The sequence below is a fragment of the Anser brachyrhynchus genome (genome assembly GCF_964034855.1).
Source record: "Anser brachyrhynchus genome assembly, chromosome: 3".
Lineage (NCBI taxonomy): Eukaryota > Metazoa > Chordata > Aves > Anseriformes > Anatidae > Anser > Anser brachyrhynchus.
In genome coordinates this window covers 54,172,893-54,317,071 of record NC_137696.1, presented here as the reverse complement: position 1 = coordinate 54,317,071, position 144,179 = coordinate 54,172,893, and the positions used below count along the sequence as shown (strand labels likewise).

The following is a 144,179-nucleotide window of genomic DNA, read 5'->3' as shown; positions in this document are numbered from 1 at the left end:
CAGATGTGCTCATAGGGCAGGTCAGCACACAGCTCAGTGTTACTGCTGGCATTACTTCCAGCTCAGTATCAGCCATGCTGGCTGAGATGGGCTTCCCAGGGCTCCTGGTCAGTGCAGGCAGCCCAGATGGGCTCTGGCCTGGTGGGGCTGATAGCACAGGTCCAGCACAACCACACTGATGCAAGGCCACGGGAGCAATGCTGCTGCCCTCCATGGGGTTTGCAGCTTCCTCCAAGCACATTTGTGATTCAGAGAATCCTACCCTTGACACTGAGCTGCCTGCAGGTACCAGAAGTGAAGGCCTAGTGCAGCTGTGAAATACAAGTGTATTTCTACATTTACACATCCTCCAGACAGCTTTAATCCAGTTAACAAGTGCAAAGGGCAGTGGATGGGAACCTTGTTTTCCACCAGCATCACGCTGGAGAGGGTCCTTCACAGATGAAAGCCCCCTGCTGTTCTGTCCTGGGAAGGCCTCTTTGACACGACTCTCTGGAAGACTGAGAAAATATTTCCAGACATGTGGCCAAATTTCTTTCCTCCATCCTCCTTTCGCATGTAGATACTCCCTACTCTACCCTACCCTGCCCCTACCCCTCATCCTGATCTTATTTGTCAGAGAGCAAAAATGGAAAATTGACACGATTTTTTTAATTTTGTAATGTCAATTTTACAAATGTTGTTGGTTGTCTAGCTGGATTTTCTGGGGGAATTTCGAATGTTGGAAATAAAAGATTGTTTTTGTTTTGGGATAATTTTTTTGGACTCTGTAACAGTTTCTGTCTTTTCCCCATAACTCTTGGCAAGAAGACTTAAACAAGATGAGGAGAAGAACTCCAGATGAATGAGCCTGTGTGAAATTAAAGGATTGTTGGTTTTTGTTCAAAAAAGTCTAATGAATTAGTACATTGGAATGTTCTCTTCATGGTGGATCAACTTCTGGTTTCCAGACATCCAAGTCTGGACGTTGAAGAGGAGACCTTTGTGCAGAGGTCCTTGTTTTGAGGACTCTGGTTTTCTTGGATGATATGAAAACTGGGAATCCTGAACATATTGTGATCACTTTCAATGTACTGGTGCTTTTCCCAGCAGATGTCTGAATGTTTATGATGCACATATATTTACGATGCACATAAACATCCTCAGCTTACAAAAGGGAAGCTACTACAGATAAATAGAAAGTCAGCTTGTTTTACTCTGGCAGTTTCCTTTGGAAACACAATGCGTTAACTCCTGTGTCAGCAGACAGGCCCTCTTGTACTGAACAAACTACCTCCTGAATATAATACCAGCCTGAATAAGTATCATCTAACAAGTGGTTTCTAGACACGAACAAATAAAACAGATTTTAGAACCTTACTGAGGATGAAAAGGTGAGGAAAGACAAGAAAAACATGCAGTAGGTGAAGAGATAAATTCCAGGAATGTTCAGTAAATGAGTTAAAAACAAAGCCCACTTCTGGCTTTGAACTGACCCTTGAGGAGGTCTGACAAGCAAAACCTTTAAACTGTCCAGTGGTGACTCTTGCAGGTAACAAGAGAATAACTTTCACCCTTTTATCTGAACCTTTTGTATGCTGACAGTTCACATCATCAGAACTTGCAGTTCAGCTGTCCTTTGTATAGATGTAAGAAGGGAGAATGCAGTTTCTAAGCTCTAATTAAAAAAAAAAAAAAAAAAAAAGTCCAGTGGTCCCAGGACTTAAAATAAGGTGATGGAAATGATCATTTAAATTTCTGGGACTGAGTCCCACCAACAGATAAGAAGCTTGAAAAGGCAAGCTACTAGCTTAGTTTCTGAGCATGCAGTGAGAGGCCTAGACTACTGAAGATTAATTTATGAATTTATTTTCCCCTTGGTCTTTGGCTTCTTGTGGATGCACTCAAACCTGTGGGGTTTCTTTCATGCTCCTGTGGACCGAGAGGTGCTAGCAAAGTGATGGATCATGTCAGTGTTGGGATCCAGGCTGGAAACTAAGACTGGAAATTTGCCCCCCACAGGGTCCACCTGGTCCACCGCCCCACATGACAGAAGAGGAAAACAGAGCTGATGAAAGTACAAGAGCTCCTGATCACTGTGAAAAGCTGCGCTCAGGACTGGTGTGTCCCAGGAGATGCTGGCTGCCTCCTTTCTCTGCTGGCTTCATCACTCAGACACCCCCACACACACAGAGAAGTGTTACAGACACAGAGGAATGAAGCACAGCGGACACATCTCCTAACCAATGGAAGCATTAGCACAAAGTACAGGTGAAGGAGCTGAAATCTCCTCACACCATAAAATGCAAAGCTTCAAGCAGTGTTGTGGAGTCACACAGCAAGAAGATCCCAGTGCATAGCTGGTAAATGTCCATCATACGTAAGCAGCAGAATATGAAGCAATTTACTGATCTGGGAAGGGAAGGCAGGGATCTTGCAAGATAAAATTCACATCTCCTTTAAATTAGCATTAGTAAGCAGTGATGCATCTGTGCACATGATGTCTGGAACTGACCTTATTAAACAGACTGGTAAATTTAGCATTACTTTTTGTAACCTTTTTTAATATATATTTTTCAGTTTGCTGTTATTTTAACAGTGCAACTTTTATCTTCATTTCCTAAGTAATCTTAAAAATCAAATGAGTTAAAGGGCAGATGGGGCTTTAACACTGTTGTTAAAGAATCACATTCAACAAGCAAGAGCTAGCAGTGAGCAACTGGAGTAAGATCTACTTTGTGGTGAAGGTCTGTCCATGTAGCCCAGATGAGTAAAGTCCCACTGTAGCTCATGGAATTGAAATAGTAAGCAGTGCCCTGCTAGCATGTCAGTTAACCAGCCACCAACAGCAGATTTCAGCTGCCAAAATATAAGCATCTAATGTCACCTGAGACACCACAATACATGTGAGAAATCTGCACAGGGATCATAGATATGATGCAGAACATACAGGAGACCCACACCTTGCTGAAGCGGCACAGGGGAGCCAGATGTGGTGTAGAAGGGGACATAAAATGGCACAAATTTAGGCAACCCTACAACTCAAATGACTAGCTTACATATGTACCTTTGCAAGAAAATCTCCATGCGCATTGTGTCTCTGTGAAATCAGTCAGTCTTGAGACGTTCATGAACCCAGGTATTTCCAGCAGGTTGTGTTCAGGGTGTGCACAAAGCTACTCACAGACCTCTGAATAAATGTTGCATACAGGTACATGAAAGCAGTCAGGATCAAGTAGTTTCTACCTTGGGCTTCCAGTTACTGATTTTTAACTTCTCAAAAATAAAATAAAATAAAATAAAATAAAATAAAATAAAATAAAATAAAATAAAATAAAATAAAATAAAATATTAGATTGAGGATCGTGGTAGGTTGAAATCCCTGAACAAGACATTACTGAGGGCTGAAAGTATTCTGCAGTCTCACACTGTTTCTGTGTCCTTCCCAGCCACCTACTATTGGACACAGGCACACGACAGTCTGCCCGTGTAGGTATACTCTGGGTCTGATCCAGAAGGTTTACTGACATTTTTGTTTCAGAATTTAATAAGGGAATTCTCTTAGTAACTTCAGGCATTTAAAAGTTCGGTGGTCTGAGACTAATCAAGGCACCCAAGCCTCCTCCGATAACCAGTGAGGAGAAATAGGCATCTAGGTATCCTAATGCAGGAAGAACTGCACCTGGAGGAAGATTTTCTCCCCAGAAGACTACAGTTGACTTATCTGGGCTTAGGTGACTAATTTTAGATACATAAGGGAGGAGATATGGCTCCCACTCACCCCACTGCCAGGCCTAGAGAGACGTGTAGGGGGAATCAGAGGAGAGGGCTTCAAGTGCTAACAGCTTCCACTCCGATCAAGAGAGACCTCTTGGCACCCAATAAAAAGAAAAAAGAACATGTTTGATTCAAAGTCTTTCCTTCCCACCCCCATTCACTCGCCTTTTGATTTCAGTTTTTCCTGCCAGGATCCGAATAATCTAGAACATACAGACTGGCGTGGTTCCCTCCAGCTGACAGACAAATGGGAGGGAGAGGGAAGATCAGCTCTCGCTCCTGCCAGCAGGCCTTACTTTAAACAAAATCACCACCTCGTTCCTTAGATGCAGCAAGACTCTCGTAAGCTGCTGAGTGTGCAGTCAGAGCGGCACAACCGGTGCACGGTATCGATGCCAGCTCAGTTACAATACGATACGGCACTAATCAGGAGCAGTGGCCATGATGCACTGTTTCCCCTCCTATCTGCTTGCTCAGAAGACAGCACACTGCAAGCCGGGCTGTTATGTGGGTTTCCATGTAGTTAGCGCCTCTATATATGCTAACCACAAGTCAGTGGGACTGTATGTATTCTTAGAATTAAGCATGTCCCTCCTTATCCATGTGAGGCCCTGGACCCTGCTCAGGACTGCACAACTTTTGAACTCCTTCAGATTTTTGTCTTTAAGTCATGCAGCATTGAAGGAACAATTAACCTCTAAATCTTCTTCTATAGGCAGCAGTTTTGCATTGCTACACAGCAGGAAAAAGTCATTGTCGTCGATAATACACCTGGTGTATTACTACTGGTGTAAACTGCTAAAGCTCCAGTGAAAGATGTAGAGGTACTTGGTTTTATGTCAGCTGAAGGTCCAACTCTAAGCCAGCCTTTGTGAAACAGATGGCAGCTCATTCAGTACAGCTCATGATGTTATTCTATTGACATTTTAAAATGTTTCAGTAGCTAAGATAGGGTTTGCTTCAGTAGAAAAAGTCAAAAACTGGCTTCTTGTGCCCAAGTTAATGACATAACTTTTTTTTTTCTGTGTATAAAAATAATATAAATAACAGTCTTGCTAGTGTATCAGCATTTCTTAGGGGTAATAAAAGAACAAAAAATAGTTCCAGAAAGCAGCTTAAATAACACACAGAACAAGATAAAATCAGAGGTGTGAAGCGATATGAAATTTCCACGCAAAGATTTCTTTAGGCAGCTACCTTCTCAGACTTGTGCATAATTTTGACTCGAGGGATGAACAGAGAAAAGGGAAAATGAGCTACCCATAAATAAATTTTTAAAAAGCCTTTGCTTTTGTTTTTGTTTTCCAGCTTCTTAAAGATGATAGTGATTCACAAAATTTTATTTTTCTAGATATCACTGCCAATACTTAAGCATTATTTTTATCTACAAAGGTCACCTGCTGTGCATATTTTGGGTTCAGAAATAAAGATCAGATATAATTGTTACACATACATTTGTGTTCTTTTCTGCATGTGATAGGGTGTGCAAGCTGATTTTTTTGACTGAGCAGTGAAAGCAGGCAAACAGAATCCAGGGAGATAATCTGACTAGCACGCTCGATCCATCTGGATCACATCAGCTTTTTTTTCTCGCATAAGGATATAAGAAAGAGGCAAAGGGAAAACCTGATGAAATGCTCCCTCAGATTAGCTGGCCACTTACATAATCTTTGGGCTCATTTCATAAAATATGGCCCTGATACTCTTCTAACCTCACCATACTACATGATTTTGAACTCAACCCACTCAAAAGCCTATTTAGCTTCTAGGATGCTTAATCAAGCCTGTGAGCAAAGTATCCCTGAGGATTTCATCACACAAAGTGCATTCTAGCAACTTTTAATGAATACTTACTGACTTAGCTCAGCTACTTTAAAGTTCTGTTTAACAGTCATTTAAATAATCCTCTTGCTTATTCAGGACCTTTTCAGCAATGAGATCATTGATGAGAACAACACATGAAATCTCTGTCCTGTTTGTTTCTGGCCGAACGCTTGTCCTCTCACAGAAAGAGAACAGAATGACCATCCAGTCCATTGCCCTACCCTTGGGAAGGAAGAACTGTGTAATTGCTGGCTGGTGCTTGTCTAACTTCTTCCTACAGACCTGCAGTGATGGAAACTGTATGGACTCCCCAGGAAATCTGTTCAAAAGCTTCACTATCCATAATGCTGCAAGTTCTTCCTAGTGTCTTTTCTCAGTTAAGTACTGAACAGTTCAGTCAAGAAATAGACCCAATTTTTCTTGAATCAAGAAGCCCCAGTGTAAACTTTCTGGGGCAGACAAGTCAAATTTCTTCTAACAAGGAGGAATGTGTGGCTACATTTTTGAATTTTCATTTTATACCAATACCAGAACTGGAATTAGCAAAATGGCGGTAGAATGATTATACGTTGGAACAAGACAAGAATGCTCAGTTTTGCAGTTGTCACAAAAAAAAAAAATTCAAAAAAAACCAACACCTCCTTCTGTAATATTTTGTGTCACTCAGCCAAAGAAGAATAAAGCACAGTAGAAAGGAAGTAATCACACTTGAAGCTGCTGACCTGAAAAGATCTCCACACCTCCAAGGTGTGCCGTTGTCATTGCAGAGGTAGAAACCAGCAGCAGATGTTAGATTAAACAGATGACAGTGAAAAGCTCCGAAACTGTGATCCACGAATAAGCTGAATTAGTAAGGATTTCGGCAGCTCTGTCTGTAATTGATGTGGTGTAATACTGCCTGTCTAATCTTTTAAGACTAAAACCCTTTCTTCAATTGTGGGTAATGTTTCCTTGATGAGCAATAGCAGTGAAAACTCTTTGTTCACTGAAAGCTCTGTTTCTGCACCTGCACAGCTGCACCTGCCCTCCTTTTCTTTAATGTTGGGCTCCATTGTACCAGATTCCTGGGACACAAGCTCCTGTTTCTCAAGTGTTTCCCAAGAAGGGGTAAGAAAACTCTTGCCTTTAACAAAGTGGTAAAACTAATTTCTGCTCTTCTTAAACCAACGCCATCTCATGGGAGCATGTCAGATGCCTCAGGTTTGGACGTAGTCACTTAGATAGATCGCACTCCATGAGGACAATACTGCATTATGCAGCATGCAACCCCGGAGGCTGGTGCAGTTATCCAATATCTATGGTCATTGCACTAATTCTGTGCTTTGTCACACCATCAGAATTGCATATGTGGGGAATAGTGCGTGGTTGACAGTTTAAACTAGGCTTTGGGCTATATCACAAAATATGTTCTCCTCCACTTTCCTTCCTGCTCTTGCACAAAAAAGAGAACCACCCTGTTCTCTCAATGTAGTGGGTAAAGACACAATTCCCAGTGGCTCCAGCACCAAGATTTTCTTATGTAGGGACTGTTCCCTGGCAGACTGATTGCTGGTCCCTTCCTTTTCCTTTCTATTATGCACAACAGCTGGGACTGATATGTGTGAACCCATCTGTATCTGCTACACAAGCAGCCTTTCTGAACAGAGCTGATGGGAAAAAACGAGCTATAGGACTTGGCTTTCTTTAAGCAGCACAACAGAGCTAACTCCCCATCTCATGAGACCAAGAGAGCTGATACTCCTTGTCACAGGACTTTTCAAAAATGGAGATGCTGTCTAAATTAAAGAGGTTTGGTCCAAGATGTTTCCAAGCACGAAGAATGAAAACTGGCTTGTGTAAATATTTTCACAGGAGTTAATAAAGCTATATATTTTTGGCTTGATTTTCCCTTGTTATACAATACTAAGCCCTACAACAGCACAAGATCAAAGCTCACCCTTTGGGAGATGGGGAGCTTGAATATGCCTGTTGACCTTCCAGCTCCAGCTTTTCTGGGGGAAGACAGCTGCCTCTACACGCTACTTGTCCCTCTACTGCTTCTTCCACTTTTGTGCTGCCTGTCTGCCCTTACTCTGTGGAGTAGCAACAGGAGAGATCTGCTCCACGAGTTCCTTAAGTCACTCCCTTCCACAGTGCCCCAAATTTCAGTTTTCTGTATCAACAGAAGACAATGTAGAGAGACAGCTATTTTCAAGTAGCATTTTTCCAGTCCTGAATGGTCTGGTGATAAATTTGTATTCAAAAATCTTTCTTTACAGTCCATACATGGGCTAATACAGTGCTTTGAAACTCACTGAAGCTAAGATGATCTGCATCTAACCCATTCTGTCCATATGGTTTATTTAAGTCACCATGTGAGTCAGGAATTTAGCACCTAGCAGTGAGATACCTTTCGAAATCAGCTTGTAAGATTTACTCCTGTCCTGTCCAAACACAGATTGTGGGGGGTCCTCCCTTTCATATGGTGCCCCAGTTCCCATCAGTGTTTTATCTCAACTGGTGGCTGTCTCTCCAGCAATCAGACTGCCCTCTGGTAGGGTAAATTCTTTGTGAGATCCTGGTGCAAGAGTAGACGGGGGGCTCTGTCCTGGACTGAAACCAGAGAGTGTGCTGAGGGATGGCTGTATCTGCCATAACCAGGTGTGCTCCAGCAGCTGCACCTCCAAGCATGCTTACAGACGTGGCAGATGTGTCAGCAGAGATCTAACAGCTCCCCTGCTTAGTTCTGGGAGCCACTTTAGTCTCTGGCCCGCTCTGGGCCAGAGAGGAAAAGGTGTCACAGCACTGTTTCCCATCACCTCTGAATAAATCTCTCCTTTGCCACATTAACCTTAAGCCTAGCCTGATAAGGGTTGATCCTCGAGTGTTTCTGACAGGGAAAGCTGGTTTGCTTTAATTTGTGTATTGAACAGCAGCTCTTGGTGTGCCGAAGGCTGCTTGTAGCAGCTGATTATTTCCATATGGCTACGAGGCAGAGCAGCCTGTAGTGCAGCTACCTTCATACCAGGACGATAACGCACCCAGCAGGTCTAGAGCTGGGCTGCATGGGGAAAGGAAAAGGGCCCAGAAGAGAGTGGGCAGGATCAAGGTGCCCAAGCAAGATGGTGAGCCTATTAGACTACTCATGTCATTTCTCTACCAGTCAAGACAGAACACTTTCCAACAGGTAAAAACAGCAAAACCAGCATATTTTAAAGTATAATGGTGCAGCTGAAGTGGTACAGCCCTTCATATGGATGCACTCACTGCTGCACAGTATTTTGCATATTAAACGTTGCAGCTGCTCTCTTGCTCTCTTTTATTTACAAATGTCTGCTCGTTGTGAACCACTTTGAGATTTCCTAAGCCTGTGTTGGACAGGTTGCCTAATCCCTCTATTTTTTTCTCCCTAAGCCTGTCATCAGGCAGAACCTTTCCTTGCTTCTGCACAGCCAAAATAGTCCATATTCAAATGACTTCTTTTGGGGAGCAGGGACCAGTCACCCCCCGAGGCACAAAAACATGGAGCCAGACAAGGCCCAGAGCTCTGCATAAAACTGCCCCTTGGGAGGAGATGCTCTGGCCCTGGTTCTCTCCTAGTCCACAGAAAACTTTTGCCAATAGTGGTGTGGAAACTTTACTTCTTCTCTCCTTTCCATGAATGTGCTACAGTGCCAAAACCCAAGTTAAGAACATGCCTCTGTCAATACGCTCTGTAAATCTATCTCAAAATAGTCATCTTGGTCAAAAGACATTTCAGTACTTTGGTTCAAGTGCAGATGATCTCATAGGGGGAATTGCAACAAAACACAGGCATTTATTAAAGACAGAAGACCTGGAAAACAGTTAAAAGCATAAAACTCAGGGAACCATATTTATATACATCAGTTCAATATACACATATTTTAATTGTTCCCAAATCCCTGGTCCCTTGTTATGACACTGTTCAAAATCTGATGCTATCCCATCTCTATTTAACATAGCAGCGGTCAAATAGAAAACCGCATTTTTCCAGAGACTACATAGAAACGGGGTTCAGTTTATGGTAACAAGATAATTAAAAGACGGCAGTACATATAGCTGAGCCTCTTGATGCTTCATATTTGGCTTGGCAAGTGTTGTAGGATGCATGTTACTATCAGTAATACTAACAGATTTTTGGACCATAAGCTACTGCACTGGCACTTCTTGGAATATGGGCTGCGCAGGTTTCATATCAGGATTGATCAATATCAAGGATGACTAGAGCTAATTGTACAAATCTTTGGCTTTAAAGAGGTTGGTTACTCTATATCTATGAAAGATGTACAAAATTTGCCCCAGTAGTAACAATGCAAGTCTGTCACTTTTAAAGTTTCGTAGGTTTTTTTATCAATGCACATCCAAATGAGTGGGTAAAGATAGGAGATAAAATTAAAGTAGCCTAAAATTTTTGCAAAATCAAATATGGGTGCAATATTCATTCTAATCAGAACTATTTTGCTTCTCTTCTTTAAAGAACTGTTGGTAATAGGAATATAAAGTTGCTGCATTCTCTTCTCATTTCCACATTTTTGAATGCTTTTGCTATTGATCTGTCTATGAGGAAAAAATAAAAAAGAAAAAAGAAAAAAAGAAAAAATAAAGAAATTTCTTGTCTCTCTAAGATAAAAATAGCAAATGTCACTTCTGACAAAGAAAGTCCTTTCCTTTCTTATTGCTTCCCAGTTAAATTTTATAAATAAAACCTATTTTATTAAGGTCAGTGTTCAGTTTAGAAGGAAATGTTTATAGACGTTACATGCAGCAATGTGTGATTATACAGAAATACCTCTGCAGGGGTGAAGTTGCAACCTCATGTAAAGATACCTTAAGTTTATCACCCTTGGTGGCTCTGGAGATGCTCATGAGTTCCAGGCTGAGTGTCTTGCTCAGAGATCAGGTGTGCTGGCAAAAGTGTGTGGGAAAGCACACAGCCTGTTTTGCACATCTGTCTGTCACTTGAACGATCACAAGTTTTAATAACTTTGTGACAGTGACACATTGAACATGCATGGGTGTATGACAGACTGTTTTCCTACATTCCTGGGATGCTGATATCAGAAGATAAATGTTCTGCAAGAACTGAAAACAATACTAACCCTACAAGGTATGCTTTACCAAATGGCCATTTCACAGGATAAATGCAAATGTTTTCTCTTTGCTATAAATCTCATTGGCCATCCCAAAATCCTGCATAATCTCAGATTCTTCCCAGACCAGTAGGAATGAAAGATCACCTGTGATTTTGTACTACTTACCAAGATTTTGTACAGACAATAAAATTTGGTGCCTTGGCTTTGTTTTTCAAATGGAACATGCTGTAATTTCTCTTCAGGCTTCAGCATGTGCGACATGAGGTTTCACAAAGTGCCTCTGCTCTCCCTCATCTTTTTACACAAGCTACATTCTGGCAGGGTGAAAGAAAAGCTCCTGGGGAGCAGAGATGAAAGGAAAGGCATTCCAGCATGATCAGGGCTAAATAGATGTGAGCTAGCTTTTCTGGCAGAGAAGTCCACTCCAGTCTCAGTCCTCGAGGCACCCCCAGGTATCCTCAAGTGGAGTTTGTTTTAGGTGCCACCTCTTTTAGAGAACCAGTTATGTACCTATAACACATGTACAATTGTAATCATAAAGCTATGGAAGTTGTAAAGCTCTCTCTGTAGGAAAAGTAGGTTTCCAGCCCTTGTCCTTCTGGGGCCAAATCCAGCACCATTAGGCTGTCTCCCTCTGACCTGAGTGGGATGAGAATGCATCTGCTGTGCAGACGGAGACAGAAGTCAGCCTCTGACACTTACTCAGGCTTTCCCCAGGCTTTGCCACTGCAGTGGGTGCCAAGGACTGGACAGTCTCTGTAACGCCGTCCCTGCTTCCAGCAGGCCCCCGGGAGAGCTCACACTTTCTCCTCCCTCCACCCTTCCCAGCGCCCACACAAGGGGGAACTCAAGCACGGCCAGCATCAGTAGGTTATGGGCTACGTGCTTGGACCTGCCAGCATTCAGCAGCATGGGCCAGGGAAAAGGTGCTGCAGCATCCCCAAAACATGCCATGCGGGCTTTCCACAGAATTGCTGCGGGCTGTGGAAATGCCCTTTCCCTAGAGTGCAATCCAGGGCCTATGTCCTGTCACTGCAGCTACCCCGTGACAGCTAGGTGGGAAGCAGGGGGCCAATTTTGGGAGCAGAGGGTTTCCCAGGAGAGGACCCTCCTCCAGGAGGACTCAGGGGACCCTGGCCTCAGACAGACACCATGAGAGGGTGGATCCGAGAGAATGGCTCCCATCCCTTGTTGGGTGGCCTGGGTTGCCACACTGAAGCAGATGGGACAACCCTGTGAATCACAGAGTACCTTCAAACCAGAGTCCTTATGGGATCTATACTTAGTATTTCATTCTAGTAAATACGAAACCCGAACTGGACCAGCCTGGCCTGGTCCTGTGTCATGTTTTGGCGTGTGTAGTGTTTGTAGAGTTTGTGGAGCACGGCAGGTGGAGCAGGGGGAGAAGAGGAGCTGGTTACCAGCCCTCCCACTTGCAGCTGTGACCCCAAATCTGGCTGCAGAGCTTAACTGAGGTTTAAAATTTGACAAAGAAATTCTTCATCCAGGAATCAACGTTGACTTGCTCACTTGTAAATGGTGGGACATAAAGATACTGGATCTGGTCTTCAAGCCTTGATATGGACAAAGCTTTCTAGGCCTCCTGGGTAGTTCTGCCGTGTATGGACCGCAGGTTAAGCTCACCAGAAGACTCAGGTGTTATAATGCCAAACCTGAGGGTGCCCAGTGGGCTCCTCAGCTCTGACCAAACACTAGGCAGTGTGCAGGCCAAAGTGGACATCTGACAGTGAGACTCAAAGATGTCAGCCAGGCTGCTAGAAAGACAAATCCAGCGGACACCCTCTCCCAAAGGGTGTGACGCTGGCCAGGACAGCACCTATTCATGCGGTGGGTTTCTGTTCTCCTTTACTCTGGCTAAATCTAGAGTTTGTGAACAAGAAGTGCGCCCTCATAAGAAGCAGGTATGAAGAAGATTTTGGAAGAAGTCTTGTCAGGATTGGTAAAGGCCGTCTGAAAAAGTATTTTTATCATTTTAGTGTTTCTGACAGGGAGTTCAGGGGCGGCAGAAATTCTCAAATAATTACTCTCTGCTTCAGTCATCTCTGCAAAAAGAGGGTATGTGACAGAGTCATCATCACTTCTTCATAAATGGGAATGCATCACAAACAATGACAGAAGCAGAATTTTTGAGATGGTGTCACCGAAGCCTGGGGTGGGGGCACATTTTCATTTTGTGCTTCCACACATCCAGAACTCACATGTATGACCAGCTATATAAATATAAAGGACCACAACTCAGAAATTTAAAAAAAATATAGAAAACCTAATCACAGGCTGAGGAAATGAATACCTGGAAATCACTTTAAACAGATTTTTTTTCTCCCCAAGGGCCAGGGAGTGCTGCCCGCAGAGGAGGAAGGATTTCTCTCCCAGAACACCTGGGTTCCACTCAAACAATCTCTGTAATAAGTATCATGAAAAATGATAAATTACACCTACTTGAACTGTGTGCCTTAAGCAGTTTACATTTGCAAGATGCAATGAAATCCTCTAAATGAAAGATAATACATGTGGTGCATGAAAAGAATTACACCCTTTGCTAATTTCATTCCAGAGGAAAGCTCCTGCTACCTGGAATTGCAGTGTATGTACTGCAAAACACAGACAATTTGTGGGACTTTTTCTTTAATGGTGATCAGATTTTTAAAATAATAAAGTTCAGGAAATGAGCACTCTACTCTTTCTGGATCTTTGAAGCAGTTCTAGGGAGACATCTTCCTCTCAAGTAGAGAAAGCACGAATCCCAAAATGTATATCTTTCTACAAATCTTGTGCTGGTTAATGTAAGGTAGCTACTATGATTATTCTGAAATTCACTGGTCCTCAAACAGTCTGAAAAAATGACCTTACAAGAAGGCTATAGAGGTACGAAATGCTCAAGTTTGTTTCTGTGACAGAGGTTTGAGATTCCTCAAACTGGGATGTCTGGAGGGTGTGTTTCATCCCACCTTGGTACGCTGTGGATGTCCCCACTCCCTGCGGCCTCAGAGGAGTGAGCACTCTTCTCCAAAAAGCTCATCTTTTCCCCAGCACTTGAGAGCTCTGCAGTAGCACAGGAGCACACTGGGGACTGACACACAGCTCCTTCACCTTGTTTTTGTCTTTGTGTGGGTGGAGAGCACTCACTGGAGCTTGTTCCTTTTCCATTTATCTTCCTGGCTCTCCAAAAGGGATGCTCAGAGAAACTCTCCCAGAGGAGTGGCCTGTAGCTGTATGCGTGTGCAGTAATGATGTTATCAAGGATCTACTACTGGTGCTGAAAGCCAGTGCCTGATGAAATCTTACAACGGGATCAGCTGGCCAGGCAATCACAGCACTTTGCTGTTGTGAACTAGCTCCTGGCAAACAGAGGGAAAAGGGTTATCTGGGTGTATGCATCATGACAAGAGTGGGGTCAGATCACCTTTCCATGTGATCCACCTGAAGCATATTTCACACGGTCCTAGTGAAGGCTCTGGACCCCGAGTGGCTGGGTTCTTGGCTTTACAGGTAGGGAGAGGAGATGGGGATGAGGATGGGGGACGGGGAAACAGAGTGGAGCTTTATTCCTTCAATCACTTCTCTTACACATCACTGCTGTTCTGCAGACCTGCTCCGGACTGACACTCATAGCAGTGAGAACAGAGTGAAGTGGGGGGGTTAAAGACAGCAGAGAGGCATCCTGGTGACTACTCACCGTTCATCACCAGGCACCATTTCCTTGCTGGTGGCATTAGTTGAAATAGTAGCTGAGCCAGGTATCCCACAGAGGCATGTAGCCTCCCACAGCCTCCCAAGTGCTGAAAGCCACAGGAAAACCTTGAGGCACCAGCCCATCACCAGCGAAAATGCCTGTGGCACCCCAGAAACAGGGGGTCATGGCTGGCATTGTATGTAACATTAAAGATGAGGGCTCATGGGGGATTTACATGGGCTTTAGTATTCCTTTTTCTGGTCCATTCCACTGTTATCTCAAGGATTTACCAAAAGCAGGACACCTGATCTGTGCTGTTACCAGACTCGGAAAGAAATGATGTTGCTACATGACAAATGTACAAGGGAGCTTAAAGCTCTTTTTGTTCCAAACTGAGAAGAAGCCAAAATGCTTTCACAAAGCAGAATACAGTCACAGCTTCCATCTCTGTATCATACTCTCTCCTCTCTGTGCTTGAGGAGCTATCCTATTAAAAATACTTTCGCAAACACTGTATCCTTGCAAAACATTGTCAGCTTCAAGCCAGTATCTGGATATAAAATAAAAACTGTCATTAAAATGTTCAAACCAGCTCTCCACTGTAGGTTTATCTGACTGCAAGAATAGGGTCTGCTTTACATTTCACAAGGATTAAACACATTTTTTCAGATATTTAACTGAAAAATACAGAGTACTTTAATGCTGGAAAAACACTTGGCACCATAGATGTTTGGATGCAGTGCAAAAGCACCTGACCATAGGAAATGCTTTTTTTTAATTAAAAAAAAATCATTTTTGGTAGAAAATGCAATTTTGTCAAAAACCAAACTGCTTTGCAGATACATGTCGGCATCAACCAACCTTGTCATGAGTCCAGGATGGAATTTTTGCTGGAGAAAAGCTGTAACCCCAGAATAGCCTGATAATTACCACATACTGTCCTGCCTCAGCCAGAATAGACAAGAACTTGGAGCAGACGGGATCCTACTTCTTGGGGTCCTGGTAAGGACAGCAATCATGGGGAAAAGTCTTTAGCTCTCTTGTAGTTTTTTTATTAAAAGTTTCGACCAGACTCGTGTTTTCAGCTTTATTACTGCAAAAAGTGAGTAAAAAAAACTTAGGTTTTCCCCTAGCAGAGTTATTTTCACTGCACTGTGTGAGATGTCTGTAGGGAAGGTCCTGGCTTCCCACTACCATCAGAGCCTGGGACAGCAAGGACCAGCATGTTCACGCTTGCTCCCAACAGCCCTTTGAAGCATAAAGCTGCATCTCCAGACAGACACCAAGTAAGACCCTTGCAATTTCCTTCACAAGCGTGCACGCACTGCTGCCGCTGCTGGAGGCATGTTTCCAGTCCCAGCATGACTGTCGTCTTCATTTATCTCATGCACATTGATCAAGTTACTCTTTGATAGCCTGCAGGGGAAATGGGGCCTCATCTACTGACTGCCGGGCTGTTGACAGCAAAACACAATCTATTTCCTTTGGGTTTGTGGTGTTTTGGTTGGGTTCTGCTTCACTTTCGCATATCAGTCAAACTGCCAGCCTTGACTGTGACGTTCCAGTAATTCAGTGCAATAAATTAAACATCTGCTGCAGGAAAGGGCCCGCAACTGATGTTGACATTGCCCCATTAGGCCCAGGGAGGATCCTGTGGCCTGTTCCTCTCTTGCCAAAATAACAAACAAACAAACAAAAAGAACCTTTTTTAAAAGTTTTTCTGTCATTTGGTTTTAAAACGGCAAAATTATTTTGAAAATAAAACACAGGTGCACCTGTGTAAGGTGTGCAAACCTCAGCCTCAAGCATGTGATGACTACTGCAGGTCAAGAGGTCTCTCTGCATGGGCTGAGCAGAGCTATCTGCCCTGTGCATATCTGCAGAAATTGCAAGGAAATGACATTTCTCTTATCTATTTTCCTCCTCAAACCATATTAAAATGTATTGCTCTGTCTGCCATGCTCCAACAACACCTGTGTGGGCAGTTACCATGACAGAGCTGACATACGAGTATCTTAGTCCTTTGCATGTATTTCCATCAGTAGATTGGCTGTTGATAAGACGTTTGTCTAAGTCATTTTTCCAAGCAATTGTATTCACTGAACAGTGAAACAAATGAAGAATAATCTGGTTAATCTGTTGCAGCTGCCATAGTTATCATCACTGTTTTTATCACCATTATTGCTATTATTTTTTGTTTATCAAAGTTTCCATGTTCCAGGCATCGATATATGCCTGGAGAGAGTATTGTCTGAACAGATACAGTCTAAACTCTCCTCTAAGGAGAAAAGGAGGTTTGAAGAAATGGGTTTAATGCACAGACAGACTCAATGTGATGGCAGCCAGCATCACATCAGCTGAGATGGCTGTTGGGGTTCTGGAGGGAAGGCAGAGAGCTACCTGCAGGGGGAAAGATGGGGAGGAAAGGTGATGGGAGAGGGAAGTCACTGAGGGTTGCATTGGTGGGCTGTTCCTTTCCAAGGTGATGAATGACCATTTTGATATGAGAAAATGTAGAAGTCCCTACAAAGAACACTATTTGAAACAAAATTTGTCAAATGACAGTGTCAGGGAAGATAAACCCAAACTCCTTTGTAAGAAAAGAAGAGCATCTATAAAAATAGACCCAGACCATTTCTTACCCTTATATGTCACCCATTCCTCAAGTGTCAGCATAGCTGCAGTGTGCTGACTGCTGTGACACTGTGTTAGAGAAATTACTAGGAACATCTGGAAATGCCATCTGCTTGTATTTACTCGCTAGTTCTTTTGTCTGGGTTCATTATCACTGATACTTTATAGTGGTGTTCCAAAAATACTTTTGTGTAGCAAGCCTCACCATTTCCTCGTGGCTTGGCTTCATAGCACTTGGCAGTGCACATTCCCCCCTTGCCCCTGCTGGGACAGGCTTGGTGATGGTCGATGGAGGGCTGGACCTTTGTTTAGTGGGCAAATGTAGCTTTTTTTGAAGAGACAGGAATGTGATCCTTTGGCAGGGGGTTCATCAGTACAAAAATAGGGCAATCCAATCTTATGCATCAAGATCCAATGGATCAGCTAAAAACATAGCCAAATGTATGTCAGCACCAGCTCAAAACATCTTAACATGCCTTTATACTCAGTGACCTATAACTTAATTAGGGCTATCCAACAGCAATCACAGCCTCAGCTTCGTGGTGGGTCACAACAGTATTATGCAGATATACCCCCCAGTAACTGGAAATTAGCACAGATTTTCTAGCAGAGTAGCTGTCTTCTAAACCCAACTGGAAAGCAGCCATGCTTCCATCCTTCTGTAATTCATTTTACTTAACAGGGCTAGGGTTGTTTTGTTTGTTTGTTTGTTTGTTTTGTAGTTGTTTATCCCAGAACTTCAAATGCCTAAAACAATGCCCAGAAATACAAAACTAAAGGATATGAGGAAAAAAGAGATCAGCTTTACATTTCTCTAATTCCCCGTGGGTATGGCGCTTGTTTATTTATGTGAAGAGCTGCCTTTGCTTAGTTTCCCATATGACAATCCTTTGCTCCATCTTATCTTGGAGTGACTCATAAGAGGGGTCAAAAGGTGAAGAGAAACTTTATGGTAACCTCTTCATAACCCTCTTGTAAAGTCTGTTTTCTTTGGAGTCTCCATTTGTATTTGCAATCAGTGGGCAATTTCCCCTCATCTCTCCATTTTCCACCCCCTTCCGGTTTTAACTGAAAACTTGGTAAAGTTAAGGTTCCTTTCGTATTAAAAAAAAAAAAAAAAAACAAAAAACTCCCTCTTCCTGCTCTGAATTCATCTAATTCCCCTTAGGCCATATCTTCAACTGCTGGAAAATGGCAAGACTCCATTGCCTGTGCAGGGATGTCCATCAGTGCTCTGAGAGGGCTGCTACCCTGCCCCAGGAGGGGGTGGTGTGCTGGCATGGCCAGTGATCAGCTGGATGGAGTCCCTGGGGGCTCCTACCCTACCTGTGCAAGACATATTCCCTAACTTTCTCCAAATACAAAATTATTTCTGATTGAGACAATGTATTCTGATATCCTGGGATACTTCTCAGGTTGGATTTGGGCTGGAGAATTCTGTAGTTAACAACAGAGCCTCTCAAGCAAGGTTATTGGGGAAGATGCCAAGAGGGTCCCAGCAATGCCTTTGCCTCCCATTTCCTCTTCAATTTCAAGTACAGTTTCCCCCCCAGCCATCCAGCCACCCAACACAGGTCTCCAAAGCAAAGTGCTCAGTGTCCCACCCACCCCACCTAATGCACATCTGTTTGCTGTGTGAGACCACCAGCCCTTCCCTGTTAGCAGTCATGGCCCTGCATCATTTCTGCTGACAGAAGAAGACAAACTACCTGGTGACAAGGTCACCCCCAGATCCTAGGCTCCTGAATCCCCAGGCAAACCACTACTGTTCAGAAAATCCTGAAGTGTGAAGCTGATTTTCAATGTGGGTTTAAAGACCATTAGAGCTAATGGAACTAAGCATGTGGATATCATTAAACTTATGCTGATGGATTTAAACAGGCATGTAAGTATTTTGTTGAACAGAAACTTGTGAACATCAGCCTAGCAAGACATTTTCATTTAGTGTTCAAATAAAATAATGTTCAATACAATATTTTTCAAACACAAGTTGATCTTGATCATACAGAAATGTATCTGTCTGCTGCAACAGAAATGTACTAAATAGAGTGGAGAGACAAAAGAACACAGAAACTGTATTTCCTAGCTTTTTTCATTTGATTGATGAGGAAACACATGAAGATGCCTTGGAGAGGAACCTGAAAAGTGCAGGCAAAACCAACACACTGAGCAAAATGGAAATGGTCCTTGCTTTTGCATTTAAATACAGTAATATCACCTCAATGTTAGCAGCAGCAAATTTTTCCACTCCCCATCTGCTAGTATTCATTTTAATTCCTGAAGTAGTGTACTATGGAAAATATGGGGTCAAGCAGTCCTTGTTTTTTTCTTAACTCATGTGTTTCTTTTTTTCACCCATAGAGGAAATGTTTCTGTTTCTACAGTATGTCCATTTTCAGTGGCTTGTTTTCATCACCAAACAGAGGGAAAAAAAAAAAAAAGCAGTAGATTTTTTTCTACAGACCTAATGTCTGAGTCACAGTACAGAAGAGTGTGATGCACCTTGTTCCAAATGGCATCAGTGTTGCATCTTTCCAGACATTATTTTTCACTTGGCCAGTTATAGGAAAAGTAGAATCTCAGTTAAAAATTGACAACTTTTACATTCTCCATGCATAACTTTACTTCAAGCTACAGACCTCCTACTAAGCTGCCCCTTTCTGAAGCTGCTACAACATTTCAAAGTAATTCACGACAACTGAACCATTTCTTGTAAATAGCCTTCTTCATTTTAAGCCTTGATTTGAGAAATATGGTTAATCGTGACTGAAAAAAAAATGTATATATATATAAACACATGTTTAAGTGTTTTCAGGAGTGAAACCTAAGTTGATTTCTAGTCAGGAAATATTTATGAATAGAAACTGATTTGAGGGAATCTTTCTCAAATGCTGGCTTCGTAGGGAGATTTTCCTTTTCTAGTACCTCTTCAGGCAGAAGGTCCTCAATCGTTGCACATGTCTCAGGTGCTGGATCCCATCAGAACAAACATTTTTCTCGGGAGTATGAAAGCGTACAGTGGCTGTTCAAAGTGTGCCGAACAGATGAAGTTAAAGACCATGAGAGGTCATCAAACAAAACACACCAGTTTCTTCCCCGCAGTCATTAATTTTGCCTTCAGTGCTGTTTCTCTCTGCATCAGGTGTAACATGAACTGACCACCTAATCTGTTACAGAGGTCTGCTGTCTGCGTGCCAAACCCTTTGCAGTGCCTTTGAAAGATGATATGAACAAATGAGAAGTCTTGCAAAGAACTGTGCAGAGAGATTTGAGTGGATAAATTCAGGAAACTCTTGGCGTCAACAAATTGAATGAATAAATCCTGGTAGTTTGGGCCATATGGTCTAAAGGAGCTGGTTTGATTATGTGGTGCACCGTTATAAAAAGCTGATGGCAAAAATAATGCTAGAGACTGGAAACGTCCACTAGGCCAACTGGAGATTTCCCCCAGGCATGTGCCCCTGCTGGGGATACTTGAGATATTTATTGCTCACTGGGGAGGAGAGGTAGCAGGTCCTACGGAAAGCACTTTCTTTTGTTTTAAAATAAATGCATTGCTTTTCCTGGGAGAGAGGCAGGTTAATAAGTAGTTAAAAACTAGTCAATTTTTAATGCTGCCACCATCCCAGACAGTACCTAAGCCCTTTTAACTGGCTTACATGTCTGCCCCTTGCCCTCACGACCGGAGCACAGCCCTGGGCATCAGCACGAGAGGTGGCCAGGCCTGGACCTGGAAGCCTGGGGACAGCGAGCAGCAGCCCATGTGCTGGGTGTCACCTGCGGACAGGTTTTGGGCTCCTCTCCCATGCACACGATGACTGCTGGTGGCACCAGCAAGCCCAGAGCGGGCGTCAGCACCCACTGCCAGCTGAGGCCCTGGCTGAGGGCATTTACTGCTAGGAACAACAGCTAAGAATAACAGCAATTAAACTTTATCTGTTGCACATGTCACGCACCTCAAATATTTGCACAGCACTGTATGTGCAGTTGTGTGAACAATCATCTGAGTGCCTCCACATTTCCCAAACCACCGTGTCAATTCCAAAATGTCGTATAAACACACTGCCTGTGGCGCTCCTGGGCAACAGTCAGGTCCTCTGACAAGGGGCTGGTTGTTTCCTGAGGAACAAATGCATGCCAGGGGGCAGCAGTGAAAAACAGGCCTTAGGAAAAAAATAAACACAAAGCTGGGAGAAAGGCGCGAAGGATAAACACAAGAGGTCCAGTGAACAACTGCAGTGACTTCACTGACAGGAATATCATTGTGGCAGAAATTTAAGCCAACAATGAGCACCTAAAAGCAGAGTTTATTTATCACTGGAATGTATTTGACGGCTACAGAGTGGTTCCTCGAAGAGCTGGTCATGACCATGCACTTCCATAAGCAAGGCTCTGGTCCCCCAGCTTTACCCCTGTTCCCGCACATCCCAACAGTGCCCATTTGCTTTGAGTTGTGGGCTTGCACAAAAGCCCCACCCAGCACTGGATTCAGCCCAAGAATTCCATGAACACCAGCGCTGAAAGGGCTGCAACCTCAACAAGCTACTAAGCAAGAGCTGTTTCTGATTTTCCCAGGCAGAAAGGTTTGTCGTGATTTTGACAATGGTTTCAATAAGACTACTGGAACAATCTTTCTTGTAAAACTTACCAAAAACTATCTAAAATCTCTCCACTTTGGCTGCCTTAAACAAAATTGTTTCCAGCTCCTTTAAATAACATTTTTTTTTCTTTTCAAAAATAAGCGAGTTTTCTATAGACTGGAGATGTTTTCAGCTCTGTAAGCACTCACACCTGATGTGCTTTACGACAAAGGCCAGGCCCATGAAAGCCCACACACTGTTCATAATCACAACCACTTACAGCAGCAAGTTCGCAGGTTTTCTGGGAAGGTTCCTAATGAGTGTGCATGGATGGCAGGCAGTCCAAAGTAATGTCGTCCCTCTAATACACACATAAGTGTGATTTTTTTCCAAATTTGGTAAAACTGGTCAAAGAACAGCAGTGATTCCTGTGTGGGAAATGCTACAAAGTGAATAAAATAATTGAAAAAAAATATACATCCTTTTTTGTTTCGCTTAGTCAGCACAAAAAGACCATACACCATTACTTTTCTTTCATGACACTTTGCATGAAGGTGGATTAGGCACGTACTTTCCTGGAACCTGATGTTCTGCACCATTCAATTTTCCTTTCTGTAGTTATTCACTGTGTTATTTGTGTGCTTGTGGAAAAAACGTGGGAGTCCAAAGGTGGGCAAAATCACAGCACCAAGTTCCTGGGGATTCCAGGAATAATCTGCTGGCTGCTGAGTAAATAACTGCATCCTGTTTCAAAGGCCCTCTAAGGCTGTATTTGTGTTCAGCCTTCTTGTTCTCGCCTCTCCTTCTGTCCCTGGGCCAAGGCGACCGCTTGACACCCGGGTGTGATTGGGGAGCAGAAGAGCACCCTTGACTCAGAGACCAGCCGGCACAGATGTGCGAAGTGCTGACACGGCTGTGAGGAGCCACTCGGTTTGCTGGCTCAGCCCTTCCCTTCCTTGCAACGCCCAGCTCCACAGACATCGTCCTGGGGACATGTCACCATGAACCTCCCATGCATCACAGCGTGCTTTTGCGTCCAGGGATCAACAAAACCACCACAGCAGAGGAGCAAGCAGTGTTTGAAACATGCACAACTAAGAGACTGAACTTCTTTCAACTTAAATTTTAGGCCTGCTATCTCTAGGTTACAGGTACACAGCTGTAACACTTGGATTGCTACCAAGGTGAAAGCTGGACAGACTGTTGACAAAACAACCCCCACAACAAAGTAGGAGTGACCGGTACTTCATGATTTAGTACAATTCAGACACAGTTCTGGCTTATTTTTCAGCCTGGTGGACATACCGAGTCCATTTACTAATGGCCTGAAAAGTAGGAAACCATTTATTACAGAGGTCAGTTTTTGAACCATACGCTGATTTTTCATAACAACACTGGTGTCAGGCCCTGGATGATTACTCAAAATGTAACTCGCATTCCCACACTGGATAAGGATAACATGTAGGAGTCATGAGATGAATTTGTAAAATTTACACAGATGCACAACCTCCAGCTGCATCACTTTCCACCCCAGAGAGTCCTTGATGGCCAGCAGGTGAGCAATCAGCCGCCCCAGCCCACTCCCGAAGACCAGGCATGCTAGAGGAACTGTCTCCTCTGCCTGCATTTCTCCTTCCCTGCAGCCAGCCCTTCAGGAGCAGCAATACAAGCTGGGATTCCTGTCAACGCTCCACCTCCAGCAACCACAGATCTCCAGACCTCATTTTCTTGCTTGTCAGGGTGCTGGGCCCATGGCCTTAGCCCTGCGCTTGTGGAAGTCCATTTCCCTGCCTCTGCCATCAGCTGCAGCTGGTCTTGGAGACCTGCATCCACGCTACATGCCTGGGGACATTCCTAGAAAATCCTCCTTCTGCTGATCAAGTTTTCTGGAGTCGAAGGGGTGGAGAGAGCGGGCTTTGTACCCAGGGGATATGGTGGGAACTGTGGGGACTGAAAAATCATGGATTTTCTGTTACATCCATGTGAGCATAACCTCCAGTCACCAGCCCAGCATGTGCAGCCATGAAGGCACTGCTGCACCGAGAGCCTCTTAGGCACCAGTGCGGGCAAGCAGCCCACGAGCAGTAGCTAAACGTGAGCTCTGTGCAGCAGCCCTCTGTGTCCAGTGAACGGGAGAGTGAAGAGCTGGGAGCCTGCTCTCAGTGAGGCTGCAGATGATCCAGCTTGTTTATTCATGCCGGACCCTCCCAGTTTCCCTGGGAGAAGCCAGGTGTCCTAACAAACCATTAGATTGCTCAAACAAATGGGCTTGCTCAGGGGCATTGCTCCTTTCTAGGTCATATGCAGGGAGGCCAGAGGCTTGTTCTCTGCCTTTCAGTTCTCTGCTTCTCAGTCTGAGCCTGAAAACAAGAGGGGGCAAGAAAAGATTAATGTCATTTTCTTTCAAACAGTTTAGATCAGATTGTCAGCTTTGGAGTAGAGTCCTTTAGCTGTGTTGGTGTCAAACTAAACCTGGCAGTCAGCAGAGGTGAAGGTTACTGTGTTTTGCCCTTTCTCGTCTTGTCTCACTTAACAGAGAAGTGCCATGTAACCTTCCCAGAGGTAGCAGGCACCTCCAGCAGCCACTCAAGCATGGCTGCACATCAGGGCTGCAGCACCTTTTTCTAAGCTGTGACATGACCAGAAGTCAGAATTAGAGCACATAAGTAGGTAAGGAAAGCAAATGATTCAGGCCATATAAAGCACTAAGAGGGCACGATTCCCCTCCACCTGGCACCTCACTGTGCACCTTAAGCTTTAAAAAAGTAACAGATACCACCCTGTCAAAATAGCATGATTTTATGCCTTTTGAGTTCTATTGAGAATGATGAAACAGGAGAAACACAGCTGTGGAGGGGTGGGTTGCAGAAAATAACTGCTCTTCTGCTTTCTGCTGCTCCTTTCTGTCTCTCCCTGCCATGTTTCTGTGTGTAGGAGTGAGAATTTGAAAGTCCCTTTTCCTATCCATGTACTAGATTCTTTTGTGCAGCATCTCTCCCAGAACAAAGGTCATTCCCAAGGATAAGGGGAAGAGTCACAGACAGATTGATCTCCAGTTCTGTGCTGAAAAGATGGGTAGCTTTCCTTTTTGCATCTCTGCTTCACATTACAGGTAAGTGTTAGGTGACAACACATTAGCAGTGAGTTATCCCATTTTGGGAAAACGAAGAACAGAGAAAAAAACATACTGAGTCACTTATGGCACATGGTTTGCGGCAGCAAGCATCTGGAACATACGTTACTCTCTTTTCATTCCTTAAAAAGCTTATACTTCAGAATCAAATCAGTAACGGTGTGTACCAATTTTATCTTGTGCCTAATGTGAATGATAATAAAAGTAATAATCCCATTTTTTTACACTACATATCAGCTCCACTGAAACCATATTACATTCATTTTCTCTTTACAGCTTTGTTTTAAAGGCTGCAAGGGAAACATAAAAGTGACATCCAAACCATCTGCTCATCAGCATTTCATCTCCTTTGCTCCTATCTCCACACACACAGGAAAATCATCCAGCTGTCTGTCTGTATACATGGACATATATAATCTCAAACAGATAAGGATGCGTGATATTCCTTCTGATGCCAAAAATTTCCTGTGCACATCATCTGATTAAACCTTAAGCTTTTCTGCAACAGAAAAAAAAAAACTACGTATTCTGGGAGAGTTAGATCATGGGATTTACACTAATAAAGCTGATGTAACTTGATGTCAAGCATTTATCTTCTTCTGATAAAACTTTTTTGGAGTTCAACATATAAATCTGTAATAAAGCAATTTTAGATGACACTAAGATACTGGTCCTTCAGCCAAAGTTAACAGAAACAAAGACTGAGGAAATAAAAAATTCCTTTACTAAGGAAATATATGAAAAGCATAATACAAAATGGAAATAACCACTACATTGCCAGTAATATAACAGCCAAACCTGTCTATGCTTTTCCCAGAATGCTGTCCTGCCTACTTAAAAATAGCAAAGGGCTTGCATTAAAGTGATCTGTTGAGTTCTGAAATTCATTACAGCAAAAAGCCTTTCCAATAGTAACAAGTAAGCCACTCAATCCCACACGTCCCAGAACCTTATCTGTGAGCTATTGCTAGAGCACAGGGGGAACCGCTTCTTGAGCTATTGCTAGAGCACAGGGGGAACCGCTTCTTGCCTTTCACAGGCCTGTGCAGCATCCTGCGCTGCATGAACACCCAGAGGCAGCAAAGAGTTAAAAACCAGAATCTCACGCCTTTGGTTCAGAAGCCAAAAATTACTTCACATTCTTGGGAGTAAACTAATTGCCAGATGCACATCAGAGTAGATCCATGTGTAAAAACACAGTACAGAAAAATTCCTAATTAATGAAGGGTTGTGCAGCTGATGCACCCATACTGCCCAAGGTTCCTGCAGGACCTACCAAAATATCCAGCTCACCCAAGCCGGTAGCTATTTGCGCTCAGTGTAAGTGCAGATGTGCTAACAAGGAAGGTCCTTGCTTGGTGGGCAAGGCTGAGATTGCTTCGGGTTTGTTTTTGAGCAAACACCTGGAAGTACCACGGGGCATAACCAGGCCAGACCTAGGGGACTGGGCTTAGGCCAGATGCGGAGGTGGCATGGGAGGTCCGTAGCTCCGCTTGGAGGCCTCAAGCACGGAGCTGGTCACGTCTGCACCTCACTTCACTGCGTTCCCACAGAGACATGTCCCCACCTCACCTCAGGCTTTGCCTCCTCATTTTGGGCCACCCAGGTGGGTTTTTGGTGAGAGGAGCATGTACCTTGTTGGTGAAGGCTCCTCTGTTGTAAGGGGAGGCTGGTCACTGTGGGGAATGGCAGTGAAAAGGGAATGCCATGGGTGAGGGACAAACCTGCCTGAGGTACTTCTGGCCCCAGCACTTGTTGGGGGCCTGGTATTTTCTCCTCTACCCACGCTGGCTTCAGCTGCACTGAGGAGATATGGCTTTGGGGAGGGAACAAGAAGAACCTCTCCTGTGGCTGCCTCTCCCCTTGGGCCTCGTGTTCTGTTTGAATTTATCTGCCTTCAATCTCCAGCCTTTGGTTCCTGTTATTCGACAGGATTAAATCACTCTTCACCACCCTGGATTTTCTCCCCAAGCAGGAATTCGCAGGCAAGCTGTTTTCAGGTTGTTTTCCTTGCTATGTTGTGCTAAATTTACAAAGCCCTTAAGTATCTCAGAGTAAGGTATTTGCTGTGCTATTTGACTGCCTCGCCTGTCCCTCTCCTCCAGGTATCTCAGTTTTCTCAGGATCTTTAAAAGATTTGTATGCCATCATCCACAATGAGCCCATTTGTCCCATGTCCTGAGACAACCTCACCCTTCATTTGTCATTCAAATGTTTTTGGGAAGTGAAGGGCATAGAGAAAACATCTGATTTATCTTTATGTCCCTGATTGATTTAGTGCTGTCAACAGGGACTAATGGCACTTTGACAGGTATAAACGGAGATTTAATTCCGATTAGCATTAGCTCTTCTTGACACAGGGGAAACAGCACATTCTTCTGGTACCGAGCACAAACACTCTGAAATGCCAGCATTTACATAATTTGCCTTACTGCTCCCTACAAATTAACTGATGCTGCCACTGGGCAAAAGCAAATACCAGCATGAGAACACACGCTGAGCCTATTCCCAATGTCTGTTAAGTTTGTGCTAGTTCACACTTAGCCTATGAAAGACATAATAATAATAATTTTTTTCTTGCATCTTTTTTTTCATGTTTTTGGTCAACACCCTAGAGAAAGTAAGTGTGAGAATAACGGCAAATAAGGCACAAACCAAAACTGCAGATCTCCAACTCAGTTTCAGAGAAGGGTTCAGGGATGGGGAGGAAAGGGACTTTCTGTAAAAGTTGCTTGGTGTGACCCAGTAACTGACAAGTGGTGGCAGAATGGTGTGTGCCTAGCTGTGCCCCTAGACAGTCTGTCTGCCTCTGAAACAATTAAAATGCCACAGTGTTTATGACAGAGGTTGATCCTGAAATACAGGCAAGTATAACCAGGCCCGGGTAAGTCCAAACACAACTTCTTGGACTCCATGCCCCAAATCAATCTCCTGGGACAAGCTGGCTCCTCACACCTCTTCCTGACTCTTGGAGTGCATTCCTTTTTCCTGTTTCTTTTAAAATAAAGCCAGCTAGACAGTTCCCAGAGGTGCAGAGTGGGAATCAAAATGCTGAGCAAATGTAGATGCACGCCAAGGTGTGTGCTGATCTGGCGGGACCGTGGTCCAGGATTCCTGCTTCCCTTCTTCTATTTCAGCAGAACTAATTTCAGCCTAACAGTTAGGATTTTTCAGTCATCCTGACTTGCTCATGCTGTAATGGCACCCCAAAGCTGCAGTAAGAATCAGGACTTCTTTGGAAGAAGACCTTGCTCTTGGCCCAGAAAACTTTAAAAAAAGTGGTCCATATTTGTCTATTCAATAATAATCTTGCCCAGCAGATTCAGGATTCAGCAGCAGCATGATTCATTGCTTAGTGTACTCTGAGCTTATGTCTATGGTAACCAACCACACGATTTTCTTAATCTAGTATAATGAAATCAATGGAATAATAGGAAACCCTTCCCTTCTTGACAGCACAAACATCAGCTGATTTCATAGTGTGCTGGCAAGAAGAGATATTAGCTGTCAAAAACAAAACAAAAGAAAACAAAACAAAACAAAAAGAAAACAACCACAACACACAAAACAAAATAAAAAGAAAAAAGAAAAATGCTACAAAATAGAAAAACAGCTCTCCCATAATCTGTCCTAAGATTCAGGTTGGGTGAAGATAAAGTTTTAAAAATCATCTTTTTACTTGATGTTTCAGATACCTTCTTTCCTCCTTTTTCTCTTTCACAAACAAGTGTTCTCATATGGCATGTTTCAACTCAAGACCACCCTATTCCAAAGCCTCAATATGATGCAGAAAAAATTGTATGTGTAAATCCAAAGCCAATCAGAAACATTTGCTGCCCTTTCTCTCAGCTCAGACATACTGGTGATTAGCTATGGAAAAATGTCATCTATTAACCTAAATAACACACTTTCTCACCAAAGTGCTGAGGAGAGCAGTTTTGGTGGCTGCACTAGGAACATTCCTGCAAGGAAAAGCTCACAGTTCTGGAAAAAAAAAAAAAAATCTTGAATACTTTGTTTTCTGAAACAGAAACAGCAAGTTGTGCAAAGGACGTGCCTGTGGGAGCCAGCAGGCTCTGGGTGTCAAGTGCAGGTAAATCTCTCTTGGAAAGGCGGAAGAATTTTATCATAATTTTATCGTTTTTCATTACCAGTGGAAACGTGGAGCTCCTGCTATTCCCACCTGGCTGCAAGGAAGCAAAATGCCCCTCGGGCATGTTTTGTGCAGGGGATAATGCTGTGCATTGCACTGCTCTCCAAACCCAGAATGACAGTCTTCCCAAGGCTCCACTGTGGGAAAGTGGAAAGAAAACACCAAAGCTCTTTTCTTCCTAGACATGAGGAAAAAGACAGAAAAATCAGTGTTCTTTGTCAGCATGTCAGCATTCTTCTGCTTGTACATCCTTCGAAAACAACAACAAAAAATTCTTCTAGAATCGCCAAAGAAACAATCCAAGAAGAAATGTGCACTACTCTTAGACTTCACTCAAATTACGTCAGGCACCTTCATGTGATGGCAGAGGACCCAAGCCCTTCAGTTTGGTTGTTCCCCCTAGATTTGTCCATTCCTTATGATTTCAGGTTTCAAAGGGATCCCTGAGTCCAGTTTTACAACAGCACAGGCACGCTTTGAGTTAAACCATCCTCAGAGGCCCAGGCAAGAGCAAGCAAGGCCTGTGAATCAAACAGGCTTAAGCAGATTTGTGGTGCCTCTTCTCCTCACAACCACTACAATAGGGAGATTTCAGCTCAGGAAGGAGCCTGGTGTGATGGGAAAGTCTTGGGTCAAAGGGAAGCCCCATGCATCTGCTGCAGAAACATAAATTAGTAATAGCTTTGTTTTACCAGAAAGCAAGGGCATTATTTCTAAGAGAGGGAAAAAAAGGTTTCTCTTGTGGTGTGGCAGAAATGGTCCTGTACAGTTAATTTGGGAGAGGCAATGCTCAATAGAAAGATGAGGTTACAGCACGGAGCAGTCGGCGGTGCCCAGTGTGGAGCAGTGGGAGAGCAGCTCGCGCTGCTCTGGGGATGCACGTGGGAGCTGTTCGGTGCACCTTGCATGTGGCACTGCTAGAGAGCATCTGGAGAGCATCACGTAGCCCAAGCTGTTTTGCATGAGTGGCTGTTTGAAACAAATAAGTGTATATTCCCTTGCAGTGATTGCCTCACAAGATGTTGTTGAGAGGGAAATGTAAGCATGCTGTGTCTGAGGAGTTTTCAGAGGGTTAGATGAGTGCTCTGGCAGCAGCAGTCCAAAATACATTTGGTGTGCGTGCATAACTTACATTGTTGCTGTTCCAGTCCTGTGTATGTTGCTAAATAACTTTCCAATTGTTTCATTGGTTACATTGCTCTCAGTATTTGGCTTGACTTTTGTTTTATGTCCCAGTCCCCTTAAAGCCTGGCCGATGGAAAATCCATAGCCCTTTCCTGAATCTTATTTAGAAGAGCCCTTTTTTGTCTGTACTTCTGTGAATCTCCTACTTCCCTAGGGATTTTACATGTCATATTATACCTATAGAAATACAGTTACTCTTAAGGTTTCAAAAGAAAAAGTTAAAGGAAGGGCTATAAAATTTTATCATTTTATATATACCATATCCTGTATACAGGGTCCTACCTACAGGATCATTTTTAGCATAAGAAAAGGAGGTTAAGGGGTCCAGTTCATGACACAAGTGTGCTGTGCAGACTGCATGCAGAGCTGGGTGCCTGGCAAGGTGCACACCATGGCCTATGTGCTTACGTAGGGAACTGCCCCAAAGTGGGCACCCACGCTGTTAGTGTGGCTTGCCAGCTGGCATGGGAGCCCAACATCTGCATTTTCAGGACTTCCAGACCCTGCTTATCCTACCATAGCGGAGCTGAGGAAACCTGGGCTGCCAAGTGTCTTACTGTCTCCCAGTTCACCACTACCTAGACTGACTGGGAACAGGGACATGGGAGCCTGGAAGCTCCAGCCTCACCTCTCCTGAGGAGCTGGGAGAGAAGTTGGATGTTTGGGAGCTTAGGGTCCTGCGACTGCAGGATCTTAGCTCTCTGGAAACCACCGGGCAGGCTGCCAAGAGGAGGGGAAGCCATCCAGCAGCCTGCCAAGAGAAGAAGTGAACCCATCAGCACCCCAAAGGGTGACCTGGTGACTTGCTGGGACTCTGACATGCCTTACTGAAAGTGGGCTGCCTGCATGATGCATACAGGGGTGAGCCTGGAGAGAAGCATCTGCGGGGACCTGAGGGGATGGACTCCTTCTCCCATGCATTAGGAAGTACAGTCCTGCAGCTAGACACAGCACAAGGCACAGGAGGCACCTGAAACTCAAGGCTTGCGGGGGCTTGGAGGGGGCTTGCTGGGCATTTCAGTTCCTTTGGTCTGACCTAAGGCTTCAAACTGGAAGGGCTTAAAATATGTTGATGCCAACTCATGCTATATTAATTACATTTTGGGCTTCTGATGGTGTCTGTAGGGATCAGGAACTATTCTTTATTTTTTTCCCCACTTCTTAGTACATAACTTCAGAAAAGAGGTTTTTGTCCTCAGGTGATGTATTGGAGATGAGCTACTGGGATGTGTTTGTGCTTCTAGGTACTAAAAAACTCCAAACCCTCGTGCCTGTCTTGCTCACATGGGATTAGGGGAGTAAGAGGAGATGTTAGGAGGCAGGAGCTGGCTTTCTTTGGGATAAGGTATGTTTCCTAAGATCATCTTTTCTCCTAAGATTTTTTTTTCTGGCATTTAGAGACCTAAAATATTGGCAACCTCTTTGCTTTATCTCCTTCTCTTTTCCTGATGTACACTGTACACCTTTTCGGGGTTTTGATCTTATAAGATAAATTCAGTATGCTCGTTAAAAGCTACCAGTAGCTGTTTTTGATGTATGGGATGTAGGAAGCAAATGCTGCAGGAGCCCTTCTGCACTCAGATCTGGGGCAGATGTCAGTAACCGCAAGGGAACAGACCCAAGAACTGAAATGATCTGTTCTGCTCCCCACTCTAGCACAGGGCAGGGAGTTGTTTTGGAAACATTGCAGAAGAGTCGAGGAGAAGTTCTGGGCTTACAGAGAGTTCAAGGGCTTCTTATGACTTGCATTGCAATGTGAACCACTGACTGCTACAGACACTCAAGCTGCTTTGCAAAAATAAACCACCTCATTTTTCTTCCCCTGAGTAGCACAGAAAGACAGAGTCAAGGCTGACGCCTGAAAAGCAAACCTGTCTGTATTTCATAATAATAAGCCACAAGACCAGTGATGTGAGAGTCTTTTGGGAGACCTGGAAGGAGGACTCTAATTTTTGTAATATTTTATTTTATTTTATTTTATTTTATTTTATTTTATTTTACTTTATTTTATTCTTTATATTTCTTCCACTCCATACAACAAAGAGCTTTGCTCTGGTTTAGCAAAGAACTTTTCAGGATGGCAAATGCTTATGTTGTCTCTGCAGCTCTCCAGACCCTTGGAACAAGCCTGTCACACACTGACTCCCTGTGCTGCCAGGAGTGGGATTGCCTGGTGCCAAGGTAAGGTGCTCCCCACATGAGCCCATGTCACAGCTGCCACACTCCATGCTCTCACAGAGCCTGCACTTCTCCACCAGCCATTCCAAACAGAATGAGGGTCACATAACATTCTGCCACACAAACATGCCAGGTCAGAGACAAGCCCATAGAGTGCAGTTAACAAAAAAATGGAGGGCAAGGCTCAGAGGGAAAATACCCAGGGGTCACACATGCTAGCTAGGAACTCCTGAGTGGTCACGTACATTTAATTATTCTTCATTTTACATTGCACCCTAACCCCTCGTATTCATTTCATGCTCCCATGTAAAGGAATGTTTAACTTAGATGCAAAAGATGGGCTTACTGCTGGCTTCCGTTTGACTGCATTTATTTGAAGTTTCCACCTTCTACTTTCTTCCCTGTGACCAATACCATGTGGTCACACAAACCCAGCTTATACTGTTAGAGGAGATCTCTCTAGCTCACACAGCTGGTTCCTCTCACCTCCGAGACCCGCTGAGCCCAAGGGGTGCAGGCTCCATAGGCACATAGGTTTGTTGCTACTGGGCTTGGCACTGGGCAAGTGCCGAAGGCTGACAGCCATGCAGACATCCTACAGATGAAGGAGCCTACCTGCTAAGCATAAGCATTCCCCGTAGACCTAAATAGGAGGTGACTCCTCAGCAAGGTGATCCCCATAAACTATAGCAGTGGAGGAGCTTGGTTTAGTGTAGCTGGCATTTTCTTGGGAAGACTTTCTGTAGCAACAAAAGTTAACTGATAAAAGCCTGTTGGTGGTGTGTGTGTAAGAAGGGGGCAAAGAGAAAGAGAGTACAAAACCAAGATACAGTCCCTAAGCTGCAGTAGGATGCTGCAACTTGACAAACCGTGAGTTGGAAATATTTGTGGTGAAGAGTTTGGATTGCCCTCCAGTGGCCAAATGGGATTTCATAGAGCAGCACAGGTCAAAGGCTGTGTCAAGAGAAAAGAAATTCTGAGGAAAAAATCAGCAACTAGAAACAGCCTCTTATTGCATCTATCTAATGCATATTTCACAGGATGGTGGTATCTCTATCACAGTCATGGTAGCACATCTCTTACAGATAACTAATATTTGTCATCTTCCTTTTCAGTCTTAACTTCTGTATTATCACTCTCCCGTGATCTTGTAGACATTCGCAGCTGTCACCAGCCGAGCACTGGTCCAGCTGGGACCTTTGCTGGCGGATGAGGGTTGGACAATTTTGTGCATAAAGCCAAGATCAGCAGTCGGTGCAGTATCCAGAGAGACAGGCCAAACAGACTGCATGCAGCAGAAAGAACGGTCTTCTTAAAAGCACAAGGCAGATCACCAATAACAAAATTCATATAAAAAATAGTGAAGAACAGGCTGACTTCACTCAGTAGGAAAGAAAGACAAGAGAAGTTTGGCGTGCTCAGTTTTTTTGGTTTGTTGTTTTTTGTTTTGTTTTGTTTTTCTGGGACAACACATTGTCCACATCCATTTTGGACAAGGCCTCAGCTTTTATCTTCCAGCTACACATCTGGCCGCTGAGCAATTTTCTGCCTCTCGAACATTGTTCCTGAAGGATATTCCAACATCAGACCAGCGGCATGAACAGGGATTAGAAAGACTGTGTGAAGGGAAATCAGCTCCTGGTGCATCCTGGTTTCATTCAAGCTTCGTTGGCAGGACCTTTGCAGAAACTTCCTGCTTCCTTGCCATGCTGCTGCAGGTCCGTTTCAATTAATGAGCAAGGCAGCAAGCTGTTGGTTGTAGCTCAGAGAGCTGAGTGGCAGCCAGAGAGATACCTTCTCCTTGGAGGACCGAAAGCCGTTTGGTACTTGGCCAGCCAGCCAGCCATTTCCAAATGAAGCCTTTGATGTCTAGGTGCTGATTTTAATCTAAGGGTTCAGCGGAGCTCTGTCACTTTGAGACCAAAAATCACAGAATTGCGGGGCTGGAGGAGTTGTCAGGAGAACACCTACTCCCGCCATGCACTTGGCTCTCCTGTCAGATATATGTCTGATTTGGCCTTAAAAATCTCCAATCACAAGACTAAAAAGTCTCTGTAGGTGTTTTTCTGAAATTCTGGATCTTCCTAACAGTAAGAGTTGTTTCCTGATGTCTAACCTTTAACACAAATTAAACCCATTCTTCCCATATCCTTATGGGCGTAATTCATCATAGTCTTTTACAGTGATGTTTTAAGTACTGGGAGTCTTTCATCGTGTCCCATCTCAGGATGTTTTTTTTTGTTGTTTTTATTATTTTTTTTTCTAGATTAAAAGAAAGAAAGAAAGAAAAAAGCAGTTACTTGATCCTTTTCTCATAGGTCATGTTTTCCAAATTTCTCCTTGTTGGTCTGTTCTGGACCCTATCCAATTAGTCTCCATCTCTCATCAAGTGCACAGCCCCAGAGCAGACATAGTACTCCAGTAAAGACCTCACCCACACTGAGCAAAGCTAAAAAATTACCTCCTGTGGATTACACAACACTGATGTTATTAGATGCCAGTACAAAACCGTCTGTGTTTTTTTCTGCTTTCTTTACAACATCTCGTTTTGTTTTTTTTTTTTCTTAATTCAAGATTCGTCAGTCTTTACAGACCCTTCACCAGCTTCATCTCCTGTTCTGTAGTACTAATTAAACCTGTTACTAAATCAAGACCTAAACTGGATGTAGATCCATGGAAATTAATGGTATAAGTGTGGCAGCAGGAATGGTGTAATAAAAGCAGCAAGGAATAGAGTCAGGACCAAAGCCTAGGCTGAGTACCCAGTTTACTTTGACTGCAGAGAGCTAATATATCCACTATGCGTTAGCTTTGCTGTCTGCAGAAATGCATATAATTCTTCATATTCCTCCATGGAATCAGATGTATACTCCTTACATCTCTCGTTTCTCATACCTTTCATTTGTTTTATTAAGAGTAAGATCAGAAAACGTTTGAATAAATTTGGTTCCTGACCCTATCCCTAGCATTCATATCTTTATTCATGAGCAGTCCCCTCACATAACCCCATGAACATCCGTAGGAACTGGATCCTAAATCTTGCCCCCATCTTGCACAAATGGAGTTTAGAGCACATATATGTGCTCTGGTCCATTAAGGGTGTAGATGTACAGATAGTGACAACCTAAAAAATTACTTAGCAGTTTTGAAAGGCCCTTTTTAGATTTACAGTTTTTCCATCTTGTAGTCATAATTAGTGTTCTAGATATTGGATATACAGAGGCCAGAGATCTGGAACACTGGGTGGGTACTGCCTGAGATGACTCCTGCCCAGTTAAATTCTGTAAGGACTTGCTCTCCCTTCACCAGTGAATAGTTGCTTACTCCTGTTTTATGGAGTAACATTTGGCCATCTAATGGTTCTATAAATATTGTTCTGTAACTGCTTTCATTTCAGTCAGTTTGGCTCAAAATACTTTTTTCTATAAAACTTGGTAATGCTGGGAGTGCACTTGAAAATATTTGTGTACCTTTTATTTTTTCCACATAAAATACATTTTATGTGCTACCCAGCATAAACACCTAGGAATTACACAGGTAGGTCATTGTAAGGATGATGGAAAATAAACAGGGGGGAAAAAATACTTTGTTATAACATTCAAATCACTTGTCCCCAAAGATCAAATGTAAATCATAGATCTGGGAAAGCCCAGAAAGATAAGAGGAATAAGTGCATTTAGACACTTCAGCTAGGGAGACGTTTTGTAAAGCTGGCCAAGAGGAGGTCACTGGTGACCTTGAATATTTAGACATATGACTCATAGATAAATGGATACTTGAACCATCAAAAAACAAAAGATTAATCATCTGTTGGCCTCTCTCTTTTCTCTTTCTGCCCTGGCCAAAAAAAAAGCCCTGCAGTGGTGTGGTTATTTTATTTTTTTCCCTCTGATTTAATTCTTCTGTTAATATACAGTAAAGAATCAGACTTGAGCTAGGAGGAAGCATATCTTCTGTTTACAGTAGCATATATTAAAAGGGGGTCCTGAGCATTGAAAGAGGGGTATGGGTGTTTCACCATTTTAGCAAGTGCTAAAAAACTTGGGACTAACCTATTTTTAAACAGTTCTCTTCAAAAGCCACCCCCAAAGTATGATATTTGCGCTCCCCACAGCAAGTATGTAATTGCCTCACAAACATCAAGCTACAGGACTAGTAGATGTGACCAATGCAAAGGGCCGGAGGACTAGAAGAGGCTCTCTAGTTTAAAAGTGTTAAATATCTCAGTGGACTCACACAGGCTGCAGGTTTCACCTGGAACCATTCTGCATTCTCTGTATGGCTAATGTGACAGTATTGCCTTGGCATCAACAAATATCTAATACAGTTCATGCCGTTGGCTGAGGGTCTTGCCTCTTCCAGCTGTTCACGGCTGCAAAGCTATACAGGATTTCAGACAGTGAAACATACAGATTTATCATTTCTCATCTGCCTCCTGTTGCAGGACAGTTTGCCCTGCTACACAAAAAAGCCCCAGCTGTTGTTATCCAGGTCGGGCTATATCAGATGAACCCTTTCTTGCTGAGATGAGATGTGAAGCGATGTGATGTAGGCGGCTGGTCCGAATCCCTGCTTCCAAGTAATGCAAGTTGGAAGACACATTTGGATAGCTCCAACACACTGATAGTAAAAGACAGAAATTGATGCTTTTTTCTTTTTTAACAAATTTTGGCTTTGGCTTCTTTGTCAAATTCTTTCTTTGTCAGAGACAACCTTGGCAATCACATCACAGAAATGAACTCATGAAATTCAGTCCGGAGAACAAAAGCTGGCATCCTTGTTCCTGTGCAGAGTGTGGATTTAATCTGAACATCCGTGTGATTGCTAAGCAAACAGCTCACATCTGTTGCAGAGTGGATTTGTTTCTGGTAGCTGGGATAACCTTTCTCACCTGCCATTTGTGGGCTGGAAAGTTCAGCATCATAAATCATAGCGGAGACACAAGTATTTGGGGAGGTTATTTGACAGCAAAGCCACAGTGGAATGGTTCACCTCTACTGAGACAATATTCCTCCACAAGTAGCTACTGATCAAAGCCAAGATATTTTGTAAAAATCCAAAGAAAATCATTTATAATGTCTATTAGATTTGCCCACTACCTTAGCAGAAATTTGCAACTACCTACCAAGAGGAAGTACTGAAAGAGGTCATAAAAGTAGACTAACCCAGACATGGGTTATTCTGTTTAAAATTAAATATATATGTGTGTGTGTAAAAAATAAATAAATGTGAGCACATCAGTAATATCATTTGCTTCTGCTGGAAAAGGTGTAGATGCAGTAACTCTGGGAAATAGGATGAATGATGCAGGTAAGCTCTGATTTAAGACCCAGCAAAGCCAATGGTAGGCTTTCAGGACTTCTGCAGTATATAGTCCTCACTCTGCTCCACAGACAGCTGGAGTCTCTGCTGAGTGCTGCCGTTTACTGTGTCTGTTTCATTCAGTCACTTACAGCTGCCTTCCCTCTAGCCATGGAAAACCTTGACCCTATCAGTCTAAAGACCACGTCATGAAGCTTCACCGCATATTGAATCTAATATGCTCCTTCATTTATTACTATGACTTACGTGAAAGACATCTAATTCCCTTAGAGCTAGTGGGAGTTTGGCTTTGTTCTCTATTAAAAAGAGACGAAGAGTCAGTGTTTCCTCACTTTTTTTTTTTTTGGCTGAAGACACAAATCCATCCCCTTGCATTTTATTTATTTTTAGTATGTTTGTGGAGATTTTTAGTTTCCAGGGGAATGCTAGGCAAGAGAGCAATCACCATTTACAAACCTATTCTCACAAGAAAGTGTTGTTACAGCTGTAGTCATACAGGGCAATCTATTTGTACCACCACAGAACAGTGATCCTACACACACACAGTACTGACATTGGTTGCTCTTGGTACTTACATGGTATCTATGATAATAAGATTAATCTGCACAGCATTGATACCGCCTTTTGTAATTCAGTTTTGTTGTACTTTGCAACGTCTGTTCTCATGGTACCCCTACCTCTATCTCATCTCCCTTTTACTAGAGCTAAGATAGTGCTAAATGTGTGGCTGCTCTTCCTCAGTGAGGTTGCTGCACATGAGTATCCCGGGAAGGGGATTTTACTGGATGAGGAGGTTGAAGACTAGGAGGTTTGGGAAGAAGTCTCTCTGCCCTCAGCATTCTCCACAAGCTGTCCCAGGTCCATAATCAGGTCATATTTGGAAATCAGAGGTTAATGGAGAGACACCGTCCCACTGGCTTCTGTCAGTCTCTTGGGTGCTGTTGATCCCTCGTCCAAAATCTTTAAGAGTTTTATGGTACCTGGTGATATTGTGATAGCTTCATCTGGCACCAGTATTGTGAAAGATTGAAGCAATATCCATAGAAATAAGAAATTCATCTGAACGTCTTCCATTTTTCATCCAGGGTGATCTGTCATCAATAATAACAGACCAATTGGACTCAGTGTCAGTTCATTTGCCAGCAGGAGCAGGGAGACGATCATCCCCCCATACTCAGATCTGGTGAGGCTGCACCTCGAGTACTGTGTTCAGCTTTGGGCCCCTCACTACAAGAAGGACATCGAGGCCCTGGAGTGTGTCCAGAGCAGGGCTACGAAGCTGGTGAAGGGCCTGGAACACAAGTTCTATGGGAGCGGCTGAGGGAGCTGGGGTTGTTTAGTCTGGAGAAGAGGAGGCTCAGGGCAGACCTTATTGCTCTCTACAGCTACCCAAAAGGAAGGTGTGGGGAGCTGGGGATCGGCCTCTTCTCACAGGTAACTAGTGATAGGACCAGAGGGAATGGCCTCAAGTTGTGCCGGGGGAGGTTCAGGTTGGAAATGAGGAGACATTTCTTCTCAGAAGGAGCAGTCAGGCATTGGGACGGGTTGCCCAGGGAGGTGGTGGAGTCACCGTCCCTGGGGGGGTTCAAGGAAAGGTTGGACGTGGTGCTTAGGGACATGGTTTGGTGGGTGACATTGGTGGTAGGGGGATGGTTGGACCAGATGACCTTGGAGGTCTTTTCCAACCTTAATGATTCTATGATTATATCAACTATTTTTAAAAAAGAAATAATGCTGTGACCAGTCTGTTTAGCCACTGAATTTTCCTCAGGTAGAAAAGTTTTGGGGTCAGGTACAAGTTTAACCTGGTCACCCCAGCATTAAATACTTTATTTAATCTGCACAATCTAGCTTTTTGTTTTTTATAGTTTATGAAGAGCACATTTCTCTGAGTACATACTTGAAAGGGTGTGTTCACCATAGATGTTGTTTGTTAACATTTTTCCATTCCTGTCAGCTTTTTATCCCTACTTGCAATTAAATTGACAACTGAGAAAGGCAAAGAGTATTTTGACTTATGGACCTACTACAAACAGTAAGGCAAAAATTGAAAGTAAAAATATTCAAGTTTGACCCATTTACCTGTCAGATTACTGTTTTCAAACTGCATTTTCCCACTACACATTGTTGCAACCAAAAGGTGCCAAAACATATGTTTTCTGTTAAATATAGTTCTTCCATTCCAATGCTTTTTTGTTATGAAGATCACAGAAAAATAATTTTCATGAAGCCTCTATGCATCAGACAACTTTGTGAAATTAGGAAACTGCAGGTGAAAAAATTGATATTTTCTTTCCATGCTTTCAGATAGTTCATTCAGGCTACTGTCCCTATGCAGCTGCTCTATAACCAGTTTCTTTCATTCCTACTCAATGGCCCTCGTGAGTTGACCAGGAAGATGGCTTCTTTCCAACCTTACCATGAAGAGAGTGTTTGCAATGTGAAACCCAATGCGCTCATCACCCCCATGATGGTACTGTCAGCTCACTCCAGAACATCTCAGACCTCAGGTACTTCCCTGCTCTGTTTCTTCAAGGCTCTCAGACCAGTTCCACCATTCTCCAAGAGGCTCCCAAATATGCTCCAGCTGACCTACGTTCCTCTAGCACACACCTGCAGCTGCTGCTTCCTTCTCAGAGGCAGCCAAAGGAGGACTACTAGCCTCATGGTTAAACTGGGAAATGGGAGACCAAGAATCAGCTCTTGCTCAGCCTAGGACTGGTTGCATGTATTGTACAAGGGAGTGTAGGTGACTCCAGAACAAATCTCCCCCAAACCTAAGCTGAGCTCTAACTTTAGCAGTCAGGATGTGCAACAAGACCTATACTTTAAGCTCTGAAATTCTCTTTTGAACTCAGCCCTTAACTGAAAATCATGACCCCTGAAACCTGAACAGATGAGGTAGGACATCAAGGCCAGAAGCAAGTATAGCTCCACTAAAACAGAGGTCAAAATTATGTTTGAAGTCTTACTTTACTGTAAAGTTTTAATGTAAAAGAAAACAGCATAATGACATCTTACATGTCTGGCTAACACTCTGTAAAGCCTGTTTTATATTACTACTCACAGCATGTATCATATAAATGACACTCACACTGACATGTTTACCTCAGTGTGTTGTCTGCATAACATGTTAGATTGCTTTTACAGGCTTGTCAATGAATTCTGGCATTTATGTCGCTATACTTACTGAGGTTGTAGCTTGAAGATGTATAGATAAATTGTGAGAAGATGCAGCAGACCAAAAACCTGCAAAACAGTTCCCCCGGAAAGCAAATACTGAGTCTGATATCTCAGATAGCCTCTTTCAATGCAATTGTGAGATGTTTTATGTTTACACTTCAGATATTTAGATACATGTCCCTCAATGGAGCTCTGTGTCTTCTTTACTCTTGCAACAATGATATAAGAGATCTCACCCAAAGTTCAGAATAATCACTGGGAAACCTCTCACCAACTTAGCAAACACCTTAGCTAAGCATCTAGATGCAGCGAAGGACTGCTGCTTTTATTTCACCTAACAGCCTCTCAGGCACACTGAGAGCTACACAAATGTCTGCAGTGGCTGTTCTTCTGAGTCCAGTCCCTCAACGTGGCTTCTCTTAGCATCACACCGGTGTGCAAGGAGACCCAGTCTTGCACAACCTTTGCACAGCAGCCTGGCAATGCCAGCACAGCCTTTGCAAGAGAGGAGGCCCTTCCACGCAGCAGCAGTCTTTCATGGCCTTGCTGAAAGGAACAGGTTGGCATAGAAAGACACAACTCAGAGATTCATATCAGGGGGAATCAAGCAGCCCTATGAGGGAACAGGGAAGTGGCACTGCAAAGACTCCTGTTAAACCCAGAACCCCAGGAACAGGCATCTGAAATAGCAAGCAAGTTTACAGTGCGATGGGGGAGAGTTGCAAAGTGATTTGTAAAAGTCTTTGTAAAAGAGAGGACTATTTCAGCTAGGAGGATAACTGGAAAGTGGGATAAAAAGCAGCAGGGATGTGTGTGAATAGCATGATATCATTCTGATAAGATGGCTATCTTTCAGACAGAGGAATCAGTCAGCCAAATCTGTCTGGACATCTGTATAGTGTCACACAGGAATTATTAACTGAAACTGTGAAAATGGGAATCAGCACAGAAATGGTTAGGAGATGAGGACATGCCTGAGTTGATCGCAAGGGGTTCTCCTGCAAAGAAATCTAATGAGCTGGGGCAGCTTTCTCAGGAATGAGGTTAAATATCATCAGTTCAGTGTGATCACTGGCAGAGAAAATGGGAATGCCTAGTAGTATTTATTGATGTCAAAAAGCTGGGGGCATTACCAGCATGCTGTGATGCCATATGGGTTAAACCCAATGACCAAGAGGGCCAAAGTAATAAATCAGAACAAAGATTAATAATGTACAAAGTCCAAGCTCTTGTGCATGGTGGTAAGTTACCCAAACTTCCACAACTGTCAGGAGTCCTGCTGTCTGAAAATGTGACTGGGAGAAGACCTGTCAGTGCAGGTCATGGGATGACCCAGAACTCTTGGGAAGAAGAGAGGGGAAAAGGCGACCCCAGGACATGCAAGGAGAGGGCTTTGCAATAAAGACACAGAAAGGAGAGCTGCCACTGCACACAGACAGCCCTGTGGAGACCTCACAGGTTTACTGCATACAGCTTTCCTTGGCCATATTTGCATTGATAGATACACTAAGTGGAAGCGTAGCAGTTGTTGACCCCGGGATTATGGGGAGGCCATCTAAAGACATCAGACTAGGTAAATTTGGCTTTCCATGAAGAAAGAAAAAAAAAAAAAAAACCAAGGCTGAGAACAAATATGACTGTTGTCTGTAAATGTAGTAGGGTAAAAAACAGAGAGGGGAAAAGAACAGCTTGAGCCAAAGTTCAAATGATTGTTAACTGGACGTAGCTACCCTTACTTGGGGAATCATGAGCTTGTTTCTCAGTGCTAGAGGAGCCCTGTGCTGAAGGGCTCTTCACAGAGGTGCTGTGAGGACAAGAAGTCTCCCTGCTTCTCTAATATCTAATAAGACAACTGAAGGTACCAGTTTCTTCCAGCTCCCTTAGTGACATGGGAATAGAAGTGACCCTGCCTGTGCCAGTTCACATCACGGCAGGTGTGTGCTCTGCCCTCTCCTTGCTGTGTAGTGCAGAGCCTGAGTGGCAGTACCAGATCCCAGCATCACCTCCTTCCTGGAGGTAGCAATCATCCCTCTGCACACTCAGCTGCAGTTCATTATCTCTGTGAGGAGGAAACAAAGCATTATGCTACGCTGAGTTACAAAATGTCCCTAAGCGTCTTGTGTAAAGGACCAGAGAGTGAATACAAATTACAAAGGAAATAAATTCCAGAAAAAGTATAAAATAAACAATACTGAATTTATTAAACTTGCCTTTTTTTTTTTTTTCAGTTTACAAAAATATCAAAAATCTCCAGAAAAATGTAATGGGCCAGACTGAATGTGTTCCACTTGGATAACAAGCTTCCTGAAAACCCTACAAAATAGCTCAGAATGTAGCTTTGGCTTCACGGGAAAAAGTAATCACTGGTTGATAAAGAAATCTCTAAATGATCTCTGCCCAGCACTTCAGTGTTTTGCTTAAGGTCTGCTTTGTCAGGGAGGAAGGGCAGGAGCAGAGCTGCCTGCCAGATTACTCATTGCTGGCAAGAGGATGTGAATCAGTGTTTGCAAATCTACAGTGTGCTGAAAGGAGATATTTATTGAACTGAAACAAAAGGTTAAACTGCCAAGGACTGTGATTTTTTTCCAGGGCTTATGTACAGAACTAGATCATAGTCTAGGTCTGAAACTGAAAATAGTCATGCGTGCAGTGAATTTAGTAGGTTTAGTAGCAGATGATCAGTTTGTGTTCCTGGGCTGGTTATGCACAACATCTAAACCCAAACTCAGTCTAATTTCTTCGTCAGCTCTAACTGTGTGCTGAGAATTGGCCATGGTGGCAAAACTGCACAGAGAAACACGTGCTCGAGTGGAGTCTGAACTGCCTTTGGCTCTTCTGGTGTTATCCAGCCTTACTTTGTTGGGATTTTCCCCTGGATAAAAGATCAGGTTCCTACATGCTACTGGTTCCTACTATCAGGTTCCTATTGAAGGCTACTGATGCCTTTGTGCTGAGAAGGAAGCAGGGTTTTATCTGCCTTTTGACAAGTGTTGTGCCAGCTGCACTGTAACATACCATATAATGAGCCATAACTACGTGCCCGTGGTTTGCCATGCAATGTGCTGCCTGCACCAAATACCTCAGCAGCAGTGCCAGATAGCAAGGAGTGAGGAGCACGGACAGCTATGAGATCAAATGAAAAATAGGTGGAATGAATCATTCAAAATAGTGAAGTTTTTAATATCTTTTCTTTGTGTGGTCTCAGAAAAGAATAGGACTGGCTGTCTTGGAGGGCCAGTTGTTGCTCTTTGTTTTCTGAAGTCCTGCAGATCGTTTAACATGTACTGTGGCTTAAAACCTGTATCCGTATATTTTCATTTTCAGAATGGTTCCCATTTTGCTGTTTTTCCACCTTTTCTTTCTCTCTCTGTTGGCAAGGAGGAAAAAAAAAATCTGGAGGAGATGGTGGAGAGAAAGGGCAAAACCAGAAGAAAAGTCCTTGTCTGCTGAAATTCAAACAAACCAAGGCTACATTTTTCATACGGCTGTTTCTTTGGAAGAATTGAACACTGAGATTTCAAGAAAAGGACTAATTTACACTGAGAAAACAGACTATTTTTTTCCATTTAAAAAATTTAATTGGCTTCATGCAGTACTTCTTGAAGAGGTAACCAAAGAGATGTAAAAACGCATGCATTAGTAGTTCATATTCACAGTGGTTTCTCACTAAAACTCATGCACCACTGTAAGACGGTCTAATACAGTACTGCCTGGGGACAGGATGGGAGTGAATGTACCTTAATCCCAGGAGGAAAATATCCCCTTCAATCTTTTTTGCATTTACTCAAAAATACCTAAACCTGCCTTGAATCTCTATGCTCCAGGCCAGCCGAAAAGGGAGCCAAGAACTCAAGGATATTCTTCTCTGAAAATAGCATATTTCCCCACTCAAAAGAGAGAGAAAAAAAAAATCCATCAGTCTGACAGACTTCCAGAAAGCAGTGGGATTAATTTATAGTTGCCAGGAACCAAGCTCTGTTTCTTTAGGCACCAGCAAGAAAGGGGCTATTTTACATCCTTGTTTACTTAGCTAATGAATATAAGAGACTGCTTAGCAACCTCTCATCAAGCAGCATGAGGCTCACCTTCCTAAAAGCAGACTCACAAAAATGTAGTGCAATCATTTTGCTGTGTTTTAATGTGTTAATAGAGGAAATTATGACACTACTGCACATTATTTGGACGTATTATTTCAATGTTTTATAAAGGTTTCAGGCTCTTTAAAGGTACATTTTTATTTAATGTTAATTATGTGCTTTTCCCTTTTCTACTCAATAAGCCTTTTATCTGTTACATCGTCATAAAAAGCTTGTTACATTGAGTGTATTAAAGTATATTGCATTTTCCCCATTTAGCTTCATTCACAAAGAGCTCCTAGATTATGGCAAAACTGGTTTGGCTTGGGGGAAAGGAGACAGAGATCAAACACATGGAAGAAGTAATATAGGCAGGCTCTAAGATGTTGCATTAAAGTGAACTCAGAGGTCACAACTGCCATCTTAAAGTCATCAGCCCTTAAGGGATGAACCAGCAGCCTCTGCTTTCAGTAGAGGGCTTAAACCAGAGGGCAGTTAATATGCAGAGAACAGTGCCCTATCACCCCAACCACAACATCCAGTTTGCACCATACTATTTCTGCTTAGCAGGAAATTGGGGTCACCTGAGTGTGAGGCAAAATCAAGGACAGAAAGAAGCCCGCTTGGTGGCCTCCTGCACGCACCTACTGCCACAAACAAGGAGGGCCGACCTGGGCTTGGGTGCTTTGGTCTTGCGGCAGCTGATGGGCAGAGAGGAGAGCAGCTTGCTTTGGCTTCTGCCTGAGGGCAAAACAGTCCTTCCTCCCACGACAGCGTGGTAACTGGTTGCTCTGTTTTACAGTTGTCCATGGTGAAATCCCAGCTCCCTTTCTACTCAAGATTTTAAAAGTGGTTCAAGCTGCTTGGAGAGGCACCTGGCTTTCCAGGCAAATTACTAAAATAGTTTCTTCGCATTATTTTTTCCCCTCTGCCTGAAGCCAGCAGGTAACATCTGGAAAACATACAAAACAAAGAGAAAATTGTCATTTCAAAGAGGTTAGTAGCTCTTTAGCAATTGTCTGTTAGCAAGGACGGTATTTGCACAGCTTTTTCTCAACCCAGAGCAGGCACAGAACAAGGATTTATTAGCTGCAAATGTAGAAACCCCATGCAGATACAGGGGTTAATCTGCTCTGCCACTACCTCTCCCATAGAAGTAAGTAGTGTTGGAGCCTTCTAAAGAAGTGGGGGACCTTGCATTTCTCTTATACAGGTGTAGCAATAATCTAGGTACCTAGGAAGAAAAATTTCTACCACAGAAAGCCCATCTCCTCTGTTTTAGTGAAAATGGTGAAACAGGAACAGATCTCCCAGCCATAGCAGCAGGGTGAAAAAAAAATTAATGACCACAGGTGCTTAGGGTCTGCAGCAATGGGTCTGCCATACAGGAACCTGAGATCATTAATTCAAGGAAAAACAGTGCTGTGGAGGTGTAAGATTATTGTATTACCAAAAGGCAGAGTATGTGACGTGGGGGCACCGGCCTTCCCTCTCCTCTTGTTGCAGGCAGAGCCCCTCTGGGGAGGCTGCGGTGAGCGCAGGCGGTGCTGGCCTGCCCGGGGTGGCAGTGCCCCTCTGCACAGCCAGCCTGAGCTCTGCCTGGGGACACACAGCACAGGCAGCATCCGTCACCTGCTCCTGCTTATTCTCCTGTGCTTACTGTGCAGGTGAAGCTGAACAACCCAGCCATCCAGACGCAGGACTGAGAAACAAGGCAGGCATGCACAAGAGCTGTGTGAACCTGCCTGTGTTTGCACAGCCAGGGAGAGACAGGCAAGGAACCCACTCCTCTCACATTTTACTATGCTGGTCTAAGAAATTTGCCTCTAGAGCAATGGCTGCATGATCAGGAGCTGACCAAGGATCCCTGTTTCTGCTGTGTTTTGGGATACAGCCTTGGGCACGGTGCACATGTGGCCAGCTGGCTTCCAGATCCTCTCAGCTGGGAGCATGAGCTGAGGAGCGTGTGTCCAGCTGCATCCCCCTGGGAAGATGTCCCGTGTTTGCCAGCTCTTATAGATGTGTTTGATAAAAGATCCCAGATTCCAACACCGCAGCAAGAGTAGGAATGAAACGGGACCTGCCCGAGCCATTTGACTCTCATGGTTTTTGGCACATCCTGATGTACAAATAAAAACATGTTGTGCCTATGAACTCTCAAAAGAATAGATCAACTTAGTCGGACTGTAAGTGTATTATAAACTTTATGCAAAAGGTTAATGGGAAAGTTACTTAAAATTTGCAGAGACGTGTTCATTTGACTTGTTTGACAATGGAAACTAAGGGTAAGGAACATTTAACACTATTTCACTGAAGACTTACAAAAATGTTAAAGTAACATCTACAGCCAGGCATTTCAAAATAATGCATAATATTTTGTGGTAAGAACTTACAGTAATAATTAAATCAAATCTTCTTTCAACACTGCCAGTAATCTAAATGAGCTGAAAATCAAATTCATGTCAACAAACGATTTAACGAGCAACATTATACGGGTTGTGTAATGACACATGCAAGGACCGCTACCGACAGGCCAACAGAGCCTGAGCTGTTCCAGCACTAGGAATGGTTCAGGGATGCCTCGGTGGCCAGCTCAGTCCCTCGCACACAGCCAGCGAGTTTTCTTTTGGACTGGGCTGTGGGAGGGAGAGTCGGTGTGATCAGGAGACAGAAGGAGGTGCAAGCAGCTCTCTGGTGCTCACGGGAGACAAAGAAGAGCTGTCATGTGGGAGAAAAACGTGTCTTTGCTAGGTACATGGAGGCTTTTCTCCCAAAGGACTTGGCATAATCCCAAGTGAGGAAATTAGCTTCAGAAAAAACATAGCAACTTTGAAGGAAGCCTCAGTCTTTTCAGCAGGTGATGGGAAGCTGGTGGAGGAAAAGCAGGAGAGAGCTCTGAGGGGTGGGAAGGAGAAGAGTGGCCAGGAGGTGACCAAGGACCACAGGCAGAGAGAGTGTGCAAGCAAGAAGGTACAGGCAGGTATATCAGAGACTCGAGAAACTGGAGATAAACAGCAGGGGATTGTTTTCCTTTGAACCATCATGTCCTGAGTGTTTCCTGTTACCTGTTTCTTCCTCCAAGCTCCTGTCAGGAAAGCTTTAAGTAGCCGAGAAGAATGGAGGCAGAAAATGCTGAAGACCCACGTGAGAGACCTCCGAGGTAGACCAAAGACATATACTCCTGAAAAGACATCTCCTGAGGCTGTTGCTAAACAATACAGGATGTGAAGTATAAAACACTTTACCTGTATTGCGGGAAACTTTCAAAAGAAAAGTACGTGAAACGTGATCAGTGCTTTCCTCTGCTGATAAATCAACAACAACAATGGCATGATGATTAGTCTGACTGACTTGGTCTGCTTCATATGTGGTCTTGCAGAATGCCAGCTGCATAGATGCTGGGCCAAAACCAAACCAAAAATACCCGTTTCTCTGGGATGCAGATGCAGGTTTAAACCCCAGATTTCCCTTCAGGTTTTGGTTCTGAACTGCATCATTAAAACTCAGTGGGTCTGTCTAACCTGCAGTCACATCTGCTGTGGTAAGGTTTGGCTCAGGAAGCAGGAAACCTGGAAGATCTCAACAAGATTTGACCCTAAGCTGGCCCAGATCTGAATACGCCTGGAAGACAGTATCTGCTTTCTCTGAGCATTTCCCTCAGAAAAGATAAATTTTGCTAGAAAATAAAGCCTGCTGTTTTTTATGTAATGGCTTGTCTGAGCATCCCACTCACATCACCAAGCTGCTAGCCAGGTATGAAGAACGTTATCTCTCTTTAGTTCTCAACCACATCTATAATAATTCTCCTTAGTGGACATGGTCATTCTGCCAATCAAAGGAAAATCATCCCTACCAATAATGAATCTGTCCAAACAACAATTAATTTCCTGAGCTGGCATGTCTCACCAAATTAATTTTGCAGCAGTCTGGCCAAAGTAATACTGCATTTGCACTTTTTTTTTTTCTCAGTCAGCACCACACATGCTTACTCAGATGTCATCACAACTACTCAGGAACTGTGATTATAAGAACTTCAGAAAACTGAGTTGAAATTATATAAGTGAGCTGCCTCACATCTTGTTTCTTCCTTCTTTAGTATAAAGGGATGGTATACAATCACATGAAGTAGTTTTGCTTACTTGGTCAAGTTAAGATTATAAACATGGTTTCTAAATGTTGCCTGAAGTGCCAGCCTTATTGGCTGATAAATGAAGCTCAGAGCCAAGATTTCCAGTTGTTCAAAAAGCCAGAAGAGGTGCTCGGTGTTGTTCCACATAATACTCATTCTGCAATATTTTAAAGTCATCTGTGCAGCTTCTGACCAACCAATCTCCCTCGCCCTGGAGGGCAGGCTATGGCATGGTATGATCGTAACACAGTGCTTTCTATTTGCTGTCTGTGACTTCAGCTGAAAACACTGCAGCATTACACATCTTGTGGCATGTCCACAAAAACTTACTGTGCCAGCAAGAGGTAAAAACCTGGAAAGCAGCTCTGCCTCATGAAAATCACAGACCTGTTGCTGTGACATCCTTTGAGTTCATATCCCCAGAAAGGCATAATTAAAACATCGAATTAAGTAAGAAATACCTTCACTTTTCTAAGACCCTCATCCACAGCCCTTGTAATCTAAAGAAGTCTTTGCATTGAGTTATTGCCAACTAAACCAGTAGCTGTGCCATACATGTATCATATTTCCTTGACAATCTCCATTGTAATGGCCTCCTACAGCTACTCAGAAGCTTCCCAATCTTTAAAGCCTTCAGCTGAGATTTACATACTGTGAAGACGGTCTCATCTGAACTTTAGGCAACTAACTAGGATAACTCTCGCATAATGAAAGGAAATGGAGCTGAGATGCTGAGATGCTCCACTCAAAGACACTTGTGCCTGTGAGCCTGGGACCCATCCTTGCTGGGCACTTCTGTTTCAAGGCTGAGGAGGAGGCGCAGGACCTGCAGCTGCTGTTCCTGGGAGCTAACAGCTGCATGGAGGCTCAGTACCACAGCAACAGGAATAGGAAAGGGCTGGAGCTGGCAGCAAAGCAGGAGAGAGTTAGGAGCTTGGAACAAGAGAAATGGGAGGCTGGAGTCAATGAAGCAATCCTAAGAGAGAGAAGATGCTATCAAAGGCTCAAGGCTGGTTGACATTTCACAGGAAACCTTAGTCCTAGCTTTTCTTAACTACTCAACTCTTGACTTGCGATCTGCATGATGTTGTTTTCAAGGAGAGTTCACATGTAACAACTGCATACATGCTTTCAAGTGCACATAGTCCAGAAGACCCAATGAAGGGCTGACATCCACATTTGGCAGGTGTGACATACAAGGTGGGCAAACCACCAGGAAAGCAGGACATCTCAGGTAAGGACTTTTGGCAAGTCTGTGGCAGCCAGAAGCAGAGCCCTGAGGGCAGGCACAAAGTCCTCCTCAGGCTGCCCGGATGCCTATCAGTGCCTTCCTGCCATGACACTGAAGAGCATCTTCTCATCTGAGGTAGCTTCCACCATGACCACCCTCTCTGAGAACACAGCAAGAGGAGGGCTGTCCTACACTGCCTTTCCCCCACCTCTGCAGGCCATGTCCCTGGGAGGCGTTGCGGTTCACCCTGGTTCTGATGAGGAAAAACAAGTGCCTGGCCAGGAGTGCTCCACGCCTACTCGTGAAGAAATGAGACCTTGTCTCTGCACTGTGGCACGTGCACAGCCCACAGCCAGGCCCAGGCCCCAGGTGCTGCACCTGCATTCCTTCCTCTGAGCCTCCCTGGGGGCAAAGCCGCATTGTCCCTCAGCCTGGATCTCCAGAGGGCTTTCCCCAGGCTGGAGCAGCCTCACAGCCTGTGGCATAGGAGCTCCCAGGCAGGCAGCACCAGGGATCAGCTCCCTCCACCACAGCAGGAGAAGGGTCCTGTGGTCTGCTGCTTGCTGCCCGTGGCTGAGCCAGCAGCTCCGCGGGGTGCGTCTGCATCAGCACCTCTGGTGATGGTTGTGTGGATCAGCGGTTCAGAGCACCCACCTCTGAGACCTGAAGGAAAACCCAGCCAGAAAGGCCAAATATCTAACTTTTCCTATTGCTTATACAAACCTAGTCCTTGGCAGCTTATTCCCTTTTTCACCAGAATGCCAGAGACACCACAGAGCCAGTACTGCCACCACCATGGCACGCAGCACACCACGGAGCTGGCCCTGGACAAGCCCAGGTACTACCTGGCTGGAGCAGCACAGGACTCATCTGCAAACCTGCATGGACTGACAGCTCTTGCAGGGTGCCTTTTTCTACAGGACACCTGCGGACAGGTGCTTGCTTTGTGGAAAGGACACTTCAACCGATCCAGAGATTTGAGTAACCTCAGTGGTACTCACTAGTGCTGGCTGACTTCGTGGTGTTCACCAGTCCGGCGTCTCCTCAGCACAAAGCTCCTTGTTCCCTCCTAGGGAGCTGTTATAGCCATCTCAGAAAGCTCTTCCCCGGAGAACAAGTTCACAGCCGGAGACGTCTCCCTGCCCACGGGCAGCGTGCCCCGCGGGGCAGAGCCAGCAAAGGGCTCTGAGTCACACATGAGCCGCCTGTCAAGGAACAGCTGGAGACGCTCAGTGGTGCTGGAGTGCTGGGCTCCGAGGCTGCAAAAGGCATATTTGGGGGTTTCGTGACATGCCGTGTCCTTCAGAGCCAAAAGTCATGGAGTTTGTGGCCAAACAGATGGACTTTGCTGGGAGGAGGGGGTGGCCACCTGAGGAAGGACTGTAGAGCAACCAGAGCCAATGCCAAACATGTGTAGGGCTTCTTAGCAACCTGGGATTAGCCTAAACATGCCATTGCACAGCAGATCTCTGGACATCCCCACGCTCTCCCTTACTCACACATACTAAAACTCTCCCTGGAGTGCAGCATCGTCAGTGGCCTCCCGCCAGCAGCCTCCCTGCACTGCTCCATCCTGCTCAACGGAGGCCAGGAGCCAAGTCCCAGCAGCTCTTGCCCCCTTCCCACACCGAGTAATCTAACATGCAAACACCTCAGGCTTCCCCCCTTCATCCCAAGGTGTTACAGAGTCTTCCACATCATTGATCTACAAGAGGAAGAAGAAAGTCAGAGCAGGAGTTTCTGAACAGATACAAGTACCCCAGCAGCACATAAAACACATCATATTGCTGTTGGCTTGTGGACACCCAGAAACAGCCAAAGTCAGCAGTGCCTATCACAACTGCTGTTGATGTTGACACTAATTCAGACAAGCCTTGCACTGGTGAACGACTCCGTTAACACCGTCCTTTAACTCAGCCCCCAATTCCACCTCTATGCATTTTTTTTTTACTTGCGATTCTTTGCTGAAACTCACACACGCGGCTCAGTTCTTCTGCATGTGTCTAGTGGATGCCTGCTCCCTGTCCCACCTGAGAGGTCCGTGACAGAAGCACGGTGAGGAGCAAGCCAGGAAGCCTTCTCCTGGAAAACACACCCAGCACGGAGGGTTTGGTCGGGAGTGGAGCCATGCTCAGCATTTGCTTCCTTCCCATATATAAAAGCCTCATCATGCTGGACCTGTGCACAGCACAGAACTCTGTCTTCCTTTCAAAGATTTCTACTTGGCTTGCTGCCTTTCATTGCAGAGCCATATCTCCTCTCTGGATATCCTTTTACTAGGCATTCAAAGCTTGTCCTCCTGCAGCTATGTTCCCTGGCTGTGCCCATTTGCACAGGGGTGTGCAAATTGAGCAGGGCTAGTGAAAAATCCCCCCCTCTCCCACTATCTGTATCATGTGCTCAAAACCAAAACAGTCTCAAGGCACCTCTGCTCTGTGTTCTGGGTCCTGTCCTCAACAGCATGTGCTCTTACTGGGATGTATCCCAGCTGGTCCTGCTTCTGCGAGCTGCTCCCTGCTGTCGTAATATGATTGATGTGTAGGAAGAGCTAGGCAGAAAGAACAGAATAGAGACCAAAGAAAGAAATCAGAGAGAAGGCATGGGAGGAGAAAGGTGGAGAAAAAAAAATTACAATAGTGAAAACAGAGAGAAAAAAAAGAAAAAAAAGAGAAAATGAGATTATGGGCAGATAGAAGAAGGGGGAAAAAAGAGTGGATAAAAGGCGTAAAACAACAAAAAACTGAGGGAAAAAAATATTGAATGAAGCAACAATAGCAGAGACAGTCCCTACCCTGAAGATACACATTACGACAGAAAGCCCTTTGACACTGTAGATAGCTTGGACATGAGGTAGCAGATGCTGCCCTTTCTGTGGGACTGGGGCAGTCGTGTGTCACAGGCAGGATTAAAGGCACCAGAATAGCCTTTTGAGGGAGTTAACCCAACAGAATCAGAGAGAAAATCTCTTGTTAAGCTTGAAAGGATCATTAAATCCCTTATCAGAAAGTTGATCTGTTGCACATTCATACTCAGCTTGTTCAGTGGTCGTGCGCTCGTGTGCCCATGTCCTCCTCACTGCACGTGCACAGGGTGGGCAGATGAGCATAAAAGGGAGTTTACAACACAACAACAATAAAGCTTTCTGCCCCCATGCTCCCTGTGAAAATGGGGCCAAATCTATGCTACATACAGAAATAACCAGTGCTCTCTTCCAGCGTGCTTATTAAACTAGATTTAAAGCTAGTCTGTTGCAAAATAAAAGACAACTTGAACTCTGGTTTATATCAGTTTTTTCATTGTTGAGAAGTAAATCCTTCAATGAAAGCCCACATTTTACCAATTTAAGCAATACTAAATGAAAGCAATGCCGATACAGTAAATGTTAAATTAGAGGAAATGAGTAAAACCCACTTTGTCCTCTTTATAATCTTCTGAGCACACATGCAACCAAGCTAATTCTGACTGAGTTACCTCCATGCAATACCACATGTGGGAGGAGGTTGCAGGGAAGTTTTCTAAGGGAGTTCACAGCAATGGTGTATTTGTCCCTGCGAGGTCAATTACTCTGCTGAAGCACGATTGCTGGCACATACTAGACTCACTAGATTAGAAAACACTGGAGCTCTTCTATTGCTTTTGAAGCTTCTGCTCTCTGTGTTTGGAGTGGCTAAATACATCGCTTTTTGGAGGGAGATTTAACAAATCTTCAAGACCAAGGGTAAGATTTTCCAAAAATTCCCAAGTGATTTAGAAGCGCTTCTTGCTTCTAGCAAAGTGTGGGTTCCTGTGTTGCTTGGATGTGTCCTAAAGTGCCACCACAGATCAAAAAATGCTCACCAAATTACACTCACCCGTACTTGGTAAGCAGCCAGCGAAGACCCAAGAGAGGAGACATGAGATGGGACCCTGGACTCAGCGTCCCTGGTGCGGCACTGCAGAAGTGTAACTGGGGGCAGAAGCTAGCTCCTTGATGCCTCCAGAAAATGCCAAGGAGTCAGTTGCTGCATAGCAAAAATAAACTCAAATTCATAGAATATGATTTTTGTTTGGGCCTGATATGAGCATTGGAAACACCCTTGGTGCAGATTCTGTGGCCATTATGTTAGCAGTTGTTCAGCCTCAAGTTTCAGTATATAGGAAGGATTCGCAGCTGCTGTGAGCCAATATGCCCATGCAGATATCAAGAATAGCCACTTTTGAGGCAGCCTTCTCAGAGCTAAGGGAATTTACATCATATGAGTCTTTGAGCCTAGTGCCCTCTCTTTACATGCCTAATCCGCAGAAATGTCATTGTTAAACGCTATGCAGGAACCACAAAGTCAGGCTCTTCAGGATATGCCATTAACGAAAAGACACATTATCAAGAGATTAAGAGATTTACAATATAAAGAATATTTCTGAACCATTAAGTCATTTTGAAAATCTTGGTTTAAAGCACCATTTGAATCTTTCCCAGAAACAGAAACACAGGGAAGTGTAAATAGCATACGAATTAGACTTGACTAAATAAAGACATTTGGTAACCAAAGTAACTTCTTAATTAAATTCTTTTAAACATTTAGCAATCAATGGGATTCATTTTGTTTTAGAGTAGCAAAGGGAGGATTTGAAGGAATGAAAAGGAGAGGGGAAAATATTTTAATTGCATCAGATGCAAAAACATCCTCTTACCTCGACACATAGGCAACTAAAAGAAGCACAATGTCAGTGTAACAGCGTTGTGTTAAGAAAAACAATACAAAGAGCTTTCTCTTATTTCTGAGTTTCTTCCTCTGGTTGCAGGGTGTCCTCACTCTATATCTGTGAGGCAATATCATACTTTAAACTGTGATGGTGTCCCTTCAGTTCTACAACTCAGAGGGATAGGTTGATTTTAGACACAGCTGTACAATGCTGTAGCAATGTGTTAATAGGAGTCTGATGCTGACATTTTCTGGAAATAAAGTCAATGACCACTTAATCTATTATCAGTATCTAAACTAAAAAAGAATGTAGTATGTAAACATACAGTATTAACTTCTATAAATTATTTCAGTGTTTTTTATCTTTGAATTATAATATTAAAAGCAGTTAGTCATAAAAGAACAGAATATGTTTATTTTCTTTAAAAATAAAAGCATTTTTAACATTCTTAGGAGCTGATATTTGTGAAGAACTGCATCCAGGTCTTGAAATATTAAAACCAGCATGATCTAAATGCATATCTATATAGCCCTAAATAACGAATCTAATCAGTATGTTATTCTTTCTCTGAGGGATTAACTTTTTCCTCTGTCACATCCGACTTTTAAAAACATCAGTCTCCACACTTGGTAGACTACTTTAATGTAGAAGATGAAATCACTTCATGACAAATATTCAGTGTACTGCCATATGCTATTATTCCAAAGCCTAACAGCAAACTTCATCCTTTATAAGCAGGACACCGGCCAAACTGCTTAGTTACCAAATGTGTTTGCATTTGTGTTTACAAACTGAGCACACCCCTTCCTTCTTTTAATTAAAAGAAAATAAATAAATAAAAATCCTTGTAATGTATTAAACTAACCCTACGTTTGCTGGCCAAAACTTGGGGAATGTCCTTTCTAGTCAACCACCATAATTAGTGACTGCACTTCTCCAGGGATGGCTCCCCAACACCCCTCTGCCGCACCCTGTGTCAGTGGAGAAATCTCCACCCCACTCAGCTCCTCTGGGTGAGAACACAATGTATTCTCCACTGAAAAATCATTTAGTCTTTGGCTACCGCGTGTTTGTGGTCACTGTGAAAGCCCCCATGTTTCTGGTCTAAGTCGAGGTGATCATTCTTCCTTGTCTAACAGGGTTATTGTGTAATGACTGTTTATATCTGTGAGGAAGTCAGATGTTCAACAAAGGCTGAAATCATAGAATCAGAGAATGGCTCGGTTTGGAAAGGACCTTAACGATCATCTAGTTCCAACCCCCTGCCATAGGCAGGGATGTCACCCAGCAGTTCAAGTTGGCCAAGGCCCCATCCAGCCTGGCCTTGAACACCTCCAGGGATGGGGCAACCACAGCTTCTCTGGGCAACCTGTGCCAGTGCCTCACCACCTTCTGAGTGAAGAATTTCCACCTAATGTCTAGTGTAAATCTATTCTCTTTTAGTTTAAGACCATTCCCCCTTGTCCTATCACTATCTACCTGAGTAAAGAGTCCTTCTCCATCTTTTTTATAAGACCCCTTTAAGTATTGAAAGGCCTCCATGTCTCCTCAGAGACTTCTCCAGGCTGAACACCCCCAGCTCTCTCAGCCTTTCTTCATAGGAGAGGTGCTCCAGCCTCTGATCATCACCATGGTCTTCCTCTGGACCTGCTCTAACAGCCCCACATCCTTCTTGTGCTGGGGGCCCCAGCACTCCAGGTGGGGCCTCACAAGGGCAGAGCAGAGGGGCACAGTCACCACCTTTGCCTGCTGGCCACTCCTCTGTCAGTGCAGCCCAGGATGCAGCTGGCCTTCTGGGCTGCAAGAGCACACCGTTGGCTCATGTTGAGCCTTTTGTCCACCAGAATCCCCAAGTCCTTCTCCACAGGGCCGCTCTCAGTGAGTTCTTCTCCCAGTCTGTAAAGCTTATCAATAAACCAAGGATGCAGCTCTAAAGAGGATGCTGAGAACTGCCTGGAAATAAACCTGAAGTGTGGGATAAATAGGCCCAGTAGAGAGGAGATACCAATGGGATCCAAAGGTTCAGGAGGAAGTCAGTATTTTGTAGTCTGATCTCTCTGAGAGCTGATGGAAAATTAAAAAAAAAAAAAAAAAGTGTAATCGCGTTACAACAGGAGAGGCCAACCAAGAATGACAGACTGGCTGACTGGCCAATATTGTAACATCATAGTTTCCAAAGAGGCTATGTTAGAAAACAAAAGTGCACGTCAGGGACAGTCCTCATCATCTGTGATTGTGTGAACTGAAGCAGAGCCTTTGAAGAATAACCACAAACAGTCATGCAGGGTTCAGACCTGCTCAGCATATGACACAGCTGAATGGGCAGGAAAAGGGCTCTTTCTGCTCCTTTCTTTTACAGGCTTCTCTGTCCTTGCAGGAGAGATGACCTGATGTGGCTTTGGTGGAAAATATGTAAGCAGATGCAGTATCAATGGTTCATCTATCCAAGCACCAAATTTTCCCTGTTGTATTATCATCTTCCCCAGCATAAATTACAATCCGGTTACTAAATTCCTTACAGGTCTGTAGGGAAGGCTCCTGTGTTGAACTATCAGTGGCAAAATTCCCATCCACTTCAGCAGGACTGGAATTTCGCCGGATCTCTCTCTCCTTCCTTGGGCTTCTTCTGCCTGTAAGGGGAAATTTATGCTTAGATTTAGTCTTATGGGCTGGTACCAACGTACATGCATTTATATCAAACAGCTGCTTGGCTCTGCAACATCCTTCAGGTGCTCTTCTACACCTTGATGTCTTTGAGCCACAGCAGCAGAAGCTGAAGGGGCATCCTGCAGTTCTCAGTGAAAACACTCCTGTGGCCTTTGGATCCTGCAGTTCTCTTATTCTGAGCCCACCACTTTATTTTTGTATTACTCAGCCTGTATTTCAAAGCACGCTGTCCCCTGAGTGACCTAAAGTAAATTAAAAGGTACCATATGTTAGAGGACTTAAAAGAGAAAAAGCGTGCATACATTACCTGAAGTAAATATGCTGAAATCAAGATCATTTTGAGCTCTTTCCTTACAGAAATCCCATCCTTGTGGTAACACAGTTGCCTGGCAGACATTTCTTCGTTCCCCTTGCCATGTGCAGAATAAATCAGAGGCTGAAACACAGTGATGGGAGATACAGACAAAAGCAACCACCAGCAAAGCTGCTGCAGCCCCCCAAAGGCAAGGAGGGAGCCTCTGTGTCCCCAGATGTCCTGTGGCTGCAGTGAGGCACCCAGCCACCCTGAATGCCACCCTGGTGGAGGTCCCATCCAGGTGTCCCCACTGCACGCTCCTGGTGCCAACCCAGCTCTTGGTGAACCTCCTGGTGATGCGGCAGCTGCCAGCTCTGGTAACATCTTGGGGACATGCCAAAGAGGGCTCTGCCTCCACTCATGCTGGACACCAAAGGTGCTTTCCAGACCTGGCAAGGCTGTGTAGTCCAGAACAACTTTATTTTTAATAAGCTTTCCCTAGGAGAAGAAAAAAAATACCGCACTAAGAAAGAAGCTGTGCAGAAACTAAACAGACACATGCAACACTTTGCAAAGACAGTCTGACTTCAGGATTAGATCATTTTAATAAGCAAAAATAACAGTGTTTGCCAAAATACTTGCACTGTTATGTCTCTCTCTAGCAAAGTACTGTGAGCTGAAACCTGCATGCTTACAGTACCCTCATTGCCTTCTATAAAGTCAGATTTATCTTGTTACCTTACTTATCCACGGTCAGCAGATCAGTTCAATTAAGCTATACTTAAATGGTATTTATTGCAATTGCTTATCAGTGTTGCTCTAAGAAACAAGTCAAAATCAGTGTGAACAGGAACCAAACAGGGGCTGAAGCTTTGCTTTTGAAAAATTAAGTCAAATGCAAATTACTCCAGGCACTCGTTTGAAGAGCTTTTGTCAGAGTTAGAACAACTATCTGCAGCCTGTGTTTCAAATAATGAAAAAAATCTTGCACACAAGGACTGCATATCTATCTAACTGAATGAAATGCTAGCACAAAAGGTAGTGTTTCCAAAAAGAAAGGAAAAAAAAGGCATTATGAGCAAGCACAGAGTATGGAGGGAATGGGAGAGGAGAATTGGTCAGTAAAGAAGCTTCTGATTAAGATTTCAGGAAGTATGGGTATAGAAATTAAAAAGGCAAGGATTTAGAAAGAAAAGAAGAAAGGTTTTATATCACATATAGAAAAAGCAGAAGGACTGATTTGTAAGTCTGATGAGCAGTGTGGAGAAGGTTGAAATGACGAGTAATCTAGACAAGGACCAAAATCTGAGCTTTAAATAAAGATGGTTATCTTGAACACAGGAACAAAGTTGCAATGGCTAACAAGAGTGTTAGATTGAAAGAGCTGTTGCCCTAAACCACAGTGTAAGGAAATTTGAAAGAAGATAATGCATGAAATACAGATGGAACATACATTCCTTCTCCCAGAATTCTGGAAAAACTAGCATTTGGAACTAGAAAGTGATGAACTCAAATAAAGGTACTGTGTGTTGTAGTAAAAGAGTAACAAACTCATGGGTTGAGATAAAGACAGTTCAATAAAACAGAAAAGGAAGGGATAAAATAATAATAACAGAATACACAGAGCAAGTGATGCACATTGCAATTGCTCAACACCCCTAGACCGATGCCCAGCCAGACCTTGAGCAGTGGCACCCCCTAGGCCAACCTCCCACTTATTTATTGTTCAGCACGGTGCCCCATGGCATGGGACATCCCTCTGGCCAGCCCAGGCTGTCCTGGCCATGTCCCCCCCCAGCTCCTGGAGCACCCCCAGCCCCCTCACTGGCAGGGCAGCGCCAGGAGCAGAAGAGTCCTGGGCTCTGTGTGAGCACAGCTCTGGAACAGCTGAAACGTCGGGGTGTTATCACCACTATTTTCATCAAAAACCCAAACCACAGCACCATACCAGCTACTGGGAAGAAAATTAACTCTGTCGTAGCTGAAACCAAGACATGTGACAAGTGGAAAAGGCAATAAAACCTAAAATACATATAGGAGGGGTTGATACAATTTTTGGGTACAAGATTTTTGGAAGAGGAAAGTGCAGTAGACCTATTCCTTTGTCCTTGAGTAAAACATTTTCTACTGTAGTACTAAGGGAAATTATTACAAGTGACATCACACTGGCTAAAAGCAGAGGAGAACAGGCTCCACAGAAAAGGCATGTTTGTGCTGAAGGTAGGTTATTAATGGTGTTCATCCAGTGGAAAGTATTGGATCTTATGGTAACACTTCTAGGAATGACCTGTAAGACTTACTACAGTTTTTCATATGTTAATGAAATTTGCTACTGACACAGCACAGAAAGGAACTGCCAGGAGAGGAGGAATGCAATATCATTGGGGAAAACCTGGATGACCTGGAAATCTGAAGCAGTAGAAATGGAACAAACTAAAAGTACAGGGACATATACTTAGGGCTTAAAAAGAAGGCTAACAGTTATAGCCCAGGAAGTCATTCGTGTGAAACAGCTGAGAATAAAGACTCGAATATATTATTTATCAAGCCACAAATGTGGTTCATCTATAAGAAAGGTAGGTATGATATAATAAGATGAATCAAATTTTTCACATACAAGAAATAATGAATCAAGGAGATTATATAAAATTCTTATGGCACCTCATTTTCAATGCTGTGCACAATTTTGGTCACCCTTAAAAAAAATAAAAAGTAAATGGAGAGGAGAGGAGAGGAGAGGAGAGGAGAGGAGAGGAGAGGAGAGGAGAGGAGAGGAGAGGAGAGGAGAGGAGAGGAGAGGAGAGGAGAGGAGAGGAGAGGAGAGGAGAGGAGAGGAGAGGAGAGGAGAGGAGAGGAGAGGAGAGGAGAGGAGAGGAGAGGAGAGGAGAGGAGAGGAGAGGAGAGGAGAGGAGAGGAGAGGAGAGGAGAGGAGAGGAGAGGAGAGGAGAGGAGAGGAGAGGAGAGGAGAGGAGAGGAATATCCTGCCTGCACTGTTTGAACTTGAGCACAGAGCTGCTTGGGTTGAACAATTAAGATGCAGCAGAAAATGTTACCTCTGAACTGCAGCTCTTATTTCACTGTGAAGGTCACTGGCTTCCAACCCCACCCAAGACAGCTGTGTTGGAGTTTTTCAAACCAAGCCCAAAACTTGTGACTTTGTTTTTGGCTGGAGCAAAGCACAGAAGACTGCCTGAAAAGAATGCTTGGAAGGAACAGGGAGGGTGGGAGAAGAGCGATGCACATGCCTGGCTGGTTGGAGGGGAAGTAAAAGGGCATCTAAGGGATGGCACAAGAAAGGTACAGAAATGTCTACTCATACCTGAAAATCAACAGCGAAAATGTGAGGAGAGCCAACATGCAGCAAAAAGTCAAGCTGTAACTATGCCTGAAATAAATAGTGTAGGCAGCCCTGAATACCGTATCGCTTCAAAGGATTTTCTTGGAGAGAAATGAAGTTGAAAACTCATCTGGGATTTATTTCATTTCATTTCATTTCATTTCATTTCATTTCATTTCATTTTTTTCATTTCATTAGGAAGAGCTCTGCATTTCAGCTGATCATTTGCAAATGGGAAGAAAAGTTTGGATGTCTTTAGGAATCCTACAATCCACTTTACAAATAACACTGCAACTCACCTTCGCTGTGCCTCTGCTCTGGGTGAGTCACCAGCACACATGAAAGACAAGGAAGGAAGTGCTGGGGTTAATGAACAGCCTGCTTGGAGACTTAATTTTAATGTTAACGATTAAAGAAAACAGAAGATAAAGTATTCCTTCCAAACCCAAAACACTCTGCTTGTTCAGAACAAGCCAAAATCAAAACAGGAATAACCTATTCCCCACAGTGTTGCAGAGGAAGAAGAATGTAAAATAAACACTATGTATGGGAGAAGTTCTAGCTTTTATGTAACACCAGCACAAGCTGTACACATTGATAATGGAAGCAGCTCCTGGACATGTTAGTCTCTAAGTGGGCCTCTGTTCACACTAGCCATGGTCACTCTGAGCATGCAGATTTTCTCAACACCAGCAGGGATCTGCTGCTGTGTCCACCAGAGCAGACATTCCCTGGACACTGCTGTCTGCATTTCTATTTGAGCTGCCCTCTGAATTTTGTTGGTGTCTTCATCACAGAGGTGTATTTCTTCTAGTTTGTCTAGGTCTTATCCAGTAATGGAAGCTGTAGTAGAAAATACAGCAAATGGAAAGAGGAGAACATGCAGAGGAGGCATGTACTTGTCCTCATCGGAGTTCACCAGCCATCCAGTCCCAGGTGATTCCAGCAGCATGAAGAAATGCCATTTCAGAACAGGCCTCCTCTGGGAATGCTCACCAACATAAGGATATGAAGTGATTTTGGTACAAACATAGCCATACCAATAAAACTGGCACACCCACAAGTAATACACAACAAACGCTGCACTCTACAGATCCTCCAAAGCTGGCCAAAGCTGCCACATCGATGCGGCCATTTTAGATTTGCTCAGCGCATGGGCAAACGAAGGCCTGGCCATCGGCTGCCAGGTGTGTCACATCTCCTCCTCAGAAGCAATGAAGGAGATCGGTGACCAGTCACAAAGACCATGACACATCTTCCGCGTGCCCTTAGCAGTGTGACTGCCCCCTCAGTGGCTGCACGGCCTGGGGAGGGTGGCAGCCCTGGGTCGAGGGTGAGCAGCGGTCTGTGTGGAAACTGGCTTTTGCTCTGGTAGCTGGAGCTCACTTGGCTGAGACAAGGGAGCCTGGAGAACAGAAAAACCTGAGTCATAAATCGCTCAGTTAAAGTATATACAATTTGAAAGGCCATCACTAGGTGGAGGGGAATCCCACCCTTACCAGCTTCATCAGACTTTGGCCCCCAAATACAGACAAGAGGTAGTGGAGCCAACTCTTGGTCTCAAAGACTTCCCCACTGGGGCTGAGCAATCCCAGCAGGTCCTTCCACAGAGACACAGCAAAGGAGCCGCGTTGCTGGGACAGCAGGACCTTGTTCCTAGGATGGAGCGCTGTGCTGCCAGGTGGGTGCTCTGCTGGTGCAGTCTGCAATGGGGCTCTGCCTGCCTAAAAATATTGCTACAGGGTGTGCTCCTTCACCAAAATCCCCCAATGTGGCTGTGTCGGCAAAGGTCCTCAGTGTCAAAGAAGCCTGAGCTTCACATCCAGTCTTGTCACATTCTCCATACCAGCCAGAACAGGATTTTAAGCAGAGGGAATTGGTTCAAAGCCCCGGGGCATCTCTTTCAAAATAAATTTACAGAAGTATCTGCAAATAATACGTAGTGTGTATGCAGAGAGACAGAGAGAGAAAAAGAAATCAATCAATCAAACAAAACAATCTGTGTACCTATCTCAATCAGTCCTCTGCTCAAGTGATCAGATATTCATTTGCAGCCAGGTCAATAAAGGGCAGTCTCTGTTGCAAGTCTGATGCAGACTTGCACCTCTGAATCTACCACCATAATCGTGCTACGATCATATCTAGCCAAGTACGATACCTTTCATGCATATTTGCAGTCAGAAAGCATTGCTGCTACGGTCACCTGGGAGGGAGGCTCCTGCTGGAGAAAGAAAGGCATTCAGCTGCCAAAGGAGTCATGCACAAAGCAGTTTTCCCAGAAAATGTATTTCCCAGCCCACATGCTGCATCATTTGAAAACCTGAATTTTATATTTATATATATAAATATATATATATATAAATATACAAAATATATAAAATATATAAAGATTTATTTATATATTTTATATCTTTAGAAATGGATAATCACATGCCCTTTCCTAAAAGGTAAGCTGACTTCAGGAGCAATCAAAAAATTAACTTTCTATAGTACAACTTGCTTCTTTTCCTAACCCCCTGAAGCATATGGCTTTGCATCCAGTATCTATTTAATTTGCTGGTCTGCACAAAGGTCTTTATTGTCTGCTGGGAAGACCTGCAGCTCATTAAAATTATACTGTATTACAGTTGCTTGTAAATTCCTTGTGCCTTCCCTTGGCATTCAATCAATTAAGTGAATGTGTGTATAACAATCTTTTCCTTCTTAACAAGAAATCTTGTAAACAATAGAAAAACAAATTAAATTTTTACAAGTACCAGATAAATTAGGCTAAAAAATTGTACCTCCTGAAGGAAATGTTGTAAGTTGTTTACCCTGAAATACAATTGATAGCATTGACTCTTCGAGTCTTGCTCTGAGCTAATGCTATGGAAAGGAGCCGCAGCAGTGTAAGCTGTTTCAAGGCCCTTCTGCAATGTGCATCAGCACAGTTTAAGCATAACCCACTTTACAGATGGACACATCAATAAATATCATTGCCTGTTCTGCTTTGGGTCTGCCTAAAGGAAGGATACCACATTGCACAGCAGATTCTGTTCTGTGGACAAAATTCATATGGGGGATGAAGCCACTGATCCTTTAGAAATCCATCAGTTGCTATTTTCTTTTGCACTTGCCTGTGACCAAGCCTGCACATCGAGGTGGGTGACACCGTTTGGATGGGGCTGCTCTCCACTCATTACACCTCATTTCTCAGCAAGTCTGAACTCACTGAGGCTTGGAGCCAGCCCAAGCCAGCCTTCCTCTGCAGAGAAGGGTGGAACGGGAGGTGTTTTGTCCTGGTCTTCCCCTCTCACACTGATTTTAACTGACTTCATCTCTAACGCACTCAGACCATTTCCTGGGATGCTAGCTGCAGACATGGGAACGGGAGCAGGGCCACCCTGTGGGGAGGTCTGCGCAGGCAGCACCACCACGGGGACGGAGACAGAAACCGAGGAAGAATTTATGTACGACAGCTAAGGCTCGGCAAGAAATGTTAATAATACAACATAGCTCATCTCTAGGAGAAACAGCTGACCAACTGCTACTAGAGCTATGGTACAGCTCACCACCTGATATCCCTCTAGGGCACCGAGACACTGATAGAGCGATGCTGATTTATAGCTTCTGAGAGACTGGCACCTTTGTTTCATCTTGAGAGCAGCTCAGATGCAGAGAGATCAAAAATTTTACAAGACAAACTCTGTATGTGCTTTTTGAGATCGGTGTTGATATTTGAGGCTATTTATCTCACACTGTTACAACGATATCCAACTTAAGCCCTCTTGTATATTCCTATTGGTATTATAATTGTTCTGCAAGAGGACAAAGTTCATCACTTTTGCCTCAAAAATATAAAAGCAGACATAAATACATAGCAAAGGAAGGATCCACCCTGAAGTCTGTTTCCCTAATATGTGCTAAAAATATTTGGGTAGCTCTTGATGCAGTCCCATAGAGTAAAGTCATTATGTGCTATTGACTTTGATGTAGTAAATTTAGTATTATCTGCTGTCACATTTTATGATAGTCTCATACCCCAATTGACATAAACTGCTATAAAACCTCATATCTGAACTCAGATCAAAAGAGATTATGCACTAGCTCAGACAGATGCTTTTTATTCAGTTCTTTCAGAAATGCTTGGAATTTCTACTGCAAGTTTTCTTGGGACTTTCTGCAGTTAGCTGGTCATCCACTGAGCAGCCTGCAGATTTCCAGAGGTTGCTGCAGACCTTATGAAAGCTGGAAGAAAACTCATTTTCCATAGCTCAGGCTACATTTTTTCCTAGGGAGCCCTGCATTCCAAGGGTTTAATTGTCTGAATTTGATATATGTGAAATCCCAGCTTCTAAATGCGTTTCCCATGAGAGATTTATTTTTTTGCTACCATAAATTTTTTAAAGCAAGCGTTACAGTAGGAAAAAAACACTAGGAGAGGAGAAGTATCAGAATGGACTATAGAAGGGTGAGGTAATAGTGTCATAATTTCCCAAAAGCTGAGATACTCAAGAAGTCTACACAAATAAGTCATTCATTTAGAAAAGAAGGTTCATGGGAGCGAAGTGCCAATTTTTTGCTGGAACCTGAAAACCCGAGAGACTGTCAGCTAACCTTGACTTCAAGGCTTCATAAGGTATGACACTCTTACACCAGAAAAACCCTCTGTGTCAGAGGAACGGACATGGTGTTTCTGACAGTACTGACAATTTTGACAATTTCTGACAATACCAACAACCACAGGAGGAGTTTCCCATGACCAAAAACAGCAAGTGCCCCCTGTTGTAAGTCCAGCGCTTGGAGTTATTTAGAGCAAATACAGCTCTTGGACCCTCCTCTCCTACATACTGGTGGGGCTGGTACTGAACAGTGGGTCTCTGAAGTGACTTTTTGCTTGACTTGTGCTCCTGAATCTCTGGTCATTTTTTAAAACCTACTACCCAGGTACCTGTGGTTAATGGAAGCGTTAGTGAGATTTACCAGCAAAAAAAACTGCTAAATGAACATAACAGGGTAAGTCAGTGTCTTGTTTCCTGCACAATGTGGGCGACTAAGCTGGTGCTCCCCTTGGGGACACTGGGCCTGATCCTTGCTTGCTTTGCATTGCAGTGGAGATTCTGCCTATGAAGCTTGGTGGAAGGATTTCTGTGTGGTCCAAGAAAAGCAGAAGTGTCTTCTACTTCCACCTCAGTCACCTCAGGCCCCTCAGCTGGACAAAGGCAAACACGCCATCTCAAAATATCCATTCAGACATGTCCTGCATACGAGACTAGTGCCACCCACCACACCCAAAAATACCCTTCCTGATCTCATCGATCACACCAGCAAAGCAGGAAGGCAATGCCCAGCTGTAGGAAGGTTCACCTGAACTTCTCAAGTACTCTGCAGCAGCTGTCTCAGGTAAGCCTTGACATCCGATGCCCTTCCCAAACACAGTGCTACCTTACAGCTGGAGGAGAGGGCGTCCCCAGGATCTCCTCTGTGATCTTCCCCTGCCGGCACAGAGGGAAGAGTCACACACAAGGGGAATGGGGTGGCCCAGGGCTTGGGCTTGGTCATGATCGAGCCTCTCCTTGCATGCAGGCAAGGGCACTGAAATGTGAAGAAGCTCAGCCCTGCCTAAAACACACTTTTTTTGCAGGCAGCAACAAGCTAGAGATTAGGCCAGATACATGATGTCATTTTTTTTGTCATCCATAAATCTCCAGCTTTCCGTACTCCCAGCCAATTCTATGATACGCTGGATCAAACTTTGCTAGAGAAAGTATGGGAGCCCCCTGTTATTTCATATGAAGTAACCTGCAGGTCACCATAAAGGATATTAAGCATTGCTTATCTAAATCTATAAAACTCATAAGACTTAACATGGGGGTTGGAATACACCTTCCCTGCAGCTCCATTACATTTGCTGTAAGAAAAATAACTTTGCCCTGAAGGGACAACGCTAGCAAGTTTTGAGAAACCAGTGCCGTAGAACATCTCTTTTCCTTCATATAAATAAGGTCACTAAAGAACTGAGCCTTTAGCTCTGCTAAAATCAGCAGGCAAGCAAGTATCCACTGTGTCTGTTTAAGCACGATAGAAATGGAAGTGCCAGCCTTGAATTTTAGGGCTGGTTTCATGTAAATACAGCACTACAGAACAGATCAGGATAGAATGATGCAGGTGACATGTAGGACAAGAAAGATAAGATGTGTCTAAAAGTGAGTTTGTGTTTAAGTACTTAAATTGCACAGGACATAGCAAAATCCAAGTCTGGCCAAAGTCAAAGAACAGTCGACCATTACATTAAAAAATACCCAAAATATACTCAAAACCACATTCTTCTGTCTTGCAATGTATTAACTCACTTTGACTGGAGAGTTATATTAAATCTGTTACTTTTAATGCAACTGCAAAAATGGTGAGTTGGGAGGCCTGAAAGTTCCTGTCATGAACCACCCACCCTGTCACAGGCACTGTCCTGGGGAGAGGCAGGCATTTATCTGAAGCACGACCCGGACCTACAGGCTCTAGCATTCCACAAATACCCTTCCGCAGGAAAAAAAAAAATCAATGGGTGCTTTCAGACTTGGAATTGATATCAGAGCCATGCCCAAATCCACCTCTACTGTCTGTGGATCCCTGCCAAGTGCCAAAGAGGAGTCTCTGGAGGGTCTGAAGGAAACCAGCCAAGGAGCCCTGCTTAATCTCCTGCCCAATGTACTCATCACAGAAAACTTCTCCAGGAAATGCCAGGGCTCCGAAGCCTTCTAGTGTGCGCACAGCTCCTCAGAGCTTGCTGAGGTACTTCTTGGCTTGCTCTCAGGTTCTCTGATACAAGATATTACAAGATTCCAGCCTCCATATGATTTGGAAATGACCCAGGATACATAGATCCTGGCTTATGGTAATATTGAAGTGATGAAGAGGATGGCCCTCTATCGTTCCCTCCCCCATGATATGATACCTCCTGTGGGTCTTTGTCAGCTTAGGAAGAGATAAAGGTGCCTGCAAGGCAGAGCTGCTAACACTGCTCACTGTCCTCAGTGTCACAAGTCTTCATTAAGCAGTCCCAAAAGCTCCTTTGTCAGCCCGAACCTCAGCTAAATTGATAAAACCTTCCTGGTATACTCGGTCCATGCTAGAGAAACGTCTGTCCAGAGGCAATTTCATTTCTAGCTCCCCAGGCTCTGGTGTGCAGGGCAGCACACAAGCCGTGTGACAGCAGGCAGAAGCCTCTCCACACTGCGGTGCAGCCAGGAGCACAGGCACTGGGGCAGGGACACGCGGCATCTTTGTCTCCCCCAGGGAAAATGCAGTGGAAAGGGAGCCCAGGGTGAGAAGTACAGTCAGAAGCACAGCTGTGTTTTAATCAGGAAGGACTGGCCTGGTCCCGTGCCTTCTGGAAGCTGCAGGATTTTCAACATGAAAAAGCACAGAGGAGCCAAGTGCCTCGTAATCCTGCACTGGAAAGCAATGGTGGTAGTAGGATTTTGAGAGGGTACCAGTGGGGTGTGAGAGAGGAGTCTGTAGTCAGTAACTACAGCTAGAGATCCATGCTTGTTGGAGCTCATAGAGCTATTAAATGAAGTGAACCACTAATTTTTTCTCCAGCCTTGTGTGTGCTCAAGGTCAGACCTTCACTTGGAGTCTGCGTGCACATGGTGCACAGTTACTCTCTTCCGTGACCGTCAGTGTGGACTTCATGCAACAGCCATTTCTCTAATTTGGCAGAGAACTGTAACAGTCTTGGAGAGGTTAATGTATAAATCAACCTTCCATGTAAACATCTCAAAAGGTCCTGAGATCACCATATATTAAAATATGGACAGTATGCTCAGCCAAGAATGAAATCCCAAGAAGTCTTACAGACTTTGTGTGAGCTTAAGAGATAATGAATTCCCAGGGAAGGAAGCGTGGCTTTTTGTTGTATGTGCTGTTGAGTGTGCATGTATACTTAGATAAAACCAAGAAATGCAACCGGCATTTAACTTAAGAGGACAGGAGCTCCCACTGGGTCACAGTTTTGGCCCTGGCGAGACTCAGGCTGTGACATTTATGGGGATGGTTTGAGGGAAACATATACTTATATCAACATGAGGAGAAGCCATCTTTCAAACACCTTTTGAGACAGGAACGCTTCAGGACCAGCAACAAGAGAGTCTGAAAGAAAAATCGCATAGCACAATGTGGGACTTGTAACTGGAGCCACCCCCCACTTTGGGGACCCACTGCCAGTGCCCTACCTCCCTGCCTTGGTACCTTGTAGTGGTGACTTCTGGACATCTACTACATGTCTGGAGTTTGCTAAAAGCTACTGGGGAGTTCAGGAGACAGTTGTGGGTGTGAGGCCAATGTAGTGTCAATGAATGTCAAGTGTGGGGCAGGAGGAACAAGCATCCCGCGGCCCTTTCTGGACTTAAGCCCAGTCCCTGCTGCTGGCCCTGTGGGACTGAGCTCACCCCATCACTTCCATGCCTGCACTCTCCAGCAAAAGAAATTCTGTCTTACTGTTTACTTATTCACAATATGTGTTAACTCAGCTGTGGATAAAGGTGCCATACAAAGTACCTGAGCCTGAAGATGTACTTGTGTTTAAGAAGTTGTTGAATAACTTCTCATACTTACAAAACTATTACTTCTAAGGTGCTGCCAAAGTTATGGCTTATGTGATTACCAACAAGATAAATTGCACTTGCATGAAAGAAAGGTGACTTTGCAGCAGGACTGGCTGCCAGAGCTAAATCCTCTAAGCATTGTCTGCCTCATTCTGTAGCTTCATCCTGGCCTGTTACCCTCACCAGGCACAGCAGATAACCTGTTTTCCATCTCATGCGAAACTGGCAAAGTGACAGGAGCACTGGAGAGACAAAAAGAAAGAACAGATATATCATTTTGCTTTTGCTGGCTTGCACACATCCATGCTGAACTGGACTCTAATACATGTGAGAGGCGGTGCCTTGAACAAAGAGATCTGTATGTTGGTATAGGCTAGCAACAAGATGTGAAATGCATTAGCAAAACAACATTTCCTTCGTCTCCTCAGTTCTGCTTAGGAAAGGGGTCTTCCCTCCCATCCATTATTTTTAAAATAAGGATGAAAATCTATAGTGCACATCCGGGTTTTGCAGGAAAGGAATTCGGGGTTTTTGTTTGTTTGTTTTCTGGAAAGCCACTGAACATTTTTTTCAGTATAGTGAAGGAAAAGGTCATTCTCCAGTTCCCCATGTGATCATGGCAGTTCTGTCTCCTGAACACTAAAAGTAGGCTTATCTTTGGAAGGCAACATAGCATAGACAACTGAATCTTCAACATCAAATGGGTATCAACCTTTCTTCTCTGGTAGCAAGGATGGAGCAGGAGCTGCCTGTATCCTGTGATAAGACACACTCTAGCTTTCTGCTACAGGGAAAACACTGAAGACCAAATCCAGGCATCCTGTGATTGACCAGAATCTTCTTGCCTTGTGTATTCTGCCAGCACACAGTCCTTGGCAAGTTCCTGCTCAGCCCCTCAAGGTCCCCTCCGAGCCCCCTCAGAGACTCCTGAGCCTTTCTGCTGACTTGGGTGGAATTTACCTTATGTGGATCTCAGCTTGCGTTATGTAGCTCAACACACTTATTTACTTATCCGCATCCCAGAGTGCCCAATTCTAAGAAAAAAAAAGTGGAACCTGCAGAGATTTTGGCCTCCAGTATGTGTAAAGTGTTTTTAAAGGAGGCTGTTTTGTGGAGGAAGAGCCACAACACTGTGCCACCGTGGACATACAGTGAAGCTGTTCAGAGCTCAGGGAGTATGATACAAAGGTCTTGTGGATGTGGAATAAGAGAAAGCCTCTCCTTGTGCTGAGGAGCCACCACCAGGTTATGCTGGAGTAAACGCAGCACCAATGTAAGGGTTGCATGTGAGCATGAGTCAATGCAGAGCAAGAAGCTGACGTTGCTTAGCTGTCCACATGTTTTGTTACAGCAGCCTCTTCCCCTGTATCTCACCCCTTATCCCACCTGGTGTCAGTGGATTTCCAAAGCCATGTTCTTAGTAAGCAGTGAGGTGTTTAAAATCTGGATCACAGAATCTGTAACTGTTTTTGCTGTTATTGTTGGTGATTCTTGAATAGTACATCTGATATTCCCACAGATGTGAGGACTGGAGCTCTGTTGTTTCTTACTTAGGTTGTTTATATGAGTGTCAAACTTACTGGCTTGTGGCTTTTCTCAGAAATATAGATTACTAGTATTTATTTATATGGATTTTTATTTATAAGGAAGTGCCTAGAAATTCTAGGCACAGACCAATGCTCAGCTTGGTAAGGTGTTATACAAACACATAACAGAATGATTTTCCACCCTCTTTCAAGTCCATGATCAAAGCAAAAGAGAAGAAAGAACAGGCACATATGGAGCATAACAAAACAACATCTCTGTGTCACAAAATTTCGCTGTGAGAGTTGCTGGGTTTGATTCACTAGAGGTTGTGAGGATAATTTTGAACGAAGTAACAGCAGAGTTAAACCAGAGAATGGTTGTGTTGGGTCAGAACAGGCTGCTAAACTTGTCCCTGGTTCCCTCCTCACCATCATGAACAACCTCCTCTCTTTTCCAGGTCCAGGGTGAATGCCCACTGGGATGACTTTGCTGGACATCTGTGTGGCAACTTCTGCCTATGCAAGAGTGACAGCACATTCTCATCTTTCTTTCCTGGCTAGCACTCCATGTTCAGAAAAAGTGCACGATGTCTCAGACACCAACACCAGGGAAAGCTCAGATCCACACACAGATCCCAACCCCAGCACTTGGGAATTGCTCCTGGCCTGCACCAGAGACAGAGTTTGACCTAGCATATTTTATATAAGCAGCATGCCACACTGGGATGACTGCGGCATACAGAACTCTCAGAGGAATGTAGTCCTGTTACTTATTAATACAGATGCTTGGAAAAATGTAGCCTGCCTGCCTGCCTTCCTTCCTTCCTTCCTCCTTCCTTCCTTCCCTCCTTCAAGCTGGAATCAGTACGACATCTTCCACCCACCTTTCAGCTCATTCATTTTAATCAGGAAAGCTAAATTTACTAGAGGGAACACAATTCCTGTAACACTTGTTCACTAAAAAAAAAAAAAAAAAAAAAAAAGAAAACAACCCAACCTTCATCCATGAGTACAGAGATGAAAGTGTGCATTTCTGTCCATGTGTACACATTAGCTGTTCTTTCAGAGTAAAAATCTAACTTTTATTCTGTCTTAGTTTTCCATTATTATTGCTTCCCCTCCCAAAGGGTCTCAAAAGTTAATAGAGCTTCTTCAAAATGATGACATTATTCCCTCTTCCTAAATATCAGGAAAAAATGATACAGTAATGATTTATTTGAAAAATCTTTCCACTCACCTACAGCTATGAGTAATACTTAAACATACTGTAAGATCATCAATCCGGACATCTGAGGCCAAATTCTTCTTTCTGCAGTATTTTTGGAGGCAGCTGGAGCTGATGGGGTTTAACAAAGACATTTATACAGAGTGAACACTGCCAGAGAAAAGTGTAGCAGCATTCCAGGTGCAAAATGTCTCTCACCTGAGCACTCTTTCAGAAGATGAACCTGGATAGCTCTGGGGACAGACATGGTCATGAATCTGGAACTCTCACATCCTGAAGACTGGGAAAAAGTGGGTGTTTGTTGCCTTCCTCTCCAGTGTTTTGTTTTCTGCTGCTCGTTTCCTTCGCTGTTCTTCTAAGTGCCTGAAATGAAACATTTAATCTGGAGTCAGAAAGAATGCTTCCTGAGTGGTTCTTCTTCACTGAAAGAGAAGTGAAACTTTTTCCTTTTTACACTAATTCAATCCAAAGCCAACCATTTTTTCCCCTCACCTAGCTGTTTAAATAAGACTTGACACAGCCATATGAAGAACCACATGAAGCACAGCCAGCCAGCAGTAGCTGAGGCACCACCGCTGGTGCCCAGTTGACAAGAGTGGACTTGGTCTGTTCTGGTGCCCATACCTATGTCAGGTGCCGTTCCAAATGCTCCTTGTCTTGATCTAGATGGGATTCTTATCTTTAATTCAAGGACAAAAGTTTGCATGGTGTCAGCCATTTTAAGGGTACCTGGGATGAGACAATGAGGAGGAAGCAGATCTGTAGGAACAACTTGCAAGAAAGTCTCTTTCCAGATGTGCCACAGATCAAGACAGAACTGATCTGCTGCCTAAAATAAGGAAGACCCTGCTAGTAGTTGTTAAGTTTCTTACATCTCAATAGATGCCCTGCATCTAAGGTTTATTCACCTCAGAGCTTGGCATTTAACCTCATCAACAGACTGCTTTTCCTCATGCAGTTGAAAGATAACAATCTTCTAACTAAATCTCTAACTAAAAGGATGTTTGCCTGATGCAGTGGTGAGGGAAGGGACTACATCTCACAGGAACACATAGCACTGTTATTTCGGCATGTGTCCCAAACCCCTCATGATCTCCTTATACATCTGGGACCAGTTTTCATTAAACAAGCTAAATAAACAAGCTGTGCAAAAATCAACCAACAACACAAAAGCCCCAAAACCAACCAACAAACAAACAAATAACTGACCAACCCACCAATCAAATAACTAACTAAATAACCCTGGATGTTACAAGCTGAACACAACAGTGCTATAGCACCCAAATGAAAAGAAAAAAGGCAGGCCAATTTGGAATTTAAGCTACTGAAACTGGAATTCCCATTACCTCTTCTGGACTGCTTTCAAGCATATCTGGGCTAGGTGGAAGTATTCCTCAGCTGGTTAGATTACAGATACTGGGAGGTTTAGAAATGCCAAGATGAATGACCTGTCTCTACTGTTCTGGTCTTCAAGGACTGACTTGAGGCTGGTGGGCCTTGGCTATTGGCTGCTATAGGTTCCCCAAAACACGACTGAGCCTCAGAAAAAAACATGGTCATAAAATAGAAGTGCAGAATGTGGGGGCGAGGCTGCTGAGAGCAGCTTCTCCTGCTGGCCTGGACTGGCTGCCTGGCAGATTTTGTGTGCTGTTCAGGGCATTGGTTGAGATCTACCAAGTTTTGCACTAAGGTTACTACAAAGACCTCCTGGGCAACTCTGTCATCTTTGCAATCATCAAAATTACTGAGGAAAAGCTCCTACCTCTTGGTTTGTGGTCTCCGGACAGAGGAAAAACCTGTTGATTCCTTCAGGCATTTGGAAAGAGGCAGGGGTAGTGTGTTCATTTCTTTCTTCTTGGCTTGTTCCAGACTGCTTGCTCAGGAAAACTGCTTTTCTAATGGCCAGCATCCTTCCAGACATCTGATGGCTGTAAATGCTCTTTTCTTCCTTCTGAACCTAGTCTTGTCCCCTTTGCAGGTCCCCCTAAACAAACCTTTGCCACCATGCCCTGAGGATGTGAGTATCGGATACTAGCATGAGGAAATACCATTCCTTGAACTAACTAGCTTTATTCAAGCAGTGGTGCCTAGAGCTGTTTAACATTTAACATTAATGGTCATTGTTCTGCAGTTCAAGTCATAATGTCTCTTCCAGCTTTACCTCCCACTAACCTAGAAGACTGCTTTCAATTTCTGGAGGGAATGTCTAGGTGGTAATTCAATTAACACACTATCGGGTCAAATTTTGGTACAAGGTAAAACCTCTTGTTAAGTCCTGTAAAGCAATAAGAGTTTGCTGGTGGTGCTATAAGATGTCCATCTGAAAAACACACTGTGTGGCATGAGGCTGCTAGGAACATCCCTTTTCAAGTGATACTGTCAAGACGGACTAAATAGTTTCACTTGCAGTAGGAAGTATATCCTTAGTTGTAGCACCTCCTGACAGTGTCCTAAAATGGTATTTTCAGACATTTTCTCTGTAGTGATTCTGCTTTTGCTATGATTCTCTCAAGGGGAGTGGATGAGGTGCGTGTCTGCAGGACCCGTCCATGGGTGAGGGACCCTGTATCCTGTGCACAAGCGCAGGCAGCTCACAAATGGCAATAGCAATTCCCATGGCTGTATCCGGCCTCCTCTCTCTGGGCCTGAGCACCTGGTTAGCCAAGAAATGCCCCCTCAGAAAAGCGTGACCCAGGGTTGAAGTGCTTGTGGATGTGGTGGAGGCCATGCAATTGCTAACAAAGAGCAAAATGACCAGTGGCTCTGATACTTGTGGTTAGGGGGGCAAATGGCTTGCCTGAGGCAATCGCAACTCATTATAGAAACCTCTGTCATTAGGAGGCTAATGCTGTCCCAACAGCCCAGAAAAGGAGCTGGTTTCCTTCAAGGGTCAGCAATGTGTCCTCCCATGCACTCACCACACAGCACTGTCCTGCCCAGGACGCAGCCGTCAGCCTTGCCATGCCCTCAGCTCCTTGTTCCAAATTCACTCTGGTGTACCCTGGTGGTGATTTCAGCACCCGCCTCTCCTTCTCCTCCCTGGCTCTGCAGTAAGGCGGCACCTGGGGAACAGGCAGCAGACAACACTTGTCCCACAGCTGTAGGGCAAGTGGCAAACAGGCAACAAAGCTAGATACCCGAGTCCAAAGGCCGTGTTCATGGCTCTCCACTTTATATTAGTCCTTGCCAAGACCTGTTTTTGGGGCAGGAGATGACAGTGAGCAGGATGGGATGACATATTGCTGGGTTGAAGTGAGTTCCCTTTAGGACTAACTAGTCAGGTGCAGAGCTATAAAAATGGGCAGATACCTTTCATTATACAGGAATTATATACTTATATAAAATACATATAAACAGAACCATATACATGTGTATATAGACAACATCTCTCTATATGGCAAATCCATCACTGAGCAGTCCTTATTCTTAACGCACTTGCTGCCTCCCATGGGGTGCTGTTTAAGGATGAGCATGCAAAGACCTTGGCTCAGTTCACATTATCTATGAAGATGTTGAATATTATTTTTCCAGCCTGTAGATTGAGGTGACTGGCTGGGTTTCCCTCCTTCAGTGGAAGAAAACTGAACTATCCAGAGGTCCCACATGCAGTATAAATATGCCAATTCCATTAACTTCCTTAGTCATTACCATAGCTTCAGCCTGAAAATACATTTGTCAAGAGGTGAATTTTTCCCTAATGGAATAAACAGAAATATCTGTAAGAGGTGTCATGCTTCTACCTCCTCCTGTGGAAGGGCTGCTTGGAGGGCAGGAGTTTGATGTGTCCTCAAAGGAGCCCAAGTGACAAGCGCAAGACCCAGCCAAAAGCTGATAGCTGTTCTGGTGTACTTTCAGCGAGCACAAACCTGCCAGAGGTAAAAATGGAGAAACATTTTGGAAGCCATTACTTTGAGTTCACGTTTTCCCTTCCCCATGGTCTGGGCTCCTGTCTGTCACACTAACAGAGCTTTTGCCTCTTCTTGCAAGCTGCCATACGCCCAGTGGGTATTAGATGACAGCCAACTCTTTGAACTATACAACCGGCAGAGACTTCCAGCCATGGTCCCAAATGCCCAAATTGCCGTGCACTGACCTCAGTTTTTCTGATTAAGTTATCCATTCCCTGCAGCTAACCAACCAGCAGAATGCTTTCTCTCCTTTTGTGCTTGCTCTGCGAGCCAGGGAAGAGGTTGTTGTTGGTAACAGTGAAACATAACAAACTCACATTCTGTCTTAGGTAATTGGTGAAGGTACAGACCAGTTCATCAGCAATGGTTTTAACCTGTTCCATACTTATGTTCCCAATCTTCAGACATCACTCTGTTAAAAGGTGGGAACAAAATTCCCTCTAGAAAACATTTATCAACATGGTACCTGCAGATGATGGATGGAGACATGAAAACGCCCTGGTGGTCGCTGTAGCATAAATCTCTAAGCAGCTAAGGAGGTAGAGGAAAAATAAGTTGAAAAACCTTGCTGGGAACCAACGAACACCCTGTGAGATTTTACCAGAAAGGGCCTTATAAAGCACTAGTAGGCATGGCCATAAATACAGAGGAATATAGAGAACATACTTTAGAGGCAGCAGATGTACAATAGAGGCACGTGTTGAATACAGTAAAATTGCAGGGTGGGCAGTGGTTGAAAAGCCTACACTTTGAAGAGCCACATGGGCACTTCTTTCTGAGGGGAGGCAGGTGGAACAGGCTCATAACAGGTCCTCAGAGTTTCTGTGTCAGGATTTCTTGGTGTTCGTGCTGATGCTTTTGATTTCCCACTTCAGCCACTGAGGTTAGGTGTAAGTCAAAAAATATGTCTCATTCCAACATTTTGGCACTAAGTTATAAACAAGTTTGTTGTGCAACTGACATACATTTGTTTTCAAATGTCTTATTTACAATTCTTTTTTTTTTTTTAACCCTCAAACCAAGGTTGAAGTGTGACCACTTTTAAAGATCTGTAATAATTTTTTTTCCTAGAAACACATTCATAAGTCCGGTGCCTGCCTGAACTTTTAGCCAGGCTTCTGACAACCCTATAAAAAAAGTTACTGGCCAATTGTTAATGATGAATCATATTCTGTTAATAGAGAATGTTCCAGACAAAGCAGAACCTGTTCACTGCATTGCAGTGAGAAAGCCCTGAAAGTTGCTTCTTGAAGTGTTCATATCCCCACACCACCGTGTCTCTGGAGAGGACATCATCTGTTCAGAAGTGCCACGTTTTCAGCATTAGAGCTAAGAAACCTCTTAGGCTCTTTTAAGACTCTTATGTTCTTAAGTAACAGAAATAATTTTTTTTGGCAAGCATTCTCTCCAAAATGTGCAGATAGTTCCTATACAGTAAAAATGAACCATAAAATTGCACTGTACCAAGAGGAAAACTAATAAAACAGATTTTGCTGGGAAGAGCCAAGCTAAACGTGTCTAACACTCTTCTCCTGCTGCCCAAACCACAGGGCGGTGCTGGGCTCAGCAAAACCCGAATGCTTACACAGACAGCCTGGTGATCCCAAGGGCTGCATCTCTTCAGAAATTCTTGGTAGCCAGCACTGCTGCCTTTTCTGCGACGGGGCCAGGGGCTGTCCCCATTGCATAGGTTTGCAGAACACCACATCTACACATCTACAGGCCAATATCCTTTGTTTATAAAATTGCTAATGTACATTCTCTGGCCAGTTTCTTCCCTTGTCTATTGTTTTTCTGGGTCTTCAAACAAAAAAATATATCCTCAAGCTTAGCCTCTTCCCAACCCCTCCAGTGAGTCTGCACCTTTCCTCGTGGCTTCCTCCACAGAGCCCACGTCTGCTCTCCCGGTGGCTGGATGATCTCAGACATCTGCCCCGGTCTCAGATGCTCCACTGAAACACTTCATTGTGTATGTCCCAGCCCTTGTCTGGCCTCTGGCAGGCTTACATCTTCCTGCTCTTTCTATGGGGTGGCAAATGTCAAAGCTGCCGAGGTGCATCTGCTGCCACGAGCCAAATCAAACTGCAAGCTTCTCTTCTCTTCCTCATGCAGCCAGAGCCAGGTTCTCTTGCAGACAGACTTGAGTTTATCTTAAGGGATCAAAGCAGAGCTTATTGTAGAATTTAACACGTAAGGTGAAGAGTGTGAGGTCTGACCTTCCCTTTCCAGATGTTTCCACGGCTGTAAAGAGGATGGAGGGCCCAGGGCTTGCTGCACAGCTGCAGCTCTGCTGAGGCCTGACCCACCTGCTGCTGCACTTCGTCTTGCAGTCATTGCCAAGTTAATCTGAACCATGTGGCTGCTGCCATCTCCCAACAGACGCACATTTTCTGCATGTTTTCTTGTCATTGCCAGTGCTTTGTTCTGGTGTCTTTGAGAAAACATCTGCCCCAAGGATTCCCCCTTTTATAACCTCTTTAAAATATGTCACCATCTGCTCCTTCTTAAAGCCTCTTCCTTGATCCCATCACCACTGCCTGCCCCCCCGGTGACCTCCCCTTTCTTAGCAAGGAGCTTGAGGAGGGATGTTTGTTCCTTTGCTTCTCATAACACAGTATTGTGTATCATGTTTTGATCCAGTGGTAATTCAGTTTATAGCAGAGAAACGCCTCTGCTTTAGCAGAGAAATGCCTCTTCCCTGGGATGCAGAAGGCACTCTGCTTCTTGGCATTTGTACAGTGTCCAAAAGCAGACCCCCACCCCATCTCTGCCTTCACCAGCCCATTTCCAGACTTATGGCCTTTAGGTTCTTGCATCCTAACAAGCCATTTTCTCCTCTGCCCCAAAGCCCACCTGCACCAAACAGCCAGAAATAACCCCTCTTGAACCTTCACTGGTCGCTCCTCCCTTTTGTCACCTTTCTTTAACTCGTTTTCCAGTTGGTATATGCCAGGCTATTTTGCTGATCCTTTTGAGTGACACCTCCCCATGTGCTGTCTCCACTTATTTTGCCTCTTTTCAACATCCTTTGGCTCAATCAGTCCAAGCCAAAAGTGCCTCTTTTCACCAAGAGCGGGCTCTACAAGAAGCTCTTCTTTCCCTACTGCCTATTCCAGTTAGACTCCCAATGCACCTCTGCTCTCTAAAACCTTCATGAGATTCTTGTATGGAGATTTCTTTCTCCTTCTGTATGACACATTTTCAGACTAAATTTGTCTTTTGTCAGATCCACTTGACTGGAAGGCAGAAGTGAAACAGTTGTAAGTGGAGGTCAGCTGTCTGGTACATGGCACAGTGGTCATGTTTAAAGCCAGTGTGTGGATGATGTAGTATATGCCTCCAGAGTTACATTGAAATGGATTTTACCTCTTTGCTTTCCTCCAGGCTAAGCAGCTTTCTCCTGATTGCCAAAAACAGCTTTGAACGTACCGAGAATCTCTGACATGGGTCTGGGACCCCAACAGGACCCTGGTAGGACCTCACTCTGGAGACGGTGCTCTCCTATGGCTGTGCTTAGCGTTTGTCTGGTCCAAAGAGGCTGCTTATCCTCAAATCCCTTTCTAACTGTCTCCTTCCTAGTTAGTGATAGACTCCTATGCAAGCACGTAGCATCTGGTTGTGCGGCTCTCACCTGTGCTAGATTTTGTGCTGCCTGAGCTTTTGGGGCAGGGAGCATCAGTCTGACTTCACATAAATCACAGAGCTGCTGTAACCATTGCGCTGGGAGTTTGGCTAATTCAACAGAGGCAAGACCACATACATGCACTGGATGACAATCTGCTTTGTACTACTGTTGGTTCTGGCAGCTCACAGCAGCTCACAGCAGCAAAGACAGTGTAAGTGCAGCCTCATCCCAACAGAAGATAAGTCTGTACCCACCTCTGCTGGGGGATCCTTGAGAGAAGCCAGCTTATGAGAGCTGTCTTGCTAGCCTGACCTTAACACAAGTTCCAGCCTCTGGGATCCTCAGCTGATAGCTGAATAAAGCAGGCACCATCTGTGCAGGTACTTTAACTATTAAAGGTAAGCACAGGAGATGCTCAGTTTGTTTCTAGCACTTGACACTCTCAGGGCGCTTTGCAGGTGGTGACCCAGCACCCCTGAACTGCCATGTCCACCAGACCCTCTGCATATGCCACTGCTATGTTAATATTCTGGCTGCAGGCTGCTAATGTGTAGAAACTCAACCTCTTTTTCCAAAGGTCTGTGTGGAAGCTGGTCTTGCCATGCCAGAGCATCTCTCCCAGGCCCACCTCTAGCTCCCTGCACACAGCCCTTCCAACCTGCTCCCCCCAGCCCCAGAGCCATGGCTGTCGTCCCCCCCCCCCAGCCCCTGGCTTTGAGCAGCTTTTTGGCTTTGAATTAGGAACAGGGTGCCTTGCCTTCCTTCACCAGCCTCAGAAGGAGGCTGTGGGCTGGGCAGAGCTGGGGTGGTGCAGAGGAGATGCTGTTTGAATGCAGCATCAGAGAGCATTACCTGTGGGGCTGTAGGGGCTGAAACTGGAATCTGCATGATAAAAAGAAGAAATTTGATTATTTTTTTCCTTCATCCCCCCCCCCCCCCCCCCATTTGTCTTTAATTCATTAAAACATTTGTGAATCTTCCTGGAGATTCACCATGAATAACTCCAGAGGGACTAATACTCATCATTTTTCTGGATCCAATTAAATATAGCACCGCTGCCCTCATCACTACCATATGTTAAACAGAGCTAAATATATCATCTTATTGTAAATTGCATACAATTTGGCTTTTGTTTTTCTTCTGTGGGCACTGATATCTGTTTTCTGCTCTGAATTTGTCATTAGTAAAATAGAACTCACCCAGAGAGAGCTGTTAAGTGCTTGTATAAAATAATCCATCAGAAAACGTTACCAAAGGATGTCAGCAGGTGGGTCCCATGGATATTACAGGGAGTTACAACCATTTCTAAAATGGGGAAAATTTTGCAATTGTTGCCACTGTTCACTGTACAATCTGGCTTCTAAAAATGCTGGCAAACAGAAATTTAGCACTGCCAACTTTTGCAATTATATCATGAGTTGCTGATACTAAAGTTTTTAACGAAGTCCCCACTCCTGAAAGCATCTGGATTAGATGAAAATCTCAACTTTCATTTCATATAAAAGCCTTGTGATTCTAACCCATGTGGTTATAAAAGCCTGGCAAGTCTTGGGTGCCATTTCATCCAGTTTTACTGCCTGTAACTTAGACATCTAGTTCAAGCAGGTCACCTGGCCCAGCAGTGGGGAGAATGACAAATCCAGGTGGCTGTGTGGCCCCACCAGCCCTCCAACATTACCTCTCTGACCACCGGGTGATCCTGGGTGCTGGCCTAAACCACAGAAAGCATCAGCAGAAAGCTGAGGGCTAAGAAGTATGGAGCTATGAAGATGGTGATGCTGATCCACTGGTGCCAGGTGATGTAAAAGTGGACAACAACTGCACACGGTGACTTGGGAGATTTCACTTAATGTTAGCACTGCATTAAGAGTGGGGCTGCAATAGGTGACCTTCAAAGGTCCCCTCCAACCTGGATCTGGAGATATCACGACACCCTCACCAGCAGTGGATTCTCGGTGGGTGGTTCTGTCCACCCTACCCAGACAGGACTTACGGCATGTTCCTCAAGTGATGACGGGAGTCAGGAGAGAGCCTCCCTTTTGAGAGGCATCAGTTGTGCCCCACGTGCTGGCACATGCTCCATTTCGGCTTTTAATGCTCTATTTTTGTTTGCACATTCTTACACCTGCTGTGAAATTAGTCATAATTTTTCAAAAGCTCCCTTCAAAAAATGGTGGTGGCATTTTTATTTCCAAGATTCTTAAGTCCAACAACATCCTCCAGCTTGTCTCTCTTTCCTTCATCTCATCATGAGCATCTTCATTGTTTCTGCATCTCCTCTCCTCTCCTCAGCAGAGTCCAATCATATCCTCAATTTATAAGAGTGATTTGTATTGCAAACAAAAGATCTAATGGGTCACAAGACCTGTCTTCCTGTGTTTCAGTTTCCTTCCCTTCTTCTTTGTTTTGTTCCTTCTCTTTTGGGGAGCTGGGGTTTAGGTTTGTGTCCTTTTATTTCTTTTATTTTTTTATTTTTTTTCCCCCCATAGGAACTGCTAGCTCACAACTCCAGTGCACAAGGCAAGAGGAAAAAGGCAGGCCAGCAAGAAGCAATGATTCACAGTGTCGTGTGCATTTAATTGTCTTTAATTTATCACTTGTGCATTTAGTTGTCCTTAATTTATGAGCTGTAGGCAGACAGTGGCAGCAGCTAGCTAAAGTCTATTTAAAAAGAAGACGAAGTTTTTTGCCCCCGGTGCCTGGACACTTCCCATTCTGAGTAACAGGATGACAGAGCATGGCCCAGCATCGCTGCTGGCGTGGCACCTGCCCTGCGAGTGGTGAGCACTGGGACCTGCCCTTCCTCGGGGTTTTTACTGCCTGAAGGCAGCTGAGGGCACGTACTGGAGCCCCGGTGAAATCAGAAAAGCTGATGACAGTGATTGCTTGCTCTGAAGGTGTGCGCGCTCTCTCACACTGTGCAACACCATCTCCGTGTCCATTTATCTTCCCCAAAGTGGTGAGAAACCTCAAAGGAAAAAGAAAAAAGCAAAAAGAAACAGGATCTTGGAAGAGAGGAGCTGCTGCTGTGAATAAAGGAGGCCAGATGGGAAAATCACCACAGAGAAACGCTGTGAATCACTACAACGGGAATTATGGCTCTTTGGGTATACTTGGACCTTAGGAGGCAGACATAGCTGCAGACACTGTGTATCAGAAGCCTGACATATATTTTATCTACAATTACTAAATATTTCATCTCGGGTCATTCGGAACATCTGGCTATAAAAAAGCTCTGCAAGAAGACTGAATAGCTCTTGGGGTCTCACTAATATATTTCTGTTCATGTCATGAGGAACCCAGCATTACTATCTTTACACCCCAAATATGCTTGGCACAAGACGCTGCAGGTGTAAAAGTTTACCTGGGTTCAAGGGACAACTCTACAGTTCATGAACCAGAAACACATCAAGAGCTAATAAATACAAAGACACTCCTTTCTGGCTCAGACACAGTTGCTGGAGGATGCGGAAGCATCCCTTCACATTTGCCCCAGTATCAGCAATGGCAGGGCACAGGTAGCTGGGCTGGGTGAACCTCTCTCCTGCCCCACTCGGTGGCTCTTATATTCCTGTAGATGCGTTTTGTAGCAAGTTCAGCCAATGTGGCTATTTGTTGTTGCTATCCTCTTACCAATCACTGCCTTTTCTGTTTTCCATTTGTGTGTCTTTCTGGAATAAAGCAGCACTCACCCAAAGGAAAACACACCAACCAAGCTAACAGGGAGCTCAGGCTGCACAAAGCCACCCCACCATCTGAAAGGAGAGAGAAGGGAGGAGCGACAACCACACAGGCTGCCTCCAGCCTACCAGGACTTCCCAGCACCCTGCCCCCTTGTTCAGCATCAGCAGCCATCGGTGTTAAACACAGCCAGGGCCCAAGGAATAAACACGACCCAGTTCACTGCAGCAGACATAGAGGAGTCGGGAATGAAGGAGTGAGTGGTACAGCCCCTGAGGAAAAAAAAAAAAAAAATGTGGAGCCAACTGGAGTTCATGCACAAAACCCAGTATTGTCATGCTTCATTTTAGATTTGCTTAAACTATCTTTTTCTTTTCAACAGATTTAAAAAAATCAGTGCTCAACCCACAGCAGCCTACACCTGCACTGTCCAGTTACACCAGCTAAATATTAACATGGGGTGTTAATGCAGCTCCTTGGAGATGTTTTACTTGTCATCACGAAACTGCAGCTGCTGTGGACAGCAATTGCAATTACTTTTTGAGAGAATATACACAGGTGGTGTATTGCTAGACCCTATGTGCCACCGGAGTGACAGCAAGCCCCTCTCTTGTCGTTGGGGGCAAAATACTGCAGCACTGACACTCAGCACCAATGCCTTGGATTCACACTTTCGAGAAGGAGGAGTCATCTCTTCCTTGGAAAGTCTGCTGGAGTAACAAGAAGCCTTCGAGGCATCGGGGCCCAGTGTGGGATGACCACTTTGTTCCACTGCACTGAGAAGAGCAAGCTTCAGCTTGGATTTTGGACTGTTTTGGGATACAAGTATAAATAGGAACTGTACCCAGCACATACTTTGCACCTTGCAGTGACAGAATGTGCTCAAAATTGTTCTTTCCATTTGTCTGTCCCTGCTTCCAATATAATGATTCAACCTTGCGCACAACTCAGAGCTTTTACCTTGCAGGGTTTATTTTACATCCACATGCTTGCAGAGATGAGAAAGCCTTTTGGCCACAAGGCCGTAGTCAGGATTTAAAACAAAATCATATGGAAAATATATTGCAAAGAACATACTGGGAATTTCGAACCTTCAAAACACATTATTAGAGCAGCTGGCTTCTATTAAAGGAGAGTGCAGAAGTTGGTAAAGACCGATGGTATCCCAAATGGAGCTCCAGACTGAAGACAACTCGGTCTGCTGTTTGATGTTCAGCAGCCTCCTGACCCTACAAGCAGTAGGTACCCCGAGGGCAAGGCCTACCCTGCCTTCCACCCTTGTTCTCAAGAAAAGGGAGCACTAAAAGCCTTCTGGGCAGATCCCAAAGAGCTAGGCCGTGCCAGTCCACATGGTTAAGGACAGGGAAGCGGAACAGCAGCAGGGTTGTTGTTGGCACAGCTTTGCCTAACTCGCCCCTCGGTACTCGCTGCTCCGGGCAGGCTGTGGGGAGCGCTCACATCAGCCGTGCCAAAGCCACCAGCCAGGGCGCTGCTGTCACCCTCCACACGTGCCCTTGTCACCTACGAGTGGGACAGCTTCACCCACCCTGCGGCCTCGGTGCTGCGGGACAAGAGCTGGCAGAGCTGTGAGGGTCTCGGCCACAGCCAGAGCCCTCCCGGGGCCATGAGTCCTGCTCTCCTCCTGCCCCACCACCAGCCCCCCTCGGGCAGGGTTTTCGGGACCAGCGTGGCCCTCTCCGGCGGCCCCTGCCAGCACCAATGTTTTCTCGCTGGGCTGCTCTCGGCTTCCTCCTCCGCAGCTGCGCTCTCCACATCTGAAGGGGCTTTTCAGGGAAAAGTGAAATTAGTAAAAGCTAAGATAATTGAACGCGTTTTGTTTTACCAGAGAGACTGTTTGTGGTTTGCAAATAGACATGATACTTTATAAAATATTTTATAACAGTACCCTATAGAGATGACTTGTCTGTAAAACATGAAATGCAACTGGCAGGAAACCACCACATTGACTCAATAAAACGTAACATAAACTGACAACAAAAAACAATCTTGTTAAGCAGCAGAAAACTTTATAACCTCAGTTATTTGAAAAATACAGAGGTAGCCCAGCTATTAAACTGGAAGGGATCATTAGGGTAATTTGCACTACGTCCTTCACTGTTATTAAACGTGATACCATGAATCCATCGGGTTGGAATTTCTTTGACTCTGTTATTCTCCTGACTCTTCTTGCTCAAAAAACAGTAAGAGGCCAATGACCACTTTAAAAATCACACAATGTTTTGCAACACTCATTTAGAAATATTTCTAGGGAAGCCAATCAAGGCTTCAGAGCTTATGGAGCATACATCTCCTCAGTGCATAATGATACATACATTCTTGGCATGCTCCATGGATAAAATCGATCAAATCAATGTAACTAAAGATATTGCCTGGGTCTAACCTACGCTTTGGAAAGAGGTCAACATCTGTCCCATTAATCTTCTCTGTCTTTTAACTGGGATGTTGCAAGAACATCTCTATGCACAGAAAAGCACGGCTCCTAGTATTGTGGAAGTAACACTTAGGAGGCTTAAGTAGAAGACGATATTTACTTGTTCACACCTATATTTTTGTACCGAGGTGTGCCTTGATAACGAGCCAGGACTCCAGCCTGGCTGGCACTACACAGACATGGGACAAATGCAAAGGCTGGAAACCACCCCCTTGGCATGCTGCACTGAGCACCTCCTTCAGGGGTATGAAAAGAAAGGAAAAACAGCTGAAGATGTTCTTCATCATTTCTTAACTATTGTGTCCCTCTGAGCAATAGCTCTGGAGAGGCAATCCTAAAGCACCTCTCAACACAAACACCAAGAAGTCCATTTCCACCTGAGCCCTGGCTTAACCCTTTGTGCCACGGGCCCAGAGGAGCAGTGTGGTCTCTGCAGTTCTGCACATCTCGAGCAGAAGATGGGCAGAGCATCTGCTCCCCCAAGAGTCAGTAACTTCCCACTCCCTTTCTAAAGACAAGTACAGCACACGTCTGGGTGTCGTGGATGCTTCCAGCCGCCTCTTTGCCAGGCAGACACAACACCTGAAACGCACCTCGTGTGCTCAACATGTACAGCTGCTGCAAACATTTTTCCCAGCACCCAGATAGCCACAGAAAGAGAGCAAGGTGTATTTCTTTGATGGTGGTATGTGTTTAAACTGTCTAATACTGTGGATCATGGCAAGTAACTAAGGTTTCTGAGTGGTAAAATAATATGGGGAAATCAATTAATAGAACAAAGTAATTACATGGAGTAAATGTATAGGAGCAACTGATTCAGCCATCCCCCTTAAATTCTAAAATGGTGTGTCATTGTTCTGAAAAGACTCTGAATGCCAGCATGCGAAGATTTAATGTGTTTTTTCCCTTAGTCTAAACTAAAGAAAAATTGGCTGCACTTCCCTAAAGTTAACAGCAAACAGGTCATATTTATCGTCTTGCCACTTAAGCTCGAGAACTAGCAATTTAGCCATTCCTAAATGGGTTGGCTTGGCCCTCCTGAAACCGCAGATTGTGAGTTATATGCAAGCTTATCTGCTGGAAGTGACTGATATTAGAACAACATGGCACTGCAGCCCTGGCATTCTGGAAAGCTGGTGAGACCCTCACCCCAAATTCAGCTTAAATGCTGCTGGTAGTTTCATCTGTGTCTGTGTTATTGCTGTGATTTATGGATATAGGTCCCAGATAAGTTACCCACCAAGGCAAAAATAATCAACAGATTCTCTGCTAGCCTTCTGAGTTGTTTTTTCCCTTCCCTGGATCAAAATTTCTTTAGAAAAAAAGATGATTATTTTCTCTCCACAGCTATAAATTCCTCAGCCAGCTCCTCTGTTACCATGCAGTCTGCTGGGCACATTCCAGAATTATTTCTGAAGTTTCCTCAGACTTCCATATAAGTCCAAAAATTCCATAGTCCTGCTCCATGGCAGCGTGACAGCCGGCCCCTACTTCTTGGTAAAGAGTTTTGAAACACCCAGCTCCACTGATGCCGAGCAGTCGGTCGCACTGATCGGTAAATTAAGGACACAAAACCCACATAGGACTTTGGGCAAGTGCTGCCACAATCATCACACCATCTCTCCAGTAGCCACAGTGCTTTGTAGCAGACCAGAAATAATGGGAACAGGAAATATCAAGCCATCCCCACAAGGTCTAGAGTTAATCATCTCCAGAGGAAGCGGTGTTTTGGGGCAGCTGCAAAAAAAGACCTTATCTGTGCAAAAAAATACACGAATGGTATCAAACCAAATAACACGCCTCTGCTGGAGGCGAAGAAGTTGAGTCCCAGGCTCCAAGTCAAGCATGACTTGAGGTGCCTTGAGAGAACAGATGCGGTGTCCTCCATGTGGTGGTGTTCCTCCTGGTACCTGGTGTCACGGACGTGGGGTGCGAGCGGGAGGTGCAAGGCCAGTGTCTGCTCATGGCTGCTGTGTCTGCGTTCCCTGCGCAACGAGAGAAGGGGAATTAGCCAACAATAACAGTGTTTGTTTTGTTGCCATCTCAGTAGACATCCTAATAATGCTAATAGGAAAAAGAAACCTCACCAGAGAAGGGAAAGGTCAGAAGGCTAATAAAATAAATGCATCTATTGTGCGTTCACTTGGCAATTCGGATGGGAGTGTGATTTTATTTCCTTTTCAGTTTGGATTCGTCAGTTGACTTTCTTGCTACTATATAAAAAAAAAAAAAAAGAAAAGGAATTTCAGCTCTTCACACAATGCTTGTTACTGAAAACCATGTTTTTGCAGGGATTTAGGTTTACACTTGCTAGCTTTCCACTTTGATTCATTTCTTTGATTTTTGCATTTTTTTTCCTGTTCATCAAAGAAAAGCTGTGGCTGTGTAGTCCCTGAGAAAATGTCGGCCAAAAAGATAATTTAACAACAAGTATTGTTCTTAAAGGACATAGCTGGCCAGGACTATCCTGATTTAATGATTACCACGTCAACAGAAGCTGGGGGAGAAAGTAGCCTGAAAGGCTACAGAATGGATGGCACAGACACACATAAGAGGGCAGATTTATTCCCAGGGACCAGTGAGAAAAGTCACCTGCTGCAAGGATGCCCTCCCAGGTCTGCAGAAGACGTCTCTCAGGATGGAGCCCACCTTGCATGAGAGCAGGACGCTTCTCCACGGACTTCTATAGAGTCATCAGCTGGAACAGCAGCACCTCTGACTTCCCTATAGGCCCGAAGAAAAGGCTTGGTTTAAAATCTGTACAGCACACGACAAGAGCTCTGTCCTGCCTCCTTGCAGAGCAGGCTCCATGCCCTGCAGTGAAAGGAGGGCCGTGTTTTCAAGGGATACACCTCCCCTCCGAGTAGCAATGCACTTAACTCACACTAGAGAAGAAAAAACATGCCGCCCGTCCCTCTGCTGCTATGGAGCTTTTTCCTTGGCATTATGTCTGTAGTTTCAAAGGGTCCGCTTTTCACTTCAGGCTTCTCATTGCAGCCTTTTCTGAAGTTATGCCATGATCACAAAGAACTACTTCTGTGCTCTCCCTATTCTTAATGTCCTTTCTCCGGAAAACAACAGCCTGAGATTCTCTGGAGAGCTGATGGGACACTGTGGTAGGTAAACAGGGGAGTACGAAGCAACACTAGTGGATGTTTTCACCCTCCGCACAGAGTACCAGGGAAGGCAGGACAAGGAGAGCCCAAAGTACCAGGCTGACGACCACAAAGACATGTCAGAAAACTGGAGCAGGTTCATAGATCAGCATCAAGAAAAATCTCATCCTTAGTTGGTGTTCGTGTCCATGCAATGTGTAAGAGACCATACAGGACATGCCTTTGGCAGCTCAGTTAAATAAAGCAAAGCATGGGAACATGAAACTGGCTCATGAAACACCTTAATTATTTTTTTCCCAGAAAAAATCACTGCTCACCAAATGTACACCATCTTCTTGGCAACCTGAATCCCCTGCCCACATTATAGCGTGGCTCTTTTATTTTCCCATGAGAGTTTCATATCCAAATGCCTTATTCAACTGGAAAAAAATATATATTACATCACTGTGATTTAAATGGGGATTAGTTTTTGCTGTTTTGAGAACAGAGCTTGCGTCTACTCTTTGAGGAGCTCGTGTATCATATGGGATTAGTCAATCTTGCAAAATCCAGTTGTTCCATCCACCTCAGCACAGAGGCTCCAACGAGCCACAGGCATCCTACTGCTCTGTGGAATTACGCAAATTAATAAAAGGGAGGCAAGGACTGGATCAAAGCCCTCAGCTTCAGAAGGGAGAGAGAACTCAAATTCTCATCAGGGAAAAAAGACAAAAAGTGTAAAGCCAATGAAGTGGGAATTGAGAAAGGAAATGAAAATATATGAAATTTACTGGTTTTAAAACACAAAGAGACACCGTGATCATCCATTTTATATTAATTCCTGCATAAACCTGGCCATGGCATGATTGATTACATCCAAACACACGGTTAGTTTTACTACAGCTGTAATTACAGATATCTTCAGAATAAGAGTAATTACTTTCATGCAGTGTAGCAGTATTTTGCCAGCATCACCCATTCACCTCTTGGGAATATATTCATAAACAACTGTCTAGGCACTGGATCTGAATTTTTGTCCACATGTGCAAAAATATCTCAGACGTCGCCAATATATTAGCTAGGCAATCTCAAAAGAGTAAGATGCACAAGATCTCATTAACAGAGAACACAGTGCTATTCAAAATTCTTCTGCAGCAACATCCCTCAGAGCAAGAACTGTCTGAGATTTTTCTGTGAGCTCTCGTTACTACAGTGATATTTATGGCTGTGCCTTAGGGAACGCAAGCAGACAGAATCGTCTGCCCTATGCAAAGCCAATGGTCTCTGGGCCCTACTTATACAGAGTCTTATTTTGATATAAATTTCATCTTAGGCCAAAGGTTCTGGCAGCGACCTTCTAGACACCACCATAGCCCCAGCGGTACTTGTTTAGGCAGATTTTATTTTTTCCCAAATTTACTTTCTTAACGTTAATCTATTAAATTCTAGCGAAAGAAGAGCACACAGCCCAACTGCTCATAGCTGTTGTAATCCAGCATTATCCATCAGACGTTCACAGACTGGAGTCGTGTTGGTTGGGGCCCCCAAGCTCTCTTTCAGTTCCCAATGCAAAAATACAAAACATTTCTCAAGATGTTTATGCTTTCTCCAGCTATATACAAATCAGACGTTTTTCAAAAGTACTCATTCAGAATTTTGATCTCTACAAACTGACATTCCAAATTCACTTGTTTCCTGAACATGTTTTATCAAAAATTCCTCTAGCTTGAGGAAATTTTCTTGGCCACCTTAATTTTGAATTGCAAGCAAGCAAAACTAGCAATGTGTTGCTTGGATTAGTTCAAAACCAAACAAAGTTTATTAATTGTTTGTTATAAATGGGATCCACACAAAGCTTGAAACTCAAAACCAAGTTCAGAGAAAAAAGGTGACGTGACAAATTTGAATAAAAAAATCATGTGGCCCTAAGCAAACCAAAACATTTTGCAAAGACAATATATGAAGCAATGGTTACATACAACAGAATATACATTTTAGGGCAATATTCTCATTGTTTCCTACATCACACTATTTTTTTCATCTGTACCACGTGATTATTTGCCACCTGTATCAGGCACCACTTCCATTCTGTACCATGTTGGGATACTTGCAGTGACAGACCTTGTCCTGCTGACAAGAACACTTCTACAGACAACTTTGTCTCTATTTTTGGCCACCTTGAATGATGGATGAAGCATGGTATTGTGAAATCACAGAGTGGCTGAGGTTGGCAGGGACCTCTGGAGGTCATCTGGTCCAACCGCCTGCTCAAGCAGGGACACCTGGAGCAGGCTGCCCAGGACCGTGTCCAGATAGCTTCTGAAGATCTCCAAGGACTATACAACCTTTCTGGGCAACCCTAAGCTTGACAGCACTTGTTTTTTCCATGTATTTGAGTTGACAGCACACCATGAACAATAATAATGAGTTCCTGGGGAAAAAGATGAAAAAAGTTTTTTGTTCTAAACTTGATTTTTGAACTTGCACAGCATCATCCACACAGTTCTAGAGAGTGCAAGAAGCAGCCAGGGATTACCACTGTCTATTCCCTTCTCTATTCTGGCACATGGCAAAGAAAGTGACATTAAAAAGGATGATTTTGTTCTTATGGAAATAAATACCATCTCCTGCTGCAAGTGCTCCTCCCTGTGCAGATAATTTCTTAATAGCCATCTGCTTGGTGGATTCGTCCAACTGCTTTGCTCCACCTGATTCATGGTGATGTGAGATGCAAAACAGCTGTAAAACAGGAAAGGTGGCTCTTTGAATCTGGACTGCTGTACATCAGACAACAAAACCAACCGGACACCGAAGTCCTGTACATCTTCAAAGAGGCTGAGATATGTAAATGGAGATCTGGACACAATTTAAATTCGGAGAGAACGTGCTAAAATTTCTACTTTAATTCCAGCACTAAACAAAACTCAACCCTTCAACCCTGAAAGCTGCCATGGAAGGGCAGCTCTGCTGTATCTGCAAAGCTTCACCAAAATGGTTGCAGTCATCCTGCACCCTTCCTATGGGAAGGCACCGGTTTGGGCATTGGTGTGACCTTTTATTTGCTGTATCTTTCTCAGAGATTAATGTTAGTAAGGCTGAGGCATTCTGGATAATTCTTAACTGTAAGCTGAAAACTTGACAGATATGGTGTCAAGGGGATGGTTAGCGGTGAAGGTAGATGGGTTGTTTTGGGTGGATGATGGTGCTACTAACTTCTGTGAGCAGCTTTGAATCTACCGCCAAAAAATTATTAGTAATAGATGACCAAACAATTGCCTTTCTATGAATATTGTTATTTTCTTTTGTAGTTTCCCAGTAATATCCTTTTTATCTGATTTCTTAAATCCTTTTTGTTTTTTTTTTTCCAGTAAATTTCTACAAGTTTCTCACCACTGTCAAGAATAACATGCTAATTAGTACAAAAAACAAAACAGAAGATCTCTCTTTTCTCTGCCTCTTCCATTGCATTTGCTTTCCTGGTCAAGGTGAAGGGCAACCCCCAATCATCTCTCCAAGAGAAGATGAGGTTGTTACCTTAAAAAAACAAACAAATAAACAAAAACTTATTTCAATTTCGGCCTATAGTCTCTGTTTTTCCCTGCAAAAATTAACACCAAATATGGATGCTGTGACCTTCCAGTAGTGCTTTCTTTTGATCTGCAGCGTTACAGGGAGTTTCTCCTCCTTTTTACCTTTTTTTTCACATTGCTGATTCCTACTCAATGCTATATATAACTTTGCGCTCAAGTTAGCATAAACCTAATGTCACTGCCAACTGCCACCAAGATAGCCATTCTGACATGAGATGAACTAATTCATTGTAAATTATCTGGGGGGGAGGGGGGGGTGGAGAAGAAAAAATCCACTCTGCAGCCTAAATATCGGTAGATGATGAAGTCTAAATTTGATCATGATGAAAATCAGTAAACCAGAGTTCTTGTTTAGCTGCTGCTAAACATTCTCTGACTGAGTCAACAATTGAACTTGTTTCCTGCTCCTCTTTCAAGCCAATAGAAAATAGTTTCATGGAGCTGGAAAATGCTCTGGGCAAGACTTGGGGAAGCAAATAACTTATTTACTGAATACAGGGTGTTGACTGATTCAAAACATCTTGCCAATTCATCCAATGTCACCAAGCGATTGGAGATAGAAAGGAGATATGGAGCTAAATCAGTGGAATGAAACCATGGTGTGCGTGGGCAGGTGGCTCACCTCAAGCAGTCAGGATACTGCCTGCAGTGTTTTTTGGAAATCCAGAGCCTCCTTTTTAGGTCACTAGCTCAGGCATGGGCTGGAGAGGGTCATAACTGTGTGACTGCCTCTGCTAATGGACATGGCAGTAATTTTGTCTACAGGAACTAAGAGTTCATCACCTCCAATATGGAATGGCCAGGCACTCTGGTGGGGGATGGACATTCAGGCCCACATCAGCAGAGGAAGAATTCAGTGCTGCTCTCCTACATTTTTGAGGACCATCCTAACTGCCTACCCAGAGAGCAGAGATGAAGCTGCAGCACCCACCTCCTCCCTTCTTGCATGCATGGTGCTGTCATCTCACCCTTCTTCATTCATCCCAAAATAACTCATGGGGAGAAGGCACAAAGTCTCGTTTCACTGAGGGAGGAGGAAAACAAACCACTTTTTTTTTTTTCCTGAAGTCAGTTCAGTGGCTAACAGGAAAACCATTTATAGCCAGAGTCCCAGCTGAAAATGCCTCAAGTCGAGGACGGAGATCTTGCTTGTCCTGCTCTGTAATATACCCACTGGCCTTCATTTTTTGTGACATTGATAGTGAGGGCCCATTAGTTCCCCTCTACAACACGTGGGTAATTTTCAGAGCAGTTCCAGCCCAAGCAATAGCTTCCTAAGACCAAGGCTTTAGCGATGAAGCAATACAAGAACTGTACACACACACTGCCATTTGGATTAATCTGGCAGCACTTGCATGTAAACAAGGCCCAGCGGCGGACACCTCCTGTCCTTCCAACACGCTGTCAGCTCACGCTCTGCCACAAGGGGTGAGATCCGCTCCAGCGCTCGGTCATAGCGGGAAACCAAAGCACGGAAAGCACATGAGCAGGGATTACACAGCCTCCTGAAGCTGGCAGCCAGATGTTGGATTCCCTGACTGGGCGTAATCAGCTGATATTTCTGTCATTTTTTCTCCAGACACCCAGAAGAGGTTAACAGAACGGCACACACAGAGATAAGCTCATGATCACATTTACATATTTAGGCACAAACACACGTCAACCCCTTCAAATCTGTAATCCCCGAGGATCCATAATTGGACGGGATGGCTGGGATTTTTGGATGTTGGGTCCAGCTCAGAGCCTGCAAGAAGTTCCAGGCGAGCAGCAGCCAGACGAGGACTTCTCTGCATCGTTGCCTCCACGCTGGGACCTGCCCCGGGATCCAGCCCACAGCATCTCCCTGCAGCTAGCTCCAAGAACTCGGGGTTAGATTCCCAGCTGGCCAAGGAGAGCTTTGCTCTCAAAACCTACAGTGAGCCCTGCGTGGTTCAGAATAACACGTACAGCAGGGAGATCACTGCACTGTTGTGACGCTCCAGCTGCTGATGCGAAGGGCTCAGGCAAAGGAAAGAGGGCTGTGATGGGATGCTCCCACATCCCAGCGTGAGCTGGCTCCTGGGATACCTCACCACGGCCACGGAAGCACACTTCTTTCTAACAAGGCTGACATCAGAGCTCACTGAAGAAAAATCCAGCTCACTGGTGCAAATCAGCCCCAGGACCAGTAGAAGCAGACGTTACTTTCATGGACCAGATTCAGGACCAAAGCCTCATCACCAGCCCACGCCTCTATCTGTCCCACAGAGCCTATGTCAGAAAACCACATTCGGAACAAAAAGATTTAATTCCAATTAATAACCCATACTTTGCCCCATGAAAAGCATGGCTTTGCCAGCCACACACGCTGTACATTGCACAGTCCCACAACAGCTGGAGAGAATGCAGTTGGGGCAGCAATGAGTACCAGCAGATGGACAACAATCACTTAACTGCTGCAACTTACACTGAAGATAAAATCCAGGAAGAACTCCAATTCCCAGCTTGCTAATACAGAAAAGCAGCAGTTCTGGCTTTGAACTGCTTTTAACTGACCTGGATCCCATGAAGACAAGGGAAAAACTCCTGCTGGAGCTTTTTACACTCAGACAGCCTAATTCCAGTTTACTGTTCTTATCTCATTTAGTTATGCAAACAGGCACCAAGCCCACACTTAGCTCTCAAAAATAATACTCCTCCATCCCCCCAGAAAATCCAGGTGAGAGTTTCAGTTTTGTGATCCTTATTCTTTTGTCAGAACAGTAAATAGGCATAAAGTCACAAGCATTTCTTCCTCAAAAACATCGATATGTCTTATTGCAGTCAAACCCAAGGTCTTCTGAAATAGCCTGAAATCCTGAAGTAGAGGTGGGGGAGCCCAGATGGAAGAAGAGTATGCTGTTTCTGACATACCTCAAGTTCCTCTCAGCAGTTTGGGAAATGAACTAAGACGCGCAAAGGACCCAAGTGGCAAGCTCTCCTCAGCCACAGGGGTAGCTTGGCCATCTGTGTGCGTCTCTTATGGGAGGATGAAGTCCAAAACAGCCCAGTGATGCACCCTTTGAACGGCTGCATTTCCCCTCCTCCCCACACCTCTTACTCAACAGAATTCTGCATGAGGGCTGAGCGTGGCTGGAAATACCCCAGTGAAGCATTTAGTCAAATACAGATGTACACAGATACAATGGGAGAGGGAGAGCTTTCCTAGTCGCTGCCTTGGTGAGCTCCAAATGCTTTGTTCTGGTCGGATGACCCTTGGAGAAGGCTGAGGCTCGAAGCCCATGACAGCTGCTGCAACAGGCAGGAATGGCAGCCTTCCCCTGCAGCTGCAGGGCCCAGGGAGCTCCTGGGTTCCTGGAAATACTGACAACTTTTTGGTTCTGGCCAGTACTGACCACAGCCAAATTTCAAAATTCCTGCAGACTGGAAGCCCTTACTTTTCCCTGCCTCGGGTCAGAATTTCTAGAGGCGTAACAGAGGTTGCAATGTTACCCGTTCCCACCAAGGCCAAGTACTGAAATGGGACAAATTAGCCTTTCTCAGAATTGCAGGATTACCTTCAAAACCACGACACTTAAATTAACAGATGGTTCTCCTCCATACCTTCTGGTCTCCAGACCTCTGACATGTCTGCGTTCCACAGTTCCAATGACAAGCTCTGCAATAATAAAGTGAAAACTTTTGACTTTCTCTAAAAACAAACAAACCAACCAAACATACAGACAAAAAAGTAGAATTCCTGTGCAATACTGTCTTCCACTACTGCCAGCGTTGCAAACTTACTGATAAAAATAACTGGCCAGGCTGGATGGAGCTTTGGGCAACCTGGTCTAGCAGGAGGTGTCCCTGCCCATGGCATGGGGATTTAAATTAGATGGTCTTTAAGGTCCCTTCCAACCCAAACCATTCTGTGATTCCAGGATCCTATGAATCCTGTGAACTCAATTACCATGCTACTTGCTTCTAGCTCAGACTTTTTATAGCTACAGCTCTGCTTCCAGTAGCCTAAGGGACAAGCCTTTAACACACAGGTGCTATGGAGCAGCAGGTGGGAACGAGCACAGCTACAAGGCACAAAAGCACCACAGAGCTCACCCTAAAGGAGGCAGCGCTCAACAAGGGCTCAGCTGAGGTAGGGAGAAGCCAGGGCATAGAGGCTTGGCTCCTCCCCAGAAGAAAGAAAAAAAAAAAGTGGGGAAAAATAAAGATAAAGGAATTGTAGTTCAACTGAGGCAGACCTGGGCTTTTCAGTTTCCACTTTCCCTAATTCACCCAGAGGAAGTCGGTTCCTGGAAGCCTCCAACCTGTCTGCAAATACCTAGTGCAATAACCAGCAATTGTGGCTGGTTTCCCCAGAGTTTTGGAGAAATTAATGCCTTCAGATCCAACTTGAGAAAGCTGTACTTTCATTTCTTCTGCAAGTTTATGTGCAAGAGGATCCCCCAGCTATGGGCCTGCCAGTCGTTTCACATGGCCCCCGTGACAAGACTTCCCACGTGCTGTGCTGCAGGGAGCTCTGCCTGGCAGGGACTTGCCGCAAATCCAGAGGGTTGCTCAAAAACGCTGCAGCAGGACAGGTCTGTCCGAGCCCTGCTCCAGTGCTATTGCAAGGCTACGTGGGAACACCGGCAGCTCTGGCGGGTCCCAAGACACCCAAGGCAGCAGGTGTGCTCACTTGCCCCTGTGCTAATTTGTTCATCCATCTCTTCAGGTGAGACGATCCAGTGAAAAGGTGGAGTTTTTGCAACTGCCTTACGAGGCAGCACAATTGTAACTGCACTCCTCAGTGCCTCAGGTAGCCTGCTGGATACTCTTTGCAGCCTTGTCTTAATTATAGCAATGTAACAGACTTTGTCCCCTGCTGCTAAATGTCTGGGTTTGTAAGACTATTTGGGATGCCATGGACAATGCATGTCCCTACACAGACATCGCTAGAGCCTGATGAGGCTGCCAGAACATCTTTATTTTATCAAGGAGTACCTTCCTCTAGCCTCTGCATGCCTGTCTCTAGTTACACCAAGACACATATTTGCCTATATTTATTAAAATAAATTGTCTTCTGTACAGCAGCTTTGTCTCCTCCCACATGCCGCTTACTGACAGGTAGCTTCAGTGACAGTGGTTACCCCAATTATTTAGAAAGTGGAAGTAACAGCCCAAATAGTTACCTTCCTGTGCAGCCTGAGCACGTAAACTGCTCCTCCACCTGCCTCTTGGAAATTCAGCTCAGAAATCCTACTGACAATAGAGCAGATACATACCCCCCTCTAGTGGGAAAAGCACGGCTCTGGTTCTCTGGGACAGGAGTGGCTCCAGCTCTGCACACCTACCATGGATGCCCAAAGCAGCTTTGTTTTTCAAATCAAAGGGGCAATAGAAGCTATGATGAAATCTAAGGACATCATTTTTCATCATTAAGCAGAAAGCACTTCAAGGAAAAGGCAGGTTAAGCCTATAAACTTACCAGTATTTTGTCTGCTGAGCATTAGACATGAATACAAACAGAAGTCTTTTGCTTTGTACTAGCGTAATGATTAACTTCCGAGAGGTCACTGCAAGAGGAATGTAAAATGTTAGCAGGAAGGTATGGCCGCATTTTAAACCTATTTTGCTATAATAAAAATTCTTGAATGCAAAACAGAAAGACGACTGAGTCTCCTGTACATAGTTTTTAATGTGTCTATTGTAGGAGCCTACCAGCTCGCAGGCTGAGTCACAGGTGGCATTTTCTGGAGTGGTTTGGCATTTACCTTTCTTTTTTTTTTTTTTTTTGAAAAAAATACTTGCTCTAGATGAAGGTGAAACAAACGTGAGGTGGAACGTGGAACATGGGGAGAAAAAAATAAAACGCCTTTCATCTATTTTCACGCTGTACTGCTCAGCAAAGGCATGTGCAGATCCCTCCTGTCCCACGAGCAGGATGAAGGCGCCACCCGCCGGGATCTCCAGGACCGGCCACCAGCATCAGCGCGCACTGCCCGCCACGGGGAGCGACAGCGAAGGGACTGCAAGAGCCTGCTTCGGCCGGCCTTAGCCTGCTTCGGCCTTTTCTAGTCCAGGGTGACAAGCACGTGCTTTGCAACCCGCATTAGCCTTTAGGTGCCTTTTTATAGGCAAAAAATTGTTGAGATCCAATTGCATCCGTTGTTAAAAGACGTTCACTCACTGAAATCCATTCACAGTGTGCAAATCAAGCCTCCGAGAGCAGCAGCTTTGCCACCTGTCAGCACTTTCTATCAGATCACCCTGATGCACTTTGTTTTTCTAATCATAATACATGAACATTTCCAAGAGGGTTTGGGTTAGGTACTGCAATATTTTTCCTGCTTTACAATGTTTCCAAGTTCTTCTTTTAACATACTGTGACCTAAACACAATTTCACCGTGTATACATACACAGCATCTTCATAAGCAACACAGTTAAACAAGGACTGACAAAAGCTAGGCTCCGGGGGACTGTGGGTATACAATTCTGCAATTCTTCTGTGTGGCCCAGGTAAAGATTCCTAATTTCATTGCTAACTGGAATCAAACTCTGTTCCTGTACTACAGATCAAGTCTGTAAATAATGTCATGCTCACTGATGTGAGAGATCCTGCACAGTTCACGCTAGAGCCAACTTCACACGCACAGACACTATTTTCACCGTTAGGGCCAGGAAGCTCTAGGTAGAACAAACTGCAGGTAGGTTACATTTTGGGTAGCGTGCCTTAGGCTTGCCCACTCAGACATGGCATTTGAGGTCGGCTGTAATTGTTTACCTTCCTGTTTCTCAGCCCATGTGGGAGAGACAGACCTGCCCACCTCCAAAGCAGTTTCTGTAATGCAAACTGCTAGTTCTGAACACCAACAGATCAGTAAGAGGTTTATGCACTTCTACTGCCCTGGCAGTCACCAGCCTTGCTAGCAGACTTAGAAATTACAAGCATGTACTCCAGGTCTAGTGTCACAAGAAACACTGAGACTTCTTCCAGATTTCACAGAACCTTGGAGTTAAAGTAGCTTAACCAAGCCCTTCCTTCTTTCAAAAGACACTCACGAATGAACAAAAAAGTACTTCATAACTGGCCAGTGGAATATGCATTGAATCATTTTAATTGCTTCAGTGTTTTTAATATTTGCTTCAACGTTTAGTAAACTTTCATCTTCCATTTGGACTTTCTACTTTCAGACTTAAAGGCATCAGGACAAGCTCAACAGCTGACTGTAAGCCAGAGAAGATTCTTCTGAACTTGTTGCACAGCAGAAACCAAGCCTTACCAGCACATGTTGGGCTTCAGAGCTTGAGCAAGAGCTGGGCCTGCTTGAGATGATTTCCATGGTTTGCCTCCTCATGGTCTCAAGTATGTAGACTTCCTCCTCTTCCTCCTTGGCTTAAACATTCCCTCCCAGAGCACATTCATCTCTCTATTCTTTAAGAGCATGCAAGTACCAAGACGATGCCCAATACATGCACTACAGCACTCATCATCAAGGCCCTTGCCTCAGCATTCACTCATCTTTACAGAGGATCTCTTTGCTACATGGTGTTTCAGCACATCATGTAGTCTCAGATAAGGAAAGAAAAAAATAATCTGCTGTTTCCTTCTTCTTCAGGCAGACTCCTTGGCAAACAGAATATGCCTCCTATATACTTTGATGATGCTTCTGGGAATTGAGAAACAAAGGATTCTCCTCCCATCTGAAGTCCCTGTTCTTCCTCTGAAAATCTAAATGCCACTGCTTCTCTCCCCACCCCACTCAATCCACCTTATCTGCAGGGCCTCCAGCTGAACCCGACAACTGAAACTGAAGTATTAGCCTTTACTAATCCAGACGCCAACCCAACAGCAGAAAAAAAAAGTACAACCACAAATATAACAGCACACGCATAAGCTTTATACACCAATGCATTCAGCAACAAACTTGCTTAACTAAACTTTATATCTATAGCTAGCTACTGATTAACACATAGAACTACACAGGATTTACAACCTACAGTAAATACTGTTCCTTTCTCCCCTAATAATTGTCAGCAATATTAGTCAATTCTGTAACTAATTAAGTCCTTAAAAAGGATTTGCCTCAGTGGTCTTGCATCAGGAATATTATGGACTACATGATGCATTTTATTAAGATTTTAAGCATTCTGAAATGCTTCGAAGGAAACAAGGAAGCTGCACCATTAAGGTAGTAAGATGGATCTCAAAATAAACTTCTCAGCCCAGTAAATAATTACAGCAAAGATTTTGCTTTGCTTAATTAGAAATGTCCCCTAGGAAGTACAATTCCTTCTGTCAGAAGGTTCTACCAGAGGAAAAACATGTGTGATGCTAGTCTTTACTAGAGGAGAGAGACCAAGGCTTCATAAGAAAAGCTGAACGTATCTCATGATAAAGACTTCCAAACCAGCTGTCCAGACTTTTGGACTTGGGACAGTAAGAGTATGGACCCTTCAGTAGTCTTTTTTTTTTTTTTAACTGAAGTCAAAGCTACCAGACTGATTATCCGTAGAGGTACTTTTCTTCATCGCTGCTCACACACTACCACAAGTAAACCATGGGTGCAAGAGATATGGTAAAGTATGTTTTAAATAAGATATGAGGCAATCCAGAGTTAAGCAGCAGCAGCTCAAGCTGCATACCTGGGATGAGAATTAGGTCTACAGAAGAAACATCCCCAAGTATGAAAAGAAAAAAAAACATTTAAAATGTAAAATAACCCATCCTGTGCAACGCACAGGATCTGACTAGTCACAGTTTTGGTTAAAGACTGTTCCTATGGTAGTGGTAATTTATCTCCCTTCATCACCTGATAAAAGGCATTTCCTTTTTAAAAACACTTCTCCTCTTACTCCTGCTTGATACTTCAAAACAGCAGCCTAGCACCACGGCAATGCAAGCCGTGTTTCTCTGAGAATCTCTTTTCCTTGTTTCTCTTCCTTGTTTCTCTGAGAATCCGTCCTGAACTTAAAGGAGCATTCTAGGAACACTCAAAGAAAACTTACATACAAGGTACTTCATATGTCCAGCACTGTCTGAACGACGTGCAACAGAACTAGCAGAGCAACCCAAACACCCTACCCTTGCCTCTCAAGACCGCTTGGGCATGCTCCCACATGCCAGGCAGTACTTCACTCCTGTCTCAAGCGTTAAGTTTAACTTGTTACTACTGCTTCAGGAACAAAGCTGTGGACAGTTTAGACTTGACAGAGGCACACAATCAGTCTCTAAAGCTAAAGGATGAATATACAGAATATACTTGAACAACCAGTATGAAGTGAGTACCACCCGCTGCCATCCAGTTCCTATGTGAAAGATTTAGTCCGTCCCAGTACTGCCATCTTTTGCCCAAGGTAACACTTCAAAAGCTAATACATTGCTACAATACATGAAGATCTCAGACAAGAAATCCAGGAAAGACAGGGATAACTGAAGACCATCAAGTCAGGCAGGCACAGCAGTGCCTATTTTCTGTTTCACCTATCTTCCTGATCTCTCAGGAAGTTGCAGAGCCTGTAACACAATAAATTACAGAAGGCGCTTCTCTTCCCCAGCCCTTTTCAAAGCAAATAACTGGACCAGCTGCTACCAAAAAAGAGTCTGTTACACACAGTTAGAGAAGATTCTTTTGAGTTTTATTTGTTCACAGTAACATAAAGTACGTGTCTCCACTTAGGTATTTAAGTGCAACAAAGAAATCCATTACTTCAGTAAGCTTCAGCAAGGTGAGCTATGTTTTTATATGCAATAGAAAAGATTATTTCAAGTGTCTCCCTTTGTTGCACAACAATTTAAAGCTTCAAAAATCTAAGGAATACCTTCCATAGGATTAGACAAGCAGACACTTTGCTTATGAAATGTTTTTGTTGGATGAGCTAAGTGTTTTCTGCAGTAGAGCTATTCATTTGTAAGCCACAGATACTACTACAAGAGTGATACCAAAGTAGAAGTGGTGCCATTTCAGTAGTCTGTGCAAGAATTCCACTCTACTTTTTGCAAGATGCATATCTTGAAGATACATTCTCCCAGTTGATGACGTTCCAGATGGCTTTCAAATAATCAGGTCGAACATTTTTATATTGAAGATAATAGGCATGTTCCCATACATCGATTCCTAGCAAAGGAATAAGACCTGTAGAAAAGAAGGATAAAAACTTTAAGTCTATGAAAAAATGCTTCATATATAAAGTTTTATTTTGCTATTACCCAATTTCTTCAACTGTAGGAAGACAGAGCTCTCCAGCACATAGGTGCTCATTGCGCCATTTTACCTTTGGCTCTCCACACACACATATAGTATAAGCTGAATGAAGTGATTAGGATAAGAACCTACGAATGCCCTAGAATTGGCTTGAAGACAGAACTGAAACCAGCTGAAGTCATTTTTTTTTTTTCCCAAGTTTACGGTTTATCTTTTGGACATGTAAGAACGCAAGTATTTTCCTGAAATACACCACCACAAAAGAATCTCTTGCCATACCAATATTTGTTTCCAGTGTTTTAATCACAAGTTATTAACTGTTTCATTACTTTCCTTGCTTTTGTGCTAAAACATCTTTCTAGTTGAGGTTTTTAGTGGGGAGTTTTCATTGAGGGGAGGGGTGAAATTTACCCACTTTACCACTGTTTGTCTCAACACTAGAACTATTTTTTTTTTTTTACCAGTGATAAGCAGCACACAGACCATTTTAAGTGTTATTTTATTATAATAATTATAACTATAATAAGTTATTTAATTGACATCCATCACTATCTACCAATAGTAAGGAAGCACACTATAAGCCTTCCATTTTAAACCTAGAACCCTGTTTCAAGAAAAGAGTTGTTATACGCATCTTCCCCTCTGCTGCTGTCTGGCCTACACCCAGAGCACTGGTTCTGTAAATACCTCCTGTCAGAGAAAACAATCTAAATGTAACAGAATTATTTTTCCCAATACTCTTACAGGCAAGCTACTCCAATTACTCAGAAACAGCCCAAAGGAGCGTAACTGTCTGAGAGCGCGCACTTTCACAGTATGGCCCATCTATTTCCCTTTTGATTAGACAGACTGTAAACCCTACTGCTCTCCACAGATTTTCGAAGTCCCGATTTACAAACGCTATTTTAAAAGCTGCAACTGTTTTTCACTTCTGCTAGAAGTGAACCAATTTATCCAGCTATTTCTTCTTCATGTCTAAAAATTCCCTTTCCCATCTTGTACACTTGCCTCTGAAATCTACAAAAAGCAGAGGGGAAGGAAAGAAACCTGACCTGTTGTTCCTTGCAAAGGGTCTTGATTTGCACAAGCTGCTATCTGTAGGCGTCCTTGCTCTTTGTTATAGCCAAGCCACCCCCAGCCTGATCCTTGAACACCAACTGATACAGCTGTTAGCTTCTCCTTGAAGTTTGCGAAGGAACCAAAGTCGCGCTTGATGGCTTCCATCAATTCTCCTTTAAAAAAAAACAGAGAAACGTCACAGAATGTCACGTACTTAACATCTTAACTTCCAGATACTGCCTGAAAATAGAAGAGAAGCAGAAGCACTTGGGCTCTAAGGGAAGGAACTGGCTAGACAAAATAGATGCATTGTTAATTAACAATCCTGTCCCAACCCGCTTGAGAGAGCAAGCAGACAGAAAGAGACAAAGGCAAGGCTTTAAAACACCTTTCCTGATAATGCCACCTGGAAAAAGCTCCATCAGAAATGGACAGAACTGCTGAACTACTAGAAGAAATTTCAGCTTTGAAATTTTATGCACCTGAAGCCCACCGGTCTATAGATGGGCATATACACTTGATTCAAAAACTTTGAAGTTTACCACAACAGCTTTTGTGAGATCTTTATTATAGGGCCGCTAATTTAATTGCAGGCCACTTGGAGATTATCACTCCTCTATCCTCTCAAAAGGATTTCTTCCTTTAGGTTTTAACTGTTAAACTATCCCTACTTGAAAATGGAGCATAAATCCAGTCACTAGGCTGGGTGGTCTGCAGCACATTTCTTCCCTTTCTGTTAAAGCTGAGTACATGTACATGAACTTAATTATCACAGCTCTGGATAACTATTTTCTCTTATGCAGATGGAAAGGACATATACAGCAATAGCCAAGTATTTTGCAATGTACATGTAATCAGCTTTAGAAATTAAATACACTTAGCACAGAACTAGCTTTTTGAATTTTTACCTTGCCTTCAAAAGGCCCTGACTTCCTCAGAATTACGGTAATTGTCATATAGAAAGGCAAATTAATTCTGAAAAAAATAAAGATTTAGCCTCTTCCAAAGAAAAAAAAATATCATCAGTTCTGCTGGTCAATTAAAATTGACTCAATAAACCATCATAACAAGCACTAACCTTTAGGCTCTCCTCCTCCATTAGGTGAAAGGTTTGTCCAGAAGATGGTGTGATTGATATGACCCCCACCATTGAACTTCAGTGCAGGCTGAAGCGACACCTGAGCTGTAACATCACCTAGGGATGCAGAAGATAAAAAAAAAATTAGACAAATAAAAAGATCACCACCACAGTAGACACTAAATTGCCACTAGGCCTCCATCAATACCCAACATTTTTCAAGCCTTACTAGCCTTTAACACATCTATGGAAAAGATAAGGGGGTTTGTGACTGCTACTCATATTTTAGATAGTCACTGACAAACTGCATTAAATGTGTCTTATCTTTTGCTTGTCCTATATGCGATCTGCCAATATTGCACCTCTCAGGCAACTCACACTACATATACAGTACCGAAGTATCTACTGCCATTCTACAGCTAAATAAAGCAACCAGAATAGCCAGAATGCATTAAGGACTTAGCACTTGTAAATTGCTCAGTATTACCATTACTAGACAAGAACACTATTCACCCTTTAAGTCATTGATTTGCCCACTATGAATTTTTAAACTTTTTAAACATCTTGAACAGGGTGAACAGTTTGTGCTCCAGACAAGGTTGATGAGTACAGTCAGCACAAACCAAAATGTTCCTCTCCCTCCAATTTTTGGGGGGGGGGGGGGGGCTGTTTTGATTGATTGTTTTTGGAAGAGATGTGATGACCCAGAACATTTTACTCAACATGAAGAACTCTGCATCTGAAACCTCTCCTCCAAATACCACTGTTTAATATAGGTGAACTCCCCAGTCCAAGCAGGTTTTAACTTCAAGAGAAAAACAAAGACCAGAAGTCCATCTAGAACTATCCACAGCATATCTAAGCAGTGCACGTGTAATGCTAACCCTTGTTTCCAGCCCTGCACATAACACTCATACCACCCAAGGTCAGACAACCTTGTACATCCCTCCTCCCCCCTCCGAAACATGTCATATTCCTTAAAGAATTCATTGCTGCCTTATGTCTTTGAATCATGTTGCGCCATTTTAACACGAGTGTTTTGCATGCTATTTTGGCTTTTAAAATAACTGGAACATTGCACAACTTTTTGAAGCTTTTTCCACCATTCCAGTACATTCTCAAATAAGTCACCGGTGCGGGCAGCTGTTTCCCCCACTCACTTTCAGGAACAAGTGGTAGAAATCTTCCTATAGGAATAAGTGAGTCATCCTAGGACAGACGTGAAGACAAGTCACAAAGCAGCAGCGCACCTGTTACTAAGGTTTGAATACAGGATTCCAAGTTCCCAGCATTTCCTCATACCCTTAAGAAACCATAATGACCTTGGTAAGTCTCATACAAATAAAGTATCTGGATGAAGCTGTTAAGTTCCACTATGACTCACAAATCTCCCCAAAATACAGACTTCAACGCTTTGTTAAAATAAATTACAGTAATGCTCAATCACGCATCTTCGACTTAATTTTTGCTGGAAATGACCGCTGTTATTGTAAAGAGTTTCCTTAAGATGCAAAAACTAAACAGTTTTCCATAAAATTTTCTTAAGAATAATTTTGTTCCTACAGGAATTCACTTTCAAGTGCAATACAGATTGATTTTTCTCTCATTCAGAAAAATATCTCTAAGTTAAAAGAGAGTGTGTAACTACTACGTGGCCTCTGCAACTCCAGTCATAACCACACCCAGAGCAACAAAACCAGACAGGGACAGGACTGGAATAAAGCATCCAACGCAGCCAGTACAAACACTATTTCTGCATTCAGGTATCAAGTGAAGGATGAGACATGTCTCTTATAACCAGTCAAACAGCATCTTCAAGACATTTTCCTTGAATTTTGCATGCCTTTAAGAAACGAAGTTAATCCAGAACATACCCACGATATCACAAGCCAGGAATCCAAAAATAACCCAGGACATTTTAAACACCTTCATTATTGTTTATGATACCATACCCTAGAAGAAGCCAGGACCACTATGAAGCTGAGACAGCATTTGATTGCTGTTCTTAAAACACGGTATTTGGGGTGCTGTCAAAATTGTCCTGCTGAACTTGGCACTGGAAAAGGTGATGGACAAAAGTAACTTGCCCATAAGTTACTGCAACGTATCTTCAAATCTACTTGTATATAAGGCCCCCTCCAGCCTACTGCTCTCAACACAGCCACACAGGACGATTCAGTAAACCAAGACAGACAGCTTAGAGGTAGTGCTCAAGAGACTTGTCAGCTCAGTTTCTCAGTCTACTAAGAGTCACTCCTTCCCTTCGTAGAGCAGCTAAGTAAAGCACCATAGGTCAACTGTCAGAAAAGAACAGGAAATTCTGGTGGGCATAAATTTTCAATGAAAATATATTTCAATGTCATTTCTTTCAATTGGCGAAATCCTGCACGTTTTGATGAACCAGTAATCAGAACCAGATTACGCTGAAAGCTTTCTGGAATAAAGTTATTACTTCCCATGCTGGATCCTGTCACAGAGGTGCATACTCATTTTCAGAAGAACTAACAACACAAGCAAATGGACTCCGCTCAAGAAAGCTTTATAGTTATCTAAACAGATATAGATAAGTTAAGAACATGTTAAAGATGATCTAAAGAGATTACTTCATCTCCTATTGCTGAACAGAAACCATTGCCAAGGTTCTGTTATCCAGAAGAGACAGTGAATAGATGTGACAGAGATAGATGCGATGTAGTGAACAGATGTGTTGTATAACCTAACAGTGAAATGCTGTGCAAAACGTTTTGGCTAGGCTCAATTTTTAAGTATGGGGAAAGAATGACATTGCTGACAGAATTAGGTGGCAATTCAGACTCTGCCCTTTCCTAAAGCCTGCTCTTACTAGTCTTTCTAATGAGGGTCAAAATACCACTCTCTGCATACTGCGCTATCACTGAAGTAAAAAAGCCAACCCAAAACACACACAAACGGTGTAAGCAAATATTTGTCCGGCTTTGATGTGCATGACAACCACAATACACTGCAAAATACTGGCAGCAAAATCCTTACGGAAAGATTAAGTTCTACCTCTAGAAATACTGTCACCAAGACCAAGTGATGAAAGCCTATCAACTATTTTTTTAAAATACCTCAGAGGATCCACAGCACTGCAGATGTCTCTGCCAACCAGAAATTCTGCCTTCACTAGTGGCTGAAGCCTTAGTCATTATACAGCACTATTAACATGAGCAGTAGATAATACTGATTTCTTATAGTTTTGTTTCCCTCCTCAGTTGCAATAATTAATCTCTGCAAGACAATTTTCCCAGATCCACCATTGGTAGGACAAAGCAGCAATCTTGATCGCATGATTCTTAATCAAATCTCATTAGAATTTAAATGGCACCATTTATTTTTAGGCTTACATAGCCACTTGAAAATCTCTAAACTCTCGCAAGTAATCAATGTCTTATATTCAAGCACACTGGTATATCTCAGGGGCTACAGGGCTCAAGATTACTCAGACATGAACAATTTTCACACTTTCATCCAAGCCCAAACAAAATTACACTGTGGAGCAACTCAGCAACAAGGCATAAGCGAGTCTATAAACTAATCACCTTTTAGACATAAACTGAAGCTCTTCAGAAAGATCACCACTAAAGAACAAAAATATTCTGCCTCCTTAAAGAGATATATACATATATTTCACATATTCTCACCAGTCCAACTTAAAGACTGAAAGGAGTCTTTAAAAAAGCATTTCATGTGTTTTCACTGTGGTTTGGCTAAAACAACTCTAAAGTTTTTACAAAAGTCAGTGTATCTCAAGATTCAATTTGAAATATTAATAAAAAAATCTATTACCTCTTGCTATGTATTTCAGTTCCTCACACTGGCACATGAGCTACGTGACCCCTTAACTTGACTCAGTGGCATACTGACAACAAAATTCAACTCTCTTCACTGGGTATCGCATGGATGTTTGCTTTATGTTCATTTGTACAGGACTAAGATTTCTTCACAAGAATCAGCAAAACATCTGATGTGAGAACTGTCAAAGCACACGAATTCTACTTTATGTACCTTTCATTACAAAGTATTTATTCAGTAAAATGACTGCAACTTCCTATTGACGCTATCTTTGGTTCCAGTTACTAGCGTAAACGTGGACTAAATCCACAAGTCAATACAGTTTCTCCATATTTTATAGTACTACAGAGGGTAGTACTCAGGCTTTTGGCTAACCCTACTTTCCAGTTACTAGCAACGCTGAAGCCCACCACACAAGCTTGATCCTAGTAACATTTCACTTTATTAAAAAATAAAAGGAAAAAGGCAAGGTTGAATGAAATATATAATCCAAAAATGTTTAAAGAAACTATTTTCTGTAGAAAGAAGTTATCCTTTTTTTTCCCCCGTATCATATCATCTGCGTAAACTAGCTTCCATCTCATCTGTTGACTGTGGATACACAAACCTTTTGCCAGTGCCTCTTTGTATTTTTCCTCCGCAACGTTCAGGTTGTTCACGTAGGTGGCATGGTGCTTGCTGTGGTGCAGCTGCATGATCTCTGCGTTAATGTGAGGTTCCAGAGCGCCATAGTCATACGGCAGGTCAGGAAGCGTGTGCTTTTGCCTAGACACCAAGCACCCCAGAGGTGCTATCAGCTTGGCCCTGCTTCTAGGAGAGAAAAAACAGAAGGAGGATGTCTTACTCGGTGCTTTAACACTTCAGCAGACTGAAATGACCGTTACGATCAGCTGCTGTAAATACGCAAGGTGTTGTCTTAGATAAAGAAGCTGAATTCCCATTTTTCAAGAGCTCGGAGCAACAACACTCTGTGGTTTAATTGCAAAGATGAACGCACATAAAGGTCACAGGTACGGGGCTTTGCAGGGTAAAGCTGACACTCCTCAAACCACATCCTCCAAGCCACTGCAAAGACACTCCTGGGGGGGGGGGAGCAAGGGAAAGCCAGCAGCAACACCGACATGCACAGCTCCAACTAATTGATACTGATTACAAGCAGAAGTCAAAACGTCCCTGTTAAGTCTCTCTCCTTCCTCATCCAAAAGGTCTCTGCATTAAAAGATAAAAAGGTTGAAAACTGAACCACGGGGTTCCCAGGGCAGAACGTGCCCTGTATTACCATCTCTTCGGTGCGCCCCAGCAGAAACACGCGTGCCTCACCGTCCCCACAGCAGGTACCAGAGAGCCTCAGGCTGCGTGAAAACAGGGCAGTGGAAAGCGGTGATGCCCGGCAAAGAAAACACCACAGGCTCCGCTTTCCTGTTTCACACCCCACGTTTTAACGAGACACGAGGAAACGCTCCCCCCACGACAGGAACCACGCAGGGCCGGGAGGAAGGGCGGCTGCTAGGGCCCCTCCGCCGGTGACCTTGGCGTAGATGAGGGACAAAACCGCGCGGCCAGGGCGAGGAGCAGCACCATTGCGATCCGGCAGCACCGAGCCAGGCGACAGAGCCCCCCGGCAGGGGTGCACGGGGGGCGACAGGGAGGGACGACCGCCAGCGGCCCCCCGAAATGGCGGGGGGAGAAGAGAGAGCAGGGGACGAGCCCTCCGCCGCCGCCTCCCCGCCCTCCCGCGGCTCGGCCACGGAAGCCGAGGGCTGCCCGGCCGCCCCCGCTGCCGCAGCCGAGCGGCTGGCACGGCGCTGCCTCTCCCCCCGGCTCTCACCTGCCCGCCGAGGCGAGGCGGCACAACATGGCGGCGGGCTGGCAGCGCGGCACTCCGCCCGTGGCGCAGCGCGGCTGGCACCGCCCTCACGGCCGGGCGGGCGGCGCCGGGGGAGGCGGCCGCGGGGTGGGGTCGGGGGCGTGAGGGGAGCCTGGGCCCGGCGGGTGTGGAGGGGGAATAGGGGCTGGAGGGCCCGCGGGGTTACGGTACTCGTGCCCCTGCCTTGGTACTGGTGTCAGAAATACCTCACGGGAGGGGAGGTGCGGCAAAACGGAGGAAGGGGGTGAGAAAGGAGGGTCGGGAAATGAGGGAGAAGAGATGGATGACAGATGGTGCTTTGTAGGGTACCCACCAGGCAGTCCTGCCCTCGACCACCGCAGCTGGACAACAAACCACACCTCAGGTGCCTGTGCATCTGCTGCAGAAACTGCTGTAATAGCCTTAGCCTTGATACACAGCAGTCCTGGGAGCAAGGAAATCCAGCTTCTCCCAGCAAACCGGTGCCCCAGCTTGGGATAAGCAAACCTGTGGATGCTGTCAGTGCCCCGCTTGTTGCCCTGCCTTCTCCTCACGGGCAGGACTGGGGAGCTGGGCACAGACAGCAGTGCCGCGCCCGGGAGCTAACAGGTTAAATCTCGCTGCAGATCTGGTGCAGCGGGTGCTCCTGACACAGGTAACTATTTCTGGCTCACAACACAAGGCTTGTCATCACTTAGCTCCTAGGCAAACTCACTCTTTGCTTTTGCAGTTAAAAATAGAGGATTATTAAAATATACATTGGGAGTGAAATATGCACAGAGAGCAGAATAGATAGCAAAACCATAAACAGGGATAGAGAAGGGTTAGACATGTTCAACAAAATGTTCTCTTTTTGGAAGAAAGCAGGATGAATCAGATATTAAAGTTTCACAGCCATAATGAAGACAAACGTAAAGTTTCATTTGCTAAAATTAAACTAAATTAACTACAAGATTTCCAGAAGAAAAAGGTCCTTACTACTTACTTCTGGAATAGTAAGGAACTGAATTATCTGAAATACTGGTAACAGTCCTCTCTCAGAAAACAAAAATGCCAAAGAAGTGTTGATCAACATTTTATGAATTGTAGACAAAACAAGGGATTAAGGTAAGAAATTCTACTGCCCAAGAAATAAAAGCAAAGGAAAATTGTTATCAGTGTGTTGTCATGGTAAGCTGGTCTTTTCAAAGACATTACTTCTGTGTACTCAGATTGCAACTCTAATTAACAAAAGCAACTGTAGGAGACATTTAGATTCATCTCCAAGTGATTGACTTAGTACCCTCTACTTGGATTTAAGGGATTTAACTATACACAGCATAAACAGTGCACATGGTAGAAGGGATTAAAGATCAACTCACTGACTCAGTTACCAGACTAGTAGTTCACTAGTGTTTCCTCTAACAGGGCCAGGACTAAGAGGATCCCATCCCATTAGGGTCAAGTCTTGGCCCAGTGTTTCTATTGGTAGCCATAACCTTAGGACTTTTATTATTGAAGTCAGCAGTTAACAAAGCCTAACAGGACAGTAAAAAGAATACACTACTTCTGAATTGCACTGGTGATCAGTTGAAAACCATTAAGACTGATCAAGATAAATTGTTCACATATTACCTTTTATGTACAGTGTGCTTCAAACTGATTTACAGAGGGGACAAAAAAGAACATGTCAATGTGAACACAGTAAAGCAAGTAGATCAGTCACAAGAAGTTTCAGAGGTTAATATTAAGCAGGAATAGGAAAGCAAGATCACCTTTCCAGACAACACTGGTGAGACTACTAGACCTAATGCTCCACTAGGAAGTGTTCTAGAAAGGGGTGAAAAAAGGTTCCATAAAATAAGTCCAGAGAGCTGACATTCTCCTCTTCAAAAAAAGAGCCTGAACATTGACTGTGTGTAAACCTTACTCATGGAAAGAGCTGTGGTGCATGCAGTACTGTCTGGGAGTAACCAACAGACAATTCAGCCTTGAAGAACCAGCTGGGCTACGGCTTAGCACTAGAACAACAGGCCCACTGAATACATGGGGCCAGACTACAACGCAGCAGTTCCTTCTGACCTCAGGAGTCTACATGTATTTTCCCCATTTATAATCTTATTTTGTCCACCTTGCAAACCGCATCAATCTCTGACAACTTGACACATGCAGAGTCAGGTATTTTTAGTGCTGCATAACTCATCGAAGGTGGGCTAAATAATACCTGTTAAACAGACATGCCCCCTCTGCTTTTAAAGGAAACCCATAGAGGTGAGACAGAGGATTTCCTCAAAGTATTTCTTTAAAGTATTTGCCTTCATTTGTCACTTGATCCCAGCTATGTCTATGCATACAGTGGAGGACATTAACACCTTAAAATCCCAGGCCTCAGTACTGCAAGCAGAGGCAGGGCAGCAGCCTGTACCAGAGTTTGCAAGCAGCCCCACACTCCCATAGAGGCTGGTTGCCATTAGGATCTACCCATCCCAACCTCTGGGAACAAGGAAGGCACTTAAAAATACCTTTTCAGCTATTTCGTCTACTTACCTTTTTTGATCCATTCCATTTTTTTTCTCACTTTTCTGAGTTTGTTTCCCAACACCTGTTTTTCTCCCAGCATCAGTTCAGTGGCCCTTAACACACATCAGAAAGCTTCATTTGCATACCTTAACTCCATCAGCTAAAATAATCAGTATTGAATAGTTAGTGCAAAATAATTCAAAGAAACATGAAAAATTAGTTCTCCTATAAGGCCAGCGAGGAAAGCTCTTCATTATGAAGCATTCTACAAGATAAATACTAGATTAAGTGTAAAGTATATGGGAAAACATCTTTACTACCACAAAACCCTCAATCTTTTGAGTTTTGTCTTTTTAAACAAGCGTGTATATCCAAAGATCTTAAAGAACCCAAATTTATCAGACTAAAAAAAATCAGTGGGGTTAAGTGTGAACAACCTTGGTTAAAATAACTTACCTCATCTTGGAATTTGCCAGTAAATCCACAGAGATCCATACTGTGAATCAAAATATTGTGATGCAAAGTACAGTAGTTGCCCCTCCACTCCCTTTTAAAGGACCCCAGAAAACCATGCAAGTTTCCTTTTTCACCTATCAGCCAGCTGTACTCTGGATATCTGAGCAGAAAAAATAACTACTTTATCAATAGATATGAGAAAAGATGAATTGTTTGAAGTCTACAGTTCTGTAAACAAAACTTTCCTGAATATTGAAATAAATCCATGAACTGCCATCTTAAGGATGATTAAATGCCATAATAGAGGCTGTATGAATTTACTGACAGCCAAGAACATGAACATTACTGTGGCTTAGCATTTCTATGTGCATTATTATATTGTATTTCACTACTGTTTTGCAGCAAGTATTGCAAGAAAGCAAGCCAATTATAAGATGCATCTTGTTATTAACTGATGCAATTGCTGGGTTGCTTTCACTCAGAAAAAAATTCAAACAACACACCAGCCCACTTATTTAGAAGATACCCTCTAAGTAGAGAATGACAAAGGAAATGGTTTATATTACCTTACAATTATTTTCCTAAAAGTTAAGCCAACTTTTAGTCTGTACACATATTTTGTATCTTTAAGCTATTTAGCTAAACTTCATTTTTTTTTTTTTAACTATTTAAAAGTGAAGTTATCACTCACCCTTGAGAAAATTCAAATCTTCATGAGGTTTTAAGACATGCTCTTTAGTAGCTGACGTTAAGTGGCAAGTTGTCTTTGCCTGAAAGACACACTTTTAATAAAAACCTTAACAGCACAATTAATAGCAGTTACTGCAACTCTAAAGATTTTGCATCTTTCTAATCCCTTATACCAGATGCCATCTTCTTAACATGAGTTGCTTTCACATTTCAGATTTGAACCAACATTGATTTCACTATAAGGCTTTTTACCATTTGTATTATCAGGATAAAGTCATCGTTATTGTCCATTAGCATCATTTTAAAAACTTAGAAAAAAGTTTAATATAAAAAAATTATACTCCACCACAAGTAACTGGAGTATACACACACACACGCACTACAGATACTCAAGTGATAAGGCACTAAAACTAAATATGAATCACAAGCAACTAAAAATTTAGGATTTTTTTTTGTAAACCAGAAATTACTTTGGGCACCAGATGCTAGTAGCTTTTTTTTTTTGGTATAGATGTTCACTTCCCTTCTACATGCCCAACTGTCCATTAAGTACTATTTTTCAGGCAATGAGAGCTGAAGTAACATTCCCCCAAACCACCACATATTGCAAATAGAATTTATGCTTCCAGCGAGACTAAGTTATTTCAGCATCTTTAACTGAGCCCTATGAATTTAAAGTAGCAGCAGTACATAGACTAGTATGTTTCCAACACACGTGACAGCAACTAACAGTATTTTGATTATAACCATTTATCTTGGACAGCAGTTTTGCTGGTGCTAGTTCTCATATAACATGGGAACCCTTCTACAATTTAGGAATTTATTTACTTTAAGCTACAGTTGTAACATTTCCAAGTATCTCCTGTAACTTTGAAGACACACTGCTTTCAATCAAGTTTCACTGTTCCCACGGTGAATTGCAAAGCTGTAAGCTATTTACTATTATTATAGTGGTTATATGAGAGGACTGCATTAGTTGTCTGGTAATGGCAAGATTCTCAGGTAGGGAAATGCTGAAACTGAGTTAAGTCTGCCTAAAAGTGTGCTGTTGAATACTTTTATTTTCCCTTTAACAGTACTTAAAGCCAGTACTTTTCCACTGCCTCTTATTGCTACCATCACAAAACTAGTAGACAAAGCAATCACCTGAAGGTCAGGTTCCAAGCAATTCATAATTCACCGCTACTGATCAATAAAAGTATACTTTTTAATTTTTCTGAACTTAAGTCAGTTCACTGAACTTTCCCTCACATAGGCTTTTTAAAAATAGGAGTTACCTTTTTAAAATGCTGAATTAATAACTTCTTAAAGTGTCATAATTTGTGTATTTACCTGTAGGATACGTCCTAGTCTTTTTTTTTTTTTTAAGAGCCAGGTTCCAACTCAGATTTGCTTTTATTAACTTTTTTTTTTTAAATCTGTCAATAAGAAAACATGTAAAATAAGAACTAAAAGGCTGGCCTGAAACATGATAGCACACAGACCTATAAGCACAGGTACTTGGTATAAACCGTATCAAGTGGGCTTGGCACAGGAACAAATTCAGTAAAAAGCAAGTACTGTAAACACACTCCATACAAATAAGTCAGGTAAACCAATGCAGAACAATGAGGAAATTACATTATTAAAAGTTTTTATTTAGGTTTGGTCAGTACAGGTAAGATAATATTGGAGTCACAGAGCAATATGCATAAACAGGATACAACAGTTCTTAAAAACTGAGTAACTATGCACACAATTCATAAACATTCGGTCACCTAAGGAGAAAATGCACAGATGTATGGTGGGAAAAACTGTAATTAACACTGAAACTACTACAGGACTCCTTCAGTAAGTCCATCTTTTAGTGATAAAACTACTGTACTGGGCAAACTTGGCAGTCATAAACCCACAGCTATTATGACAAATCTTGAAGGTGGTGTGAGTATAACAGTATGAGTAAGAATGCCCTTACACAGCACAGGTTCTAGATATACACAGATTTGTACAGACATCATTTATGTTATACTTTATGGAAATAATTTCCATTTCAACTTCACATTAACTCATATAAAAATAACTTGAGCTACACAAACGTCTTTTTAGCAACATTCAACGTAATTAACTGTTAAAATTTCCAAAGTGGCAGAGGTATTGAAGCAAAAAGAAACCCACAAAAAGGCAAAAATTGTGACAAGTATGCACTAATTTAAACGGCTTCTGGACAGTATCCTCTCCCAATTTAAATGACACTGTATAAAAATGTTGCAGAAAAATGTTACAAAACTGAACCCTGCACACTTACACTGGAGTCCAAACCATTCTGGACATGACGAGAACCCACAGTTCTGTTACCTTTCATGCTCACTGTTTTCTCCTCTTGAGGATCATGATTGGAGTCTGTGTCATTTGAGTGGTGAGTGAGAGAGTTTTCACTGCCAGTGGGAGAGTCTACACTTTCATACCCAGTACTGAGTTGGTTTATGTAGCTACCACCTCCTCTACCAGTTCTATCTTCAGAGTGGTTGGACAGCTTATTACCATTCCCTGGAGAAGCCGGGAAGTCATCTTCTGTGCTGCTACCCTCCCTATAAAATCCAGGCCCAGACGTCCGCTGATGGGAGGAGCTACCATTGCTTGGTCCGTTAGCCAGGCGGCTGCAGTCTTTACCCACAGCCTCTCCCTGGTCTGTAGGCTCAGAAGATGGAGTCCTGCTGGTACCTGGGTTGGAGGCCTGGGACTGCTGCTGCTGGTACTGTGCCAACTGCTGGCGAGTCTCCTTCAACTGCTGCTGAAGAACTAGAATGGTACTCTGCATACCCTCTACCTCCTCATCAAGCTGGATGATGAAGTCATTCAACTCTATATAAAGAAAACACATTTGTTGCAAATACTTAATAACCCATATGCAGCTTAAATCTCATCAAGAATCACAATCCAGTAACAACACGTTATGCTGAAATTTTTCAACCAACTTTTTCAGCCATCAGATGGGCACCATTTTTGATACTCTGCCTCTGAAGGAGGAAATGCGGAACTGTCACCTACTTACTTTTTATACTACAACTTAGAATATATGAGAAGAAATTAATTTCTGGACAAGAAAAGAGGGTATCTGGAAAGCAGCTCAATTCCAACAATTAATACTCTGCAATTAAATTCTACCATACCTACTTTCCTCTAGTGTAAAATCTTAGCAGAAATACTGTAAAAGTGACCACAAACTACATCTGTATGTAATAGGTCTGAATGATTACAAAAGCCTATACAGTGACAAAAGATTGTAGTCACATTTCAAGGAAATTTCAACTCTCTTAATCTTTTCAACTGCTTTTAATCCTATCTAATGGAACACAAATAGAAAGAGTAGACTTTTGCTGACACTTATATTAACAAAAATACTGAAACACCCTGTGGAATTGTTACATACAAAGAAAAAAGAACTTTCACAATTGGGACTGCATGATGGAGCAGAACAAATTTGACCTGGAAAAGGAATCCTCAATTCAAATGCTTCAATGACATGATGAAACAAATAACATGGAAAGTGATTATCATAAAAAATTATAAACCTGAAGTTTTTCATAAAAAATTATAAACCTGAAGTTTTTCATAAAAAATTATAAACCTGAAGTTTTTCATAAAAAATTATAAACCTGAAGTGTTCTCACTGCTATGGGCAAAAAATCACTAGGAAAAGTTGTACTGTAAGATTGCCATAGCCTTCATTTGTATAGGGAAGAAGCACTAGAGGCTAAGAACACATCTCAATTCTGAAGCTTACTTTACTATGCTACACTCAGTAGCAAAAATCCTTAAAGAACGCCTGTATTTGTTCCAGTTGTGAATTTGATAATCTTAGTGCATTAAAATAAATGCATTATCTAAAGAGTAGTTGAAAAGCAAAAGGGTAACTACTCCAACATAATTACAGAATTATTTACCTTAAGAATTTTCCTTACTGTGTATCACTTCATACTGTTTTCTCACAAAAATAAGATCTACAGAAAAATATTTATCCTTAAATATACAGAATGTTATTTAAACAACAAATCAATTCAATGCTATCTTAGGCATCAGTTGTGAAACAAACATATCCAGGTTAACATGGTAACATCTAAATAGCTTGTCTCAAGATTTAGCGTAATAATCAGACAACTTACTGTGTAACCTTCAACCAAAAAAGCAAGTATTTCCATCAGGCACCTCAAAGAACAGTGATTCTATGCTGAACTCTCAACTGAATTATTTTTGTTTTAAATTTGCATTTTCCCCTCCATTTAAGTTATGCAAGAGGTCAGAGTTTATAGATAATTTCAATTTAGGTTCATAATGCTGTAAAATTTGGACAGTGAACACAATGGGACATGTAGGTCACCTGGTTACCTCATCAAAAAGTGCATTTCTATTATTCTAACAAACACTTTAACAATATGTAAGTGGTTTTTTTCTTCTTCACATAATTCCAAAATGTGTCAGAGTTAACAAGAAGCATTCTGTTTTCATTGCATGCTTACCTTAACATTCCCTATTAAAAAACAAGACCTAAAGAACAAAACCCAGCAGCTTTATATTCAAACGCTGAATTACTGGAGCTGCAAATCCCACCAGTACCCCAAAGTTAAGTTTGTATTGTCTTTTTCTTTTTTAATTTTGCTACCAGTGAAGACTTACAATGCTGTTATTTTACTTGATACTGCCCTTCAATTCTGGCAAAAATTTTACAGTATCCATATCATTAAACATTAAGCTAGCAGAAGTGCAAGGCAACTTCCATTTTCTTAAAAGAATCCCTTACCATCCTGACTGCTTTTAAGTTCCTCACTATATTTCTTCTGTAAAGCCAACTCTGCCTCAAGCTGTGCAATACGTCCTTGGGACAGCTGCCTTCCAAGCTCTTGATTCTCCTGGATAAGCATTCGACACTTCGCCATTAACTTTTTGCCTGTTTGGCTGCAAAGGAAAGAGCCATCTATCACAAAATGAATATAAAACCTTCAGTAATCTTCCTCAAACACAATTACAGACAAGAAGGAGATGCAATTTCTGCATGTCACAATTCAAGGAACATTATGCCTCAACATAATTGTCATAGCAGAAAGTCTCCCTATAGTTACCACATGCTGCTCCAATGTCAGTTGATCTTCTGTCGCTGTCCCATAAAGTGGAAGGCAAGTTTTATTACTGCAAGTATGAATAATCATATGTTTTTTGATACCAACATCTGGATTATCAGTTGCAAAATCTTGCATGTGCTAATTCTTAATGGAGTTAGATATTCGATTAAAGATGTGCCTTGTAATTGAAAAGATTTAAGTACTGCATAAAAACATGTCAATTGAATTATGAACAAAAACTTTCTTCCTTTACCAAACAAGCAGAACTTACTAAAAAGAAGAAAGTTGTTTGTTTGGGGGAAAATATAAACCTCATGTTCATTTTTTATAGTGACATCCATTTCTTCTTTGTGAGGCTAAGACATACTTTTGAATGTTGTCCAGGTGCTCTTGCTTAAAGAATTAGATGCCTACTTTTCAACTACATTTATGTATTTGACAGCACAGAGTTCGTTTCAAGATTCCTATGGTCAGCTTTTGCTAAGCACATCTTGCATGATGGAGACAAAGTAAAATGCAGTTATAAATTGGCAGAAAATTAAGGAATAAGTGATACTCTGTTCAGGATGACAGATTCAGATCATGGGTAACGTTTTAGAATATCAAGTTTCTGAAACAAATGGGCTGAAAAAAGTACCTTGAACTGGCAAGATTTTTTCTGCTAAATAGGTAACATCACATCTTTAATCTCCATGAATAAATTTGCATTTTAAAGCATTATAGGAAGTAATATGCAAATTAATATATAGGCAATATGGCTGACTCCATAATGTAGTTAAGAATTCAAGTCCTTCAAGACTGTCTGCCGAAGTCAGAATAGCAACCACAAACAGTTCTTTTATAAGGCTGAGCAACATAACGAAGCTTTCTTTCTACAGAAGCGTAGGCTCTGTCAAAAAAAACAAGAACTTGAACAGGTTTGTTGTGAATTCAATGGCAGGACTTGCATTATTTTTTTTAAGACCAAGGTAGTCGTTTAATTTTTAAAGTGACAAAAAATAGACAGAAATTGAGGATTAAAAAAGTAGAGTAGGAAATTTCTGCTACTGTGATTCACAGCCATGGTCCTCTCCTACAACCAATACACCCAAGCAACATAATGAATTTAAAATAATAATTTCCCTTATTGACTACCTTTTAAGCATTCAAGCTTTAAACAACTTTTAAGCTCTGCCAACACTGCCTCAGTAAGCATTATACAATTGGCTCTCCCAAATCTTTCAGATGGGCTGCTCCAGAAGGAATCTGGCTGTGTAAAGTCCTGGAAGCCTGTAACTCTGCTAAAGGCAGCAACCTGTTTTCTTTCTTGATGTGATGTCCAATGCCAGGTCCTTGAAGTTTAAATTGTGTTGACCTAATACAATCCAAGTAACACACTTAAGATGCAAGTTTTCTTACAGATGTTCACTCTGTGTAAAGCAGGACCGCTTTGGAGATGACCAATGTGACATAATCCAAAAGCTTTTAGGCAGACATGCAATGATTTCCAGGCATTTGCAAACTCCTGTTACTACATTCATCACTACAAGTTAAAGAAGTCCAAAGTGCTGAAGACATGTAATGTTTCTCTCCTTCACAAAACAACGTCAACTGCAGAGTTATGAAGTACCAGGTACTTGGAAATGGGACAATTTTAAAATCCCATTAATTCCTTCATGTTCGCTCCTGCCAAAATGTGAAATATTTATTACCTGTATATAAATTTGCATAGTTACCTATAATGCTGTTTCTTTCCATCATTTTTCCAGATGTTCTGAACTAGTGTTGCACCAAATAAATTTCCCTTGCAATTTACATAAAATACAACACATGCAAGAATATCAAATCCAGTAGCTATTAAAGTAATTCCTATTAACTTTAAAACTAAATTTGGCGTTGTTTTCACAAATCCATTTGAACATACATGCAGCAAAACCTGTAAGAATTAAGTGGTTAGGTTTCAGAAGACTACTGTTTGTTGTACTAGGCTTTTTGCAAATGGCATTTCTACTAATTCTTAATCCAAGCATATATTGTATGTATGAAGATGGTTAAAATGGCTTAGTATAGCCATTCCTTTCATTATATGCCCTTTTATTTCTCCCTCCACGCATTACCAAGGATTATATTGTACACCCTTATCTATGGTTAAGGTCCAGAACTAACACTGCTTAGGGCTGCAGTCAACATGTTACCTCAAGAACATCGGTTAGGGATTTGAATAGGAGCATCAGCTCTTTCAAAAACTAGGTCAGGTGACATGAAATAAGACTAGTTGCATACAAGGATGGACAATTAAAACAAAGTGTGGGGGTAAGGACTGCAAAGAATGAAAAATACTATGAATACTTTATATGAGTCATCATTTCTTTACCTTTTCAGAAAAAATAAAATCAGAACCAGTTACGAAAACAGCCTCAATTCTTTACCAGGAAATAAAACTTAATTTTCTCTACTCCAGCTGTTGCATGTATGATTTCTCCACATTCACGCCACTGTGACTTAAAATTATATGATGCATATTAAAGTATATTGTAGCTACAAAAGTGACAAAGTCCTTTTGATACTTTTGCTTGAAAGAAATTGGTAGTAACTTGTGTCTCAGTTGTACACACAATTAAAGCCTGAGAACTTGAGGAAACCAACCAGCCTCTATCTAGATGTATTTAAATAATTTTTGAACTCCAAGTTAAACAAGCAATCTGTATGGCATGCCTCTATCCACACATCATAGTGAGCTTTACAAATGGCTTGGCAACACAATTAACAATTTATTAATGCAAGTCTTACCTCCGTTTTGATGCTAGATCATTAAAACCTTAGATACTGCTATAGCAAAATCATTCCAGATGTGTCACTTTTTAAAAGAAAGTTTTCTGAAGGCTTTTCTTTTGCTGTTAAATCGTTACTCATGCAAAAAAAATAAATCTGCATAAGTGCACTACTCTTCAATCCCATGTTAATCATCTAAAGCACGAACAGTTGAGATACTTCTAAGTTAAAAATATGTAGTGCCATCTTAATAGAAATCATTCAAACAGAATACATCACCTTCTGCGACAGCTGGATCTTTTTCATTTAAAACTGAATTTTCTAGAATTAGACGGAGTCATAAAATATTGCCCAACTGATCAGAAAAAGCAAAACCTTAGTTTACTAGAACTCAATTCGCTAAGATAAAAAAAATACACAAATGCTATACCAAATCTGCATTTCACTTTACACACCTCAGACATGCACTCCCAGCTGTCCCCAATTGCTACTCTTACACGTAACTTGGGACAAAAGAACAGAGGCATCAATAGAGTAGCAAAGGTTCCTTCACTGATTCCACCAAGGAAAATGCATGCATTTAAGTTTTTGTGGCTTGTTAAAAGTGTGTCTTTTTTTCTTCAGAGAACGAGACAATGCAGAAATAACAATCTGTTCAATTCTCGTTCATCCCAGGAGTTTCACAATACAACAGTATAACCAGTAGTGTTCCTTGAACTATATATTACAACTATTTCAAGGCACATTTTATATAGAAGTGCAATACAAAAAAACAGGTGTACAAAGGAATAAAAACACCCCACCAACACTGAAGACAGTTGCCATTGTGTGCCTTCTGTATTGAGCATTTGAGATCAGTTCTTAATATAGAAGATCAAAAAATTCTCATTTCTGCATGAAAACATGCAGTGAAATACTTATCACAACTAGTTTTTCTTATACACGCTAGTTGTGATCAAATATATACTGCTTCCAACAACTTTAAACCTGCAATTAGATAGAACGTACATTCTTGTACAGTCCTAATTTTGAGGCGTCCACAGTATTACCAACCATCCAGAGAACAGTTTATTATTTAGCAACATTGACTTAAGGCTCCGTCAAGTGCTACAGAGCCCAAATGCTTAACAGTCAAATGTATACACTACCACTGATGTGATATCAAATAGCACTTGTGGCTATTCAGAACTGTTTAGCAAGTAAACTCTTTAATGCAAAATTCACCTCATCGAGTTTTGACCCAGCAGTTCAGTGAACAAGCAGGAAGTCCACAGTCTTATTGGCAAAACTGACTTACAGTGTCTCTAAGTCACTAGGCTCAAGGTTAAGAGCGAAGCATATTCCACTTCTACATTTTACGGGAATTTTACATGTTCAATTCATGATTTATAATCTCTAGGTTCTCTCTCCTCCAAACTGTCTGTAGACACAGTGTGCCACAGACTTAAGACTTCTGTTTTTCCCTCTATTTTCTTCAAATAGAACAATTTTGCAAATGTCTACATGTTCTAGAAAAGATTTTTTTTTCGGAGATGGCCATTTCTTCAGAATAGTCCGACGCCGTCAGGCCTCTGAAGCAAAGGGGGAGAAAAAAGCTGAAACACAAGGTTCATCTGGTAAGTTTTACATTAAGCATTACAAGCTGGACAGTATAAGAATGTGGCTTTTGCCTCAAAACGTCTGAGTCTTGGTGTGGAAACGAGTACTTGGCTGTCCCACCATAGCATTCTCGTAGTGGGACTGTCAGGGAAGTCTTGACTGGGGAGTATTTGTTTTGTTTACCTATCAGGCGTAAATTTCCAGGCACTCAGTTCATTTTGGGCTTGTTCCAGTTTGTCTTTAGTCTGTTCCAGTTCACCTTTCATTTTTAGGAAAAACAAGTTGATGGCTGGGTCCACCATTGTTGATCGCAGTTGGGCAACACTAGGCTGCTGGACTTGCTTGAGGTACTGAATCTGATTCTGCACAAAATAAGAAAAAAGATTTATTTATACATCATTCAATACAATTTTATAGTCATTTAGTTACGATTACAAATAGTTATTCCAAAGGTGACATGAAGGAACTTTGCCTTCTTACAACTTTCCAACTTGAAAAGGGCAGGATAAAAATCACTTTTGCCTGTCTGTGTTTTCACCCAATGTCCCCACACCATCCTGCCAAGGCTACTTTCAAGGCTGTTTATTTTTTTTTTTTTAATAAAAATGCTTTGATTTGTTCTGTACATGTAAGCTTACGTTCACCCAGTATGCGATTGGAACATGGTAATTTGCCCTCCCTTTTAAACCTATATTTTGAAGAAAAAAATATACAAAGAGTTGTCTGCTTAAAACAGATGACTAATTCTCATACAACTAATGAAAATTTATTCTGGAACATGAAATTTACTGTTGATAGCATTTTTAAACAGCTATAAAAAATGTTTGCATATTTACAAAAAATAGGAATTTCTTATAATTTACATTTGCATTTTTTTCTTAAAAACATTAAGGAATTCATCAATTAAACTTTTTGACTGATTTGATTCACTTGCAATAAGCACAATCTTGCAAATAGTCATAGAAGTTTCAGAAGGAGTAACTATGAGACTGTCTTTTAAAAACAGCGTTCATTAGTAAAATTTTAAATAAACAGGATTGTTTTTGAAAGCTTCTCAAATTCTTATCTCACCACAACAGGCAATCTTAAAATTGACTACTACACAGCAGTGCAGACTACTAGTATGTGTTTCAAACCCAGCCAATAAGCAAAAATCACAACAGCCTGCACTGAAATTGTTCATTCTGAAGTTCAATTTATTATGCTCCTTATATGACACATTTCTTTGTCACCAAGAGGTAAACAAAATTACACGAGATGAAAAAAACATTAATTCAAGGTCAAAGGTTTTGCCTTCTGCTGCCAACAAATCTTGTGACCAGACTGACAGCAACAAATTCAATGAATAGTACAAGCCATCACCAGCAAAATTAAGGGAAAGAGTCTCCCCCGGCACTTTGCTTTACTTCCAACAAGCAGCACAGTCAAAAGCAGTCAGTTTAACCATTTCACTGTATATATAGCTACTGTTTATTGAATCTGTCACACAGCAGTAGTGAAAAGAAAATACAAGTACAAACATTTTTATTTATTTAAAAAATGTGCAGTAGCAATCTCAGACGCTTACTGATTTAGGAAGAACTTGTGTTAATGTATCTATCAAATAGCAACAATTCTTCAATTTTATTTCAAATATGTGATCTTCAAAGTTATTGAAATGTCTAATATATTTCAAATTTACTTCACATTCATTTAGTATTATCAAAATATATTCAAAACAATCACCGCATTTTTTCAATGTAACTTTAAACGTAGTAGTTTGTCTGTGTCCAGAAAGAAACAGAAAGGGAGCAAAGCACTGTGTAAAAAATGCTTTCAAGAAATAGAGCACCCAAGAGCCCACCTACAGAAGTATTACTTAAAAAACAGAAGCCCAAAGTAAGATTATCCTAACATTTCTTGGATAGCATTTTATCCCTACAGGACTTTCATCTCAACAAATGTACAAAGTGATACTCATTGAGTAAGAAGTTATTTAATTTACTGTCATACCCACTGAAGTTTCTGATGTTTGCACTAATGGAAGTATTTCAACAGCCTGCTGTTCTTCGCAAGGGCTAGCACTAGCAGAGAGTGCAAGCCCTTGTTTAACAGGTATCTGCACTCTTACAGACACCGCAGCTGCCAACATATTCCAGAAATATAATTACACTACAGTAACATGGTTCCCAATCTATTTTTAGACTGGCATCACTGAGAAAGGAAAACATGTTCTTGCCTACCTCCTCTCTTCTCCTGCCAGCCCAAGATTCCTTGGAACATTAGCACAAAGAACTGCTGCAAGAAGTGTACTAAGAAGTTCAACAGGAACCAGCTACTTCTATACAATGTGAACTGTTTAACCATCTGATTTGGGTAGCTCTAGCTCATGTACCTAGGCCAAGCAAAGATTGTTTTTGTGGGCTCCATGTAAAACCTCAATTGTCATTCCTGAAGCAGTAGTGTAGGAGGAATTTACTTGAGCTGACCAACCCTTGCCATTCCCTCCCCAAACTTAAAGATAATTTATTCCTCCAGTTTTTCCAACTCTAATTGGAGTTGCTTTCTCCAGTCAGAACTCCAGACTTCTCACTTGTCAGACTACTCATCCATCCAGGCCTAGCAACCTCCTCCAAACTCAACCCACTCCCAAAACAAGCCCATACCTTCCAATCTTTCCACCTACTTCCTCATTCCATTCACTTTCCTGCTTTGCCAGTCCAAGCCTCCCACTCTTGCTCCCACTAACCACTTCCTGACATGCCTCTCCTCCCTTCTACACTCCTGGGAGTAAGAGGTGGGGAGCAGAAGAGTTTGCCTGCCTTCAGACCCAGCAGCTCAACATCAGGCTAGAGCTACATATACAGGAATAGTCATGTCCACTGCCAGACTCCAAGACACTCTAACACTCAAAACACCTATCGGCTGCTCATATTTCCAAACATAAAAGCAGATACCTTCCGTTACTTTTCAGAAGCCTGTAACCTTGGTATTATCTTTGTTTGCTCTAACCCAAGGCAAGAAAATAAAGTACTCCAGATAGGACAGCACACTATGCAGGTTTTTGTTTGGGTGGATTTTTTTTTTTTAAAGACAGGCAAGCATTCTCAACACCTCTGCTTCTCACACTCTTGGAAACAGCTGACACCTTTCAGCCGAGGTTGCCCAAAGATATTCACACAGAACAGACCCTCTGAAATCAAGAACTTAAACAGAAAACAGATGCTTAAAAAGTGAAACCAATCTAAATAAGCATAAATATAAATCCTTCTTATAAGGAAGGAGTAGAAAGGAAGAAACTCGATAATGAAGAACACAACAGAGCTGTAACCTAAACCACAAGAAGTTATGGAGAGTAATTACTATCTCAGTACCGTAGTCCAAATGCATCCACAGGAAGCGTCCATTCATTATTGATATCAGTTCCATGAGAAAACTTTGAGTATCAAGTATTTCCAAATACCTGTCCACTACAGTAGCTAAGCAGTAGCTTCAGAGGGGATCAAAGCCTGTCCTTAAAGTAACAATCACCACCCCTGCTAGAAGTAAAGCTCCATGTACAGACAGCAGTCAACACCTTACCTGTGTGTCCCTAACAGCAGCAGCCTCTCTTGGGCAGGGTTTGCGGGAGAGGATCAGAGGAGGGGTTGTTCTTGCTATGGGGAAGGTAGAATAAGGCTGTTGCTGACAGTGGGGCACCTGAGATATTAAACTCAAACTGCAAATGAGCCCTTTAGCTAGCCACCATGGGCTACGCAAAGTAAGTTTGCAACACCAGACTCTGTAAGCTCCTAGCTCAAAAGAATCCCAAGTATGCTGTAGCTAGACTCAGCAGAGCCCAACAGAGGATGCAAGAAGTACTCAACTACCGTCTTGTTTCTACAAAAGAATACTGGAACAGAATCAGGACTACTCTGACATACATACCTTCAGAGCTTCAAGAACAAGAAGACTGGTAACTTTTATGAGCTAAGTGGGTTTTGCTGCGTTTTGTCTTTTAAAAAGAAGGGCACAAATTAAAACAGAAACCAAGACAATCCATTGCACCCTATTTAAAACAAGACTAGTATATTTTAACTGGAAAAGTGTTTTACACACTGGTAATCAGAAAAAGCACCCGCATCTGTCAACTACTGTTATTTGAACATTGTATTGTATTTTTGAGTTTTCATCCATTGTGAATTTAAAATTCACAAGGCTTGTTTTATACTTACAAGCTTGTCACATTCATGTCCCACCAATGCATTAAGAATAATATAAAATGTATTAATACAGTAAAGTATTATATGTAGTTTTTAAGCAAGTTGACACCATAGAAGCTGCCTTCTTAATTAAGATGTGGTAGAAAACAAGGCTTATGTAAATAACTCAGTGTCACTGGCATATTTTATATGTAAATATTGATTTTAAAACATGGTTAACTATGCTAAAAATTAAGTTACTTTATGGACATGTTATTTGACATATCAGATTTATATGGTGACTAGTTTTTGTTCATTTATGAAATCATTTAGCAACTTACAGTTTAGCTTTGCAGTTCACACAACAGGATTTATTTTTCTGCTGTTGTTTTACTGGAAAAATACTATCTAACAATACAAGCCAAGAAGTTCTCCAAAAGGTCTTTGAACTGGGTGCATGTTCACCCCTGGGGTGCATTAAGAAGAGTGCTGCCAGCAGGTTGAGGGAGGTGATCCTTCCTCTCCACTCAGCACTGGTGAGACACACCTGGAGTACTGGGTCCAGTTCTGGGCTCCCCAGTACAAGAGAGACATGGACATATCAGGGTGAAGCCAATGAAGAAGGGTCATAAAAGCAATTAAGGGCTTAGAGCATCTGACAAAGAAGCAGAGGCTGACAGAGCTGGGACTGTCCAGCCTGGAGAAGAAAAGGCTGAGGGGGGTCTTACCAATGTGCATAAATACCTGATGGGGGGGGTAAAGAAGGCGGAGCCGGGCTCTTCTCAGTGGTGCCCACTGAAAGGATAGAAGGCAATGGGCACAAATTGAAATACAAGAAATTCCATTTAAACATAAAAAACGCTTTATACTGTGAGGGTGGTTGAACAATGGCACAGGTTGCCCAGAGAGACTGTAGTCTCCATTCTAGGAGACACTGAAAACATGGCTGGGCAGTCCTTCGTAACCTACTCCAGCTAACCCTGCTTGGAGCAGGTAGCTTGGTCTAGACACTATCTGCAAGCCCCTTCCAACCTCAATGATTCTGTGATTTTTATTTTTAAACCACTGCAAAGCAAGTTTTCTTTTCTTACCAGTACTTACTATGGACTAATGTCATCTTACAGTAGTCTTAGGAGCAGTGAAAATAACATGTACAGATTTAAATCTTACACTGCTATACCTGACAGCTCTGGACACCTGCAGCAAAAAAGAAAGGAAGGCTAAAAGAAAATAGCAGAAGAAAGCAACAAAACTAATTACTGATTTTGCACAGAGCCTATATTCTTCATAAGAGAAGCTCTCAAGAATATGTTTCACAAACCATCGGTAAGAAACTTACTACAATCTTCTCTCAGAAACTGCCAGTTAAAGAAGCAGGTGGAAATGATGTTAAGAAGGTGATCCAAAAACAGTTAGAAGCCCCAGGTTGGCAACAGGCTGTTTCAAGGAACCAAAACTAAACAGAAAGCAGCCTCAGAAAATCCACAGAAATAAAGGAGAGAGAAACAACAAAGACATTCAGGGCAAAGAACATCAGAAACCCTACAAAGCAGACTGACAAAGTTCAAAAGGACTCCATCCAAAAAAGTCAGCAACTCTTTCCCCTGCCAAGTCAGTAGCTTTTTTCTCCCACCTAGCCAAATGGATGCAGAAGCTAGTTATCCAAATACACCATATAGATCAGCATAAAAACTCCTAAATAAAATTCAGTATATCGAATCTTATCCTTAGGTTTCACTATGTTCCTGCATTCAGTGATAGTTAGAAGTAACCATTCTGGTAAATAAGCACAGCTCGTAAATGCTACAAAGCAAGCATTGCAATACCTTTCCAAGCACAACTGCTGCTGAAAAAAATCAACCAAAGTAACCAATACTAAAAAAAAAAGAAATGATCTTTAATTCAGTGAAAGCTTAAGCGTCCCACCATTTTTAAAGCACAGGAACTGGAATGCTGTAGATGTATGAAAAATGTAGCACATGGTTACTCGTAAGAGCAGATATTCCTGTAACAGTCTAAGCTAACCCTTATCCTCTCTAAATACTTACAGTACACTCTTGCATCTCCTGTTCTTTAGTTGCCAGCCTCATGACCAGAATATTTTCTCTTCGGGCAGATTCTTGCTGTTGCTGTTTCAACTTCTCTTCAGATTCTCTCAATCCCGTCACATCATTAGCTAATTGAATTAATAAAACAAAAAGGACATTTGATAGCATCCTCCCATGAACAGTTTAAGCTTAAAAGACAGATAAAAAAAATCTGAAAACCAAATTCAAAAACAACAAAAGAGCTTAATAAGTACAGCTGTAATTAGCACAGATTAAAAAGATCTATACATCAAGTGTTAGAAAAGCTTGACAAAGGTTGATTTTGAGTACGTCTTTCTTATCCTTCCTTAAGACTTAGAACTAAACTTTGGAAAAAGCTTCTATGCTTATATAGGAATTAACTTTCAAAGTGCTTATTTAACCAGCTACTCTGCCTTTCACCACTACTACTTGCAGTCTGAAATTGAGGTAAGATGGGAATGTCTTGTTATCTACAACACATTCAGTGTGCAAAACAGTGCTATTTGTGGTCAATTCTCAAAGTGATCTCAGCACTCAGAGTAAACAGTAAGACAGACACTGGAAAACTTCAGAAATGGTAGTTCAGTCACAACTAGAAGAGTTCTTCTGATCCATGAACATATATAAAAATTTATATATGAAATATTAGGGAAGGCCAAATTACTCTATTGGGAACATGTGCAAACAGCCTGGTACAAACAATACATTCACTCTATCACAAATAAAATGATAGAATAATTGTTGTGTTTTTTTTTTTTTCCTGACACTCAATTATGTACTTCAAGTATAAACTAAGAACATCACAACTCACTTCAGGACAATTAGGGTTTTTTTTTTTTTTTGCTGTTGTTTCAGATAATTCAATAATGCTGATTACTAAAGCATGTATTAGAGTTTCTAAAATTGAGAAGCTGGGAATGTTAAAAAAAACATTTATCTACATTAAGACATTTTCACCCTAAAATGAAATCAACTGCTTATGTTTGCTGTACTTTAGTCTCCAAAACTCAGATAAGAGATGGCAGTATATAAAGGATGTAACAGAGGTAAGAAGGAACATCTGCCTGGACTGACAGAAAAAAACTTCAAAATCAGTGCTATCACTGCTACCGAGACTCTGGGTATTTAGCATGACAAGGTGAATGGAAGACAGGAGAGCTTCTAGCTGCTGATGCAACTTTTACATGACTTAGGACTGGTGATCCAGTCACTTCCAGAACGTATTCAGACTTTCTCATTTGAGAGTAGGATGATGTTTTCCTGTATTCTCTCTTTCTGAAATACCGAAGTATACCGAAGTTTTAAGACTACCTAAAACTGACATTCAAACAGCTAATTCAACTTCCAAATGAGATAAAAAAATCACTTGGGTATTCATTTTACACCTTTACCTCTACAAACTATGTCCCCTCCCACATGATTTACAATCCTGTAAAAATACTGAAAGGACAAACATTCTAAGTATTTTGGTAGAGGAAAACTTCTCTTTCCTGTTGCACAAATCCTGAAAATACATATATTTGTGGGGTTGTACTCTGGGTCTTTTTTTCCTAGCAGTCCAGGTACAGATGGTCCCACAGATGCAATAACAATTTTTAGAAGCCACGTAAGATCTGCAAAGAAAACGAGTGGCTCGGAAAACTGGGAAGGATGAAAGCTTACACCAGGAGAGAGAGGGATTTTTCTGACAAGTAACATGATAAGTCTATTCCTGAGGAATATTACTGTTATTTTTAATAATAATGTGGCAATAGATTATCTCTTTCTAAAACTGTTAGAAATTACAAACACTACTTCACCACTCTGCTTTATACAAACATTCAGGTAACTCATACCATTTTGAAACTTTGCAAACTTACAGTTAAGATCTGTGTACTTGCCCTCCAAAGCTTGCACGTATGCTTCATACTGTTTCCACCTATTGCAGAAAGAAAAAGATTTTCCTGAAGACTAGTTTATTGAACCAAGACATTTCATTCCTAAACAGAGTATATTTGTATCACAATCAGGAAACATTAAGAGATACATAACTTGATTAAAAAACAGTTCTACAGAAAAAAATTAATTCCACTTGGCAACTCAAAAGGATAAAAATATAGCTGTCCATTACTACCTAAAATTTACAACTTAAAAACTACTTGTAATATTTGTCAAACACTAGAATCCAAGACTTAGTTATCTGTGCTAAGTACCTAAGATGCCTCTCATTCTCAAAGCAGATCAAAACAAAACTCTGTAACAGAAACCATAACACACGGACAACACATCTGTTACCAAGCGAACAGCAACACAAGCAGAAGCATATTACAACAGTATAACTTGCAGTCTATTAGTTATTCCAGCTCATTTAAACCAAGACCATGCTGATAATATTTACTGACCAGCTATCCAGTTTAATAACTCTTTGAAGGCATGCTATTTCAATGATCCATCCAGAAAAACCTCACACTTAAAAACAGCATTGCATTTGATACAAACCATCAAATCAATAGCAAATAAAATCCCGAGTAAAGGTAACCATGCCTTGCCAACAAAGTTCACAGGATGGGTTGTGGTGGTTTTTTTTTTTGGGTGGTGGTGATGGTGGTGTTAATCAGGGTTTTTCTGTTGTTTTGGAGGTGGTGTCTTTAAAGATGTACTCCTAACTGTGTATACCTCACTACAGTACAATTCCACAAGATGAAATAAATTCATCTAATAACTTTGTGACTACAGAAAGGGATGGTTTCTGTTCCCTCCCTCCCGACTTATTCTTCCCCTCCCCACCTATTCTGTGCCAGACCCATCATAACCGCTCTACTTTAACCTCTCTAACCTAAAACAATACAACCTCAAACAAAACTATAACATCTAGATTATTTTTGATGTTACAGTGAACTCAAGCAGCCCAATAAAGGGCCTGCAAAACGTCTGGTCTATAACAGCAAGTGAGATCACATCAGTGGGAAAAACAAAAGAAAGCACAAGGTCTCTTCTTTCTGGCAGCAACAAAATTTTCTCTCCTCAGCTGAAGAAGAAATCAGCATGAATTAACTCTTTCAAAGCTCTGTAGGAGAGCACCAGTATTCCCACTTAATCCTTAAACTGAGCATCTCTCTGCTCTAAAAAGAAATATACTTAGAAACAAAAGTTTCATAATTTGACCACTCGAAGTTCAACATTAATTCAGACTGTCAACCCTCAAAAACTGCAACTGAAAAAGACTACTAAACAGCAAATCTCAAAAGAAGCTGTATTTGTCTTGAAAGAATTACATGAAAGTGTAAAAACATCGGTCTTCAAATATAGCTGCATGATTAACTTCTGAGTTATGTCCCCCAGCCTGAAAGTAATAGTTCTCTGAGAATTGTGACCTCTTGATTGATAAAAGAAGCTACACAAAGAGTTAGTGAACTGTAACACTGAAACAAGTTACACAGATGTAACAGACCACCATCAGAAAGAAAACGTGTGGCCTGTGGTGACCAAGTAAGTCAGAGGTAATTACTCTAGGTCACCTCTCAGTGAGCCCTAGTATTTAAGCAAGGGCTGAATTCCTGGAAGAGAAAACACAGAGCTCATTAGACCATGTCATGGATTTACAAGTCATGTGCCTACCTACTCTTCTAGAAAGGTGACCCTTCAGACAAGATTACTTATCTTGTTTTGTAAAAACGCACAAAACATTGTGAAGGCTGTAGCAGTTCATTTCCAAAGACGTTTCAGAAACTGTACAGAATAAACTTGTGATCACCATACTGACACAGAGAACTCTTCCAACAATCAAACCATCAATTTTAAAAACTGAAGTTTTTCTATCACAGCAACTTCAATTTCATGAAATTTCAACACCACAAGCATGGTCTCAATTTTGGTACAACTACAGAAGGTCTCAGAAATAATATTCTCTTCTAGCAATCACTCTGTTTTTGACTCACCGCAGGCAAACCAGATAACTAGCAACAAAGACAAATCAGAAGCAGGCTTATTTCCTACTAGATTTTAAAAAAAACATTAAAACAATCTATGACACTAAAAGCATCAAAACAGAAAATGAATTGTAAAAATATCCACATAAACCAAGTAGGTTGTTCTTACAAATAACTTAAGCAGAAAAATAAGCAGGTATACAGATAGGCCCTTACTGAAGAGGGACCGATTCCCTTTCAACCCAACTTGTAGCTGTGATTCTTTAACTACAAAAATACCTGACGGATACGCATCTCAGTAATCACTAAGATTTTTTTTAGAAGAAGTCAAAATATTTACAAAATATATTCACAAGACAGTTTCTTGAGAACGTTTCTGAAGGCAAGTTCAAGGAAGAAACAGCACTGCACCTCAGCCATTCCAAAAGTGATTGGCTGTATATCCATGCTGGTTGAAAGTCAGTAAAAGCACTGTATTTCATCAGAACAGATTGTGTAAATAGAAGTACTTCAATATTTTACATACTAACCACTATGATAAACCATCAGGGGAACACTGAAACAGTTTTTTAGCTATGGGTCCTTGGCTCCTCCTCCTCCACAAACTGACAGCATAGCTTCTAACTGCCTATTGCATTACAGAGAAGGGGAAGAAAGCAGATGAGTCCATTGCTGCAAATGAGACAACGAAATCCCCAGAAGGCTAGACTGAAAGACTTCCTCCTGATCCTGCTCACTTTCAGTCAATGGAAGAGAAAGTGGACAGACTTTAACTATGTGCTTTGTGGAAAAGAACAGTGAAGTTCTGACTCAAGGCACAGGAACTGACAGAAACAGTACCTTGCACATGTAAGTACTTTACCAGTGCAAATTGCACAGGGATGATGATGCATGTAAGACCAAAACCACAGATTACATACACCAGTATCTTAGAAGGATATGTCCTGCCAACACACAGACCAAAAGACAAATTCCAAATCTTATTTTAAGATGATATAGTGGTGGTCAACACGTTTTTTTCTGTCTGAAAGTAGTAGAGGTACCTTTGATTAAAACAATATACACAATGATGTAACATTTTATTCCAACCTACAAAAGAAGTTAGCAGTTAGCACAGTAATTACTACCTTCCCATGAAGTCATAAACAAAAGCAAACATAGTATACATCCTTTATTTATGTACTCAAATGAAAGAGAAAGAAGTGTTCATAGGACTGCTGAATACTAACAACTGAAACACACATGGCCAAAGTGGCATTTAAGTACAGTTACTGTCCTTAAACCAATAAGGAGACCTTTTAAGAACACAAGTTGCTTTGTCTACTCTAAGAGGAAGACAATAGCAACGCAGCTGACACCAGCAAATTCCCTCCTGTCTCTTCATTAACTCAGTTTAGCTGCTATCGGACTTTACCTCCTTGGGCAGATTCTACCACATTCTCCCTTTATTAAACCCTAGAAATCAATCTCTTCTATGGCAGAAAGTAACCATTGCAATACACAGAAACCAATTACAGTTGGAAACTTTTTTTTCATACAATCAGGATGCAAGCCACACAGAAGCTACACTTTGATAGAAATTTTGAGCATAGCTTTGTAGACTTAGAAGTCTGCTACTCCCCCAGGACAATCTTGAGTATGAAAACTTCTGTAAAAGGTTCCTAAGACTGAAAACACCTAACATCAAAGAAGCATTTTCCTACTATTTAAAAACCTTATTCTTTACTACCCAAAAAACAGATATTTGAGTAGATGAAGACTATATTGACCCCACAGGAAAAAAAAAGGTGTTACTCCAATAGTAGCTAGGAGAGTTTCTCCAGAAGAGGGACTAGCTGATCACACTAAGCGTTATACTTCTTGTATCCTCATGTTCCTACTGTTTAAGTCTTTAACTCATAAACAAGATGACAGTATTTAACCAACTGGAGAGACAGTAATAATGCAAATAATTTACAAAGTACAAAAAGCCAAGAGCTAAACTTTACCAAAACGCAGCAACTATTGCAAGCAGATAAACAAATGACCCACAGATGCCTAGTTTACTTAGTTCCTTCTTTATCAATCAGGAAATTTAGGTATATAAAGCTTGCATAACTGAAGCTTTGGTCTCTTCCCACCCCACCCACCCCCCTTTTTTAAGAAAGTGGTCTTTATCACAGAATCACCTATTTCATTTTCCCTGGTGGCCCTTAACTTTCTGTAAGGTAAAAAATATAACCAGGCTCTTCTTTAAAGAAGTTCCAGGTGATAATCTTATTTTTAACATTTTACTGTTAGTATCTAAACATGCTGAAAAGATAATTAAATGGACCAAGAAAACCTAAAACACTGGAGGAGTAAGCAGCTGACATTTTTGTGATGTTTAAAAGTAACTTGCTATCTAGCAGGGAATGTAAGCAACCCTGTCTTTCGAAGTCACAAGTAAAGAAAAAAACTCCTACTCATATGGATTAGAAAATACTGCTCAGGATTTTCGTCCTTCAGAAAGTGCTTCCCCCCGAACTATAAATGAAAATATTTCAGACTATGAAAATCTTATAAAATATGTATCATGAGAAGGCTAAACGGGTCTTCAGAATAAGAGTGCTAAAAACAATGGCAGTGGGAAGTTACATCTTCCACTAAGAGTTTGCTAAAGCATTGCAAAACAAGAACTTTGTCACTATACCTTAGGATAAGCTCATCTCTAGGCAAAACCTTAAAATCTGCTTCACTAAGGCGAACCTGTGGAGCAAAAAGGAGAAGCACAATTTATCAAGCTGTCGTAAATACTTGGGGGGTGGGGGGAAAAGGAGTGTCACAGAAGTATTTTTAAACATACCTTCTTCGGGAGAGGTTCTTCATTCGTCATTGTGAACTCTGAAGGGAGAGAAAGAAAAAGAGTTTCATTTAGTGTAGTTACTGCTGTATGTGAAATACTCAGCAAGTAAGACATTTGTATTTCTAGTCTTAATTTCATCTATTTGGGTTATTAGACTAGTAAAATACTGGTTCCACACAATGCATAGTCAGAGTACAACACAGTACTATGACAAGTTTACCATTGTAATCTAGATACAAAGTCAATAGGCACCTTTTTTTCCCCCTAAAAGTTAACCAAGACTTTCTTTAGTGTCTAAAAAGCCTACCAGTAATCAATTTTTCCTACTTAATTAAGGGAAAACCACCCAACTTTGCCCATACGTGTTTAAATTAACAAACTGCATTTCCTATTTGCCCATAACTATTTATCATTAACTTTTACAAGGCAGATCCTAATACAGAAATGATAAAAGCAATTTATACTACTACTATAATACTTCTTTGGAATAAAGCTAACAATTTGAGAACACTACCACTAATATTTGGATTATGCCAAAGTAACGAGTTCTTTTAAGTATTCATTTTTAAGATTCTGATAAATAGAAAGTATTAAGCAGTTAACTTAAAACCCTTTACCTTCTCAGTGAAGGTAATGCGTCAAATGACTTGGGTACCACCATCACACTCAACTCTTCTTGTGCGTATGTACTATAACAGGATTGTATTGTGCTATGTTAAATATTCATGTTTCCTTGACTTACTGGACATACTTCCTTATCTCTAATGGATACATACTTTCTATGACTGATAACGTTAAAAAATTGAGCCCACAAAGATTATAAACACACAGTATTATAAGCATATATTTAACTATTTAACAACGAAGTCAAGTTTTGCTAGAGGCATGCACCTTTGCAACATGCCAACAGAAAGTTGTAAATATTGAGGATTTGACAGGCTGGTAAAATTGCTGCAATAGATATGTACCAGAAAAGGGGCATGGCCAACTCCTCGGTAGTAAACACCTTCACAAAAAAGCAGTACACATCAGTAAAAAAAAAATTTTCTCAGACTTGCACAAAGTATCTTAGGTATATTCAAAAAGGTACCTAATGAACCAATTTAACCGTTCCAAGTGCTAAGAGCCCTGCCACTATCCATAAGACAAATACATGCCAAATGAAGCATACTGCCTTCAACCTATGCTAACCATTGACAAATACGCAGTGTTCCACCAAGTAAGAATATTGTTAAAAAACAAAAAAACAACACACCATGTACAGTGCACAGATAAAACAGATTCCAAGCCCTCCATAAAATAAAAACTGACATCAGAATACGTGGAAAAGTTTCTAAAAACATGCAGCAGAAGCATCTCACTGATGAATGGCAGCTTCCTGTTCCTGTACTTCAGCAAAGACACTTAAGTGCTTCCCTAGAGTAGAAAGTCCTCTCCTCCCACAGCAGTTGCTCAGGCATTTTGCTTTAACTTCTGCATGCAGCTCCCGTTTCATCTCCTGTACGCACAAGAGGCTACTAATACAAACTTGCTTGTGCTGAACTCAGTCATTCACACTCAGACAGAAGAGCTCAAGAACAAGAATGCTAGGGTCCCCCGCATTTAGGTTGCCTACCTCCCCCATTGTAATTTGCTTAAAAATTTTTAGAATCTTTTACTCCTTCAGTGTTTGGAAGTAGTCCTGAAGACTTCAGTGGGAATCAAGTCCTCGACAGAGAGAAACGTTCTTTTCATATGTTCCCCAGAACTACAGTAAGCATCACTTAAATCATGCACAGCTGATGCCATTATTTGCATGTTCCTTCAAACAGGAACAGAAGCATACAAATACCAAAAAAGGTGAGTTTGCCCAATCACTTGGCTCATGAACCCTGCTGCAGCATATAACTATAAACACTTGAGCGTTGCCACAATTGTGACTGAAAAAAATGTAAGTCTGATGCTCCATCTAAGGCTGGGCTACCTTGCACCTCCATACCCAGCACACGATTCCAGCACTCAATCCTCTACAACAGCACCACACCAGGCTACACAGACCTCTTTACAAAAGCTATCTCTTGCTTTCAGATAAGATCCTTTAACAGAAGTGATGAAGACAGAAGTTACAGGCCACAGTATTACAGAAGTTAGTCTTACTGTCACTTGTCTTCCCTTGTAGCAATAGAACTAGAAAAGAAAAATACCACCACTAAAAAGCTTACTATAAATATTCAACAAGTTACTTTACAAAATTTAGGCTGATCACATCTATGGATGAATAATAGTAGTCTTTCTGCATGTGTGAATTTCACCTCACTACTCACAGGCAGCAGTTTGAGGACATACAGAAACTTACAAAAAGCTTAGGGATTTATTATTGCTCTAGGTTATGTTTTCACCATTGTGCTCAGTGTTCTCTGAAAGCATTACGAGCATCAGGCTGACTATATCACTCAGTTGTCACAGTGATTTGCCTTAGTTCTTTCTGTTCTTTAGCAGATACATTTAGAAGCTACAGACAATAACATGACAACTAAAGCGTTCACTCTTTGAATTTAACACCCTAACTCAAGTGCTGTGCAGTGAGATGCTTTTCATCATTCATCTGCCCTCTGAAAGAGAGATGATCCGTCTGCTACGCAGTTCAGGAAGATTTTGCAAGAACATGACAAAGTGCTCTTTTCTGCAGTAATAGGAACCAATGAAAACACTTTTCCCACACAACCTGATTTTTTATGATTTATATAATGAACAGCTTAACCATACTATCCTAACTAAGCACTTGATTTTGGGGAAATGTTAGCTGTTACACACCACTCCTTCTACAACTGCTCCTAGCAACGAACAACATGAAACTATATTCCATGCCTGACGTTGTCATGGGTACTAACAGGTCTTTTGCGGAATTTCATCAAGTCTTGGATTTTTATTGCAATTCAAATATGGAGATTAAATAGAAAAAGCACATTCTAGTTTTGTGAGCTCTGGTACTATATGCCTTTCACTGAAATGTTTAGGAAATAAGGGATTTAAACAGGAAGAGATAAGAGTTTAAGTATTTAAATATTAGGTGTATGTGAACTGTTTATTTACTAGTTACACCTGAACCAACTGCGAGATAGTTTAACGATATAAAAAAAAAGAGACAGTTCTGTGGGGAAACCCCAGAAAAGGTTGCAGGCTCCCAAAAATTAAAAAAAAAAAAACCACACGGCTGCCCCACTTCGCCCTAACACCCCGACCCGGGCTGACTTCACCCCCAGCAGCCGTGGTGCAGCTGCCCCGCCTTCCGCGCCCCGGCCCCACCGGCCCGGAGCCAGGCACTGCTGCAGGCCTCGGCCGGGCCCCGCCGCCCCCAGAGCCCCGGTCCTGGCCCCAGCGGGCCGCCCTCGCTCTCCTTCCACCGGGGAAGGCAGCGGCGCGTCCCCCGCGGCCGGGCGTGGCGGCGCTGAGGGAGGAGGACCGCGGCGGAGCGGCCGGGCCTGGCACAAAATGGCTCTACGGCCTTCCGCTCCTCCCCCCGCGTGAGGCGAGGGACGGAGCCGCCGGCGCTCGGGTCGGCGACGGCTTCACCCCGGGGCTCGGAGAGCGGCGGGGCCGGGCCCGCTGGGCTCGGCGGCGGGGTGGGGGGGCGGCCGTCCCGGCCACTCACCTGCGGCCCGCGGTGCGGAGGCGCCGCTCTCCCAGCACGCTAGCTGCCCGGGCCGCGCCCGTCACATCGAGGGCGAAACGCCGCCGCGCCTCGCAGCCGGCTCCAGCGGGGCTCCGCCGCTCCGGAGGCCGGGGGTCGCCGCCGCCGTCGCTGTTGTCGTTGTGGTCGTAGCCGCCGCCGCGCCGCACCCCGCGCCCCCCTCCCCGCCCTCCTGCCGGCCGCGCGTCCCCGCGCGCCGCTCCCGCCCGCTCTTTATTCGCGGGGGCTCTGCGCTACAAAATGGCGGCCGAGGAGGAAACGAGCGCCCGGCCGCCCCGCCCCGCCCCGCGCGGGGCTGCGCGCGCAGCCGGCACCTCGCGGCCCGGCGCAGAGACGGCGCAGGCCCCGCGCCCTCAGCGCTGCGGGGCTGTCCCCGGGGAGCCCGCCCGCAGCCCGCCGCAGCCGTTTCTTCGCTCGTTGGGGCGTTAGCTTAAAAGCTGACGGTTAAACGGCCGCCCGGCCGCCCGCGGGGCATCATGGGCCGGGCGGAAGAATACGGGCGGCGCGGCGGCGGCCTAGCAGGCGGGAGCGGCTCCCTGAGCGCTGAGGGAGTATCCCCAGCACGGGGGCTCAGCCACCCCGCTGCTCCTAGTGCTCGCTGGCATCCTCGGTCAGCAGCGAAAAAAAGCAAGCTGAACGCCCCTGCTTCCACAGAAATAAAATTTCGGGGTTACAGAGGGATAATAAAGACAAGTTGTTCGCCCTTAGTAGCGCGGAACCACTGCTTTAAAACTGAATTTATGATTCTGATTTGCAAGGCCCCTACACCAAGTAAACACGTTCCCTCATTGCCAGCAAAGTATTACAGCTTCTGTACTCTCTGTCAGCTGGGTTACACAGGTGTGGCTGGTTATAACTCACTAATTCTCTGTTGAAGATGCTCTCAGAATCTGCCCTCTTGGCTGTGTTACTGGTAGCAAAAAGTATATATTCACCACAGAAAAGATTCCAGCATACATATCCCCTCCATCTGTATAAACATATTTTTTTCAGTGAACAACTGAAACATTTTGAAACCTAAGGCACACATAAAGAGATTTCTCATAGCTACTCAAAAAAAAAAAAAGTACGGATCGTGTGAATAGTGACCACAACAACAGAAGGCTTGAGTTAATTCTTTCAAAACCTTATCTCATTGTTTAAACTAAAAAATATAAACCGTGATTGCTCTTTGGGATTTTCTGCTCCTGCTCCCGGTTTCCTCCACAAATTCCTTGCAGGTGTTTGTTTTAAACGTTCAAGGTATTGATTCACAGATAACGCAATCACTGGATGTGGCAGCCTGGGAGAGGTCTTGAAGTTCTATAATAGTCCTTAACATGAACATTAACATAGCAAATTGACTTGTCCTCATGCACAAATCTAAACACTACAATGCCAAAAATACTTGTAAAGCATTTTGGGACTTTGTTTAGTGTTACTGGAATAAACATACCAACACCTGCATTGGCTTGCACTTACGGTATGGTAACTGGAGTAATTTTTTTTTTTATGGTACCAAGATAACTCCTAGCGGCATTGTTTGTTCTCAGATGAAAATATCAATGAAAAAGGATCTGGGAAAACACCAGTGAAAAAGCAAAATTCAGAAAGCAGTACAATATAGATAATGTTAAGATTAAATAAGAACCAATATCAATGTGTACAGTACAGCTTTCTGCAAGTAAATGCAGGAAATGTTTAAGGTGAAATTAACCATTTCATGAAGCATATTGTGTTTGCATCTCTTCCCTATGACCTATGAAGTCACTTGAATTGTGTTTTAAAATTAATGCTGACTCTCCTACATTTGGCTTTGATGGAAAAGTTGATTACACTAAGAGGAAAAATGACTGGTCGAGAACATCATTTGGCATTAAAGTGTCCCCCTTGCACTGGCACATAACGGGCTGCCTTCTTTCTGGCCCACTCTTACCTACCAGGCCTGCTCAGTGGATATTAATAAAAGTAGAACCCATTTTTGTTTTAAATCTGTTTGTATTGGCTCCTCTAGTTTCATTCTGCGTTCCTCGAATGCCAGCATGTAGTTCATTCACTTTATTATTTTCCTGCTGGAAAGCTTGCGGCTTGTCATTGCTTTTGTCTGCTCATGTCTGGATTTCTTTTTCACCTTTTGCTTTGACAATGACACCAAGTGGAACAAAGCAACAATTAAGACACTTCTAAACTTAGAAGGAAGCTATTTGTTGCATATTCATGGCTAAGTTTTCCGTCTGTTCTCTGCATGCCCTCACCTGGGCTGCCTCACTCTCTCCTGTGCTTGCATGGGCACAGCCCTGCACAGGGGTGGTCAGGGGAGCTCTGGAGCTGCAGGCACAGTGTGACCCCCCCGGTGCTGCACCCTGGGCGGACAGACTAATGGATGGATGGACAGACAGATGGGTGCAGGGCAACTCTGGCCCAGCTGAGATCAAGGCAGAGCACTTGGGTATTCCTGCATCGCACCGCTGAGTATAAAAGACTCACCGAATAAACTACAAGAGATGGCAGTGATAGTCTGCAGGTCAACAAAGCTAAGAAATAGGAGTAGGGAAAGGGGGGGGGGAATAGTTTGGAATACTGTTACATACATTTCTTAGCATTTTAAGCAACCTCAAAATAACAAACTAAAGGAATGCTAATCAGCTCTTCAAAGGTTTGTCCTTGACTTGTAAGGACATAAGATGGAGGAAGGCAAAACAGTGGTACGCCTGCTGCAGGAGCGGAGAATGAGCTCTTAAGAGGCACTAGAAAATGCTGCTGTAGCCTACAGATGTGGTGGAAAAATAAAACATATGTATTTCTGCACTGTGAAAAAAGTGATACGGAGAGGTACTTCAGGTAATTACCAGGTAGAGATTTAGACGCCAAAAAGCCCATATTTGAATTCCATGAACTCTCCCTCCCTTGCAAAAGCTTTCTGAATCCTAGAATGCAGCCTTAATACTTTCTTTATTTCCCCTGATAAGAGATTTCTAAGGATCTTACTGGAATTGCAATGTATTTTTCTTCCATTTCTATAGCAAGAGATAGTAAGAATTTCTTTAGAGAGCCTTCTCTTTTAATTAATGGTAATTTTTTATGATTTACATATAAGATCTCATGAAAGCATGTACATTATTATTCAGCTGATTTTAAAACTCTACTGTCCATGGCGCCAATTTGACAGTAGTCTCTAGGACTGCAGCACTTGTAATGCCCCTGCACACCTGCGAGTTCCTGAATGCAATACAGTGCAAATCAGAATTTGGGGGGGGGGGGGGCTGACCACACTAGTAAGTAAATTGCAGAGGGTCTCCTGAAGACATCCCCTAAAAGGCAATCAATCAATTAAGCTACAATTACAACCAAATGGTGACTCAAATTAAATTTGGGTTTGCGATGCTTGATAAATACTGCAAGCTTGCATTTGAAGCACTAATTTGTATGTAGTTACTAAGGATAAGCTGGGTACCTACTACACCTAAGTTTAAGCCATATAAAAGTCGCAGTGGTTTTAGTATCACAAAGTTTTTTTCTGTCTGAGAGGAAGAGAACATTATAATTTTTAAATACTGATTAGATTATGAGCTTTCCCTGACAAACACAGTTGCAAGGAAAACACAGATGGCTCTTAACACAGCCAAAAACATTTTCTTTACTTATCAGGAACTTGACTTCCAAGGACCTGATTAATCAGGATGG

At 42.8% G+C, this 144,179-nt stretch overlaps 2 protein-coding genes and 3 long non-coding RNA genes across 9 annotated transcripts; 1 reads left to right on the top strand and 4 right to left on the bottom strand.

Annotated features, from left to right (window-relative positions):
- Positions 1-30,876: 30,876 nt before the first annotated feature.
- On the top strand, positions 30,877-61,371 carry LOC308192650. Its single transcript, XR_013948964.1, has 3 exons — positions 30,877-32,006; positions 32,158-32,233; positions 61,352-61,371. It is a non-coding gene; the product is annotated as an uncharacterized lncRNA (long non-coding RNA).
- A 9,578-nt stretch (positions 61,372-70,949) lies between these two features.
- On the bottom strand, positions 70,950-75,508 carry LOC308192649. Its single transcript, XR_013948963.1, has 5 exons — positions 74,249-75,508; positions 73,111-73,215; positions 72,685-72,849; positions 72,499-72,597; positions 70,950-71,777 (listed from the first exon to the last, which is right to left on the bottom strand). It is a non-coding gene; the product is annotated as an uncharacterized lncRNA (long non-coding RNA).
- A 9,205-nt stretch (positions 75,509-84,713) lies between these two features.
- On the bottom strand, positions 84,714-98,519 carry LOC308191899. Its single transcript, XR_013948367.1, has 4 exons — positions 98,281-98,519; positions 96,420-96,474; positions 88,745-88,876; positions 84,714-88,137 (listed from the first exon to the last, which is right to left on the bottom strand). It is a non-coding gene; the product is annotated as an uncharacterized lncRNA (long non-coding RNA).
- A 3,891-nt stretch (positions 98,520-102,410) lies between these two features.
- On the bottom strand, positions 102,411-110,934 carry SOD2 (superoxide dismutase 2). 2 transcript variants are annotated; one of them, XM_080584805.1, is made up of 5 exons: positions 110,777-110,934; positions 109,556-109,758; positions 105,136-105,252; positions 104,051-104,230; positions 102,411-102,929 (listed from the first exon to the last, which is right to left on the bottom strand). In XM_080584805.1, exons 1-5 carry the CDS (start codon positions 110,803-110,805, stop codon positions 102,784-102,786), a joined length of 675 nt encoding a protein of 224 aa, XP_080440931.1. In that variant the 5' UTR covers positions 110,806-110,934; the 3' UTR covers positions 102,411-102,783. The 2 variants fall into 2 exon arrangements, with proteins under 2 accessions (XP_080440931.1, XP_080440932.1); XM_080584806.1 differs by having other exon boundaries at positions 109,556-109,755; positions 110,777-110,900.
- Positions 110,935-116,055: 5,121 nt separating this feature from the next.
- WTAP (WT1 associated protein) lies at positions 116,056-140,748 on the bottom strand. Of its 4 annotated transcripts, XM_080584803.1 has the most exons (9): positions 140,478-140,707; positions 136,847-136,884; positions 136,694-136,749; positions 131,974-132,032; positions 130,094-130,221; positions 128,790-128,840; positions 124,069-124,247; positions 119,217-119,371; positions 116,056-117,280 (listed from the first exon to the last, which is right to left on the bottom strand). In XM_080584803.1, the coding sequence occupies exons 2-9, from the start codon at positions 136,874-136,876 to the stop codon at positions 116,697-116,699; spliced, it is 1,242 nt and encodes a 413-aa protein (XP_080440929.1). In that variant the 5' UTR covers positions 136,877-136,884; positions 140,478-140,707; the 3' UTR covers positions 116,056-116,696. The 4 variants fall into 4 exon arrangements, 2 of the variants coding, with proteins under 2 accessions (XP_080440929.1, XP_080440930.1); XR_013948363.1 differs by lacking the exon at positions 128,790-128,840 and having other exon boundaries at positions 122,305-124,247; positions 140,478-140,748; XR_013948364.1 differs by lacking the exon at positions 128,790-128,840 and having other exon boundaries at positions 123,511-124,247; positions 140,478-140,748.
- Positions 140,749-144,179: the final 3,431 nt, after the last annotated feature.

Coding starts and splice junctions, on each gene's coding strand:
- SOD2 (XM_080584805.1), bottom strand. CDS start 110,805: ATGTTGTGCCGCCTCGCCTCGGCGGGCAG. Junction 109,759..110,776: donor CGCCTCGCCTCGGCGGGCAG/GTGAGAGCCGGG, acceptor TTTCTCTCCTAG/AAGCAGGGCCAAGCTGATAG. Junction 104,231..105,135: donor TGGAGGAGGAGAGCCTAAAG/GTTAGTGCTTGT, acceptor TTTTTTTTAAAG/GAGAATTGATGGAAGCCATC.
- WTAP (XM_080584803.1), bottom strand. CDS start 136,876: ATGACGAATGAAGAACCTCTCCCGAAGAAG. Junction 136,750..136,846: donor AAGAACCTCTCCCGAAGAAG/GTATGTTTAAAA, acceptor TTTGCTCCACAG/GTTCGCCTTAGTGAAGCAGA. Junction 130,222..131,973: donor CAAGTACACAGATCTTAACT/GTAAGTTTGCAA, acceptor TAATTCAATTAG/CTAATGATGTGACGGGATTG.